Here is a 130,870-nt window from a genome sequence, read left to right on the forward strand (position 1 = left end):
CGTGACCATACCTAAGTCTTACTGTGTACTTGGTGGGGGGGGCACAGGAAAGGGGAGCATTAAAAATAACTCTGCAAACAGCACTGAATTGAATGTATGCTACTGTCTGTGGCTCTAACCGGTTGTCACCTTCCCTCAGTGGGATTCTGATGCCAACTATGAAGAATGTCGGTGTCTTTGCCCCATCAGTGAACAGAATCATCCCCATCTTCAAACTGAAGAAACGCCTTGCCCGTGAGGCTGCTGGTGTCCACCGCCCTAGGTGAGGCCAAGAGCTTTGCCGTCCGTGGTCAGGCCCGGTTTGAGGGACAGATTTCTGCTGTCCGCTGCGTCTAGGAGTTCTCAGTTTGGGTCGTCTTTGTCAGGTCAGAGTTAACATCCTGAGACTAAATGGGGCTATGTGTTGCGCCCCTTTCCACCCAAGAGAGGAAGTCAGATTCTCCAGTCTCAGCTTCATGCTGTCCCAGGACCGCATGAGGCCGAATGACCCAGAACTGAGCCTTTCCGAGCCGTGGCGCTGCCCTCACATCCAAGTCTCGGAAGAAAGACGAGTCATGTGGCTCTGTGCCCTGGTCAGCCATGTCCACAGGCTGTGGGCGGCACTCGGGAGAGGGCAGGAAGTGACCCCAAGTTGCCCACCACCATTCGCTAGTGGGGAGGAGAGCAGCGGTGTCTCCAGGGCATCGGAGGGGACAATCTTATTAAGCCTCTTAATAAGCACGGCTTCCTTATTTGTCAGGGTAATGTATTCTGGGCTTGGAGAGAGAAAGTAGCTTTCATTTTTCGGGACTATTTTTATAACCTATGTTTTTCCATCTGGCCTCACAGCTGCGGACCTAGGATTAGCCACCTTGCTGTCACAGGCCTGACCTTCACTGTGTGGCAATACGTTCATTGCCAGGTGTTCATTTGACCCGGTCCTTGGTTTTTAAAGTTGTTTCTGAATGATGGCTAAGGAAATTGCAGTTGGAAATAGCAAACTCCCTTCCCAAATACTGCCAAGGTAATTTGGAGAAGACAAATTCCAACCTTATTTTCCTTTTGAGCATCTCTCCTTGGGTTTTATAGATGAGCTGTTAATTGAGGTCAACAAAATTTTTATTTTATTTTTTTTTTCGAGAATGAACTTTATCCCTTCAGGTAGAAAAACTTGCAGGATTTACACCTTCTCTAAGAATCCCTTGGTATTCCTTGCCCTGGCCTGTTGGGGGCTGGTGTAGTTCAGAGAGAAACTCTCTGCCACAGGTGCCAGGCCTCCCCAGCAGTGTGCACCAGGGAAGCTGAAGTCACCGCTGAGTACACAGGGAAGAGGTCAGAGGTCACACATCATCACTTAGTTTCCAGTTCGGCATTTGCACCTGGGGGAGAGAAAGCAGAGTGACAGAGCAGAAGAGTTAAACAGAGTGGACTCAAGCCCTCTGGGCTGCAGGACAGAACTCTGGATTCGGGTGTGAGGCCGACACCGTGCTGGTGTCTTGTTAGAGAAAGCTGGTGCCCGGCACTCATCTGTGCCAAGCAGTTGGGTGGTGAAACATCCGAGACTGGACTGAGCTTTCCTTTTAGCTAAGCTGGCTGAGGAGGTGTATTTTCAAGTCTTACTATTATATGGAAATGGTTTAAGAATCAGTGGTCTGTGGACAATGAACAGGGCCAGCGGAGTGGAAGATCTCCTTTGCACTCAGGTTCCTGTGTGGACTTCTCAGGACTGCAGCCGTGGATCATCTCTCAGGCATCTGGGAGCCTCTGTGAGCTTGCAGAGACCAGCTGCACAGTTCACTGGGGAGCTGTATCCTCACTACTTGAGGAACCCCCCAATAAGGAAGCACACAATATCAAGTAATCAAGATGTTTGCTAAGCAGTAAGCTGGGTGCTAAAAGTTTGTAAAATAATACTTCCCATGTGTTAAGCATTCAGAAAGACTCAAGGGACCATTGCTATTCCCAGTGTCCTGTGCAGAGAAATAGGCAGCGTGAGTGAGGTGAGGCAACCTCCCAGAACATGAAGCCTGGGAGCAGAGAGCTGGCTACAGATGCTGGGCCCAGCAGGAGGAAGGTGTGGGGGGTCCTTCACTCACCCCTCTAGAGTTTCTTCTAAGATCCTGAATCTTGTGGCAGATTGGGGACTTGCCTTTCATAAATTAGAAGGGAAAGTGTGGATTAATAGAATCCATGTCCTGTTTGGTTCAGAATTCAGATATTTAGGTTTGGTTTTGTAACAATGCCACTATTATGACTATAAGGTATTTTTGAAGGCATTTACTTGTCGCTGTTCCTAGTGCACTCAAAATGTCCTTTTATTTACTTCATTATCTGTTTGTTCATCTAGCACCTGTTATGTTATCTGGATCAGGTTTATCTGAGAACTCCAGAGTGCTTTTTTTCCACCCCTACATGTTCCAAATCCCTGACGCCAGGAGTTTGACATTTCTGTCACCTGGTCCTTGTCTCAGTTTCTCAGAACTTGGTTTCTTACTGTGAGAGTGACTCATGCCATGCTTAGTCAGCAAGCCACCTGGGGAGAGAGGGATGCAGTCAAGCCTGGAGCTGACCCTGTAAGGGAAGCTGGCTCTGAAGGGAGCGGAACCAGACACACAGTGTGTTGGTGAGTACCATTTAAGAGCAAGAGGGGTCAGGCAGTAGAGTATAGAGTGAAGAGAGTTGTCGCAGAGGTAGGTGTACATCATTCTCTGTGATGCTCTTTGTCCTTCCTCTCATGCTTATTGCAATGTGTCAGAATCGCCAAATATCCACATTTCCATCATGCATGGGTGATGTAGGCTCATCCCAATTGACTCCATGAGTCCAGGAAGACAGAGCCTGGTCTTCTTCACTCACTGCTGCATCTCCACAGGCACAGTACTGTGTCTCACACAGGGAAGTACGTAGTAAGTGTTAATTGAATAAGTGAACAAATGGCGGCCATTTCTTCCTGTAAGGAACCAAGGTTTGCATCTCACAAGCAATGCAGATCCTGATGTGGGATGGATAGGGATATGGAGGGGAGAGAGACTCAGTAATGAGTTACAGGCAAAGCACCCATGGGTGCCTTCTGAATTTGGTGTAGTGCATTCCTATTTTTTTTAAAGAAAGCCTTTCCAATAACATACCGAAATAAAGTATCTTGGTTACTTTTCTATTCCAGTCATAAGATACAATGACCAAAGCAACTTAGACGACTTTGTTTACTTGGGCTTACAATTTCAGAGGGTTAGAGTCAATGACCATCATGGAGGGGAGCATGGTGGCAGGCCAGTAGGCATGGCACTGGAGCAGTGGCTGAGAGTCCACATCCTGAGACACAACCATGCGGCAGAGAGAGAGAAAGAGAGAGAAAGAGAGAGAGAGAGAGAGAGAGAGAGAGAGAGAGAGAGAGAGAGAGCATCATGAGTCTTTGATATCTCAAAACCCACACTCAGTGACACACCTCCTCCTATAAGACCATGCCTCTCAATCCTTCTGTAGTGGTTTGAAAGAAAATGGCCCCCAAAAGGAGTGGCACTGTTAGGAGGTGTGGCCTCGTTGGAGGAAGTGTATCACTGTGGGATTGGGCTTCGAGGTCTCCTATGCTCAAGCTACTCCCAGTGAGACAGAGCATTTCCTGTTGCCTGCAAGATGTAGGACTCTCAGCTCCTTCTCCAGCACCACGTCTGCCTGCACATCCCCATGTCACATGATGTTGATAACAGACTAAACCTCCGAAACCGTAAGGGAGCCACCCCAGTTAAATGATTTCTTTTATATGAGCTGCCGTGGTCATGGTATTGTTTTACAACAAAAGAAACCCTCACTGAGACACCTTCCCAAAGAATTCTACTAACTGGGGACCAAGATTTCAAACAAACGAGCCTATGGGAGGCGTTCTCACTCAAACCCCCACACTAAGTAAGAGAAACATTAATAAATTTGACAACACTGAAAATAATTAAAACCCGAGAATGTTATACAGTGCCATAAACAGAGCTAAAAGGCAACAATGTGAAAGAAAGCAATTACAGCACATATAACAGGCAAATGATTTCGGGCATATATAAGTAAGAGTAATTCTTACAGGTTAGTGAGTAAAAGAAAGTTAACTAGGGAAAAAACGGGAGGTGGAAGTAATATCAGAGTTCCCTGACATGAAAATGGCGCTGGAATTCACTGGCCATCAGAGAAATGCACGTTCAAGCAACATCCTTTTCTATTCTGTGCATTGCAAAATGATTGTTAGTGTCTAGATGCTGGGGGCCCGAGAAAAGAGCTGGTGTCATGTGATACTTAGAAAAGTGTAAGTTGGATGAGCTTATGTAGGGGAGCTGGAACTTTAAGAGGCGGGGCTTTGTTGGAGATTTGTGATCACTGGGGGGATGTTCTCCAATCAGGTAGCAGGACTCCATCCCCTCTTCTGACTCTCTTCTTTAATTCCTGGCCATGAGTTGAGCAGCTTGGCTTCACATTTTCTTATTATGCTCTTCTGCCACACCACAGGCCCAAGGCCACAGGGACAAGCAGCCATAGACTGGATCTCTGAGAACATGGTCTGAAATAAACCTTTCTTCTCCTTAAGTTGATTATTTCAGGCGTTTTGTTAGAGTAGTAGAAAGCTGATTAACACAGAAGGCAATTTGGCAATATCCATTAAAAAAACCCATTAAGTCTTATCTAGTAATTCTCCTGGTCAATACTGTAGAGAAAAACTTGCTTGCGTGGCAAGAAGGCACACTCAAGGACAGCCATTAACAGTGTTTTCAACACGTTTCAATATTGACTTCAAGTCTTTGTGTATTTTTTAAATGGACACATGAAGTAAATAAAACCAAATTTATTCCATCACTTGGACCATAAGCTAGAAAATAGGCATGCTGCTGTGGACAAAAGAACAATGTTAATGCCAATGGCATGGTCTGGGACTCTGTGGAAGTAGCTCATATTCAACAGGTGTGTTTCTGCTCCTGAAAAACAAACTTTAAAAAGAAAAAGAGCCAATTACTGGAGAAGACAGATGGTGTGGGGAGGATTGAGGTGACTTCTAAAAACATATGGGCACGTCTAACCCCCATATGTGTGTGGACTCAGTCCCATCTGGGAAATGTTTGTAAGCACACTGGAGAGGTGCAATCCTCTGGAGAAGAGATAGTTCTGCATTTTTGTGGGAGGCACAGGTCCAAGGACAAGAGTCTCAGCAAGTGATAGAAGGCAAGAAGTCAGACACAGCAGACTGGAGATGTCGAGTGATGGAGCCGCAAGCTGAGGATCACCTGGAGCCACCAGAAGCTGGAAGGAACATGGAGGGATTGGCTCTTAGAGCCTTTACCAGGAGCACGGCCCTGCTGCCAAGTTGTCCTCCGATTCCACATACGTGCCATGGCACATGTGGACACACACACACACACACACACACACACACACACACACACACACACACACACCAAATAAATCTTTTAAAAAAAATTAAAAGGACTTCTGCCCTCCAGAAATGACAGAGAATAAATTTCTGCTGTATTAAGCCACCAATTTTGTGAAAATTAATATAATAGTTAATACAAAAAAATGTGGCATTTGTATTTAGTAAAGGGTAAACTTGCTTTCATTTTTAAATAAAGGCATTGCCCTCCTAGAGACTGATTCATCTTTTCCTCAGGAGTCCTGAACAGACTTTCCTTGTATGTGTAAAAAGTGAATTAAGACTTTCAGGACCCAGAGACTGCACTGAGTTCTACATTACTAGATGCTAAGCGCTCTGTTGATGTCCCAGAGACATTGTCTGTTGAGTGACAGATAAGCTGGGGATGAGAACACATGGTTACTTTCTCAGTTTACTCAGATTTGAACAGAAAGTCAGACAATAACACAGGGGAAATGTGCAGGTGAAACTTTGAGTATTATCTCCTTGGGGACGAGGAGAACCAGAGACGACCCAGCTCCAGCAGGCTGACACAGCCGGAGCGCCTACCCCTTGGTTCAGCCGTAAACCTCTACCCATGACCTTGGCTTCCTGTAGTGTGGGTGAGAATCCTCTCCATTCCAGAAGAAGGCATTTTCATTCTACTCTATAAGTATTTCTATAGAATCAGGAACGATGGGCCAACAAACAAAGACAGCCATGTGCAAAGAGGAAGTGAGATTCACGGACATATTTAGCAGAATTTGGGATACCTTGTCACTATAAAGCAACCATGTGTGAACACACATTGATTTTTGTGCCACTCCCTTTTATAGGCTGATAATCTCTAGAACAGTAATTTTTAAGGGGGACTTTGGAAGGTGACTGTGCCGTGAAAGGTACTGTACCAATTACAGCATCCCATCACAGCTCACTGCTGGTAAACATCTTAGAGACCCACTACCCTGGTGTCATAGTCTGTCACTGTTGTTACAACATAAAACACCTTAGAAGGAGTAACTTGTAAATGACAGCAATCCATTGCTAACTGTTCAAGAGACTGGCACATTGCAGGTCTGGTGAAAGCTTGCTCTGTTTCCTGGCACAGAGCTTTCTTGTTATGTCCCCGCGTGGGAGAAGGCAGAAAGATAAAGGAACTATGGCCTTCCCTTCAACCTCCTTTATAGAGGCCTAACCCTGTTCCCCAGGGCAGAGCCCCCATGCATTGATCATGTCCCCCAGATCCCCACCTCTAACAGAGTTACTGTGGATGGCAGGTTTCAGCATTTGTGTTTGGGAGGATACATGCATTCAAAGCAAGGCACATGACATCCAGGTCATATCAACACCCAGTTGTTCTGGTCTGCCATCTAGCTCAAAAGCCAATGACCAAATCTCACCCTTAGCGTTTCTTTTGTAGGATGCCAGCAGACATCAGCTTTCTTAGGTCAATCTCTCCTAGATGCAGAGCTTCAGGTGATGTTATCCATGTGATGTCTGTGGAGTTAGCTAAGGAGAGGGGAATAAGGGAGCCATAATGCAGGGATAAAGTCATTAAGAATGTGATCCCAGCTGGAGACCAGCATTAGAGCCTGATTGTGTGTGTGTGTGTGTGTGTGTGTGTGTGTGTTGGATCTATAGCACAGCAATTCTACCAGAGTCAGCCCTACCTTGAGGCAAAAACGGTGACCTTTTGTACCTCTACATTAGTTAATCATTGGCTAAATTGTGCTCTTCAAGGTGTGATGGAAGCCTGGAGCACAGCTCCTTACCCAGGTCCAGGCCTGGAGGAGGAGAACAGGATAACATTTGAGTGAGTTCCCCACACCCCAGTAATCAAGATGATGTTATTTTAATGTAATATTTTGAATAAATCAAATCAATCCAAAAAAGTCATCATGAACAAAATTGAATTTTAAAGCCAGACTAAAGTCCTAAGGGAGAAGCTTCCTGTTTGACCAAGGCCAGTTCTCAGAGGGGAGGGAGCTGTGGGTTATCTGTGAACATTCAGCTTCTGGGGCACCACTGCCCTAGCAAGTGAAGTGACCGTGGGTGAGAACCAGAGGCCATTTTTGTACTTTTCCCCAATTCCATCTGTCTAAGTTTGGCTTGAACCCATTCCCCCAGGATTCTTTGGAGATAGCCAGGGAGAACAACACCCCAGCCCATGTAATCATGCTAAAAATCTCTGGCTCTGGAGACTGCCTCCAGAACTCATGATTCAAGCAAGCTCAAACAGTTCTCTCTTAAGGAGAGCTGCATTGGAGCAAACACAAAAAATGCTCAGGGAAACAGAAGCAGGGCTTTGGGGTCATCTTCCCCAGCTGGGTGACAAATACTAGTTTCCTAAAATCCTCTCCCCCTTGACAACAGTTTCTGATTCCTAAGTCAAACTCCTATACACAACAATCCCTTCCTTCCTTTAGGGCAATTCTTTCCCAGCCCCTAACCATTCAACATTCATCTGACATCACCTCTGTACAGGCAACTTTTATGCCAACTTGACATGGTTAGAGGCTTTTGAAAGAAGGGAACCTCAATTGAGAAAAATGCCTCCATAAGATCCAGCTGAAGGGCATTTTCTTAATTAGTGATTGAGAGGGGAGGGCCCAGCCAACTCCACATCCAATAGAGGACTGATTTGCAATATATATATATTATATAATATATGTTATATATATTATATATTATATAATATATGTTATATATATTATATATATATATTATATATATTAAGAACTCAAGAAAATAGACACCAACAAACCAAATAATCCAATTAAAAATGGGGTACAGATCTAAACAGAGAATTCTCAACAGGGGGATTGTTAATGGCCAAGAAACATTTAAAGAAATGTTCAACATCCTTAGCCATCAGAAATGCAAATCAAAATGACTCTGAGATTCCATCTTACACCTGTCAGAATAGTTAAACTTAAAAACCACAAGTGACAGCTCATGCTGGAGAGGATGTGGAGCAAGAGGAACCCTCTGCCATTGCTGGTGGCAGTGCAAACATGTACAGCTGAAAGGACCATGCAGACGCCACAACAGGCTGCTCAGTCTTTTCTCAGAGATCAGGCCTCAATTTCAGTTTCCTGAGACTGAGCAAGCAGTCTCAGTGAGGGCTGTGAACAAAAGACATAGTCCTTGCAGTAGCTCCCTTTCTGCATGTACTCTGACTGCTCAAAGTTCAGCCAGGTGTTTACTGTCTGGGACCCCTCACCAACTTAGAGTTATGTGCATGAATCAAGGACACAGCCTGGACCACTGAGCCAGCCCCCACAGTCAGTATGTGCTAGGCCAGCCAGCCCCCATGGCAGCTCAAGGACAAAGCCTGGGACTTGTGCCAGATTGCCCCCAGAATGATAATTGTAAACCCCAATCAGTAAATTCAAAGGTTACATACCCTCACCCAATTAAAAGAGAGCAGAGACCTTCAAAAATAAAAATAAACCAATCTGAGTTGCACCCATGCCAAAAAGGGCTTGTGGTTTTTCCCTTTAAATAGCTAGCCTCACAAAGAAAGAGCAACTCCTCCCTGCCTCACTGTATTGGGTGTAGGAACGAGTTCCCTGTCTAGACTTGTATCTATAGAATAAACCTTGCTGTTGCATTCTGGACATCCACGGTCTTCAGTGGTCTCTTTGGGGTCGTGATCTGGGCATAACACAGCCACTTTGGAAGTCAGTGTGGTGGTTTCTCAGAAAACTGGAAATCAATCTTCTACAAGACCCCAGTTATACTACTCCTGTGCACGTACCCAAAGAATGTTCAATTCTACCTCAAAGATACTTGCTCAACTATGTTCACAGCAGCTTTATTTGTAATAGCCAGAACCTGGAAACAACCTAGATGTCCCTCAACCAAGGAATGAATAAAGAAAATGTGGTACATTTACATAATGGAGTATTATTCAGCTGTTAAAAACAATGACATCATGACATTTGAAGACAAATGGATGGAACTAGAAAAAAATCATCCTGAGTGAGGTAACCCAGACCCAGAAAGAGAAACATGGTATGTACTCACTCATAAGTAGAAATTAGCTGTAAAATAAAGTCTAACTATGCTACAATCCACAGGCTCTGAGAGACTAGGTAACAAGGAGAGTTCATGGAGCGGGGGATGCCTGGATCTCCCCGGGAAGGGGAAATAGAAGAGATTTCTTGTGTGTACTGAGGGCTGGTGGAGATGGGAACGTGAGCAACCAGGTTTTGGGGTTGGGGCAGCAGGGGTATGGGGGAGAGTACTAAAAGAGACTACTTGAAGGGGGGCAAAATCTGATGCAAGGGAATTTCCCAGGAATCTACAAGGATGACCCCAGCTAAGACTCCTAGCAATAGCAGATATGTAGCCTGAACTGGCCCTCTCCTGTGACCAGGCAAGACTTCAAGTGAAGGGAGTGGGAAACCAACCCTCAACCTACAGTCTGTCCTGCCTGTGGGATGTGCTGGGATAAGACTTGCCTAGGGATTGAGGGAGTGGCCAACCAACAATTGGTCTAGCCTAAAACCCATGCCAGGAGAGTTAGCCCACCCCTGAGACTGTCTGGAGCACCAGGATCCACAGGCTGGATGACCCAGAGACCTAGGATAGCACCAAATAGGACTGGAGGGGGAAAACGTCAATGTAATGATGTCTGATGATACTCTGCTGTACTCATAGATTGATGCCTAGCCCAATTGTGGTCAGAGAGGCTTCATTCAGCAGCTGATGGAAACAGATGCAGACCCACAGTCAAACATTTGGTGAAGCTCCGAGAATCCTGCAGAAAAGGTGGAGGAAGAATTGTAGGAGCCAGAGGGTCAAGAACAGCACAAGAAAACCCACAGACTCAACTAACCTGGACTCATTGGTGTTCACAGAGATTGGACGACAGCCAGGGAACCTGCAATGGACTGACCTCGGCACTCTGCATATATGTTACAGTTTTGTAGCTTGATCCTCTTGGCAGACTCCTAACAGTGGGAGCAGGCACTGTCTCTGGCTCTTTTACTGGCTTTGGAACCCTATTCCTCATACTGAGTCGAGTTACCCAGACCTAATACATGGGGAGGTGCTTAGTCTTACTGCAACTTGATAGGCCATGTTTTGTTGATATCCATGGGAGACCTTCCCTTTCCTGAATAGGAATGGAGGAGGAGTGGATTGGGAGGGAACAGAGGAAGGGTGGTGGGGAGGGATTGGGAGGAGAAAAGTGAGGGGAAACTGGCCTGGGATTGAAAAAAAAAAGATCTGGCTGTAGGGCATTTTCTTCATTAGTGATTGAAGGGGGAGGGCCTAACCTGTTGTAGGTAGGACCACCCCTGGGTTGATGGTCCTAGGTTCTATAAGCAGGTTGAGCAAGCCATCGAGAACAAGCCAGTAAGCAGCATCCCTCCACGACTTCTGTTCCTGTCTCCAGGTTCCTGCCCTGCTTGTGTTCCTGCCCTCACTGCTTTTGATGATGAACTGTTATATGGACCCGTGAGCTAAATCAACCCTTTCTTCCCCAAGTTGCTTGTGGTCACCGTGTTTTATTACGGCAATAGTAACCTTAACTAAGACATCCCCTCGCCTCATAATCACTTACAACTCTCTTATTGTAGAACGAACTGGTACCTCCTCACCCAGGCCCCAGACAACTAACAATAAACACTGCCCCCATGTTCTGCTGCACCCCTAAGTTTCCTTCTGTTCAGAGTTAAACAAACAAACAAACAAACAACAACCTTTCTGTGTAGTGTTAGATTTAGGACTGAATACAAGCCAGGCAAATGTGCTATCATTGAGCCACACCACCGTCTTCCTTATGTCTTTCTACTAGCTGATGTCTATTACTTCTTTTGGCTTCCCTTGCTTGTGCTGGCTCGCTTTATGCCAACTTGAAACAAGCTTGAGTCATTTGGGGAGAGGAAATCTCATTTTTGAAAATGTCCCCACCAAATTAGCCTGCAGGCAAGTCTGGGGTAGACTTTCTTGACTGATGACTGAAGGTTCAGCTCACTGGGGGTGGTGCCACCCTGGGGCTGGTGGTCCTGAATGCTAGAAGAAGGCAGGCTGAGCAAGCCATGAGGAGCAAGTTCGTGTCCTGAGTTCCCTCAGGTGTGGAACATGACCTGAAAGTTGTAAAGTGAAATACACCCTTTCCTCCCCAGTGCTTTTGGTCACAGCAGCAGGAGAACCCTCGCTGAGACCCCTATTCTTCTTAAATGACTTTGGAAGATTCTGAAGGTCACTTCAAGCTTTCTTTCTTTTTTCTCACCAAGACAATGTCTATAGAGCTAAGATTTATGTAATTTTATTTATATGTATTTGTAAGAGTATATGAGCACCCCATGCATGCAGGAGCCCATGGAGGCCAGAAGAGGACATTGGACCCCCAGGAACTGGAGTTACAGGTGGGTTGTGAGCTGCTATGTGGGTGCTGGGAACAAATCCAGGTCCACTGCAAGAGCTGTAGGTGTGGTTAGTGGCTAGGAAACTGTCTTTTCTCAAGTTTCCTGTGAAGCTGATTCCACACACAGGGCCCAGCTCTGCGCTCCGTCCTGCTGCTGATGGCAATGATGGTGGCGGACAGTGCCAATGATACTGCCATTACTTGACTCAGATTTGGAAAGAGGTGACTACTGTTTCCAAGGCTTCACCCCAAAGAGCAAGATTTTCCTTACATCTTACAAATATTTCCTGCTGCAAAGAAACCATTTTAGTACCCAGGGAGAATGCAAATTCTCAAGACTCACTGATCTGCCCTCTGTTTAATAATTCTTACACCGCTCTTTCCCCCTTTTCTTCCCAACCAGAACACTTTAAGCCCCGAGGACATTCATGCATGTTAATATGCATGGCTGGTTTGGACAGGGATTATTTTTAACATTAAAGGTGGCATTCCTCCCCCACCCTTCTTTGTAATTTGCTAGCGAGAGTCTTAAATATAACCCTTAGACTTAAGAGTCTCGGAGTCCAACAGCTACATTGAAGACTGGAGAAAAGAAGGAGTGAATCAGTACAAAGAGAAAGTGTGAAAGAACTCATTTGTTGGGGTTACTCCTCCCTTTCTTTCGGTAGGATAGACCTGATGTTTTCCCGTCAAATGGACACAGCTTGACTATTGATGAGGTTGGAAGGTCTGAAGCCTGGAGGCAAATATTTGAAGTGTGTGGTTAAAAAGTGGCAGGTAGACTGGTAGAAACAGCATGGAACTAGTTTGTATTGCAGTCAGCACAGGACCCATACCCTGACACGTCCAATAATAAGTTTCAGGTGTACGGCGGGTTGGCAGTGATCTGAAGCATCAGGGCCTGATGGCCTGCTCTGTGCTGTGTGTCTGATGGTTCATGATTGATACTAAACCCCTGCCCTAGTTCTGGGCTGCCTCTGTGACAGACAAAACATCTTTTTCATCTTGGTGACTAAACCCAAGAGTATGGTTTCTTACTCTTTGTCCAGTTTGCCGACTCCACCTGGATTACCCAGTTTTCACTGCTTTCTGTTCACGTCTTTGGTCATGGAGTCCATCTGGCCCCTTCCCTGGTTGGACAAGCTTAGGTATACGGATCCATGTGGAAGTGTCATGGTGCTTTTCCTAGTTCATTAACAGGAATTCTGTTCTTGTTAGGCTAATTGAGCCAGTTTCCTAACTGGCTTCCCTGCCCCCAAACATGGCTTCCCTCTAGATAATGGTCTTTTAAAATCATCCCCAAGAGCTTCTGCCCTTGGGACCGGACACTTCTCCTTTTCCCTCAGCCACTTAGTTACTAAATTTAAATTAATGTTACATTTAGTAAAGACAGCCTCCTGTCACTTTAACAGAAAGTAGATACTCTTAGAGGTCAGTGTGTGTGTGTGTGGGGGGGGGAATAGACAAATGGAAACTAAAGAGATCCTGGGAAGGTGGCCTCCGTCAGCGGGGGCGGGAAAGTCTGGAGTATGTGGTAAGTTTGTGAGTCATCTCTGGTGGAGGAGCTGAGAGACAGACTTCACGTGAGACTGATGTGAGAGAGATTATGGGAGTCTGGCTTTCAGAAGGGAGACCAGGAGCTTCAGGGCTTTGGGTAACGTGAATGAATCCACACTATGTATGGGCATCTTCTCATTTTCCATATGCTGGTGCGCACCCACCAGCCCCAACCCCACCCTCTGGAAACAATGATCTAACTGCTCTTGGATGAGACCCTTTCCCTTTCTGTACCCTCCTCTCCCCTTCCTTTCTTTTCTTCCTGTTTAAACTATAGTCCTCATTTATTGTTGCTGCTCCCTAGCAGCCCTGGGGATCGAACCCAGGGTTCTTGCACATGCGAGGAAAGCACTCTATCACTTAGCTACTTGATTACCACATCTTCAGGATCACCCCTGATTTCATGAGGTAAGCAGGCATTATTACCTACAATACAAGCAAGGAAACATGAGTCAGAGAGACGCAGTTCACAGCCAGGTCACATGGCACTGTCATGTCTGACTGACTTCTTGATGCTCATTCTCCAGCTCTTCTAGCTAATAGGAAGAATAGAGGGACAGACATCATGGGGGTGATAAGGACCAAGTCCTGACATGTCTTTCTTTGCTATCTGGTGACCACATTTCTAGTCTTACCTGTTTCGGATAATAGGAGGGCTATTTGGACACTCTGCACATTGCTTCCCTTTCTGATAGACTGTAGGGAGAACTTCATATTTTTCCCCTCTATTCCGGCCATCTAAGGACTTCATAAATTCACAGTGTATGGTTGTGGAATCAGTGGCACACACACAATCCAATCATAAAGAGAAATCACAGCCACACGCAATGAGTTGAGCCAAGCTGACTGCATAGCCAGCGTGGAGGACCATTTTCTAAACCAAGATCATGTCTGTTTTTCAAAGGAGTGTTTCCATATTCATAACGTAATACTTTTATCATGTCACACTTGTTTACAAAACAATCCATTGTGTTTGTGTGTATATAAATAGGGGAGACAGGGGTTCTAGAATAAGGAACATTTTGTTTGTCCTGGAAACATTATTAGTAGTCAGTATCTATGGTTGCCTCAACCTTACCCTTCTGAAGTTGGTACTTCATATATTCTTAAAAAATTCTTAAAAATACTAAAAGGTGTGTCAGGTGTGACTCTTCACAGGCCCTGGTAAGAATTCATTAGTTACTGTAATTTAAATTATAGATGAATAGGAAAGAGTTTGAAAAGTGGGAACTCTGAAGGGCTGATTGATAACATGCAAAAGCTCCTGACTTGGGTCTCTTCACTGTCTCCTTCATCATCCACACCTTTTACCTTTAATCTTATAAGAAAATGTCTTCTTAAAGAATATGTAGCGAACATTCAGAAGTGACTGTGTCCACAGGACTGTGAACTCGTGCAGTCAGGTTCAGAAATCTTGCCGCAAATGGGTCTTTTTCCTTTCTGTTTCATCCTGCCAGACCTCACACATCCTGGCACATGCCTGTCTACGAATATTTGTTCTTCATTTCTTTCCTCTTCAAACCCTGCTTCCCAGTCCCTGTGGTACCTAGCCTTCATCTCCTGGAAGGACAAAGGACTGTCAGGACCCTTCTTTGACTTCTAAAAGTACATGACACCGTGAACGGAAGCTTTTTTTTTTCTTTAATTAAGGATTTTATTAAAACGGAGCAGTAGATACACGATACAGTTTCCCCCTCTGAGTAGAGGGCTATCTAATCTATTATCCTCCTGCTGCTGGCTGGGAAGAAAAGATCTGGTGGGAAACCAAATGACCATCCTGTTTGTTCAGAGCAGTTTTCCTGGGTGAGTAAATCCAGGTCATATTTAGAAAGACGGCTGGATGTGAGCAGCATTCCTCCGTGGTCCACTTCAGTTCCTGCCTCCAGATTCCTGTGTTGAGTTTGTAGCTGCTCTTCCCTTGATGGTGAACTGTAACCTGTAAGCCAAGTACACCATTTCCTTCCCCAAGTGCTTTGGTCAGCATGTAATTATACTGTAGAGATGTTCTATACTCCAAGGGCATGGGGGCAACTATATGTTGATCAGTTTTTCCAGTAGAGTGGTCTGTGGTCCTGATAGGATTTGTTGTGTTTTACTCGGTCAGTAAAGTGCTTGCCATGTAAGCTGAGGACCTGAGTTTGGATCCCCTGAACCTACATATAAAAATGCTTATAATCTAAGGACTGATAAGGTGGAGACAGGAAGTTCCCCGGGGCCCTCTGGATCGACAGCTCAGCCAAATGAGTGAACCCCAAGTCCTAGTGAGAGAGGCCTCGTCTACACACACACACACACACACACACACACACACACACACACACACACACCATAAATGAACAAGACTGCGGTAAACAGCGACAAATGGCGAGAAGTATTTCAGATCTAAGGATTAACACAAGTGGTTGGCAACTCAGATAACAGAAGCCAATTAAACTAGTGGTAGCATGGTTTCCTAATAGAATGAGAGGGGAAAATAAGCTTGGTAAAACATTCGATGTAAAGTCATATTGTTGGTGACACTGGGTATAAACCTGAAGGCTTGGAAGTGTGTCTAGGGACAGCATGGGACTCTGTATTTGTATCTCCTGGAGTGAATACATGGACACTGAGGAAACTCACTGTTCTACTCTGACACAAGGAAAATTAGAGGAGGAGGGGGTTACTTCCGCTTACAATGCTAGGCTACAGTTCATCATTGTAGGGCAGTTAAGGCAGAAGCTTCAAACACTCATATCCCATTCCCCACCAAGAGCAGAGAGAAGTGAACGCATGCACACTTACTCACTTGTTTGTGCTCGCTAGCTCAGTTTCTCCACTCACACAGTCCAGGAGCTCCTGCCTAGGGATTAGTGCTGCCCACAGTGGGCTGGATCTTCACATATCATTTAAGTTAAGACAGTCCCCCCCAGACACACCCCCAGGCCAACCCCATGAGGGCAATCTCTTATTTAGACTCTTCCCAGGTGATTCTAGGTCACATTAAGTTGATAACTGAAGCTAGCTATCACACAAACAGTATGGATAGAACTGAAAATGATGCAGTAAAAAAAGTATGGGGTTTTGCCATTATTCCATTTTAGAGATGAACAAGTTAAGTAATTTATCCAAGGTGATTTAGATTTGAACCCAGATCTGTTTGAATCAGGAAACTATATTAACATGGCCATTTCTTCTTTGTTGTCATGTGTCTTTTTGATTTCATTTGTTTCTACATTTATTTTTAATACACTGAGTCCAATTAATGCTGTCTATACACACATGGGTGTGGAATCATTCACTGGCCCTCCCCTTACGTGCTGGAATTGTGTGCAGGTAACCACACCACTGCTGCTGTGAGGTCACATTTGAGACTGGTCCTTTTCTCAGTCATCTTAGCAAGAACCTTCTGGCTTCTTTTGAGTGTAGTATATAACCAAATCTGCCTGAATAAAGGGTGCATATGTACTCGAGCACACACACACACACACACACACACACACACGAATTATAAGGTTGAGTGTGTCTATGGAAAGGTTTGTAATATCAGAGTGGCGTGGCTAAGGAGAAAGGAATGAGAGGGATAACTTTATTCCTTTGGGCATTTTGGTTGGAGTCCAGTGGGAGAGCCAGACTGATCAGTTGTGTGGCTCTTGGGATGAGTCGACAAGGGGCCCCCGCTGGGGGAGCGCTTTCCTGACCTGGTGGTGAGCAGGAGGGTAGGTTTGGAAGTGGCTTCGGAGGGAAAGGTCAGAGGGTTGGTGTCAAAGATGACTCTTGGCTTTCAAACTTGGATTAGGAAACATGAGGACAGGACGCTTGCGTGGGTGAACGCGGCTTCAGGAAGGCAGAGGAGGAGAAGGGGAGATTTCAAAAGAACACCAGCAGAAGGCAAGCTGAAGGCAGAAGTGAGGGGGCAGCAAAGACATTTCACTTTCCCTGTGACCAAATCTCCTTTTACTCATCACATCATGTGCTCCGGTCACCACAGCTTCTGACTTCTGGAGTCACCACCTCCGGGGGCTGAGGTTGCGTCGTCGCGCAGGATGTGGGCTATGCCGTCAAGCCGGGACAAGCAAAATGCTGTCCCTTCTACAGCCAGAGCAAATAGAAAGTGGGGTGTCTGTGTGGGGGGTGGGGGACTAAACAAGCAAGGGCTGACAACAGATGACTCTGACACCTCTGTGCTTAGATGTATTCATGGGCAAAATGGGCACAATATCCCGTGAGCTGCGTCTCAGAGTCCCCGCGAGGATTGGGTGGAGCATTAATTTAGAAGGTTTAGAAGAACTGAGTACATGACAAACAGGCAGTGTTAACTAGTACGTCGTTACCTGATGACCTCCTCCAACTCTTGCTTGCTTCCCCCCACTCACCCCCAGACTTGGAGCACAAGTCTAGAAAATTTAATACACAAAGGAGAGATGTTTTCACTAAAGGGTATATTAGTGTTTCATTCAGACTTCAGACAATGTGTTTTGAGGCACTGTCTTCAGCCTGGGCTCCCCTGGTGAGGGAGCCAGACACAGCCCTGCCCCCCATAGTCCAGACACTTTGCCCAGTTCTGGAATATTGTTGGCCTTTCTCACATTATTTTTGTGTGACACATATTATATTATTTTATAATCTGGGTGTTTTCAGGAAACTTTTTTACATTAAGCTTTTGCTTTACATGCACAGATGATCGTAATTTAAAAATTGCTCACTATGAAAAAGTAAGTACTGTTTCCTTATTCTGAGGTTCCCTAGTGGCAGTCAGGAAGTTGATCTTACTCAGTTTTTAAAGATGTCTCATTATGGAGAGATATATTTAGGCAAACATAACTCTCATTTCTTGTCCAATGGTTAGAGAAGAAGGAAGGAAAAGAGGGTGTGGGAGGAGTCCGGGACTTTGAACCACAGAATTATGAAGGGTGAATAGGAACATTAGCCCATAATGGTACTCCTGACATGGAAGGGGAAGAAAAGTGAACTTGGATAAATGCAAGAAAACTTTATTGGAATCTGCTCTGTACAGAACATGTTAGCAACCAGCCAAATCCTAAAAGTCTGCACAGGCAGGGGCGAGATGTATGAATGGAAACATGACAGCCCGAGCCTTACTAACAGAACGGTCTACAACCCTCCAGGGCCCTTATGTAGAATACAAAGAGCGATTTTTGCTGCTCGGTCTTCCCAAAGTCCTCCTTTGAAGGGCCAATCCATGCCCGCTGGGACATCGGCAGACTAAGGTAGCCTCGGAGTGTTGTGTTTTCTGCTTTTCCTAATTCTACTAACGCATGAGCTGAAAGAGTCTTAGACTTCCTCCCTCATGCCGTCATAGTGACTGCTCTTCTCCTGAACTCTGTGTCCAGCTGGATGAAACATGGGGATCATCAAGACACCTGTTGACCACCAAAGGCAATTGCTGTCTACATCCATTGGGACATATCATCCATCCCTGGCTTCTTGACTTGGCCAAGGATTGGGGGATCAGTCAATCCTTCTCTGAGAATTGTTGGTCGGACTCTATTGATTTCCCCTTGTTTTGAGTGTTTTACTGTCTTATCCTTGAACAGCTCTCCAGAGACCATCGCCAGCATCCCATTTTTCTCAAGCGGAGAAATGGGCCTCAAGGCCTCTAGGATGTCTTGCTTTCTTTGGTGCTGCCGGCAAAAGCTTGTCAATTGCTGGCTGGTTAGGTGGATTCTCTCAGTATCAGCAGCAGCCCAGACAGAAGTGGCTCCTGGATCCAGGGATTGTTCCATCACTGTGTTTCTCGATCTCCCGGCATTGAGAATTCAGTGCTAGCTGTTACCTGTGCATTACTTTGGTCATCGTATTCATTACTGATCCGGACAGAGGGGCAAGTGTTCCTTATAAGTGGTGGGTCTTTCTCTAGAGCATAGTAATTATGCTACTATGGTATATGCTCTTTTCTATTTTAAGATATTAACAGGACCACATCAGTCAACATTATCAAATACACCACTCCCATCCTGACTGAAGAGGTAGTTGTTCAGGCCCAAGGATACAGGATGGAGTGAACCATCACTTTAGAATTCAAGACAGATAAAAGTCGGTATTCCTACAACAAGGAGTTTCATATAAAAACACGCTATGCCAAATTAGGAGAGGGATCCGATCTAAAGTAGGAGAGGTTGATCCAAAATATTATTTCCCATCAAGGAGCCATTTCAGTGCCCTAGACCTGAGTGTGAACTGAGTTAGACAAAGCAGACTGAGAATTAGTGTCTGCTCCTGCACAGGGAGCAGAGCTGGCAAGGTAAGGAACTGTTTCACTTAGAGGGAGTCGTCGAGCACCACCTACCCTAACAATTACATTATCCTGTCTTCTAGGAAATCAGAGAGGTTGCCCAAAAGCTTGGAAAGGAAAGGGGATGAGATATGGACACCATTCAGAATTTTGTTCTTTAATCAAGTGTAGTTCTCTGGTCATCTGAGGATGTTTTTGGATTGTGAACAATGCCGGACTTCTTACTTCAGGCACAGAGATTTTTATTCTGGGAAAACAAAGCAAAACAGAAAAGAGACTGGGTGAGATTTCACAACAGGACCACTTTCTTTTGGTAGATTTCAAACATGCGACACATGCAGGCGACCATTGTAATGTCAATGGATAGAAACAAAGTATTGAAACAGAGGATGGGAAAGCAGAAGGGAGGAAAGCTAGGCTACACTTTCAGGCAAGCTTCGACCCCAACAACTACCCTTCGCTGTCCCCTGGCCCGGGTCCTTACCCTGCCATTGTGTGGACACTTGATGCCTTCCTTCTGCATGCCCTTCCAGAACATTTCTGAAGCCAGTCTTAGAGGACCAGCAGCACCTCAATGACCTTGGCTCTCTACCACAAATTGCTGGAGTGAGTCTTGTTGCTAGTGCCTGGTTAAGTTCTGAGCTCCGTGTGGCCTCTGCATTCTGGGGTTACCATAATTGTCTCTTCAACCAGGCTCTTTTTAAATTTTTTTAAATTCATTTTACATACCAACCACAGATCCCACTCTCATCCCTCCTCCTTCTCCCCGTCCCCCCCCACAATCCCCCCCCCTCCCCATCCCCATCCCCTCCTCCAAAAGGATAAGGCCTCCCATGGGGAGTCAGCAAAGCCTCAACCAGGCTCTTTTATAGGAAACTTTGATCCCATGGCCAGGCACTCAGGGCCTTGGCATCCTTGAGTTCCCAGCTCCTCAATGGGCATGGAGGAACAGGCAACCCAATTGTGTCATGTTGTCAGAGGACTGGTCACCAGAAACTTTCAGGTATGCCTGGCCTTGTGCTGGGTGCTAGGGTCGGCAACACAACAGTGCTATCAGCCGCGACGGTGTCTGCCTTCCGTAGAGTTCAAGTAATAGTGTTTTCTAAGGTCATTTCAGAATAGAAAGCAAGGAGCCACATGATGTTGTAGCAGGTGGACATGATTAAGTTTAGGGAAAGGTTTTTTTAAGAAAGTGCTGATGGAGACAAGAGCTGAAGAATGAGGGAGAAGAAATGGTAGAAGATGCTTCTAAGTGGTGGGTACAGCAGGCACAAAGGTACTGAGATACTGAGACTGAAGGGAGCGTGCTACTCTTTATTTTATTTTATTTTATTTTATTTTATTTTATTTTATTTTATTTTATTTTATTTTATTTTATTTTATTTTATTTTTGAGACAGGGTTTCTCTGTGTAGCTTTGGCACCTTTCCTGGAACTCACTCTATAGCCCAGGCTGGCCTCGAACTCACAGAGATCTACCTGCCTCTGTCTCCTGCGCGTGCTGGGATTAAAGGCGTGCACCACCACCTCCCGTGCATGCACCGGCCAGGAGCATGCTAGTTTTGCCTGCTTCTTTATTTATTCATTCTGTATAAGAGGCTCACTAGTGCAGCCATTGTTAAGTGCTGAAGTTGCCATGGTGAATGAGATGTGGGCTATGTCTGCCCCATCACACCCTGTGCTTTGCTTAGTCCTTGACCTTGACTGATGCAGCATGTCCTCAGGACACTGCATTGGATACTGCCCTCTGTTTACGGCCACTTTCCTCCATGTGCTCCCTTGTCTTGCTGTCTTTCCTCTCCCCATTCTCTTTTTTGTAAGTCCCAGCATGCTTCAGGTTAAAGCCTGTGCAAGTCACAGGCAGGCACTGGGGGGTCAAATCTCCCTCCTTCAACAGTGCTGCAGTCGGGACTCACCTTTCTCCAATCTCTCACACTCTTCACTCTCCATTTTGATTTCTGAAAGAGATCAAAAACAGATTCAGAAGCTGCATCGCTCATAAACATGGAAAAGAGAGGACGTGAAGTGGCTTCAAAATCCTGGGTCTCAGAGGAATTATGACTAGGGGCTGGGAGGACTTCTTTGCATCCCCAAGGTAAAAGCCTATTTTTTTTTTTTTATGTTGGACATAATCCCATCCCCGCATAGCGGTATCCTCACTGAAATGAAGGGGTGTGGGGGTAACACACTCAGTTTCACTAGTCTTTTAATGACCAGAGAAGAGTTTCTAAAATTTGAAATCTAAGTAGGTTTAGAAGGTGGATGAAAGGTATTCAGTCCCAACGATGCTGATGTCTAGATGGTTAGCTGGATGTGCTACCAAATAATACCACGTGTGTATTGTTGCATGGACAGGCCAAAGCAGGAAATCTCCAGTCAGCTAGGTCCCCAAAGGCCCAATTGCTTCCTGAATGGACTTATTGTTGATGCAATTTGGGGTTCAAATTCCTCCAAGTTGATGGATGGGTTAGTAATGCCCTCCCACAAAGAGACTCATGGTTTGTTCTCCTGGGCATCCATGGAAACCATAGGGACCACTCAACAATACCCTGATGGTTTTGTGACTCAGCCTGTACTAGAGTCTTCCTGAACACTTCCGGCAACTTCTTTTTAGTGTGTGTGCATATTTAAAAATGGCCATCTTCATGGAGGTATATCCATGAACAAGATTTATACTTTTTGAGTAGAAAGATTGGTAAGTTTCTTTTTTGAGATAGGGTCTTACTACATAGCCCAGGATGGTCTTGAACTCAAGCTTCCTGCTTCCACCTCCTGAGTGCTAGGAATATAGTACTTTATCATCATACCTGGCTCTACTTCTGTTCTCCATTTTCAAAATCATTCTGCCAGCTGTGGATTATTTTTATAGAGTTGGCCTTTTAATTTTTACTAATGAGTCCTCTAGCCATTCGATTGAGATTGCTTTGATCCACTGATCAATTTGGAGAAGGTAGTAACAATATTTTGTCTTCTAATCCTTGAACACAATATTTGCTTCCATTTATTTAGGTCTACTTCAATTTCTACCCATAGTAACGTCGTATAGTTTTAGGTGTTGCATTTGTTTTGTTAAATGTCTTGCCGACACCTTATTATTATGTGATGATCCCAGAAACTGTATTGAAACATTTTCTCAGTCTTTGTTTATTGTTGTCTATAGAATATAATGGACCTTGATTTTTTTTTGACCTTGCATTTCGAGACTTAGTTACTCTCGCTTATTAGTTCTAGCAGCCTTTTAATAGTTTTAAAGGCTTTCTACAAACATGATCATGTTATCTGCCTCAAAGATGGAGTTTTTTGTCCTTTTTTCCGGTCTGTAAGCCTTTCTCTTTTGAGTCTTTTAACAGGCTAGGACTTCCAGCACAATGCTGAAGAAAAGCAGTAACCATGGGCATTCTTGCCTCCTTCCCATCTTAGGGGAAGAACAATTTGCCCTTTATCACCATGATGCTATCAGAATGGTTTTGCTAGACATCCTTTGTGGGCTTGAGATATTCCCCTTGAATTCCTAGTTTGTGAATGTTTTTCTTTCTCTTTTCAAATTATGAATGGGTGGTAACTTCATTAAAAGCCTTTTCTGTATCCATTGACATGACCACACGGGGTTTCTTTCAGTCTATTTGTTAATGACTATCACTACTTGGGATATGAATGTTCAACTCTCCTACCTTCCCAGAATATGCTCTACTTTATCACGGTGTAGCATACTTGTAATATATTACTAGATTTTAATTTCTTATTTTGTTAAGATTTTTGGCATCTGTGTTCATATGGGACTCTTTTCTTGGTTTGTTTTTCTAGTTTGGGGTACCAGGAATCTCCCTCCTTCAGAGTAGCCTGACCATTGACTACAGGCAGTAGCTGTGAGCAACCACAATGCCACCTTTTCTCAGCTCTTAGTTACAGTTGCATTTTTCTGTTGCTGATGCCCAATATCTTGAAATAATAGTTTCACTTTTATTTTGTCTGGTTTCCAGTTGTCTGTGGCAGGAAGCAATTCATGAAGCAGTTGGGAGGAAGCAGAAGTCATTTTTTTCCATACAATTTCAAGAGAGCTTTAGCTTTAGACAGGCTACTCACATTTCTTCATATTTATAATCTTCCCTTGCTGAGATGCAGTTTGGACTACAATCTGGAGTCCGACCTTTGCAGTTGGAGACAGCTACTCCTTTGGATATTTGAGAGCAGGGTCTTTGTCCTCCTTAGGCCTATTCTCAGGTTAAGCGTTCTTGGTTTATTTGATGCCCTGGTTTCAATGTGGTCTAGCCCTAAGGTCCATGTGCTTGGAAGCACAATGTGGCGGCAAAGACAAATAGAGTAACCTTGTTGGAGGGAATTTGGCCATGGGAGTTACACTTGGGAGAATTAGTATGTACCCCTTGGGAGTGAGCTGGCTCTCACTGGTGACTGGTGCTGTATAAGCAGGTTGTTATATAGAAGCCCAACTCCTTCCTTTGGTCTTTCTCCTGCACACGTGTGCATCTACACACACTCCTCTTACATGTGTTCCCACCGCACCGTGCAATCTGCATGTCATGATGCAGTGTGATGTGACTGCCTGGCCTTGAGCTTTTCAGCCCCCAACCATAAACCATGACAAGAGTTTCCTTTAAGGCATCCAGCCTCTGGTATCTTGTTATAGCAACGCAAAGGGACTGAGGCATTTGAGCGCTTTCCTATTCGAGTTTCCAGATACTTTCTAAATCGGATTAGATTTTATTACTGCCCAAGTCCTCTCAAAAATCATGGTGCTTGATAGCTGGATATAGTATCCCAGACAAATAGAGAACACGAAATAATCAAATGGTCTTTTCATACCCGTGGCAAAGTCAGCACAATTACAAGAAAGCCCCTGTTTAAAAATGAAAGCCGACAATGAGGACACACCACACGTGACCCACACTTTTGGAATGGATGGTAACTTCAGTATTTCGAAGTGGAAATGGGAGGAGATCACTAACTTTCAGTTTTTAAACTCTGTGGAGGTTCCTGTTTAAATGCTGATGAAAAACGAGTCACTTTGGAAAAGACACTTGTCTTTGAAGGAATTATAACTAGCTAGGTATGGTAGCACACACCTTTAGTCTCAGCACTCAAGAGGCAGAGGTAAGCAGATCTCTGTGAGTTTAAGTCCAGCCTGATCTACATAGCAAGGCCTGTGCTAGCTAGAATTACATAATGAGAACTTGTCTCAAAAAAAAATTGTCTCTCTGAGAACCAAGACTCTTCTACCTTTGCTGTCGGGGGACTAACTCTAAAACCTGTTGGCTTTCTGAGTACTATTATATACATTTTTTTAGTCAGACAAATCCTCAAATGGACAAACTGATGGGGTTACTTCAGATTGGATGAAAACAATAATTCAGAATTATACATTCTCCTGCCTTTTCTTTCTTATTAATCTGAGGAGAGGCAGGGTAGAAATCACCTATATAGACTTGATATTTCCTTCTTATTCATTTAAATGGCCTAAAGAGGATAAATGTACATAACTGAGACACAATTAACAGACATGGGCCAGAACTTTCAATGCCAGGTTAGTTACTTAGAAGAATGTCTCCTCTGAGAAGTGGATTAATGTCATACTGGAAGAAGGCCCATTTGGGGATATACTCCTACTAGTTGTCAATGAGGATGGGTCATGACTGCTCAAGTATCTGTCTGTTGGAGAAATTCAGTTCCTTGAGGTTGTAGAACTGAACTCCTCATTTCTTAGCTGGCTGGCTGTCAAGTGAGGGCCCTTTCTAGCCTCTAGAAGTCATCCAAATTCCTTGGTTCATGGCTTTCTTTTCCCAAGTTCAAAGCCAACAGTGATGGAATGAGCTTTGCCCAAATCTCGTATACCTCCTCCATCTTCTAATGGAGCTCTCTAACCTACCTGAGTAAATTCTGTGGCTCATGTAAATTTTTTCTATATAAGATAACACATGGAGGGTCTGGAGGGGTGACTCAGTGGTTCAGAGCACTTGATGTTTTTGCATAGGACCCCGATTCACTTCCCAGCATCCACATGGCAGCTTACCTGTAACTCTAGTTCCAGGGGAGCTGGCACTCTCTTCTGGCCTCTAAGGGAATGAGGCAGGTATGCAGTACACATACACACATGTGTGTAAAATGCTCATACGTATAAAGTAAAAATAAATACATCTTTTTTCAAGATAATATAACATTTTAGGTATGGGAAGTAGAAGTTTTGAAAGGGGCAGTATTTTACTTATTGCAGCCAAGACCAGAAGAATGCACAAAGCAAGGACCCTTACTATAGAACTCAAGTTCATGAACATCGTATAACCACACTGTTTATTTTTCCATGGTATGTCTCCCTCCTGGAGACGTCAAGGATCCTTTCTTTGACCAAACTCATTGTCATGTATAACTGACCACACAACTTTTGCTATCAATACTTTCATCACATTCTTTTGGTGCTATCCTCTTCTGTCTTCCGCCTTTTGATGACATAGTTTAATGTGACCATCTTATGCATGCATTTAGCTTCTCTAAATCCCCTTCCGACTTCTTTCTTACATGTACATGTGTCATCCTTGACTTCCTTATCTAGTCTCAAACATTTCTGGTTGCCTTATGGGGAAAGAAACTTCCTTTTCTTTTCTTACTTCTTTTCTTATCCTTTGTTTCAGTTGCAAGTTGATCATTCCATTGTAAAAACAAACCCAGGAAACAGCTCGTTTCCTTCTAGAAATTGCTTCTACTTCTATGGCTAATCTCTTTCTAAGTGCTATTGGAGATTACGCCCCCAAGGAAAAGCCGCTCACTAATCTAACACCTAAATAAAGTCAGAAGTGATGCATATCCCAACAGATTTTAGTTACACCACAACATGGAAGCGCAAGAAATTTGAAAAAACAAGATAACATGACTCCTCCAAACGACTACGACTCCTTAACTTGTGAGCACAAAGATATTGAAATGGCTAGACAAATAATCGAAAAGTCTACTCGTAAAAATGATTAATGACCTCAAAGAAGGCATAAACAAATAAACAGATGATGTAAGGAAATCAACTCAGGATGTGACTGAGAAAGTCAACACAAACAGATTTTGAAAAAAAAATGAACAGAAATGCTGGAAATGAAAATCCAATACATCAAATAAGCAATCCTGTGGAAAGCCGCCATACTAGACAAGGCAGATAAGGCATAAGGAGGAACATCAGGGGCTTTGGAGATGGCTAAGTGTGTAAAAGTGTTTCCTGTGCAGGCACCAGGACCAGAGTTTGAATTCCTAGAAGCCATGTAAACCACAGATGTGCAGCAGGAGCATCTGTAGCCCCGATGCTCTGTGGGGTGATGGGAGCTGGAGACGGGAGACTCCCCAGAGGCTCATGGTCCAGCTAGCCTAGAGCACATGGTGGAAAAGCAACAAAGAGGCACTGTCTTGCCAGGCGGTGGTGGCACACACCTTTAATCCCAGCACTTGGGAGGCAGAGGCAGGCGGATCTCTGTGAGTTCGAGGCCAGCCTGGTCTGCATATTGAGTTCAATTGGCAATAGCAACAAACAAACAAAAAACAAACCAAACATCAACAAGCCTAGGAGAAAGTCTAATTCAGAGAATAAAGGACCTCTAAAATTCGAACTTTAAAGCACTGAAGAAAAAAAGAAATGAAAGGAGATATTAGGAGAAGGATTTTCCATGCTTACATGTGGGCAGAAGAAAACATGAAAAATTGATATATTGCCAAAAACACTGTGCAGATTCAATTCAGTCTTACTAAAATTCCACTGGCATTCTGCACATAAATAGAGAAAACAATCATAAAATTAATATAGAAGTAAAAAAAGACCCCAAAAGCCGGGCGGTGGTGGCTCACGCCTTTAATCCCAGCACTCGGGAGGCAGAGGCAGGCGGATCTCTGTGAGTTCGAGGCCAGCCTGGGCTACCAAGTGAGTTCCAGGAAAGGCGCAAAGCTACACAGAGAAACCCTGTCTCGAAAAACCAAAAAAAAAAAAAAAAAAAAAGACCCCAAAATAGTTGAACCATATCACAATATCTGATCTCAAGTTATACTGTCTAGCCACAGTAACAGAAACAGCATGATACAGACACAAAGCTAGACATGGAGACCATGGGATAGAACAGAGAGCTCAGAATTAGCCCTATAGATACAGCTGTAGGTGTCTATTTTTTTTTTTACAAAGATGCCAAAAATATATATTAGAGAAAAAAAGAAAACAAAACAAAACAAAACAAAACGGTGCCTCAAGAACTAGATATCCACATACAGATGACCACAACTAGATCTCTATTTCTCACCTTGTAAAGAAAAATCTATTTAAAATGGGTGAAAGCCTTAGTTAAGACAAACTGCCTTCTTTGATGCATTGGAGGAAAATATAGGGGGAAAACACGAGATAAGGCCCAGGCAAGGACTTTTTGAGAAGGACTGCTCTACCTCAGGAAATACTAATAGTTCCACTTGGCAAATGGAACTGCACAGAACTCAAAGACTTTGGAACAGCAAAGCTCACAACAGAATGAGGAGATAGCCTATGTAACAGAGAAAATCTTCGCCACTGTACGTGTAACCGAAAATGCATATCTAAAACACAAAGAATGCCTTTTTTTGTTTTTTGTTTTTGTTTTCCTTCAGGAGCACAGGCTTCACAGTCACCTGAACCAAGTAGGGAACCTTGGCATCACCTGAACATTGTAAACACCTCCATTGAAAGAGAAAGGTGGCCAGAACAAAAGGGAGAAGAGGAAGAAGGAGGAGGAGGAGGAGGAAGGAAAGGAGGAAGGAAGGAGAGAGAGAGAGAGAAAGGAAAGGAGGTGTAAACCAACAAATCACTTCAGATATGCAAGTCCCAGTGCAGAATAAAAGCAAGAAAACACACACACACACACACACACACACACACACACACACACACACACACCCCAAAAACAAAAAACAAAAACAAGACAGCATATCTTATCTACAACTTGCTAATCTCTCTATATGGTATGCCTCTAATGAAAGCAGCCCGAAAGAACTTCCAGACAAAGGATTCCAATGATCATAGCTATGTTAGACAACGCATAGCAGATGTGAATAAACTCCAGGAGAAACAAACCCCCAAAGTTGAATGAACTAAGGAAACTCATCAGAGAGGCCCAGGAGCATCCAAAACAATACAGGCTACGGCTGTGGCTCATAGTTGCTCATCAGAACTGGATGGTGAAGACTCTGTTGCTGAAGACACCACATACTTGAGTTGTAAGACACAGAGAATCCATTCTGAACTGCCCAGGAAACTTTCTCTCTGCCACATAGCTTCCACAGTGCTGGAAGGTGCTATGAAGGCAGCTGGGGCAGAAAAGTCATCAATGGTCTAATCTAGTGCTGGTCCCTGCATGCGACGACACCCACTTTCCAGACCAAATGTGCCCACTAGTGCCAACGGTGGCAAGACTCTTTATGGAGATTACCAACTGATCTCTTGATTGGATCTGAGGTCTGCTCTACAGGGGGGAATTCATGCCTAGTACTGTAAACAGGAGGAAGGAAATCACAGACCTTCGGGGAGAATCTCTTGATGCTGTCCTTTTAAATGGCTATGTTATCAAAGTACCTTCTAAATATTTATATTGATATCCACAGATTTATGTTGTTCCCAACTTTGGCCAGAGACGTTTCTTATTGCAGTGGGTAGTGGTTAATGCAGAGACACATTATTGTGCAAAGTGCTAAGAATAAGTAACTTTGAATGTTCAGCCATCAAGGAGACCTCTATGTCTAACCCCAACCCCCACGGCTCAGGGAACTTCACAGAAGATGGAGGAGAAAGAACGTAAGAGCCAGAGGATGGAGAGCAGGGCTGTGAGACGCTGTCTTCTGAACATGACCTGACTGTTGTACTCATGAACCCCCAGCAGCTGGGGTGACCTACACAAGATTTGTGCAAGATCAAGCCAGTCAAAATTTCTTTCATCGATGAGGGAGGGGCTTGTGAGGCCCCACCCCTACTTGAGAAGCTATTGGCTGTGGTGGTATTGTGTTCCCCAAAATATTGTGCACTCTAATAAACTTATCTGGGGTCAGAGAACAGAACAGCCACAATATTAAACATAGAGGTTAGGCAGTGGTAGCATACGCCTTTAATCCTATCACTTGGGAGGCAGAGATCTATCTGGATCTCTGTGAGTTCAAAGCCACACTGGAAACAGCCAGGCATGGTAACTCATGCCTTTAATCCCAGAAAGCGAGCCTTTAATCCCAGGAAGTGATGTCAGAAAGCAGAAAGGTATAGAAGGCGTGAAGACCAGGAACTAGGCTGGTTTAGCTTTTAGGCTTTCAAGAAATAGTTCAGCTGAGATTCATTCTGGATGAGGACTCAGAGGCTTCCAGTCTGAAGAAACAGGATCAGCTGAGGAATTGGCAAGGTGAGGTGGCTGTAGCTTGTTCTGTTTCTCTGATCATTCAGCGTTCACCCCAATATCTGGCTCTGGGTTTGTTTTTATTAATAAGACCATTTAAGATTCATGCTCCATCTGGTACCCAATGTTCGTGGTACGAATTCAAGAAAAAAGCTACTTGCCTGTGGCCTTACGGGCCCCAGCTCAGACCCAAGCTACACATTGCCAGTTGTGGTGGCACACACTGGTTGTATTTACTGAAGGGGGCAGAGGCAGGAGGATCCTGAGCTTAAGGTGGGCCTAGGAGGCTTGCTAAGGAGAAGCGTTGGCTGGGGACTAGCTACAAAGGGTGGCATTGAGACCATGGAGGCAGTGGCTGCTGCTCCGAGTTGCTGGCTTCTTCTCATCATGTTGGTGACTGCAGTGATGCTGCTTCCTGAGACAAAGGGTTTATTGCTGCTTGTTTAGAGAAGAATTGCCAGGACCATCGTGTTACAAGAAAGCATCAACAAAGGTCAGTTTGGAAAAGTTTGGCAAGACAAATGGTGGGGAGAAATTTCTGTGAAGATATTCTCTTCTAGGGAAGGACATTCATGGTTCCAAGAGACAGACCTTTATCAGACTGTGATTGCTCCAAACCACAGAAGAGGCACATACACACACACACACAAAATCTGCAGGGAACCATGACCACACCTAACAGCAACTTTGAAATCTTCAAAAGGATGATGGAACCCCACAAAGATGATTCCACAAGGACTATGGTAAAGCTATTAAGCTGATTAACACCACAGAAAGATCGACTTTGGACTATAAATTGCTCAGGACAATTTTGAGATGGCTAGCTGAGATGATCCAGCCTGACAGACTACTCAAGCAAGGACTTGAGACATCCTTGCACTTATTATGCAGCGACTGGACAAATGATATAGGACTTGACAATTAAACCCAAAATTTTCTTTTCAGAATCCCCTAAAGATGTCTTCACCCCTAGAAAGCAGGAAGTAATTTTAAGAAAACAACGCCCACATTCCCAAGAGGTGGGATGGGAGGTTTATGGTTGTTTAATGAGTTATAGATATTGTCATTGTTTATGATGGTTGGTTATAAGTTGTTAATTGTTAGTGGTCAGGAAAAAAGTTGAACAAGGATATTAGATTCAGAGTTTTTGTTTAAAAAAGAAAAAAGAGAATATAGATATGAGGTAGATCATTGAATCTACTCTGAGAAAAAAGATAAAGAAATAATAGGATAAATGAGTAGATCATTGAGTCTACTCTAAAAAAAAAGGGGAAGATATAAAAATGACAAAAGGTAGATTAATGAATCTATTATGAAAAGAAAAATGAGAGAACATGGATATAATAAGATAAAAAGTGAGACTATTAAATCTACTTTTAAAAAGGAACTACTTGTTTTAAATAGGATAAGTAATGAAATTTTTTGTCTGAGTTTATCAAATGTTACTGGACTGGACATTGTTAATATATATGTAATGGAGTTTTTTTGTCTGAATCTGTCAAATGTTAATGAACTAGACATTGTTAATGTAATTCTTGACTGTATATTGTATATACTTATTGGATATAGTTTTTCTTGTATTAGTTATAAGCTTTTTTAAATTTTAGATAAAAAGGGGAAATGTGGTGGTATTGTGTTCCCTAAAATATTGTGCACTTTAATAATCTTATCTGGGGTCAGAGAACAGAACAGCCACAATATTAAACATAGAGGTTAGGCAGTGGTAGCACACGCCTTTAATCCTAGCATTCCAGAGGCAGAAATCCCTCTGGATCTCTGTGAGTTCAAGGCCACACTGGAAACAGCCAGGCATGGTAACAAGAGCCTTTAATCCCAGGAAGTGATGACTGGAAGCAGAAAGGTATTTAAGGTGTGAGGATGAGGAACTAGAGCCTGGTTAAGCATTTAGGCTTTTGAGCAACAGTTCAGCTGAGATCCATTTGGATAAGGATTCAGAGGCTTCCAGTCTGAGGAAGCAGGATCAGCTGAGGAACTGGCGAGGTGAGGTGGCTGTGGCTTGTTCTGCTTCTCTGATCTTCCAGCGTTCACTCCAGTTACCTGGCTCCAGGTTTGCTTTTATTAATAAGAGCTTTTAAGATTCCCGCTACAATTGGCAGTTGATGGTTCCTTGGAGGGAAAGTCACTTGTTTTTAGGAGTATGGCAGTGGAAGGCTGTCTGTGCACCTGTGGATGACCCCATACCTACGTGTACATGGGCAGCTCTAATTGGACTCAATGGGTTAAATAGGTAAATAAATTATAAAGGGTCGGACTTCGGGGGAGCTGATAGGAGGAGTTCTAGGAAAATTGAAGTTAGGGAGTGGGGAGTGAATATGATCAGGAAACATTGGCTTTCATACATGTAGGAGATTTTCCAAAACATAAATACAAATTTAAAAATATAACACAAAAGAAACTCCCAAAGCACCCAATTAATAAATGAATTGAATAGTCACTTCTCAAAGTATTAATGGTCAGTAAACACACACACACACACACACACACACACACACACACACACACACGTAACATCCTTAGCCATTAAGGAGATACAAGTCAAAACTACAATGAAATTCTATGGCACCTCAGTCAGAGAGGCTGTCATCAGAACAAAGGACAAAACAAAGGACAGAAAGAGTGCAAGGAAAAAGGAGGTCTGCACACTGCTTGTGAAAATGCAAATTAGGGTGGCCACTACTATGGAGGTTCCTCAAAAGACTAAAAATAGAACTAACTCGTGGCACATCTACACTATTTCTGTGTATATAACCAAAGAACTCTAAGTTTGCACATCACAAAGATATTGACACATAAACCATGTTTATTATGTCACTATTCACAGTAGCCAAATACAGAACCATCAACATTTAAAAGAGTAAACATGAGTTATACACACACATATATATGTACTATAAAACACTTTTTCTTTTCAGTATCGGAGACTGAACTTGGCTTGTATATGCTATGTACTATTGCATTGTCGAGCTTCCTTCTCATCTGGTGTGCTCATTAAAAACAAACTTTAACCGGTTATCTTCAGACAGAACAAAGACAGTTGTCACCTTTCTAAGAGATGCCAGGCTGTTCCTGCTTCCTCAGGCATTTTTTTACCAGGAGCAGCAGCAGCCATCCAAGGAAGACCGCAATCAAGACAATTGCAACGGCACCTAAAATCCAGGACGAGTTTTCCTTTTGATCAGTTTGGGGCTCTGGAAGAACTAGAAATGGCAAATTTTCTGTCAGTAAGAAATTCATTTATGAAAGGCTTAAATTTGCTGCCTCCCTCCCTCCCTCCCTCCCTCCCTCCCTCCCTCCCTCCCTCCCTCCCTCCCTCCCTCCCTCTCCTCCCCTCCCTCTCTTTCTTTCCATCATCTCCTTGGGTTCTAGGGCCATAGGAAACTGAAATCAACAACAGGGGGCTTGGAAAGTCCCTGGGTAATGGTCCCTCCATCCACCATCATCTAGAAGTCAGTCTCTAGATCACCTCTCATCTGGGCAAATAGAACAACCTCCTCATGGGCAGCTACTTCAACATGTTTGGTTATTACTTCCACTGAGGTAGCCCAGGATCCCTCAGCCAGCTCTTTGGCATGCCTCCTCTGTTAGAAAACCTTTGGTATTTCCCTCCTTCTCTTGAGAATCCGATCCCCGAAGGCCAGAATTGCTTCCTAGAAGAGGAGTGCCTAACTGCAGTCTGGGAAGTTGAGTGTCTCACTTTATAGACATTTAAAGGAATAGTTCTTTTATTCAATCCTAAATTACAGGAAAATTAGGGTAAAAATCTCCCATAGTTTAGGTACAATTTGTAAGCATGTTTTCTGTCCCTAGAATAATAAGGTAAAGAATTGTTGGCATCGTGGACCATATTTAATATCTTTTGAGCGAGTCCCTGTTTGTCTCACTTGAACCTATTTGGAATTTCTAATAGAGGAGGGTTATACTTTCTATTGGAAGACTTCCACTTTTTGATACTCAAAGAGATTCAGTAGCTAACCTATGTCTGATCAAGGCATAGATTAGGGACAGAGAGATACAAGCCCTTTTGCTGAGATAGCTAGGGCTGAAGCATTTCTGAAGGTGGTACCTGGGGAAGTTCTAATCTAGTTGACAAGTAGAGGTGGTGAGTGTATGGTGTTGATCAGTCCCTGCTCATTTGTAGACAAGGGTGGCGCGGGAGTGGGGGTCATGATGTTGGTGGCTACATGAAGGTGTTGAGCTTCAGGAACTACTTGGGGTGTCTTCTGTGTGGCTAGGAGATGTTGCAATAGAAGCCACTGGGACAGCTGGGTGACTCCATCTTTCACTAAATTCTCAGTGGCTGAGACATCTGAGTAAAAGGAAATCAGTACCAGGAGAGGGAGTGTGGGTGTAGTTGTAAAACTGGCTGTGGGCACTAGCCGCAGGGATGTTTCTAAGAGTAAGTCCACAGGCCAAGTTACTGAGGGAGGCACCAGGAGCAAGGAGGAGGCAAAGCCAGGGGGATGCAGAAAGAAATGGATAGAGGGATGCCATCAGAAGGGGCAAATCATAAGGAGAGGGCTTGGAGAAGAGGCCGTAGAAACAGAAGGCAGATGGCTGGGGGATGGGATTAGGTTCAGAATAAATGGGGGTCAAGTGGGTACAGGGTGCCTTTATTCTAGGGGGAATGGTTGCCTCTCAAAAGTTGAGCACAGATGTAGATTAGCTCTCAATGGGACAGAACTAGCACTCAGTTTCAACTTTTTCTTTCATCAGCATGGAAGCCAGAAATGCATCAAGAATAATCTACAAGCACTCCTTCACTGGGTCTGCTTGACCATATTTCCTGCTTCTTACTAGGCACAGCTGATTCACTGTGGTCCTCTCATCATCAGATGAGCATACTTGCTACCTCACAGTTTTTCTGTGCAGAAAGTCACTGCAAATTTGAGGGTCTTTCATTTAGAACTCTGTCCCTTTTTTTTTTCACCATATTTACCAAGACCAGTAATCCATTTTACAGTATGATAAAACCCTAGTACCTTTAGGAAAGTTGATTTTCAAAGCTCTTACCTGCCTCTGAATGCTCACCAGCTGATCATCAGCTTGTTTTAAATTTAGGCAATTGTTTCCATGAACTATAATTTAGACTTGAATTTCATCTTAAAAAATTCAGTTTGTCATCTAAGTATGTCATAGAGTTCTTATTTTCCTGGAAGAAACTCAAGAACTAGAAGACATCTTCTACCTTTGAGTTTTCAGCCTTATAATCAACAATACCTAGAATGATTTCATATGCACAATAAGTACTGTTGGGAGGCAGGTATAAACATAATATATATATGTATATGTATGTGCTATGCATTTTATTCAAGTGACAGCTTCTTGCTAGGAGATATCTTCTATTTTCTGACCACAACACCTCATCATCCTCCATCCAAGGATAGCTCCTAAGTCTGGGTCAGTTTCGGGGCTAAGACCATGTTTCTTCAAGTGTAGCCCAGATTCATAGACTCTTAGGCCTTAGATCATGCAGATGTAGCAGGAGCCTTCTATTTGGGTCGTTCCTAGCAGCCTGCTGGAAGGTTTCCCCATAAGCAGTGAATGTTGGGCTAAAAGGTTTGCATGTAACTCCTGGTGAAGTAAATAGTCTTGGGAAGCAGGCTTACCTATATAGTAAGGTCTGGAGACAATCTTCGCAGAGGCAGTTTCCAGAACACACAAGGCGGTCACATTGAACACATCATCGGGGAATGGCATAGATAGGCTCACAGAAATGCTGAACAGCTCTGTGACATTGTCTTGCGATATCTGCATGTCCTCATCATGCTCATTAGTTGAATTAGTTATCCAAAAATACATCTTTATAGGTTTTGGATAACCTTGCTTAGACCAGCAGGTCAAATTTATGCCAGAATTTCTTGTTATATTCGGAACCGACTCTATTTCAGGTTCACTGAAGTTAGCTGGAAGCAGAGTAGAGAGGGAAATGGTCAGTCTGAATGCAGATGTATTTACAAAGGAATGGTAAGTAATGAACGGCAAATTCCCTGATTGGGGGACACCTGGCATTCTCAAGGTGTAAAAAGTGTGGGCCTCAGCCCATAGGGAGGGCTGCATGATAAGCCTACATTTATCTATTAAGAAATCCACTTAGCTCTTTATCTAAGTCAAGAGAGTGCTCGGTGACAGACAAGCTGGCTGAAATGGTCTCACCAAGGTCTGTAGTGAAGCGACTACTCCAGGAAGTGGAGTCTGGGTGGAGACCTGCTCTGACTGTTGGGCCCACATTCCCACAGGGAAGCATTTCAACGCTCCACCCAGGGGTGGAGCTAAAATTCCACCAGGAACTCACAGGGTTTACTGGCCTTATATGCTCTGGGTCTCATCTTTAAGAACCTAAGAAGAATAAGGATAAGAAATGGGAGTCTTTGTGTTTACAAACTCAGAATATTGGTTTTTGACACAATTATGGTTTCATCATCATGCATTATAACAGTGGTTCTCAACCTGTGGGTTGAGACCCCTTTGGGGATTGCATGTCAGATATCCTGCATATCAGATACTTACATTATGATTCATAACAGTAGAAAAATCACAGTTACCAAGTAGTAATGAAATAATTTTTCATTATTGAAAAATTATGTGGGGTCACCACAACATGAAGGACTGTATTAAAGGGTCACATTAGGAAGGTTGAGAACCACTGTGCTCTAAGAATTCATCCATCTGGGGGCAAATTCTCTTGCCTTTGTTTCCCACTCATGTTTTTAGGGCTGAAGTGCACTGGCCCGTAGATCTTGGACCTGACAAATGTGCCTTTAGCCAGCCAAATCCCTTGCTGTTCTTCTATAGTTGCTAGGGTGTTTGCGGATTCTATCTACTAATTGATAATTCAGTATGGGGCTGGAGAAATGGCTCAGCCATTTAAAGGCTAGACTCATAACCAAAAAGTTAATGCAACATATTGTTTCTAAAACGGAAGTCACTAACATGTTACCTTCTTTGAGTTTGGCAATATTAACATGCTCCTTGAACATCCTGCTGATGCTGGCTGAGGGCTACCAGATGCTATTTAGCTTCATCAACAATACCTTTGCAGTCGCGGGTTAAGTTGTAGCAGTAATACACATTATAACAAATAGACAACCAGTTTTCAAAGCTTGTCTGTGCCCTGCCTGAAACACACTGTTTCTCCAAAGGTGCCTGGTAGTCTTGTTTGAATCACATTGCACTCAAGGGGAGTAGCACTCCATTCTATGGCTGTTTTTGCCCGTTTGATTATGTGGTTTTAGAAAAAGTTCCTTCTAGGAGGAAAGGCTGCTTCTCCAAAGTTGTTGGTCTGCCTTTTCCAAGTTCATTAAGAACTCATCTGGATCCAGCAGTAGCATGTCTAGGTATCTACCCTGGAGAAACACAACCTAGGTCCACACAGAAGCTGACACTTGAATGTTTACAGTGGCTCCATTTGTAACAGCTTCTAACTGGCAACAACCCAGAGCCTTTCCGTGGTTGAATGGATAAAGAGTATAATGTAATTCATCAATTAAGAAAAAAAAAAACAACTTCCAAATTGTTGATACACTCAACTTAGGTGAAACACAGGAGGCATTTTGCTGAATGAAAGAAGTCAGCTTCAAAGATTAAATACACATGATTGGCTCTGTGTCTATTATATTCTAAAAAAAATTATAAAATTATAAGATCCCAAATCAAGAGTCATGGATAAAAAGAGAATGACTCCAAAAGGAACTATCCCCAAGGGAATTTTTCAGTGTGATGCAAGCGCCCTGAATCTTATCTATACAGAGTCTACAAAATTAATAAACATTTTGCACTTAAATGATAGATAGGTTTCCCTGTATGCTGGTTTCAAAAGTCTGTAGTGACATGCAGGCTTTCCTAAGCCCCGTGAAACAGAGAAGCTGGCTTATTAGTTTGTGGGTTCTGTTCAGTGGGTTGTTTCCCTTCTGTCTGCCAGGCTCATAGTTGGGGCAGCAGAAACTCAAACGATCTATGGAGAGTTGGAGGGAAAGTCTGAATCTGTTAGCTGCCACCCTTGGGAGGCGCTCTAGACCACAGTCTGTGTGTGTGCATGTGTGTGCCTTCATGTGGTGTTTGAGTGTTCGTGTGTGCATGCGTGTGTGCGTGCATGCGTGTGTGTGTGTGTGTGTGTGTGTGTGTGTGTGTGTGTGTGTTTTGTACACATGTGGAGGTAAATGTCAGATGCATTTCCTTAACCATTTTCCATCTTCTGCCTTCCTGTCCATTTCTTTCAAATTCCCAGCCTTAATGTTTCCCTGTTCATTTATAGTCTCCTGTGAGCAGGCCAACTATCTGAACACAACATTGACCACATACCGGTCACTGACAGCTCCGTATCTGTCTGCTGGAGGATAACCGAACCTTTGCTTGTTTTCTCTTGTATAAAACAATCATATGAGCCCGTGTCCTTGATCTGAACGTTGTGAAGTCGTAGAGTCCAGTTATCTCCGTCAAAGCTTGTGCGGCCCCGATACTTGTCATCCACGTTATCGAGTTTCTCTTTGCCCAGATAGTGCTCATACAGAACCAACTTTTTCTGGTCCTGCCAAAATATGACCAACTCACTCTGGCTTCTATTTTGAGCCTTTGTAAATGGGCATGGCAGGTACGCAGTCCTATTGAAATAAGCTTGTCTCTTCAGAAGAGCAGCATCTAAAATAGAAAAACGGAGAATTAGGGAAGAGGAAACAGGAAGGAAGATATTCCATTCCCCCAACACAACACCCAGCTTCCGGCTTTCCAGCGAGAGATGGTCCTGGAGAGCAGAATGTTAAGATCTAGAACTGGGCGTCCATGCTCGAGATCTGGGTCAGACCCTTGTTCTCACTCCACTGTTCCCTTGTGCAAACCGCAACCTTTGTGAGTCTCGGTTGTCTCACCTTATTAAGGAGGTGGTCTGAAATGATGTTCTAGGATTCTTTCTAGCACTACGGTTCTGCGGATTTCTAAACCAGAGTATTGGCCATCATTATGTGGTCTTCCATAACTGCTGTGCCACCACCCTAACCTCTCCCTGTCCCATGCCATCCTCTTATTCTTTGATTTGCTGTTGTAAAAAAAAAAAAAATGTAGTGACTCTTGGGAGATTGTGTGGTCAGAGTATTTAAGGAACACGAGTAGAATGTTGGGAGTGGGAAGACTGTAGATGGGAAGGTGAGGACGTGCTTTATCATATTGGAGACACTGACTTGCTACTCCCAGGCTCCATTGCCTCTGCAAACTTTTATAACACCAAAGGAGCATGCTGGCAAAGTTCGGAGATAGGGCATGCTGGCATAAGCCAACTTGTAGGGCTTTTTATTCTGGGCCACAGAGCTCCTTGAGACTCAGCAAGGAAAGTAACTAGAGGGAGCTGAGAGGTGAAAGGCGAGGTGAATGGGTTGTTAGTGGTTCACGTGAAGCTGGATGCTGCCACGGGGGAGAAGATTGGAGAAGGTTCTGCATAAAGATCCATTCATCCTTCAGGATTTCAGGAAGGGAGGAAAGGGAGGGACGAGACGGGGAGGGGGATGAGATGAGTGGCACTCAAAGTGTTGGTGGTGCAGGAAAAAATAAACTGGCCTCATCAGTTTGCCTGCCTTCAAACAGGACCCAAGTAGACAGGGAGCAAGGGTGTGTACTTGGCAGAGCTGAACTACTGCGGGCTGCCCACGAGAACCTATGGTCAAGAGGTTGCCAGTGGTCTCAGGGGGTACTCCACACACCAGTGAAGTACAGCATACATGTCTGGGCTGGAGGGAAGAGGGAAAACACTGGGTTCCCACAAACAGTGAAAATGGGATCTAAGGACAGTTGACTCCATCCGGCTTTCTGTTACACCTTTGCTAATCTCTTAAGCGAAAGGCAAGAGTGCCACCTACTGTAAATGTTCCCAGTGCTGTGACGGCTGGTATGGGCAGGACTCTGGGGAGGGCAGGACACATTCTGGTTTAGGTCTAATTCGTTGTGTGATCCTGGGCAGATGATCTACTAGAGAAGGCGAACGGGCAGCTGAAGCGTTGACCAGCTATCGATTGGCGTGACATAACTGCTCAGCTGTCAGTCACATTTTCTCGCACTGAAAGTGAATTCACCCTGAGTTTCTTACATCTTCTTGACACCCAGGTTTTCTTTTCCTCTGTGGAGACTCACAGCACCTACTTTCCTTTCTATCCACTCTCTCTACTAACAGACAAGTGCAACGTCTCCTACCCAGGCCCCTTCTCGAAAAGATAACCGAGACTTCCTCTTCACCCCAGCTCCCTCTTTACCTGCAAATACAAAGCAGACCAAAACCGTTGGCCTCATCTGGGGGCTGGTCAGAAACTTAGATTCTCTGGTTCCAACCAAGATCTCAATCAGACTCTGCATTTTTACCAAGAACCCCTATTTGGAAAACTGAGGAGATCAGAAACGACAGCCTGGACACATTCATTTCTACCTTTTCCAAACCTCTTCTCCTCTCCATGGGGGTAGAAATCACTCTGTAGCCATTCTGAGTGGAACTGAAAGTATTTCACAGTCTACATGCGTTGGCTCATCCTCAGACCCTGGTTTCCTTGATGTCACTCTGAATCAGGAAGGTACATGTTCTTAACTGTGACCATATGGGGAAGATGTGACACAAGGTCTGTTCTTTCCCCGTGGCTTCAGGCCTCCCCTGTTATGGTCCCCAGAACTTGGGGCCTCTAAGCAAGTGAATTCCCTGGGATTCCATTGGTGGAAAGCACGGAGGATCCCTCTCTCCTCTAACACTTGGGCAAGAGAAATGGTTTGATGATGTCAGGAGACAGGCACGTAGGAATTTAGCCATACATCTCCCCAACTGGGAATAGGGATCAAGAATACTAAAGGACTTCTGTAGGAAAAAAAAAAAAAAAACAAAAAACAACAAACATCTGAGTGCCACCCAGAGCCCATGGTCTGAGAACTCTGCGAGTCTACGACCCACCAGAGCATCCGTCTTCCCTGGTCATTACTCCAAACTCGGGCGATGCTTTAATCATCTCTTCCTCGTTTTACTATGCCATTATGCTCCACGTTTCTTCTTCTTTTTGTGAACTTCCTCCAGAGCTTTTCTAGGCTTGCTGGAAGTCCCGTTCCACTGTACTAGACTCCATGATAGCTGAACTTCTTCAATAAATATACATGTAAATGTTCTTTCCATGATATCTGGTTCTACTCAAAGGTCTCTGTGTGGCCCCCAGACACTGCTGGCTTCATCAGCAAGGACCTTGAGCAGCCCCTCTTCATTTAGAGGGACCTATACTAGTCTATGTAACCTGTCTCCCTGTTGTGAACCATTATTAGTCACTACCTCTTCATTCAAGGAGGATTGGCGCATTATATTCAAGGCTGTTCTTTCTAACCAACTTTCAACATAACTGCCAAGATAATCTAACAGTTTATCCACCACCGAGTCGACCAACAACCTTTTATCAAAGCTGCTTGATTTCATCAGTCACAAAGACTAGTTCAGAAGCCTTCCATCTTCCATGACATGATCCCGAGCAGAGTCACCTGAGGCTCGGGACCTCAGATCTTGGCCTCCACACACTCATCTCTACCCATAACTCGTGATTCCTCCAGGTTTCACTCTTACTTTCTCTATATCTAGTCTTCAATTTCATTGAGACCTCAATCTTGTCCCCACACTGCATTATTCCCCCCAAAGAATGCTTTGAGACAAGAGAATTCTAATCTGGTTTTGAACAATGTGGTAAACACCAGCCACTGTGGCTCTCGAATCCTTGATAAATAGTAAATGTGACTGAGAAACCAGATTATTTTTACAGTGCTGGACAGAAAAATTGAGTTTTTTCATCTCATTTAATTTCAATTCATTCAAGCTTAGTAAGTCACAGATGGCTAGTGGCGATTACACTGAACAGCACAGAAATAATACAGCTTTTTAACCATTTCTCGCCAGTAAGACCAGTAAATGTGCCTCTTTGCCTTAGTAGAAGTCATACTGAAGAAATCACTTCGGGTCTACAGATCTGATCTTATGTGCGCGGATGAGCACTCTTAGAGGAAGTGATTCCATTGAACAGACAGGTAACATTTGAAGTTTGTGATGTTCTATTTCTCAGAATGTGGCCTCCCGTCTTACCACCCTGTCTCAAACTGGTCCCTCTGCCCTTGCTTTTCATTTTAGTTAGAGTCCCTTAGTGAGCAGAAACAGCCCCCCCTCCACTGCTCACCCCCATCTCTCCTGAGACTTTCCTGATAAGAGATGCTAGCAGCTCCCACCAGTGCAGCCTGGTGCTCTTTCTGACCTCACCCCATCTGACCATAAGTCGCTCAGTTTTGACATCCTGTCTTCTTGGAATGAACTTCCTTGGTCTGACTCCCTGGTTCATGTGCTAGTCTCTCTGGAATTTATTCTGGATGCCCATTGGTTCAATCGCTAACAGAGTGATCCAATCGTTATCGATTCAATAACCTAACAGATGCTTATCTGCAGTCCACAGCCTTCACTGGAGTCCCAGATACCATACCCAATGGCCCTCTGGGTGCTTTCATGTAGACAGCGAGGGATACACTCTTCTTCCTCTTAAATCTTCCTCCCCTAACTCTAAGAGTAGTTCCCCTATTCACTGCCATCCCATCCATCACCTTTTGATTATCTGCAGGAAATGCCCAAGAAAGCACACACGGACATTGCCTAGGATACCCAGAGGTACTACAGCCAAGGGCAGTGAGTGACTATGAAGCAAAAACAAGGACTATCAAAAAAAGAATCTGGATTTGCCCGAGACTTTGGGGACATTATCTTTTATGTTCCCCATTACAAGGCAAGGGCGGTCTATACAGGGAGGGTTTATAAGTTTCATGTCCATGGCTAGAAAAATAAAAACAGGGTCACCTATGCTAGCCCTCCACACCACCAAATCCAAACCAGCTTGTTATCTGACCTTGCAAGAGATTTGGAGAACGAGACACCCAAACTTCCCAAGCTAGCTGATCAGCACAACAGCAAGACTCCTTTAATGTATGCGCCACACATCCTTACACGAAACAATAAGGTATTGCCCAGTATGTTGTTTTTCTACTGTTCTGTCTCTGTCTTACGGGAAAGTATCATTGAATGACCAACCCCTTCTTTTGGTTTCTGCTTTTTTTCAGCCTTTCTCTCTCCATGAAACCAACCTCTTCTGCTCAGCCCTTGGGGGGTACTTTTTCTATTTCACAGGATGGAGCGATGTGTAATGCTAGAATTACCAAATAAAGTCTATTAAGATCTCCAAATTAGTGTGAAGTTGGCCTTTGATGCTACAAGCATATTTGATACCAAGGGGGTCAAATCCCAGGTTATATTTTAAAAAACAAAATTAAGGTTCCCTTGCTCAGAAAGAAAAAAAAAAAACCCCAGTCTCAACGTCTTGTGTGTTCACAAAGGAGCTGATCCACCAGGGAGGCCTTGTTCTTTCTTACCAATTTCCATCTTATTCCTCAATGACTTCTCTCCTCATTTATTCTCTCTGGGATCCACTAAAAATATTTTGCCAAAAATGAGTGACTAATTGGGGTAAGACTCGCACTACTGAGAAAGATACGTGCATTTGAAAAGGCTGAGCAAAGCGACTCTTTGCGTACAATAGGTTTGAATTGTTGTTTACCCCCGGGTACTTGTTTCAGTGACCAGTCAACAGTGACAAGAAATAGGAGCCCAAGGCAAACACATAAATGCTCTTTCATCCAGCCATCCAGACCAGAACCTACAGCAATCTGGGGGCAGACAGTGGGCTTTTTCCACAGAGCACGGAATCAGTCTGAGCTGTGTTGTGCATATCTTCAGGTAAGAAAGACTCGGTCAACCACTGCAGGGTTGTTGAGTCAGATGCTGTTGGGGTGTAAAGAGAACCCCAGGACCTGGAGAACCCTCAGACAAAAGGAGAACAACAGCCAAGGGTCCAACCGGACCAGGCACGGCGCATGCACCTGCGGCCATAGCCACCTGAAGGCCTGGCTGGAGGCTCCCTAGAGGGAAGGGACAGTGAGAAGGCTCAGAAGGTGGCTGTGCATGTCTGGTAACCTGAGCTTGATGCCCAGAACCCACATAAAGGTGGAAAAAGAGAACCTATACCACAAGGTTGTCCTTTGCTGCCACACCAATTAATTAGGGGCAGCAACAAAGGTATCTAATTTCTAGGCAGAGAGAAGATGTGGAAGGTGTGGGTAGAGGACAGAATTGTTTTGCTCTGTGTCTTATCTATCTTCATAAATTACCCTACTTTGCACCCCCCCCATGGATTATTAGTGGCAATTTCATCCCCTTTCTCTCTTTGGATATCTGACCTATGATAGGTCTCTACTCCCTAGCTCAGGAAGCAGAGGTATGCCCTAAAAGGAGAGACAGGTTAATTTCAAATGGGTTTTTTTCTACATTAAAAAATGGCTGGCTTTTTAACTTAATAACACATTCTAAATCCGTTTAGTGCTGTGCATATGCACGTGTATGTGGGTCATCCATTGGGCCATAGGTATCAATGTCCCCACCCTAAGAATAGTGGCTCTCTCAGTAGCCATCGACTCTCATTAGCTCTTCAGCTAGGGGTGGGAATGAGCTCCCCCCTGCTCCTTGCTGGAACTTTTAACTTTTTTGATCTTGTGGTTGGTTGTCTTGTGCAGATGACCATGGCTTCTGTGAATTCACATGTGTAGCATGTCCAGAGACCAGCGGTTCACAACGCTCCTCCCATGCTCTGGCTCTTACATTCTTTCCACCTCTCCTCTCTGGCTGTACTCAATGAGCCTTGGGGACTAGGGTTGTAGATGCAGCTGTCCCATGTACGCATAGTCAAATTTGAGAGGGAGACGGAGGTATTTTAGGGGGGCTGAGCGAAGGAGTGGGATGGATATGACCAAGACACATTGTATACATGTTTGCAATTTTCAAAAAAAATTTAAAAAAGAAGTACACTTATAAATGATTATCACAGTGAAAAAAATGAAAGGTTGAAAAACGGATTGCAACTATCTTATCATTATTTTTAGTGATGAGTGAAATACTGGCGAGTTCATTTTCTAATGGTTGATGCTGTTTTCCAACCTTCTTTAAATCTGTTCTTCCCTAACATATATCTTCTTCGCATACATCCCCTCACTACCCCCAAACATAATCAGTTAACATTCAAGAGTTTTTTTTTCTCTTTTTTTCTTTTTTCTTGTGGTTTCAACATCATCACCTTCCTTTTCAGGAGCTAGGAGTTTCCACGGTTTCAAAGCAGGTCAAAAGCAAAGTAACACCTGCCCTTGGTTTTGGTGGGTTTCTCAACTTTACTTTCAAAGGGGAGAGCCAGGAAGTCTGGGGACAGGGAAGGCGTCTCCATTAAGCTGGTACTGAATATTTGTTTCCAGGACATTTCTCTCCCAGATCCTAAAAGCTAGGCTTGCCACCATGACAGGCAGGGCTAAGATCTAAGCCATAAGGCCATCTGAGGTGTGGTTTAAGACAAGAGGAGGATGGGAAGGAGGCGACTTGTGAGCAAGAAAGGACAAAGCTGAAGCAATATCCTCCACTAAAGCTATTTGAGTCACCAAGAAACAGAGCCAGCCGCTTGTAGTTGCCTCAGGAGCAGGAGTTGGGAGAAGCAGCCTGACATCACACATCAGTGATGTTCAACCTGCACCACTGCGTACGAATCTGGGCTCTCCCATCAGGAGCTGTGTTGCTCTTCAGTCAATTACTTAAGCGGCTCTGCACTTTAGGGACCTTGTCTTAAAATGGGGAATAATGACAAGGTCTAATAAAGCAAGTTATTGGGGTTTTTAAATGAATTGCTATTTATACAGTGCTCAGAGAAGTACCTGAACACACACACACACACACACACACACACACACACACACACACACACACACACAGAGACAGAGAGAGAGAGAGAGAGAGAGAGAGAGAGAGAGAGAGAGAGAGAGAGAGAGAGAGAGAGAGGTATACAAGCACACACTGGCACAAACGTGTATGCACACACATATATACACCACACACAGACACCACAGAGACATATGCATGCACACACAGACACACACACACACACACACACATAGATATGAGCACCTGTGTGCACACTCACACATGTATATACATGCACAGTCTATCTTTATCTTCCCCACCCCTGATATTTGTGTGTGTACATATTGCCTTTTCACCTCCCCAGGAACTGAGACTCCAGGTCATCGGCCCTGGCGGGTGAAAGCTGCTGTTCTCGCCTACACTGCTGATGATGGATAGGTGAGCACCTGTAGATTTCACCCTGGTAGGCTCAGCGAGCTTTGGTGCCAAGCAGAAACCGCAAATCACAAAAGGCCTGTCTCCACCTGCTGAGATCTGAGAGCATATCTCTCTCTCCACAGTGCCCAGCTCCTCCTTACCCAGCCAGGGCTGGGAACAGTGGCCAAGGGCCTGTTGTGTGACCATGATGGAGGAGGTGGTTTTGTGGTTGAACTGGTTAGTCAGAGGCCAGGTGGTCAGGGGTGGCCTGCAGATGCTTCTGGCACACTGCCAGCTCAGCTACCCTGCCTGCTTGTCACCAAGGCTGAGGTGGCTTCTCTGACAGCTGAGGTGGAGAAATGAGTAACAGGAAAAGGGTGGGCCAGCAGAAATAAAGCAGCGCTCAGTTGCAGGATGCACGGTGGGGTCTCCAGCCAGCTGCTTAGAGAGGCATCCCAGAGAAGAGCAATGGACTGGGAGGGGCTGAGTTCTGGGAAGCCTTACAAATCTAAACTTTGGGGCACTATTAAGAAAAAGACCACACAATTCAAATGCAAAAAATGTCACCCAGCAGGAGGAGACTGTGATGGCGGAGCATCGTTTGTTCGTGTGTGTGTGTGTGTGTGTGTGTGTGTGTGTGTGTGTGTGTGTGTGAATCTTAATTGTGGTTATCTTATCCGTATCTTACCAAGTCACAAGACATGCAATGTAGTGCTAGGGGCCTCCTGGGGTCTTTATGGGTTCAGAAAGGGGGAACCTGTGCAAGGGAAACCTGTAGCATCAGCTTCCTTAGCTTCAGGATGCATTGGTTGGCATGATTAGTTGGAGGTCCAGAGTCACAGGTCTAGAGTTTTTGAACTAGGGCACAGGCTAAGGAAGAGGGAGTGGTCAGGAATCAGTGCTACAAGAGGCTTTGGAAAGGCCACCAGCTGTTTCCCAAGGGCCTGAGAATACTGGAAATGAGGGCAGGAAAGACCAGAGCGTGTATGTGTGGATCCATATGTGTGTATGTGTGGTTTCTCTGCAGTGGCCTTCTGTAGCCCTCCAGAAGCCTTGGATGGGACACTCCACCTTGTGCTGTGTGTCTGGATGCTGGGAGTTTGATGGAAGATTAGGGAGATGCCCAGACTACACCTGGTCTTGGTCCTGACCCTTCCTTGGTCTCTAGGAAAGTTATTTGCTATGGAGTCTAAGGCAACTCGAACCAATCCTGAGCAAACCCCACCAACACTCAAGCCTGGGCTTGCAGTGGTTCAACTCCCAGAGGGACAGAAGAAGGACTCCAAGACTTTCCACAGGAAAAAGGTTCTTACCTGAGAGCACGAAGACCGTTACAAAGAGGATTCCCAACCCCATGGTGCTGGAGTGTAAAAAGACAAGATAAAACGTAGTTAGAAAGTGAAATTGAAAACATTTGTTCCCCAAAACATGACCTGGAAATGGTGTTTGGAATTCACGTGGGTCCCAGGGGTGGCAGAGTCAATGTATACATTCACTGAGGCCATTTTCCCTCCCTTAGCTCCACACACAGGCCGTATTACCCAGCCTCCTCTGCAGTGAGGCAGGTCAAGCAACTGAGCTCTGACCAGTGGAACTGTGGGCAGAAAAGATGGCTGCTACTTCCAAATATGGTAACAGAGGCCTCCTTCCTGCTCCCTCCTCCCTCCTCTTCCTTCCTAGACTCAGGAAATTCCAAGGAAAAGTCCAAGGGTAGATAAGATGGCCAAGTCTCACAAAGGCAGAGACCTGGTTTCCAGAGTGAAGCAGTAAAACAGCGTTCTCTATCCCTCCCCACCCTCCCCACAACTGATCTGGACTGTGGCATTAGCAGGAGGCATTTCATGTCAGTCGAGGAGGCGCGGGGACACTCTACAGCAGGGCACAGCGTTCCTTTTTCTCCAGCAGCGCTGGGGACGCGAGGGAACACAGACATTTGAGGAAAATCAAACTTCCTTTGATTTTTTTTTCCTGTGGTTTTCAAACTTTAGTGTGCACACAAGTCACCCGGAGAGCATGGGGAACACTTCCCTAGGCTGTGCACAGAGAATTTGACAAGAGGTTGAGATGAAGCATTGGTCTAACAATCCCCAGGGCCACACTTTGAGAATAACTGCCCGACATACCCACTTCGTCTGCAACGTGATCCAAAGAAAGCGTCACCCAGGGCTTTACCTTCTCTAGCCTTCCCTTCCTCTCTTTTCTCGGTGTTTCTCCACTCACCCACTCACCGTAGACCCCAATGACTGTGGGGCTTACGGGAAACACAGGGTAAGGACCAACATTAGAAGATGGTGGAGAAACAAACCAATTACAGCCGTTTGGAGCAGATCCCAAGACAAGGCCAATGCTAAGTACTTACCATGGAAATATGCCACCTTGCGTTGGGTGGCACACAAGTTTGGCTTGTAGCTTTTTAACGGCCCACGTGAGAAGGAAAGCCTAGCAGGTGGATTAATACCCGGCTTTGATCATAAAAGGAAACTAGTGCTTAGGGAAGACACACTATTATTTACTGCATAGCAAAAATTTCTTCCTTGGAAGGTGGATTGCCCAAGCTGTTCTCCACCCTTCAGGTGGTGTATGTGGACACCCCCTCTGCTCTTACAGTGCTTAGCACAGAGCAATGGGCTAAAGTGTGTTTGTGTGTGTGTGTTTCAATCCTTCTAGGCTGCAATGTTTTAATTAAGAATTTTTAGAGATTATACCTGCACATAACACAAAAATTTAAAAGACCGGGCGGTGGTGGCGCATGCCTTTAAGCCCAGCACTCGGGAGGCAGAGGCAGGCAGATCTCTGTGAGTTTGAGGCCAGCCTGGGCTACAGAGTGAGTTCCAGGAAAGGCGCAAAGCTACACAGAAAAACCCTGTCTCAAAAAACGAAAACAAAACAAAAACAAAAACAAACAAGAAAAAATTTAAAAGTAAAGATGAGTGGACTGGTGGCTGTGGAGCCCCCATGGGACTGGACTAGGTCCTCTGGACATGGAAGATGGTTGTTTGGCTTGAACTGTTTGGGGGGCACCCAGGCAGGGGGATCAGGATCGGTCCCTGGTCTATGGGCAGGCCTCTGAGAATCTGGTGCACAGCTTTGGTGCAGTGGGAAGGGGCTTGGACCTGCCTAGGCTCAGTGTGCTGGGTTCTGCTCACTCCCCATGGGAGACCTCGATTTGGGGGATGTGGGGATGTGGGGTGGCTTGGGAAAAAGGGCTGGGGGGGTGGGAGGAGGGAGGAGGGGGAGATCTGTGGATGCATGTGGAGTGAGTAGAAGATTTTTTAATAAAGAAAAATGAAAAAAGTGAGAAAAAAAGAAAAGAAAATTAAGGCACAGAACTTCCCAGAGTGAAGAAAAAAATGGCAAAGAAATTACTTTCTTTCTTATCAACTTAAAATTCATATGTCACATGAGCCGTCTCAAAGGCAATATGCAAAAACTGGAACTGTTATTTATGTGGAAAATGCCATGTAAAATTTATTTATAAATGACTGTTGCACAGCTAAAAAATCTTTATCTCAATAAAAAAAAGTAAAGATGATTCTTGGACACGGTAATACATGTGTTTAATCCCAGCACTTGGGAGGCAGAAGTAGAGATCCACCTATCTCAGTAAGTCCTAGGCCAGGCTGCTCTATATGGTGAGTTTTAGGCCAACAGGGGTCCATAGTGAGACTTTGTCTTTTTTTTTAAAGTAGAGGTGATATATTTAGTTACTTCTCTTATTGCAACAACAAATCTGACCAAAAGCTCACAGTTTTGGGGCACAGTCCATCACAGCAGGGAAGGTGTGGGGGTGCAAGCTTGAGGCACCTGGTCACATTGGACCCTCAGTCAGGAAGCAGAGAGAGGCTGGTATTCATGCTGCCTTGTCCTCCCCATTCAGTCCGAGACCCCAGCCCGTGGAATGGTACAGCCTACATTTAAGATGGGCTGCCCTACTTTAATTGACCTAGTCAGGAAACTCACTTACAGACATACTCAGACATGTCTCCTAGGGGACTCTAGACCTTGTCAAGTCGTCAGCCATTATTAGCTATCACGGCGACAAGCAGTAGAAAGCAAGTCTCTCTCTCTCAGCTCTGGTCCCTGGCCATCTAACTTTCTTCCAAAGATGTGCCTGGAATGACCAATATTACCTGTTACCAGTTTCTTGCTTTTGCTTAGATTTATTTTAGACACACACAAAAATAATAATAACAACACAGATCCATATGTATTCTTATTTCATTTTAAAACACCAATAATAGTACTCAGTACATAGTGTGTCACTTGCGCTACCAAATTTGGGATAATTTTATAGCTGTATTAATTAGCACCCTCATATTAATAGTTGCATATTATTCTACCGTAGTCTACTTGATACAAATAGCCATTCGACTGATATTTAAGTTGTTCCCAATCTTTTTTGGATTGAAAACTCAAACTATCTCATACCTGCAGGAGCTGGCTGTTTCCCAGAAGCAGAATTACTTGCCCAAGGGTTAAAGGGTAATGCAATTTTAGCTTTCACAGATACAGAATGATTGTCTTCCCCATTATACATTAAAACTTCCATCAACAGGTGACTGCTTATTTTCTCATACTTTTTTGTATGTTTTCTAATTTCTGATCTGTACCATTTAAAGGTTAAAATGACATATCATTATACATTTTTGACAGTGCTTGGAATTGAACCCAGGGCTTTGTGCATGCCAGGCAAGTGTTTCACTAATTGAGCCTCTCATTGTAATTTTTTTAAAAAATTACATTTAGTTATGGTAAAAAATTACACACAAAATAGACCAGACTGATCATTTCCAAATGTGCAGTGGCATGTAATAGACTCACATTGTGCAATCACCAACACCATTATCTCCTGAAGTCTTTTCATTTTGCAAGATGGAAACTCTGGAGTCAGTAAACAGTGATTGTCCCATTTGTCACCCTCTCAAAGGGCACCTTCTGCCTCCATGGATCTGACTTCTTTAGAGTGACTGGAGTCTTACACTATTTAGCCTCTGTGGAGGATTTGCTTCACTTAGCGCGGTGCCATAGGGGCCCCTCCATCAGGGCCCATCTGTACTGTAGCACCTGCCAGAGTCTCCATCTTCTAAAGATGCTCACCCCGCGTCTAGTTTATCTGCTCATCTGCAGGTGGCTGCTTGAATCACGTTCACCTTCTGAGTACCGTGAAGGACGCTGCTGTGAACGTGGCCGTACAAATTTCTCCCCCGTTTGCTGCTCTCACTTCTTCAGACACAAACCGAGAAGTGGAAGAGGAGGTCATATGGAACTTCTATTTTAAACTCCCCGAGGAACCACTGTACACCGGTAGCTCTTTACATTCCCATCAAAGGCACACAGTGGCTGACTTCCTCACATCCTGGCCAACACTTTTCTGACTTGGTTTTCAAAGCCTAAGCCATCCCTTTGGCTGTGAGGTGATTTCCACTGTCATTTCAAAACACAATTTTCTCATGAATCTGAGTATCTTGTCAAATGACTAAGACTTTTACGTTTCTTATTCCATGTACTCATCACACATTGTTATTATTATTATTATTTGCCCTGTTTTGAGTCTAGCTTTCTCTTGTTGAACTGTAGGAGCTTTTTTACACACACACACACACACACACACACACACACACACACACACACACAATTTATATATATATAAAAACTACATATATAGAAAGCTAGCAGTTTGTGATAATGTTACAAGTAAGTTCCGTTGCTAAAATATTAGATGTTCGATGTATGACCCAATGTCTGGTGTCCAGTAACTTTCTTCTCTCCTTCTCTCTCACTCCCATCCTCCCCTCCCTCATCCACTCCTCTCTGTTTCTGTTCAGAAAGGGGCAGGGCTCCCATGGGTGTCAACAAAGCGTGGCGTATTAAACTGAGGCAGGACTAAGCTCCTCCCTGTGTATCAAGGCTGGGCGGGGCAACCCAGCATGGGGAATAGGTTTAGCACTGTCTGTTGAACTCACGCTGCCATGGCAATGAGGGCGGAGCCTGGGAACCCTTGCCCATCTTTTCACTCTAAGTCACTCACAGCATCCTGCTTAGCATGGATCTGAAGGCTGGGGCCTCTTTAGGTCTGAATTCTTACCTAAATACAAGAGTCTGTTTTAGGACCTGAAAAATCGGTACATTTAACCTACTCAAAGAAGTTTTCCCCACCCGACATGTTGAACAAACAGGGACACAAAATCAAATTATGCTTTGTTATAAACGAAACAGATTAGTTTAACTCAAGTCATTGCATAAAACCATTATGGCTGCGGTTCTCAATTTGTGGGTGGCAACCCCTTTGGGGGTCAAATGACTCTTTCACGGGGTCACCTACGATCATTGGAAATATCAGGTATTTATATTACGATTCTTAACAGTAGCAAAATTACAGTTATGAAGCAGCAGCGGAAATAATTTTATGGTTGGGAGTCACCACAACATGAGGAACTGCATTAAAGCGTCACAACATTAGGAAGGCTGAGAACCACTGCATTATGGCTTTGGGAAATCTTGAACAAATAGTCCCTGTAACTCGCTGGGTGGGGTGAAGCTCTGCCCCTATCCAGGAAGTCCACTCTGATGCAAATTTCTCCATTGGAAGCCTTTTCTTTCCCTGAGAAGAGACAGCAGCCTCCTGAACTTCCTTGCATTGATAACCAGTTTTGTGAGTGGTTTTTGTTTTTGTTTGTTTGTTTTTTCCTTTTTTTTTTTTTTCCAGGGTAAGGATTTGAGACAGGGTCTTGCTCTATAGCTCAGGGTTGCTTCAAACTCAGGATCCTCCTGCCTCAGCCTCCCAAGTACTGGGATTATAGACTTGCACAACCATACCCAGCTCAGTACTGGCTTTATCCTCTGCAACTACCAATGATAAGCCCCCATGCCAGCAAAAGCCCTTTAGGGGCTCCAGGACAGCAATCTTCTCACTCCTCACACCCTGGCCTAACAGGCAGCCATGGTTCTTCAGGGATGCATCCCTAATGCTCACGTGGAGACTTCACACCAGCTTGGCAAATACTACAGACATCTCCAGTGTCCGTTTCTAAAAGACTGACACAACCTTCCTTTTAGAAAGTGTGTGAGAATGTGTGTGTGTATGTGTGTGTGTGTTTGTGTGTGTGTGTGTGTGTGTGTGTGTAGGTTAGGAAGCCAGCTCCTCCACTCTCGTTGAAATGTCACTTCCCCAGAACCGAACCCCCCCCCCCCAACTTCAAACACAGTTAAGACTTTTACCAGGTGGCGCAAGAAATGGAAAGTCTTACTTTCCGAGGGGGCACTGGGCAGTGGCAGCGGGAAAGGAAAGAACCTAAGAATTTAGGGGGGGATTCTCTGACAGATTTCTGTCTCTAGAAGCAGAATAAGGTCTGAGAGGTGGGTGAGCTGGTGATGAACCTAAAATGCAACGGTGTTCACATAAGAAGAGTGACATTCTAGAAACCAGAGCGACATTGTCGCTGGCTTTGCGTACCTGTGCCCTCACAAAACGGAAGTAACCATGGCCAGGTGAATGACTGATTACCCTGCTGTGTTTCATGGAGAGGTGACATTGTTCACCCCCATAATACAGATAGAGAACCAGTTTCAGGGCCTGAAGATACATGGTTCAAGGCCATGTACCCAGTAACAGCAGAATTGAGATTTAAACAGATCCAACTTTGCTGACTTTTCTTGAACACAGCTTGGCTCCTTTAAAAGTGCCAGTCAGATTCAGTAGTGCATGGGTAGCAAGCAAAAAAATATTCTGAATCTGGTGGGGTGAGAGGAGGCATCACACTCCCAGAACATATCCTAAAACCACAATGTGACTCTTGGGGAAACCCTGGGATGGGGTAGGATGGGGTCAAATCATCCATTTGCATCATGAGGGTTTTGTCCTTATAGACCAATCATTGCATAGATGCTACTTGAGCATCCCCTGCTGTGGGATGTTCTGTATGTCCTGTGGGAGCCCGTTCTTGGGTTCCTCATGGCTTTACCCAGCAGGTCCGCATAGAGGATGATTAGGACCACGGGCCTGAGTGCAGGTGTATGAGATAGTCTGCACTTGGCTGTGCTGGGGGATGGTCTGTATGTCAAGTTGCTCTGATTGGTCAATAAATAAAACCTGATTGGCTGTGACTAGGCATGAAGTATGGGTGGGACTAGCAGAGAGGAGAAAAAAAAAGAACAGGAAGGCAGAAGGAGTCACTGCCTGCAGCAGCTGCCAGGACAAGGAAGATGTAAAGTACTGGTAAGCCACGAGCCACGTGGCAAGGTATGCCACAGCCATACAGTGTGTAAACAAAATAAGTCTCTGTGTTTACTTGGTTGGGTCTGAGCGGCTGTGGGACTGGCGGGTGACAAAGATTTGCCCTGACTGTGGGCAAGGCAGGAAAACTCTAGCTACAATCCCCTCTGCCAGGCAGTGAGCGCTAGTGTGCTCTGTCCCTCACAGGCAATGGGCTGAGCACGGCACACCGCAGGGATTCTGGGGGAAGAGAGGAGGTGGGCAGAAAAGAGAGAGGTAAAAAAACGGACCTCCTCAGGTCTGAAGGAGTGTACGAGTCTAGTTGAGGCAGAAGAGAGGAGATGAGGTTGACACAGAGGACTCTACTCGTGGGAAAGAGGAAGCAGGAGAAGGGGTTAATAGAAGAAATGGAAAAGACGTTGTCTTGGACATGGTGGTAACTGGAGTACTAGGGAAATGCAGTTACGTGGGCTATTGACTCCGCAAGGTTGTTCATTCCCACAGTCCTTTGGGCAAATGTTTACAGAATATCTTCATCATTCGAGTGCTTGTAAAGGTTTAGGGAGATTTAAAGATGTGTAGGTCTGGGTCCCTCATATAACACTGGAAAGGAAGGCAGAGTGTCCACGACAAAAGTCAAGCTGAAAACCATTGCAGAGAGTGGCTGCATTTAGCTTCTTCAGAGTGTGCAGCGTTTGCTCCAAACAGAAGCAGATGCCGCAACCACTGGAGGAAGGGCCAGGTCTGATAATTCAAGTGCACCAGGGCCCAGCCACTGTTCTATGACCTAGGACGCTTATGGTTGGACAAGCCGACTGCTGGGCGGGTCCACCTGCTGCCTGAAGGACACAGATCCCGAGGCCGCCCATTGCTGGAGCCTCTGTCTGCCTCTAGTGGGACATCATGTCCTGAGGTGCTTGAGAGAGTCCCAAAAGCTGAAGTCACATGCTTACAGCAGCTAGCATTATCTTTGATGTGAAGTTTCTGAACTATGAAGAATGGACATTGCTGGGGGGGGGGGGTCATGTGCTTTCATTCCTAACAAGGCTCTGGCACAGTGACGTGCTTTGAGAGCAGCATGGAATCACCGCCATCAAGACTCAGGTGCTTGTTAAAGCATTCATGTGTTCCAACAAATATCCATTGAGCCACACACTGTGCTCAGTGCTGGGGGCTGAGCAGTGATCAAAGTCAGAAATGGCTCTCCTTCCTGCAGTTTGGTGAAGGAGCAAGATCATTATCAATTGAACATAAATAAATATTTACAAAATTTTTACTATGACAAGTGCTTGTTCCCGGTGCTTGAAAAACTCTCTATGAAACTCGTTTACACTGAGATGTGAAGGATGGTGTGGCGGACTCAATATGGTCGCCTGTCCTCAGATATCCTCACACAAAGATGTGGCATCTAATCAACCCTCCTGCCTCAAAGGCTGGCTCGCAATTGACTTGCTTTGACTATTAGAACTTGGTATAAAAAAAAATGTGTCGGGGATTCTGAAACTAGGTCAGGAAAAGCCTTGGAACTCCTACATGTCCTTTTAGGAATGTATTTTCTAAGGACCTGAGCCCACCATGTAAGATGCTCCCTTCTCCTGGCACCGCAGTGGCAGAGAGCCCACGTCTAAGTTTGGGTCATCTGTCCCAGCAGAGTGCAGCCTTCCAGTTGGATCTGCCAAGCTACCAGACAGATGACTAAAATGCCCCCTGTTTACTTCTGTCAAATGAGCGCACTGATGCCATGGAGAATGGGAGAACCCCCCGAGGCCTAATTCCTGACCCCCATAACCATAGGAGTAAAACAGTCACTGTTTTCAGCTGTGCCTCTGGGGAAAGTTTGGAATGTAGGTATAAAGAAAACATCCAGATTCACTTAATTAGGCGGAGAGTTGGGGGGTGGGGTGGGAAGAGAGAAAGGATTCTGAACGAAAGCAATATCATGTACGAAGGCATTGAGGCAGTGAGACCCTTGAGAAAAGAGTCTAGAATGTCCGTGTGGTTGAAGTGCAGGCAGGTGGGAGACAAGGCCAAAGAGTTCAGCATGGGCCAGAGCACACTCGCTTCACAGGCCATTTAAAGATTTTATTCTTCATCACGACAGAAATGTCCACCCCTAAAGAGATTATAGCAGAGTGACATAACCAAAATTTTATACTAAAAAAGATTTTTTTTGGTACAACAAATGGACGGCAGAGGAGCCTGAGAGAGGCAAGAAGCTTATGACGTTGGTCAATGCAATTGTTTAAGTTAAAATGGTAGCTATTTGGTGTAGCTGGAGTTATCTCCATTCCGCCCGGGCCCACAGCCACTCAGACCCAAATAAGCACACAGACACTTATATTATTTAAACTGTTTGGGCTAATGGCTCATGCTTCTTGCTATCTAGTTCTTATATCTTAAATTAGCCCATTTCTATTAATCTATAAGTTGCCACGTGGCTCGTGGCTTACTGGTATTTTACACCTTGCTTTTCATGGCTGTGGCTGGCAGTGTCTCCTCACTCAGCCTTCCACTTCCCAGAATTCTCTTCTCTGTTTATCCCGCCTATACTACTTCCTGCCTGGCTACTGGCCAATCAGTGTTTTATTTATCAATCAATGACAGCAACACATTTTCACATCATACAGAAAGACATCTACAGCAATTTGGGTCTGGGATGGTTTAAAAAAAATAGAGAAGTGTGTTGATCAAGAAATAGTTAGGACTACAATAAATTGGGTATGTTGATGGCTTGAGGTGGAGGATGAGAAAGGATTATTCATTGATGAGAATTATTCATTCATTCATTCACTCATTCAAACGCTGACTCATTCTTAACTAGCTCAGATCTCTCTGGGTGTCTTAGTGTGCTTTCTATTGCCGGGAGAAAGACCACGAGCAAAAGCAACTGGGGAGGAAAGGGTTTATTTGGCTTACATGTCACAATCACAGCCCACCACAGGGGGAAGTGAGGGCAGAAACAGGAACCCAGAGGCAAAACCTGAAGTCGAGGGCTTGGGAGGACATGGCTTCCTGGCTTGCTCCTCAAGCTCACATTTCTTACTTCTCAGCATCATCTCCCACAGTTGGCTGGGCCCTCTCACCTCAACAATTAGTCAAGAAACTTGCCTACAGGCCAATTTGATGGACCCACTTTCTCAACTGAGGGAACCTCTTCCCAGATGTCCTACTTTGCATCAAGTTGACAAAAAACTAACAGCAGTCTGGGTACTATAGGACTTTTTCTCTTTTTTGGTTTTCTTTTCATATATTTGTTAAAACTGTGAATAAAAGCAATAGAAATCATGATTCTTTTGAAATATGCAAATGACACAAAAATTAACCAAAAGTCAGTCAACTGAATATTCGTGAAACCTAAAAAGAGAGGCATGAACACAGTGAACCCTGTAAGGGTTAGCATAAAGATCTAAAATTGGGTTTTAGGTTAACAACTGTGTGAGCAGAATAGTTGGCATTAGAGAAATACCTTATGCAAACAAACTATCCAATATTAGTGTGATATAATACATACATCAACATTAAGTAGGTCCCTTTCGTGGGAGGGAGAGGGGGGTGGAGATGGCCCTGGGGCCCGAGGCATGCTAGTCAAGTGTCCCACCACTGAGCCACACCCTGAGCCGAATTAATCCTGCCTTAACTAGCATCCGATCGACGTCCTCTGTGATAATCAGACCATATCACTGCGGTATCTTGGGCAGCGAGGCCGGGGTTGCACTTGGGTGACCCTGACAGAAGTAGAGTGTATCTACTGAAAAGGCAGCACGATTCACTGGGGCTTATTGTGATGATATCAAATGAGGAACAATTAAAAGGCCCGGGTTAGTGAACCTGAAGAGGAGAAGGTTCTGCAGATCCGTGACGGCCAAGGGCAAATAGTGAAGGGCCTCTAGACACACTGAAAGACGAGCAGTGCCAGCGGCCAGGTGTCATAGTGGGGCAGGTTTCAGCTCCGGAGGTGGGGCTGGGGGAGGGGTGGGGGTGATGTGGGGGGTGGTGTGGGGGAGGGGGTGTGGGGGGGTGTGGGGGGTGGTGTGGGGGTGTGTGTGTGGGGTGGTGTGTGTGGGGGTTGTGGGGGTGGGGTGTGGGGGGTGGGGTGGAAGAACTTTTAACAGCCACAACCAAAGCCTAGACTTCCTTTTGAGGTGTGTGCACTCTATCACCAGAACAGCTCCAGCAAAAATAGGCTAATAATACAGCAGAGACTCTTCAAGGGGAGTCTTCAAACGCTATCTGCTTGAGCTCTGTGACTTTAAAACCCCACAACCAAGGTTCTCATTATATTCCCAGGAAAAAGAAAATACAAGATGCCCCTGGCATCCCATCTCCCTGTACCCCACCCGAGGCCTTTCTTTGCATTTTAACATAGTGGGCAGTACAGTGCCCTCTGAGGATGTCCCTGGCTAGAGAGAGGCCACAGCTGACTACCAGTGATTTCCCCCAGGAGACCCGGGCAAGAGCGAGCACTCCTCCTACAGCCCAGAAAAGACAGGAGAAAGGGGTGGTGTCAGAACTGGGCCTGCCGTGGTTCTGCCTCGGTCTCAGAGCCAGGCAAGTGAGTGGCTGCTGGAGCCCATTTCTGTTCCGGCAGATGAAACCCTGCCTAGCGTACGATCTGGCCACCAATGCTGACCCTTCTGCAGGCTTCAGGCTGAGCCACCGCACTGCTCAAGAGTCCTCCTCTGAGAGTAGGTCTCCTCCTGTCCCATCAACAACTGTTCATTTTCAAGAACTGGATGTCATTGCCACCTGCTTTGTCCTTGATAGGCTTTGCAAGCTTCCAGCTAACTCCAGGACATTCCGTGAAACAGTCCTCACACTAGGCATCCTACACATCTGCTTAACGCAAATTAAAGAAGCATGGTCAGCTGTCAGCAAGCTACCCTTAAATGCTGATGACTTCACCTGGCTAAACATCACATACAGTCTTGATGCGTGTGTGCGCACCCACCCACCCACCCACCCATGCACACACACACACACACACACACACACACACACACACACCATACTCACACCCCTGTGTTCAATGTATTTTTTTTTCTTGGCATAATAGTCTTTGAGAATTTTTTTCCTCAAATTGTTGTTTCCGCAGTGCTGGGCATAGCTCTCAGGCCTTGTACAGCACACTCTCATTGAGCTACATCCCCAGCCCAGTCTTACACTTTTAATGATGGTTGTACATATCTTCAGGGCACAATGTGATATTTTAAAACATTTAAACAACCAACAGCGATCAGATCAGGGTAAGTAGTGTAACTATCCCCGATAACTTTCATCATTTCTTTGTCTTGGGAACATTCATATCTGATGCTCTATTGCTTTGGTAAGGTTCTATGACACAAACAAATAGAATTGCTTGTTTTTTAAAAAATTATTATTATTATTATTTTTTGTATTTGGGGTTTTGCCTGCATGTATGTCTGTGCGGCACATGTATGCAGCACCTTCAAAGGCCAGAAGAGGTCGTCAGATTGCCTGAAATTGCAGTTACAGGCAGTTGTGAGCCACCATGTTGGTGCTGGGAATAGAATCAGGGTCCTCTAGAAGAGCAAACAGTACACTTTACCCCCAGGTCCCCCGATAAATCTTTTCAGCCCCTAGAATAACTTTTAAGGACATTTGGACATGGAAGAATGACCATATTCTTTATAGCAAGTTTGTTTGTTTTAAAGCAGACTAGACTTAGGGAGAAACTGGAAAAATAATGGGGAATTCATTTCTGTGAATAGTGCAGGAGAGCTTAACAAGGCTGGGAAGTCAGATAAGGAATTTATATCTGATTCAATAGGAAATTGGAAGTTTGGGATTAATAGCTCAGGAAGGAAGAAAAGAAGGAAGGAAGGAAAATAGGAAGGAAGGAAAAAGAATAAACAACAACAACAACAATAAAACAACGCATGAAAGCTTGTAGAAAACAGCCTATCAGCAGCCTGGGAAAAGAGGGATGCTATCAGTGTGACAGAGGCCAAGATGAAAAGGCTCACGGACTGAATGAAATGTAGCAGTGTAGGAGCTGTGAATATAATAGGGAGGGGGTGACTGTACAGGATGCTCACTGAGAACTCAAATGCTTCCTGGTGTCTTGAGGGCACCAGAGACTGGAGACAGAGACAATTGGCCATGAACATGCGTCACTCAGCCTGAGTCTCCACTTCCTCCCAGCTCCCTCCCCAGCCATGTCTCCTTCTAGCTCAGGCGGCAACATCTGTCCAGCTCGGTATCTCGTATCCCCTTGGAGCAAATCCCCTCTGGCCTCTTATTTGTAGAGAACCGCTTCACGTAGCTTTTTTCCTTTCTTTAATCGTTCTTTCCGTCACTCATTCAGGAGCAGAGCATGTCCACACATTAAGAACATTATCAGATTCACAAATAATAAAAGGATACTTTGACTCACCTCTCATAAAACTAAACTACTAAATTGTAGGTTCCTTCCTCCTCCCTTGCCCGGAAGGAGCATGGCAATATCATTTAGCGTTTCCTGTCCCCTAACAGTTAAGTTTTGGTATAAGACAGATGCCTAGTTCCCTCAGCTCTAGCCAGCCTTCTCTGAGTCAGGGATTATCCCCTTTTCAAAGCACTAATGGATTTTCAAAACCAGTTTTCCCTTTTTACCAAAAAGTACCCAAAGGTGAACTCATGACAGCTACCTCCCTAGGTCTCTGCCCAGCCAACTCAAGAGCTTCACCTGCCAGGAATCAGAGCTACAAGACTCTCCCATAGGCAATTGCCCATCCTGGTGCCCAGGGGAGCCCCTTTCTCCTTGCCTCAGAACGAAAACCACGGTCAAATAGAAAAACCAATGTTGTCAGGGCACCGTCTATGGGACAGTCCCCTCTCCCAATGCTATGCACCATGATATTATCCAGTCCTTGGGATTTCCTCTTACTCATTCCTTAGGGCAAGGCTGTTTTTGAAAGCCCCCATAAAATGCAAGTGCCATGCGGAATAGAGAAAAAAAAAAACCAATCTGCTTTTAGCTATCAGGAATTAAGTTCAAGTTAATTTCTCTAGATGGGACATGGAACTCAGACAAGGAATGAATGGGACGCTTGGCATGGTTCAGGTCTCTACACCTTGACGGGGAGATACAATGTACAGAAAGCACACTCGGTCTTCCTCTACTCGTGGTCAAAATGGCGTCTATTTCCCAGCCGGATTCTAAGAGTACCCAACACAGCATTCAGAAATAACTTCCCACAAGAGAGTGGAGAGGAGGGCAAAGGTCTAATTAAAGGTGCTGTGCCTGAGCTGTGGTCCTGCTGTTCCTCCCTCTTCCTCTGATACTCATATCTGCCTGGCTCTGAAAGGTGCAGGGCCAACCCTTGCCGCCTTCTGGAAGACTTCCCAGGAGTTTCCCCTCTCCTGTTGGCCCATGTCAAATCTGTTTCCATGGTGCTGATGTGAGTTCTCAGCTGCAATCCCCTGGCCCAGAGACTCCCCGCCCCCGACTCCCACTTCCACCTCATTTTGAAACACGGCCTCTGAACTTTTGATTTCTCTACTGGAGGCGCTGGTGTGTTTTGGTGGTTTACCTTTCAGGATTTTCCCCTCTCCCCATCCATGTCCAATTCATAAAATCAAATTCTCCTCTCCACCCAGGGATGCTAAAACAACCGAAAGCCCTAAACACAGTTTCAGTTAGCAGCCACACAGAACCATCTCCTTGTCACCTAATGGCTGTGTCCCTGTGATTAATATTGCCTTCCTGTTAGGAGCTTCAGGACTATAACTTCCCTAGATTCCTTGGATACTCCCCGGACCTAGGACATCTGGTGAAGTCAGCAGACATAGGCTAAACCATAAATGAACTGATATTCAAAAATAGATTTCTTTGAAGCTTCTATGAATCACATCCACAGTGTGCACAGCAGCAAACAGCAGACTCAACAGAGACCCACTTCCTGAGCGTGTGCAGACTTGTTTTAGTCTGGAGATGAGAGTTCGCTCTAAGAAGAATGGCCGACTCCTTAATGATTATAGCTTGAGGAGTGGGAAGTTCCCTTTAGCTAAACCTTGTTGTTTCACCTGTCTCCCCAGAAGCTCACATTGCTATTAATGGAAGCAATATTTTAAGCCTATTTGCAAATGCAAATGTGTACACAGCATGAGGGACGCATCAAACCACTGGACTCCTTTTTGACCTAGGAGTAGTCTAACCCCCCCCCCCCCAAATGAGCTAATGGCCTGCAATATTGAGATGAATCAGTTAGATAGGAAGGAAGAAGGGAAAGGATTTCTGGGCCTGTCAAATAAAAACCGAACAAGCAGAGACCACTGCAGAGAACTGTGGGAATTTCCTCCCTCCTCATTGCCCGGTCTAGGAGCTCCGGCAGTACCGTGCTCACCGAAAAAACGTTTTCTATAGCAGAGCCTCTGGGAACCCCCAGCAACTCCCAAACCAAGAGCAGCTGCCAACTATTTGGTAAGTGACCCCTTCTATTTTCTGCCTGTCCTGTCTCTTGGCTCCCTACAGCAGATATCGGGACCGAGGAGACTCATTTCAGTAACGTCCCATATCTGATGGGGACAGTCAGAAACGCACGTGCGACCGGCAAAGGGTTTAAGCATATACTCTCTCCCCTCTCTCTCTCGGCCCCTCTCCAGCTGACTGCCCACCTCTGCACATCTGCCCCAGAGGTAGCTTCTGCCTCCCCTGCTCACCAGGCTGCACATGTCTTGAGGACATGCATGTCACCAGCGCCTCTCCACCGCGGCTCTCAAGGACCACACACACAAGCACGGTAGCATTCCCGAGGACTACAGGAGCTTGAAAGAAAAAGTGGCAGCTTAAAAAACACCCAAAAAAGTAGAAGTAAAAAAAAAAAAAATTCAACTGGAGAAAAAAATAAAAGGAGCCTTCTCAGCTCGCGAGGCCTCCGGGCCTCTGTGCACGGAGAGAAATAATCCGAGGACTGAGGAAGAGCTCAGGTCCAGAAAGGGGAACTGACTAGCGAGGCTGACAGCGCCGGCAGGGCTCTGTCCGTACTTGGTTCCAGATAACTTCTGCTGGCAAGTGGGCATTTCCACTGACGAGAATGACTACGAGTGTGCCTTCGGACCGCCAGCAAGTGTAAAGCCCTGAGGAAAACCCCAAAGACAGCCCCTTTCACAAACACAACAGACACCTCCCCGATGCACCCAGAGTCCCAGGAGTAAAATCCGTGAAGTCCGTGGCTAGCAATTATGCTCTGTGCGATCTCACTCCCAACCAGAGAGCAGAGGAGTACTTCAGGAAGGACGTCTCCATAGATCCTTCTAGAAGCCAGTTTCCACACACTACCCTCATTGCTAGATTAGTCTAATCTAGTCCTGACTGTCTGACTCTAGAATGTTTCTATTAGTTTTGTCCACCATGCCTAGGCAGGGGAGGGGGCTCTTCTGAGTGTGTGTGTGTGTGTGTGTGTGTGTGTGTGTGTGTGTGTGTGTGTGTATCGCAAGCAGAAATGTAAGAGGTGTGTGAATGCCCAGTGAGCTCTCTGAATCTGGTTCTTTCACAGATTTTACACACCTGGATATATAACCAACCCCCGACACCCCAGGTACTCAGATCCTTTTTCTTATATGTACTGGCTCTCTAGTCAGTTGGGTTGGACGGGACACTTAGGTGCCTCTGAGGTGAACTCGGGACAGAGGAAGCCCTACAGAATGTGCCTCACCAGCTTTCTTAGGGGTTGGCTGTGGACCCCTGAAGGAATGCAGAAACAGTTGTTTCTTGACTACTGGTTGAGGGTCATAAATCAGGGAAGGAGTGTGGGGTTTGGGGTTGGTGGTCCCCCATCGAATCCTGGCTTGACGACTGGACTCTGGACAAGTCGTTGGATATCCTAGAGTCAGACTTCTGGCCTGTGGAATGCAGCCCATAATCGATTTCCCTGTTGCATGGGCATGAAAACCAAATGAGATTTTGGTGCTAAAACTTGCAAGTATTCGCCTGGTCCAGGGTTTACAGCAAAGTTAATGAGTCTTCATTATTTCCTTTCTTATTTCCTTCTGAGTCTTTCCAATTTTTATTTTGACCTTTCCACAGAGATCTTCCTTCTATCCATAGAGTTCATGATGGCTCTTCTCATATAGATCTGAAAACCCAGTTACCTTCAGTGCAGAACTGCTCAAACCAAGGGCTCCTTCTGGGTCCCAGGTCCTGACTCACCAGGTCCTTATTCCCCCCCCAAGTAACTCTATATACTTACCATAGAAACACTCTATTTTGGGTGGGCTCTGCTGGGATTGGGGGTGCCCTCTGGATTTTACAATAGTAATTTTCTTTGGTTTGAAAAGGTCCATGTGGTTTCTTTATTGGAGCACATAAAAATCACCCGCTTATTCCAGTTCAGGGGAATTCTTTAATATTTCACTTAATTTTCAAATGTTCTTCTTTTCCGTGAACTCACCAGTCAAAATACAAGATGGGGACTGGAGAGATGGCTCAGTGGTCAAGGGCACTTACTCCTCTGTTGGAGGACTGGATTTTGTACTCCACCGCTCATTTTAGGCAGCTCACAAATGCATACAACTCCAAGGATCTGACATTTCCTTCTGGCCTCCATGGGCAGCTATTCACACACACACACACACACACACACACACACACACACACACACACACACACACTAAATCTTTAGAGATACATATCAAAAGGCAAGGCAGGTTACATTGAATATGCTGCTATCAAAATTTATTTTTCTGGGGATCAAATCCAGGGCCTTGCCCATTCTAAGCAGGTGCGTGTCCACTGAGTTACATCACCAGCTCCATCAAAATATTTTGAATACCAGACTTCTGCCATTGTAGCTGTTCATACCACTTGCCATTATGTGTGTTTTTCTTTTAACTTATTTGAAGAACATTTATTTTGTCTTTTTGTTAAGGGTCAATTTGTTTTTTTTTTTTTAGAAAGCAATATCATTTGTTAGAAATAAAAGATGGATAAAAATAACACATCACACTGGGTTTGGGAACTCCAGAGACCCGGATTTGTATCCTGGCTCAGCTGCTAATGTGTGTTCTCACTAGAGTTTTAACCTCTCTATGCCTTGCCTTTCTCACAGAGGTAATATTGTGTTAAGTATACTTGCCTTGAGGGTTAAACTGGATGGCACACACTGGCACTCAACATAGATGCTGGCATGGAGTGGGTGCTTGTTCTCTTTTGAGAGGTTACTTCACTGTTTCCCTCTTTCCACATCTCTTCAGTTCCTGCTAGGACCAGCTTCCTCCCATGGGTATGTTGCAGGGAGTAAAGGGCATGCTTGAGGGCCACAGTGCATCACAGGATTCTCTGACTTTAAGATTTAGAGTTGCGAGCCTATGAAGGACCCTAGGGACAGCTCCAGTCTCTCAAGTTGTGATCTTTCCATGTCACCTCTATAGACATGTGTCTAGCCTTTCCTTTCTCACCAGTCATACTAGGAAAGGTAACACCTGTTAAGAGAGCTAGACGAAAATGTCATTTTGATAACGATCTCAGGTTTACCACTCCTGAGCTCTGGCTCTGTAAAATACTATTTAGATGCCTTATCCTACATCCTAGAATATATTATTGGACTCTTTTAGATGATCTGAAAACAGATGCAAAATCCCTCAGTAGTTCCTCCTCCCAGCCAATGACCAGAACTCTGGCCTAACTGCTCTCCATGGGTTATGTGGTCTTTAGGACCACAGTCAACAGCATCCTTCCTGCCAGCCCCCTCTCCCAGAGAGAGTAACATGCACTCTAGCAGAGTAAAGTCAGCAGTGTAGAACTAGCATTCCTAGTTAGAACTAGATTAGTCAAAGCTCGCTCAGCTGGACACAGTGACGGGGCTGGCTGACTATGGTTTCCTTTGAACACCCTGGGTCAAGTCTCTGCCCCCTCTTGTCTATGTGTCAGTGTTTAGGGCCAGCTCTCAGCCAATCAAAAGTCTTCCCTGACTCCCATCCCCGTCGTCAGAGGCGAGGGTGAATAGGGTGGCACAGGGGTGGTGGCTAATCAAGCAGAACACGGGCAGGGGGCTGATCTGAATGGTCGGTTCCTTGCATTTGGCGGGGAAGAAGTTACTGGAACCTTGGGAAGCTGCTTTCTGCCTGGTTACTCCACTTCCTTCCTCATTCCCAGGGATGTTCGCAGCTCAAGCCAAGGCTGCAAGGAAAAGCTGTGGAGGGAGAGGAGCCAGAGACGGCATTTGGCAGGGCCAGGGAGCATGCCTTCCACAGGTCCTCACCCAATCACTGCCCAAGAGACGGCCTCTGGGGAGTACCTACTTGAGACCTAGTCTGTGTGACAGAGCCAGAAACCTGAAAACACTTAGAACTTCCAAACAAATATTTAGGTCCGGTTTCCCATTTTAGCCCTATGTTTGCTAAATGGCCCACCATGGCCTGTGGTGGAAAATAGTCCAAAAGGATTCTTGATGGTGGTAGAAATGGTTTTGATACAGAACAAAGTCGTTCCCATAAAAATTTATAACAGCATTATTTATTGAGATGTTTATGAGTATTAGTTTTCTGAGCATCCTTGATACAGAGATGTGTGCTAGGGCAAGGGAGCATGAGTGATGGAGACCCACGGGATAGGTGATTCTTGTGGGTGGCCCTGCATCTCTTTTCCTCCTTTTAAACTGCAAGGGAAAGAGAAGACAAGGCAGAGGTGTGTGGGCCGTAGGAGCAGTGGGCAGCCAAGTACCCCTCCCTTTGTGCTCCCATGGTGATGACTTCCTGAGCAGTGGATGACTCACACCTAGAGAGGCAATATTTCCTGCTCAGGGTTGCAGTCTCAGCAAATAGTCTTTTTTTTTTTTTTTTTTTTTTTCTCCTCTGTGTAGTTTTGGTGCCTGTCCTGGATCTCGCTCTGTAGACCAGGCTGACCTCGAACTCACAGAGATCTGCCTGGCTCTGCCTCCCGAGTGCTGGGATTAAAGGTGTGCGCCGCCACTGCCTGACCCTCAGCAGGCATTCTTACCATCAGTGTGTGCGAGCTTAGGGGGCCGCCAGACTCATCAGACCACTGTGGCCTCTGCAAGTGCAGGGTCTCACATCCCCATAGCAACCAGTATAAACTAGGATGCAAGGCCCTTCATCAGACACCAAGTAAACTTCTTGGATTCTGCCTGGGCTGAAAAAAAAAGGGGGGGGGGAAGGAACCCCTGGGGTGACCAGTAGAGTGGAAGGAACTGGGCTTCTATACTTTGGAGGCAGGAAGACACTCACTCCAAGGCCTCTCTGGGCTACAGAGTGAGGTCAAGACCAGTATGAGCAACTTAGGGAGACTCTCTATCTCAAAACAAAAAGTGAAAATAAAGTTTGAGGATTTAGTGTAGTGACAAAGTGCTTGTCCAGAAAGTGAAAAACCCTGGGTTCAATCCTAGTAACACACACACACACACACACACACACACACACACACACACACACACACTGAATAAGGAAAGTGATTGCTTCACATGTACTCACTCATAATCCTGAACAGAGTTCAAACCCTGTATAAAATATCACTCATGCAAGGCCAATAAAATGTGTCTGTGGACAGAATTCCTGAACTGTTCTTTTTTTTTTTTCAAAAGTAAGAAGATTTATTCATTTTTATTTTATGTCTGTGAATATTTTGCCAGGATGTATGTCTGTGCACCATGTGTTCAGTGCTTGCAGAAGCCAGGAGACAGTGTAGAGCCAATCCCCTGGGACTGGAGTTAGAGATGTGACCACCATGTGGGTGCTGGGAATTGAACCCGGGTCTTCTGGAAGAGCGGCCAGTGCTCTTCACTGCTGAGCCGTCTCTCCAGTTCCTCCTGAACTCTTCTTAATTGAGACTCAGTGTAGCTCAGTGTGGGTTGTTCTCTAACTCTTAGCCCTGCTCTACAAGCTCTAATAAAGCAGAGCAGCTGTCACCATCCCTAGGACCTAACCGCCCTTTTAATGAAACTTAGGGGAGTTAACATGCCCCTCCTATCCTCTGGGACAACACATGAAACGTTCACAGTGAATTTTCCTTTTACTGCTACTGTAACTGTACATGCAGAAGCCTTTCTCAGTAAAGCATAAGCACGCACTATTAAGAGTGGGGATAAATACAAGCCACAGGCTGGGAGGAAAATATTAGCAAAACACCTACACGATGAAGAGGCTCTGATCCAAAATATACAAAGAGCGTTTCAAATACAATGACAAGGAAACAAACAACCCAATGTAAAAATGGGGAAAAGATCTGATAATGTACCTGGCCAAAGAAGGTATACAGGTGGTAAATAATAGGTGCAAAGAAAGCCAGCACCATGCCATTACAGAACTGCAGGTCAAAATGATGACGGCATAAAAACCAGAGACTCCTAAATGCTGGCAACTGTGTGGACAAACAGGAATGCTCACTCGTTTCCAGCAGGGACACCAGCGATAGAAATGGCTGGGAAGAGTGTTCAGCAAGTTCTTAAGAAACTGCACATGCTTTTGTTATATGGGCTAGTAACCGCACCGACAGCACCCACACAAATACCCCCACACAAAGGCCTATGCCAGCCCTGTTTATAACTGCGTCAGAACTGGAAACAAGAGGGCCCAAGTTCAGTTCCTAGCACTGGCGTCAGACAGTTCACAACTGCCCAGAACTCCAGCTCTAAGGGGCGTCTGATATTTCTGGTGGCATCTGTACTCCTATGCACATGCTCACACACACGACCACATACATGGAATTAAAAATTAAAATAAATCTTAAAATTAAAAAAAATACTTAAATAGCTTCCTTCAAAGAAGATGTTCAAGTGATCTACATGGAAAAAAATGCCCTTTCATAGGTGAGCAGATAACTTCTACATCCATGTAATTGAATGTGTTTTCATGATGAAAGTTAACAAGCTGCCAGGATATGAGATACATGATGAAAAGTTAAATGATTTCAACTTAAGTAAAGAAGCCAGTCTGAACAGGCTACGTACTGTACCATTCCAATAACATGACATCCTGAAAAAGATAACACATGGAGACTGTAAAATGAGATGGGTGGTTGCCAGAGCAACCATCAAGGTAGGGCAAAGGTAGGGCGATAAACAGATGGCATATGCTGTCGTGTGTGATAGCATAATGGTGGTCATGGGAGTACATGTTTGCCCAAACCATGTAAAACACAAAGAGAGAAACTTAGTCTTCTAAAGCGTGTGCTTGGTTACTACTAAAGTGTTAGCATCTATGTATTGGGTCCTAACAAACCTATTACCAGAAGATGGTAACAATAGGGAAAGCTGGGTGCCTGGCAGATACAGGGAGGGTGGGAATTCTCTGTACTATCTGCTCAATTAAAAAAAATTAAACTGTTCTAAAAATAAAGTCCATTCATGTAAAGATATACACACACTAACCACACACACCGATTCCTGGCAAAGCAACTAAATTAATGATGTGACATTTTCGAGGCTCCTACACTGGTGGGAAAGTCAATTAGCATTCATTTCACAGTCCCAAGGTTCACTTCCCCATGGTCCACACTGGTCACCGAAATGCCACACATGCAGCAGTGCTGAGAAAAATCTCCAATGTTGTATTTATAGCTTCTCTCTTGATAATTTATGCAGACCTCTGGTGCAGAAACAGAATTTTTTTTATGTCAATTCCTTAAGTAAGTGAAAGAAAAAAAAATCCAGTTTTCCATAGGCCAGATAAATTTAAGAAAAATAAAGGTTTCCAGTTTCTTTTTTTCTTTTTCTTTTACTTTTATGGTCTGGAGGAACATTCTTAGAAACACAGTGGGTTTCTTTTCTCTTTAAGTGGGGGATGGGATGCAGTCTTGGTCTATACCATGAGCATGTTTTATATAATTAAAAGCATTGAGGTTTCCTTTTCTTTTTCTTTTCCAATATTTCTCATCTGTGGTATTTTTGTCAAACAAGTGAGTCCTTGAAGCAGGAAGGGGTGCCCTGTCTCACAAGCTCCAACAGAGGCCACTTTCCTCCCAAGTGTCCTTTATTCACTTTCTCGTGATGCAAATTTATACCCCCCGTTCATGCATGCTAGGAAAGAGCCAAGGTCTATTATCTCTTCAGAGGTAGTCTATTAGTTTCTGAACATAAAACCTAGGACCCAGGGACGCACTTCACCTGGACGTTCTCAAGGAAGGAGTCAGAAAGAAAGAGACATGGGGTATTTACAGGGTGCTTGCAAATGAATTCAAAGACCCTATTTTCTTCTCAGCACCACTTGATAAAAAAGATGTCTAAACTTTAACAGCAACCTATATTGATGTGAGCTGAAGACATCATTCCCTTATATTAAAGGGGGATTATATGAAAACATTGTCGAGTGGATAAAAGTTGCCGTGGGGGTATCTACATGGGGTGCTGCTGAGCTATGAGTTGGCCTGTCTGCAGAGATGTAGTGATAGATAACAGAGAATATGAAGAAGCTCAGCCTGGGTGGACCCTGGGCTAGTGACAATAGCTGCCGCAGATGAGGAGCCCATGAGCCCATCACCCAGGGCTCTGATTGAGGGCTACAGTCCAGCAAAGACATGGCAGAATGGAATCAGGGGTTTCTGAGAAGTGTGTGGAAACTAGGTAGACTATAGGTCAGGGAAGCAGACTAAGGTGGAGAAGAACCATAATAGGGAGAGATGAGGGGATCGTCACTCACTCCAGGGACACTGGAGACCAGGGTGCTGGAAGAAGACATCCAGAGGATCCTTCCTATCTTGCCTGCCTACTGGGCACCTGGACACCCTGTAGAAGGAGCTGGCCAGTTATCAGGATTACGTAGGAACTGGGGTTAACTGCAGACTCTAGAGACACACAGAGATGTACACATGTATGATTTCTCTTTACTCCTTTGTATTTCAGCAATATTTTCCACTTCCCAATTATGGATGCCATTGCACCATTGGAAATTTCTGGTCTTGGGCTCAAGAGGAGCTGGAGAAGGAAGATCCCTACCCTCTTGGGGCCTCTTGAATGCAGGAGACCCGTGCCCATCCAGCAGGGTCAGGTGCTGACCACCATGAGATTGTCAACATGCTCAGTTTCAGTCAGGCATACCATCCTGGAGACTAAACACCATATTGAGAGCACAAAGTGGATTCTAACTAGGCTGTTCGGGTCACAACCCAAAGTTTCCCCTCCTTCAAGACCTGACTTCTGCAGGAGCTGCTGGCTTCCCTTCATAGCACGTCTGAAATAGCTAGGGACCATGCATAGAGAGGTCCTGTGGGGCCAAGATGGATGGAGGGATTCTTAACTTGCCCTCCGTTTTAACAATTCTACGTCCTGACCCTGCTGTACAGTATCATCCACTCTCTTTCCATCCCAGGACATCCCCAGTTAGGAGGGCCTGTCTTTGGCAAATAGCATAAAGCCTTTCTGTGACAAATGAAACACATACAGCCATTTAAAACTCAATATCAATGCACCACCAACATCTGTGAGGTCGCTTTCTAGAACTCAAACTGAGTACCTGATCCCACACTCGTGTTCCTGTCAACCTTAGCTGAGAACATTAAATGGGAACTCAGGAACTCAGGCTCTGAATGCCAAATGCTCTGTTTGTTGGCTTATACATTCTGAGAAATTGCCATTTCCCTTGGACCCTCTTTTAGAAAGCTCTGAATGAGGTAATATTCTAAATGTCAAAGTTGCTGGAAGACATCGGTCCATGTTTTTTCTGCCTTTTCAGAGGAGGGCAGAGCATACATAACAGAAGTAACACATTTTAACAAATGATCGTGTATTTCAAATTTGAGGAAGCCAAGGATTTATGAAAGTACCTTATGCAAAATGTTTGTGCAAAATAAGGTGTGCATGGCAAAGTAAAATAAAATAGACTTGGCACATAGAGCACAGTCTATATGTGTAAACTTGTTTTTTTTAAAAAAAAGTAGATTTTTTTTTAAAGCTTCCACTTCACTACAGGGCTGGGAGAAGGACCTCTGCGTGTCCAAAAGCTCACTTCACCGTGGTATCTTTGTAACCAGAAGTAATGCACAAGACATTGGTGAACCCTTGAGACATGCACTCACATACCCACACACCTGGGTTTAGTTTTCAAGTCAGTGGTGTAGGACCACTGAGGTGTTTACATTTATTTATTTGTTTGTTTGTCTGTTTATTTATTTATTGATCATAGCTCCTTTCTATTCCCTCACACCCCTTTATCTAGAATATCCTAACAGATATGATGCTACTTGGAAGAGATTTGCTCAGTAAAACCAAACGTCACCCTACCTGATACTCACTTCTGAAAAGGGGCCTCACTTGGAGCTTTCTTTAGACTGAACACAGTCTGAAATGAGCCTTGCACTGGATGGTGTGGTTGGACTGTGAAGAGCTGAGATACTGAAGGACCATTTATAAACCAACATGATCATTGTGTGTCCCGGACTGGAGACCTGGAGACAAACACAGCATCTAAGTCACACTTTCACTGTGTCTGGCCTATTTGCATACAAACAAAAGAGGTTATTTTTAAAAGAGGTGCCCTCTTGTTTTTGTTTTGGTCCCTTGGGATGGCTGTGGTCAGAAAGAAGCGTGTGGGCCATTTTCATACCTCGGCTCTCATGCATTGTGTTCCGTCGCTCTTCCCTCTCTTTCTTCCTCATCGGCTACTTCTAATTCATCAGTGGCCAGTTTTGGATTCCTCATCACTTCTTGCTGGACTGTGACATCAGTCTTCTGACTATGCAACTTCCTTGCTTAAATGACCTGTTCCTTGTTCCTCATGAGTGAGGTCATACTTCTGAGTGAGACGTTCAATGCTGCTCACTGTCTAAATCCAATTTTACTTTTCTGTTTTCATTAATCATCCTGTACAAGTTACCTGATGGTTATACTCCGCATTTACTGTTTTCTGACCTCCAGGCCCTGTGAAGACCTTTTGCCCTTGTTAATGTTGCCTAAGCTGTGCCTCATGCCTGGAATCCCTTCTGCACCTCAATGGCTAGTTTCTACTTGCCCTCATAATGAAGGATATTTTACTACTGAAGCCTTTCTGTCAACCTTATCCACTCTTTTCAGGATGCCTGTGTCTTCCCCACACTCAGACAACGCTATTTCTTCACCCGTTCCAACAGTTTCTCATTGTATTCAATTTTCTTGTTCTGGAAGCCACAGGGGTGGGGACCATATTTCTTTCCCCTTTGCATTCATGGTACTTGACACTTAGTTGGGAATGTGGCTCAATGTATCTACTTGGGGTGTGGCTCAGTGTATCTACTCAGAGTGTGGCTCAGTGTATCTACTCAGAGTGTGGCTCAGTGTATCTACTCAAGAGTATGGCTCAGTGTATCTACTCAGAGTGTGGCTCAGTGTATCTACTTGGAGTGTGGCTCAGTGTATCTACTCAGTGTGTGGCTCAGTGTATCTACTTGGAGTGTGGCTCGGTGTACCTACTGATTAAACCAGGATCTGTCAACCAGTGAGGCAGGCCTTCTGCTGTTACTCTATGCCTACAGTTCTTTATCAAATCTTCACAATGAGTGTGAAATGTTTGCCATAGGAGGAAACTGAGTTTCAAGGATGTTAGCCCCCTTGCCAGCGCGACACGGCCCGTGACTTCAAATATTCAATAGGGTATGGAATTGAATCTATTTTAACTTCTAGCAGATCATGCTATATGACGGGTGTCAGAAGGATGCCAGCACACTTTTTTTTTTTTTTTAATATAATGTGAATGCTGAATGGCTTGACACTTTGCGAGTGAGTGCCTTTACTCTGCTTCCTATTTGTGTCGCCTGAGCTGGCAGCTGAATCACGGTTTTCTTCTACTTTTCCACTGGTGGAAAAGATCTAACCCATTAGGTGGCTGCCAGGATTTGGGGGTGACAAGCATAGAAAGTTCTTGGCACGAACCCTGGGCATCACAGGAACAAGGGGCTCCATCTCACTCCCCCACACACCTGACACTCAGCATTTTGCTCACTTTCTCCTTATCCCCTGGAAGTTTGGAACCATTCAGAGTTCTGGTTTTTTTTTTTTTTTTTTTTTTTTTTTTTAGACAGTGTTTCTCTGTGTAGCTTTGCGCCTTTCCTGGGACTCACTTGGTAGCCCAGGCTGGCCTCAAACTCACAGAGATCCACCTGGCTCTGCCTCCCGAGTGCTGGGATTAAAGGCGTGCGCCACCACCGCCCGGCTCCATTCAGCGTTCTAACAAACAAAGAAACTGTAGCTCAGAGAAGTTAACCATCTGTACAAAGTTCCTTTGATCTGAGGAAATATTTTCCCTGAGGCCCCCTGTACTGAATAAGACCCTCCAAAAATACCCAAACAAACAAACAAACAAACAAACAAACAAACAAATAATGCTGGCTTTTGGGTCCCCCACTAAACTCCTCTTTTCTGACTTTTATTTTCCCTGACAGTCATGAACGTTTAAGCCAGAGAGCCCTGGAAACAGAACCAGGGATCAGCCAGGGGACGGGCATGTTCCCTTTTCTGTCCTCTGCTCTCTCAACTCTCCATTCCTCTCAAGTTCTCATCTCCTCCACTGACTTCTCAATCTAGTCCCCTTCCAACCCCAAGTCACTTCCTTCTTCCCTTCCCTCTTTCCAGGGCAGAGATCTCAGATGAGAAGAACCTGGCTGGCTTCCTGGAGGAGGTGGGCTGACAAGATCCTGATGTGTGTGCGGTGGCTGCCTCTGACAGACTTCCTGCCTGCTTTGCCCTGGTTAGTGGCTATTTCTGCTCTCTACACGAAGGCTTTTAGATGCGGGTATGGAAAGTCTGGGTCATACAGTCATGTGGGAGGAGGAGGAGAAGGAGGAGGAGTTCTGGTCTCCACCAAAAGCGGGCTGCCTCTGCTGATTGGCTGCATCCTCCGTGGGAAATGTGGCCTGAGCCTACAGGCACTCGAATTCTTCAGGAAAAAGCAGGATTCAGGCTTATGCAGACTCTCCAGATTACAAAAATATTGGCTATTAATTTTGATGAAGGCTTTTGTTTGTTTTGCTATTTGGATGATTGGGGGATCACTCTCAGGCTGTGGCCTTTACTTTCTAACGTTTTTTCTAATTTTCTTCCTGTCCAAGACTACTGGCTCTCTCTGGGCTCCTGCCTTTAACACTTGGTCATCAGAGCATGTTGCACATCACTTACTCCATAGTGTGGGTATGTGTACCTGTGTACATGAGCACTCGAGTTTGTGTGTGCATGTATGTGTGTGCATGTGGAAGGCTCTCTTACTGAAGCTGGAGGTCATTGACCCCACTAGACTGATGGCCATGGAACCTCTAGGATCCACATGCCTCTGCTTCCCGAGTACTGGGGTTACAGGTGCGCAACATGACTGGCTTTACATGGTCACTGGGAATCACATCCAGCTCCTCATTCTTGCGCAGCAGGAATTTTACCCATGAAGCCATTTCCCAAGCCCTGATTTCAAATTTCTGCATATAATCATAATCTTTTGTGCTGTTAGAAGTAACCTTCCCCAGCATACACAGACACACAGACATAGACAGACACACAGGCACACAGACATACAGACACACAGACACACAGGCACACAGACATAGATATAGACACAGAGGCATAGACACACACACACACACACACACACACACACACACACACACACACACACATACACAGGCACATATACCCAGAGAGACATACATACAGACACACACAGAGACAGACATACAGGCACATACAGACACAGAGACATAGATAGACACAGACACACAGACATAGACACACACACACACACACACACACACACACACACACACACACACACACCAATGTTCCACAACATGTGGGTAGATAGTTGTTCAGAGCCAAGGTCTGGAGTCAGACTGGCTCTGTTAGTTTTGTGATGATGAAGTCTAAATTTTTACCCGTGAAGTATTTAGGACAATACCAGCTGCAGTTATGGAGGTGAAACAAGACAGCATGATATAATATCCTGTGACATTACTCCTGCCAGAGACTAAGAGCTGTCAGCTGCAGCGATTCGCTGCCCCCCTTACCCCGAGTGGCAGTAGCTTCTCTGTCTTCTTTATTTCTTCTTCATGTCTGCAACATTCCTGAGTAAATGAATAAGCAAAGAGTCCTAGCCTCCTCCTTTCCGACTCTGGCTCACCACAGTCTTTGCTCACCTGTTGTAATATCTTTCTATTATATCTCCTGCCCCTCACACTTGCCTGGTTCTCCCTCGAATCCCTGGTGCCCCAACAGAGGTCAGGAGGTCAAAGTGAAACTGGTATCAGAGGCCAAACCAAGCCCTTCCAGACACCGAGTGAGCCATTATGTAAAAGTCAGGGCATTTCGTCAAATGTTTATGAAGTTCACCTTTCTGACTCCCGAAAAGCAAGGCCAGGCTGTCCTGCCTTGTCCTTACACGCAGGACAGTAGTGTAGAGTCTAGTTTGGGGAGGGGCGGGCTGGGCTGGCAGGTGTAAAGCAGATTCCACCCTTCACACCTCATGGGCTAGACAGACACCACAGACCCACACACTCACTTCCAGCACCTCAGGGTCCCAGACAGCCATCCTGTGTAGAAGCTCAATTTCATCATAGGATATAGATAGGATAAAAGGGTAGATTGTTGATACTACTTTTAAAGAGCAACAGCTTGTTTAAAAGTGAGATGTAAGATACTGGTAAGCCATGAGCCACGTGGCAACTCATAGGCAATAGATATGGGTTAATTTGAGATATAGGAACTAGATAACAAGAAGCCTGAGCCATTAGGCCAAACAGTTTAAATAATATAAGCGTCTGTATGTTTATCTTATAAATGGGCTGTGGGACTGCCGGGGCTTGGCAGGAGCTGGAGAGAAACTCTCCTGCTACAACTTTACATGTAAATTTTTATTTTATTTTATATGTGTGGGTGTGTTGTTTGCATGGATGTCTGTGTACCACTTGTGCCTGGTGCCTGGGGTCAGAGGGGGTGTTTGATCTGCTAGAACTGCAGTCACAGATGGCTATGAGCCACTTTGTGGGTGCTGCAAATCCAGGCCCTGTGGAAGAGCAGCGAGTGCTCTTAATTGATGAGCCAGCTCTCCTGTCTGACCACAAGGCTGCTTTAAACTCCGTTGTACTGGGTTTAGCGGGATGATGTCAGCTTACTGTGGATTTGGCAATTGCTGTCCAAGAATCCCTTTCTCATAACCGCACAGTCTAGAAGCAGATGTTGAGTTGTGACATAATTGCTGCTTCTGTATGTGCATCACAAAGTCTTGTGTCATCTCCTGTTACTACAATGTTACTTTCAGCTTCATGACTAATTTACCCATCATCAAACACTACTAGCCACTTAGGTTGATTCTTAGTTTTTATTATATTTAAGTAATGATGTGATATTCACTTCTGTGCATAAATCTGTTTCTTTGTTTCTCGTGACTTAATGAGCTCCCACGGAGGTGAAGTTATAATAAGATACATAAGCATTTCTATAGTAAATAAAATGGTCATTCATGTATCTTCTGGAATTAGAAGTAGAAATGTGAGTATAGTCAACCGTAGAAACTAATGCTCAAACCAGTCACTACAAGGTAGAAGCAGAGAGCTGAACACAGGGCACATACCTGTAAGCCTATCATCTCAGATACCTGAAGCCCTAAGGCAGAAAGGTTACAAGTTCAAGATTCGCCTGGGTTAGAGGTCAGCCTTAGCAAGACCTTGTCTTAAAATTTATAAAAGGGGTTAGAGGTGTGAGCTCAACAGCAGAGTGATTATCTAGCATGCATAGAACCTTAGGTTCAACCCTAATATAACACTCAAAGAAACCGAGAGGCGGATGTAAATATTTGAAGTCCCAAAGGCATAAAAGCAGATTTTCATAAGCAATTCTTGAAAAGATACTTACAGGGTGACCAATGATGGGGCAGGATTTTATTTCAATGTTTTGGGCATTCTACCTTACATAAAATGAAGTTTAGGGGGCTTTGTGGATTGGCTCAGCATATTCACCTGCATTTAGCCTTCCCTCATGTCTACAACTAGGAGGTCAACTGTCTGTGACTTCTAGGTTACAGGTAGAATTCCATTTCCTAGAACTCATCAGGAGAGACAAGAGCTGGGTTCTGGGGAGGTGGCTCAGTTGGTAAAAACTCTTGTTGCCCTTCTAGAGGAACAACATTTTCTGCCCTCCTCAGGGGCACACACACACAGAGACACACACACACACACAGAGACACACACACACAGACACACACACAGACACAGACACAGACACACACACACACACACACACACACACACACACACACACAAATAAACACGAAATAAAAAATAAAAGGGAGGCTAGAGACATGGCTCCATGGTTGAGAGCACTTGCTTCTCTTACTGAGGGCCTGGGTTCAATTTGTAGATGCAGCAGGGCTTTGCACAACTGTCTGTAACTCTAATATCGGGGGATCTGAGACCTTCTTCATATTTCTGCAGGTACCAGACATGCATGCACACAGACATACATGCCAGAAAAACACTCATACATGAAAAACAAAATGAAGATAGAAATAATTATTAATTAAGAAGAATAGAGCTAAAGAAAGCTTAATTTTCTTAAATTAAATTCATGGCTTAAATGTAAAATGTAGGACAAAACAGATGTTAAAGACTATGTTTCTTAAATTCTTTCTCAAAGTCATAAATTATTAACAGCCCTCATGACGCTAAGTACTATGAACCTCATTGTACAGAGGAGGACCCCAAGGGAGCTGGGTGCTTCTCCAAGGTGATGCCACTAGGATTTTAGCAGAGGACTGCCTGTGGCTGTTCTACACCAGCCCAGCAGAGTTCATGTCGGACATGATACTGCCCACAGACAAATGCAAAACAGCCACCTTCACACTCCTGTGGAAATCTGCAGGATTCACTCTTCTAAAAAGAGCTCGGGGTTTGATCTATTTGCCATCCAAGAGACTGGGGAGGAAAGAACCAGATTTGCCCATCTTTAGTGTCTTTTCAGTGTGCACCAAAGTGCCTGGACCAAGGCAAGTCTTACAAAAGAAAGCATTGAACTGGGGGCTCACTTATAGTTTCAGAGGCTTAGTTCATTATCATCATGGCAGGGAGCAGGCGGCAGGCAGGCATAGTGCTGGAAAAGTAGCTGAGAGGGACAAGAAGCTGAAGAATCGCTCAGTGGTTAAGGTGTGTACTGCTCTTGCAGGGAATCTGAGTTAGGTTCCCAGCACCCACGTCAGGAGGCTCCTAACTGCCTGTAACTCCAGCTCCAGGGGATCCAACTCTATCTTCTGGTCTCCTCGGGCACCTGCACTCATGTCCACGTACCCACACACAGACACCCACACACAGACACCCACACACAGACACCCACACACAGACACACACACACAGACACACACACACACACAGACACCCACCCCCACCCCCACCCCCCAACACACACTTAAAATAATAATAATAAAATATTTTAATAGATTCAGAATGATGCTACCCCCGTGAGTATCCCGTGTTGACCTTTGATAACTGGGTATCCCAGTAGCCCCGCACTTCAACTTTCCACATCACCATAACCATAGCAACTACCAATCTGGTCTCTGTCTCTGTTGCAATGGCAGGTAAGTGGAACAAGAAGCTTGTAACTTTTGGGGACTGGCATTTTCACTTAGGGTAATTCCTTACAGATTCATCGGAGTTTTTGTGTGTAAAAATAGTTCATCCCTTTTTATAACTTAGTGTTATTCCATGGTGTATATGTACCAAAGTTTGTTTAACTACTCACGCTGAGAGTTGTTTCTTTGCCTCGATTCCTTTCTTATTTTCTTTTCTTTTTGTATTTGACTACTATAAATAAAGCTGGTGTGAATATTTATGTACCAGTTTTTGTGGGAACACAGGTTTTCATTTCTTTGGGATAAATGGCAATTACTGCAATCACAGTTATTCGGTAGGAGTATGTTTATTTTTGTGAGAAACCACCAAAGATATTTCCAGAGGGCCTGTAGCATTTTAACACTCCCCAAAACAGAATGATCCTGTTTCTCTGCATGCTACCAGCACTGGTAGGGCCATTGGTTTTATTATTATTATTATTATTGTTTTAATTTTTGGACATACTCATAGGAATGTGGTAATAGTTGGCTGTGATTCCAACTTTCATTTCAACAACAGTTAATAATACTGATCATCCCATTATGTGGTAAATTGTCATTTATACTCTTCTTTGGAGGAATCTCCTTTTATATGTTTTGGATTGTTTGTTTTACTGTTCTGGCTGACAAATGAAAATGTGTTCATAGTGTTTGATTGCTAATTATTTAATTTTTGGTAAGATGAACTTTCTGTCTTTTTTTTTTTTTTTTTTTTTTTTAAAAAATGAGTGAGTAGAGGCAGCCATAGTAACACAGGCCTGGAATTCCAGCCCTTGAGAGGTAGAGAGAGGAGGATCTAAGCCTAGGCTCCCCTACCTAAAACACACACACACACACACACACACACACACACACACACACACACACACACAGAGAGAGAGAGAGAGAGAGAGAGAGAGAGAGAGAGAGAGACAGAGAGAGAGACAGAGAGACAGAGAGACAGAGAGAGACAGAGAGAGACAGAGAGAGACAGAGAGAGACAGAGACAGAGAGAGACAGAGACAGAGACAGAGAGACAGAGAGAGAGAGAAAGAGAGCGCTTGCCTACTGAATAATTAACTACATTGGGTTTCTTTAGCCATTTTATAATTGTTGTTTCTATTTCCAACTAGACTATAAAATAAAACACCATCCATTTAGTCTGTATTTCCTCTGGTGCTTTCAGATTCTTGATAAACATTTGTCTAGTTGGTTGAAAATCACTGTAAGATGGGGATGACAAACTAGGTTTACCTTCTGGTTAGTTGAGTGTTACAGGTTTCCCCAGTTTTACCAGTTCCAGGCTATCATTTACTAACTAGTTCAGGTAACTAAATGTTCACTCATTTTTATTTTTGTTAGATCTTTACTCTCATTAAATCTGATTACTTTGAATCTGAATTATATGGATCTATGATAATCAGGTTGCTTATACAATGGTTTCCTATTGTACAGACTCTTCCCTTTTAAAAAGTTTATTTTAGCTTACTTATGTATAAATATGTATATAGCTGCCTGTGTGTGTCAGTACTTTTAAGGAAGCCAGAAGAGGCTGTTATATTCCCTGGAACTGTAGTTACAGGGAGTTATGAGCTGCCTGATGTGGAAGCTGGGAACTGAACTCAGTTCTCTTGAAAGAGCAGCAAGTAGTCTTAACCCCAGAGCCACCTCTCCATCCTAATTTTGGACTTTCGTTGAAATGGTCTCACTCACTACATAGACCTGTTTGGCCTAGAACTCACAATGTAGAGCCGAGTGTCCAGCAACTCAGAGGTCCTCCTGCTCTGCCTCCAAGTGTTTGGGCTAAGGCATGTGCCACCACATCCGGCCATGGATTCTTTTTGATTCAAAGCTTTCCAAGCACACAATTTCATACTTGTGTCTCCAGTTCTATTGTGGTTTTTCTGTCTGCCTATTGATATAAACTATCAACGCTCCCTGAGGTTCCAATTAGACTTGAGCACCGAAATCTTTCTCCAAGAAGCCTCAGATAAGCAGGTTTCTTTAAACTCCATAATGCAAACCGAAATCTGTGTTGGTACAAAATCTACCACGTGAAACGGTAGCTGCATACATTCTTTTGTTTCTGAAATCCTTTTCAGATAAGTTTTGGGTTAAAAAAGAAGTATCAATTTCACTCTTTGTCTAGCTTGTAAATGTGGGAAGAGGGTCCTTCAGGCCTAGCTGATGACTTGATGTCATTTCAATGAAGATCTATTTTAAATCATGTTTATCTGTGTGTGGCTATGGGTACATGAGTACTCAGAGGCCAGAGGTAGATTCCCTTGGAGGTGGAGTTCCAGGTGGTTGTGAGCTGTCTGGCAAGTGTGTGCTCTGGACTGCTGGTCATCTCTCGAGCTCCCAACCATGTATCAACTCTGTGCAGAAGGCAGTTTGCTCGGGGGGGGGGGGGGGTGTCAGGCATTATTTTTGTATCAAAGTTTCTTTGGAAGGCGTCCCTCTGGGCCGCCTCCCTGTTCTAGGCTCCCTGAGGCCAGTTCCCTCTGTTCAACTGAGAGTGTTGAAAAGGCCACCGAGAGTCTCTGGATAGTCCTGGTCATCTTACTTCACCTTTCTGTGGAATGTGACACCGAGACTACCTTCTCCTTTGCGAAATGTTTTTGTGCTCCTAGATGACCTAACCCTTCTAAGTTTCTCTCCCATCTCTCCGAAGTGCGTTCTCAGGTTCTCAGGCTGCATTCTGCACTCTAACCACATGCACTCCTTTCCTAGGGTTGTGGTAACAGAGTGCTAAAGACCAAATGAAGAAACAATCTCTCTCTCTCTCTCTCTCTCTCTCTCTCTCTCTCTCTCTCTCTCTCTCTCTCGCTCTCTCTCCTCCTCCTCCTCCTCCTCCTCCTCCTCCTCCTCCTCCTCCTCCTCTCTCCTCCTCCTCCTCCTCTCTCCTCCTCCTCCTCCTCTCTCCTCCTCCTCCTTCTTCTTCTTCCTTCTTCTGGAAGCCGAATGTACCAGATGAAGGTATCAACTGTGTTGGTTCCTTCTAAGGACTGTCAGGGAGGTCTCTGATCCTGGCCTCTCTTTCTTGACTAGCTGGACTATTTTTCTTCCTCTATGTCTGTTTCTCTACCCAAATTCCCTGGCTCTATTTACAAGCTTAGATGAAGACACACTCTAATAACCCCCCCCCCCCCCCATTTTACCTTATTTCTGTAAAAAGCCCCAGCTACAAATATGGTCCCATTCTGAGATCGGGAAGGGTTAGGCTTCAGCATATGATTGAGAGATGGGAGAAGGACCCTTAACATAATCATTGGAGTCACTTTTTCCATGATAGCTCACGTGCCTATTTCTCAATGCAGGATTTTGGTCAAGATGTTTTGTCCCTCCGTGAACACACCCCCTTCTTGCATTTTGGTTTCCACAATGCCTACCACTTTTGCCCTGGTTTACTCCACCTCCCCAGCCCCTCCTCTGTGTTTATTCTGGACTGTTCTTTCTGATCCTCTTCCCTGTCAAGGTTTTCCAGGTTCCACCCTGGACTTCTAAACCCACTAGTTTTTTCCCCTGAGAACTCACCCATATGAGAATTTCAACTACCAGCTGTACTTATACTGAGGACTCTCAATGCCCACCCTGGTCCAAACCTTTCTTGGGCTGGGCACTGGCATGGGTACAATGTAGGCATCTCCGTCTAGCTGCTCAACTTCCCCATGAGCAAATGAACTGACTGTATGTCCCCTCTCTCTGTTTGCCCCAAACTCACTCCATCCCTATGTCCTCCATTAGGAAGGATGCCACCACACACTTATATCTTCTCCCTTCCGCAGCCTCAACACATGTTAAAAAAATCCAAACAAACAAACAAATAAGAAAACCCAACCAAAGCCTGGTATGTGGCACACACCTTTAATCCCAGCACTCAGGAGGCAGAGGCAGGTCAATCTCTGTGAGTTTGAGGCCAGCCTGGTCTCCATAGTCAGTCCCAGGACAGCTAGGGCTATGTAAAGAGACCCTGTCTCAAAAAAAAAAACAACAAAAAACAAAAAACAAAAAACAAAAAACAAACAAACAAACAAAAAACCACAAAAATAACAACAACAGCAAAACAAACCCCAACAAGCAAATCCTATGGATTTCAGTCCTTTCCTCCCTGATGCCGCCATGACTAGTTTCTGAGTCGTTTCCTGTCTTCCATTAATCCTTTGCTCATGCTTTTTCCCTGAGTTCGACTTAACCCTCTGCTCTCTTTCCCAGTGTTTATCTTCCTACTGGAACCAGCCACTCAACAGGGCTGCTGCTGTCTTTGGGCACAGCTTGCCTCAGCTCAGCCCTCTAGAAATTTAGCTGGGGTTGTCCTACCAAACTCCAAGGACATGGGACACTTTTGGGGAGGGAAGACAGGATTTAGAACATCAAGCTTCCTGAATTCTATTCCTAAGAATGTCATTATATGGTTACTTAATCTTTGAGAAGTAATTTCCCCCTCTGTTTCTTAACCATAACAGTAACAATAAAATGACTAATAACAGTAATTACTGAGTTCTTACGAAAGCAAATTCTAAGTACTTTATATAGACTATCACATTTAAACCTCACAACCACATGTGACTTCACTGTCAATCAGCCACATTTGACAGGCAAGCAACTGAAGAATAGAATGGTTAAGCAATGTGTCCAAGGCCCACAGCCAGAAGATGTGTCTATGTGGGGGCTGGGTATTCAAATACACAGCAACCACCAAAACCAAGAAAACATAATTCAAAACAAAAAGCTGGAGCCCTAGCAGGCACTCCCACAAATTTTGAGTGATCACAAATAGAGACACAGGAAAGTCAGTGTAGTTATTGGTTTCTTTTTTTTTTAAAATTGACTTTTCATTTTCTTCCCACAGACATGCTTCAGGGTTAAAAGTGTACAGTAAAAAGTAAAGCCATGCATGCTTCTGATGAATATTGTGCGTATGCAAGTATCATTTGCAAAAGGGTTTGACAGCACCGTGCATTCTGCTTTTCCCCATAAACTAAGCACATTAGAGATTGCTCTTTAATAGAGTTTTTTAAAAAATAAATGATTTCATGATATTCCATTATGGGGGTTTCATAAATAACCAGTCATTTCTTTTTAAACAATTGTTTCTAAGGTTTTCCTCATTATAAACAGTGGCATGAACAATATTCATGTCAACAAACCTTTACTAACATACATTGTTACATCCTAAAAGGTGGACCATCTTTTGTTAGACAGCATATAACTTAAAGGATAGCTAGTGTGTTTCATCAGATTATTACCCAGGGGTACACAACCATCAGGGGGCAATATAGGTACATATCCCTCTCTCCTTAGTAGCAGGGGGAATTCTTGATTTTGAAATGTAACATTTGCCACCTCGACAGAGGAAAACTGATAATTTACTCTTATGATTTGCATCACTTTTATTTCTGCTAAGATTCAACACTGTTTATTGCTCATAACTGGCTTGGGGTTACTGAAACAAAGAACAGCTTCAACCCGAACGTACAGACCACGGCCTGGGATCCTGTAGACATCTGCAGACAGTGCCAGCACAAGCCAGTAGGTTCACTGCTGCAGCTCCCCGAAAACTCTCACTTCTGTAAGTTTTTCACATATATATGAAACTTAAAAATTATTCTAGAGAGGAAAGTAATTTTTCCTTGGAAATTTATCTCTACTCTTCTGAAACCAAAGCAGCAAAGGCCCTTCTAAAACCAGGAAATGTTGGGTCCACGAGCGAAAATCAAAGCGCAGTAACAAATTACAAAGGCTAACAAATGATGACGCTTCCGGCTGCCCCAGCAAGAGAAGGGTAGGCATGGCTCCCTCCAGGATGTCTGTGCCCTGGGAAGCTACCACAGTAAATTAGGCAAGAAGGATTCTACTTCCATCCTCAGGACCTCTGCAGCCTTGGATGAGTTATCTACCTTCTCTCAGCTCAGCTATTCATTAATATACTGATACTGTCTGTCTGGACACCACCGTGAAGTGTAACATTAATAAAATGATACACCAGTGAAGTGCACAGCGTACCAGGCATCCCGCAGACACTGGGTAACTGAATTACTCCCATCCCTGTTTGTGTCTTAGGTTGTTTTGTTCTGTTTTTCTTTTTTTTTTTTTCTGCTATACAGTCACCCCCAATATTCTTCATAAAGACCAAAGGCTTAGATACTCAAGTCCCCAATAAAAAGAGAGACAGTAAGTAATTTGCATATTCCCACATACTTTAAATTATCCCTAGATTACATACAATGCTTATACAATGTAAATGACCGACCACAGAAGCTCTGTGCCTGTTCAGTGTAAGACAGCTGTAGGCTAGCTACATCTCTATCTTAAATGGAAAGATGCTCACAGTTGGCCCCCTGAGTCCATAGATGTGGAACCCACACATTCACAGAACTGCTTTTTTTTGGGGGGGGGGGGCGTCTCTTCTTTTGCCTGGCCTCTATTTGACCAAACTAACTCTGATGTATCGAAAAAAAAAAAAAAATCCGCCTCCTCTCATTTCTCACACTTATGTAGACATTAAAAAACCCATTCTAGACTTAAGAAAAAGAGCCATTGTAGGAAAAAGAGAAAAGGAACGCTTTCCTGATGTGGGAGCCAGTTAAGCTTTTCACATCAATAGCTCTTTCCCTTCTCGGGGCTCTCACTTTGGGCCCTTACACAGATAGATGCCTTGCTAATGAGAGCGTTCTAAGGGCAGCTGGCAGGAAGGACAGAGATGAGCGCACCCTCTGCAGACTCAGCCTCCCACTGAGGTCACAATCCAGAAGCCACAGTGCAAAGGGTAGACGCAATCGCTTACCATCTGGGATCCATCTTAGGTGCGTCTGAAAGTTCTGGAACAAGCCCACCGCGAGTCCGGTTGTCCAAGCCTGAGCGGCGCCCAAAGAGCCGCTCTTAACACGTCCTGCTCCCTCCTCTGCCTTCCTCAGCAATGACTGTGCACCCGTTGACTTTTTCTTAAGAGTTCTTCCTCTTTTCTTAGACTTGAGGAAGATCTTTTAACCCTTTCCTTGCTTTGTAGATTATTTGATTTGGGTCTAAATCTTGAGTTTTTAAAAACAACTCAGTTATCTTGAGTTCCAGACATGATGTACAAATGAAACTAAGAAGCCCAAGACACTGTGAAATCAATAGGTACACAGGAAAAAGAAAAAAGCAGAAACCACATAAGATAAAATTGCCTTCTCTGAACGAAGAGAGGCACTGTCTAGAAACTCAGAATTCAATGTGCCGAAGCAAAATTTATGAGGTGAATTCTTCTTCTCCTTCCTCTTCTTCCTCCTCCTCCCCCTCCTCCCCTTCTTCTCCCTCTCCTCCTCCTCCTTCTTTTCTTCGAACATAGAATTTAATTGGAATTATTTAAAAGAGCATGGATGAGGGTTTTTGTATAAGAACATTGGCAAGTTACAGGCAAGTGACCCCCTACCACCACAGAAGAGACCCGATGCAGCAACTATTAACCAATTATATCCCTGGGGGGAAAATAGCTTTGTGGAACTCATGAACTCATAAGACCTCCCCCATCATCTCCATGATAGAAGGCTAGTGGGCCCAGTCTTGGGAGAGTGTGGGGTGAGCTACTCTAATTAGATGACAGCAGCCACACCATGCCCACAACATTCTGGCCTTTTTCGTGGCTCTTACATTCTTTCTTTCCACTCTTCTGCAATGTTTCCTGAGACTTTGATGGGGTGATACAGATGTTTGAGTGTGTGTGTGTGTGTGTGGGGGGGTTGTTTGTTTGATTTTGAGACAGGGTTTCTCTGTGTAGCCTTGGCTATCCTGGATCTTGCTCTGTAGACCAGGCTGGCCTCAAACTCAGAGATCTGCCTGCCTCCATCTCCCAAGTGCTGGGATTAAAGGCGTGTACCACCACCGCCTGGACAGATGTTTGATATTTTACTTCCATCTAAGGCTGAGCTGTAGACTGCTTTGTTATTACAATAGTTGGGTTCTTTTTTTAATGGGTTCTAATTTTTTCTATTCTGTTTTTATTTATTCTTCTTTCATACAATACATCCTGATTGCAGCCTCTCCTCTCTCCTCCCCTCCTTTCCCTTTACAAAAGAGCAGGCCTCCCAGGGATATCAAGTGAACATGGCATAACAAAGTGACAATAAGACAAGGTACAAACCATCACATCAAGGCTGGATGAGGCAACCCAGTCAGAGGAAAAGGGTCCCAAGAGTAGGCGAAAGAGTCAGAGACCAGGAATGGTGATGCCTCTAGAGGCTGCTTTATTATACAGGATTCTTTTAGCTATCCTGGGTTTTTTGTTTTTCCATATGAAGTTGACTATTGTTCCTTCTGAAAAGACGAAGACAGCTTTCTTCTGTATCCTAGAATCTAATCAATATTTATATGTATAATTCAGCTATCACTTGGCTTAAATGGGCTTATTGGGAAATGTTATCATTTATACTATTTTCTTTCCTTCTTTTTTTTTTTTTTTTTTTTGGTTTTTCGAGACAGGGTTTCTCTGCGTAGCTTTGCACCTTTCCTGGAGCTCACTTGGTAGCCCAGCCTGGCCTCGAACTCACAGAGATCCGCCTGGCTCTGCCTCCCGAGTGCTGGGATTAAAGGCGTGCGCCACCACCGCCTGGCCTTTATACTATTTTCTACAGAGAAAATATTTTACTGTTTAAAATAACCCTGGACTTTTAAATTATAACCTGTTTTTATGTTCAGGCAAAAAAAAAAAAAAAAAAAAAGAGTCAGAGACCCCATCTCCCCCACCACTGTTAAGAATCCCACAAAACCCCCAAGCTAAACAACCACAGCATATATGCAGAGGACATGGTACAGACCCATGCAGGCTCCATAATTGTCGCTTCAGTCTCTGCAAGCTCCTATGAGCCCTGCTTATTTGATTCTGTGGACCATGTTCTCCTGGTGTCCTCAACCCCTCTCGTCCTACCATCCTTCCTCCTCTTCTTCCACAGGGTTCCCTAAGCTCCTTTGGGTGTGGGTCTCTGAATCTGCTCCCATTCAGCTACTGGAAGGATCCTCTCCCATCAGCTATCGGAGGGATCCTCTCTGATGGCAGCTGGACAAGGTACCAATCTATGAGTATAGAAGAATGTCATTAGCAATTCATTAGCAATTCTTTTTTTTTTTTTTTTTCTGTCAGTCGTGTTTGGTTCTACCCTAGGTCTCTGAGCCATTCAGCTTCTGGTTCCTGAGTATCAGTCATGGGCTCCCTCTCATGGCGAGGGCCGCAAGTTAGACCAGTCATTGGTTGGCCAGTCCCACAATCTCTGAGTCACCATTGGCTCAGCACATCTTGCCAGCAGAACAGGTGTGGGTTGAAGGTTTTGTGGCTGGGTTGGTATCCCAGCCCTACCACTGGAAGGAAGCCTTGCCTGGTTACTGAAGATAGCCTGTTCAGGTTCCGTGTCCTCCACTACTGGGAATTCTTGCTAGGGTCACCCTCATAGGTTCCAGGAAGTTTCCACTGCACTAGGTTTCCACATCACCTTTTAAGTGCATTCCAGTTGTCTCTCCCTGTACTATCCTTCTCCATCCCTCCCTCTCCAACCTGACCCCTTCTGTTCGTTCCCCTTCCCATCCCCCCCAGCCCACCATCAAAATCTCTATTTCCTCTTCCCAAGAAGATATATGTGTCCCCTCTAGAACCCTCCTTGTTACTTAGCCTTTCTGGATCTATGGATTGTAGTATGATTATCATTTACTTAACAGCTAATATCCACTTGTAAGTGAGCATATACCATGTTTGTCTTTATGGGTCTGGGTTGCCTTACTCAGGATGATTTTTTTTCTAGTTCCCTCCATTTGCCTGTAAATTTCACGATGTCATTTTTTATAACAGCTGAGTAATACTCCACTGAGTAAATGTACCACATTTTCTCTATCCATTCTTTGGTTGAGGGACAGCTAGGTTGTTTCCAGTTTCTGACTATTATAAAAAAAAATGCCACGATGAACATAGTTGAGCAAGTGTCCTTGTGGTAGGATGGAGGTCTTTTGAGTATATGTCCAAGAGTAGTATAGTTGGGTCTTGAGGTAGCTTGATCCTCAATTTTCTGAGGAAATGTCATATTGATTTCCAGGATAGTGGCTATACAAGTTTGCATTCCCCTCAGCAATGGAGGAGTGTTCCCTTTGCTCCACATCCTCACCAACATGAGCTGTCACTTGTGTTATTGATCTTAGCCGTTCTGACAGGTGTAAGATGGAATCTCAGAGTCGTTTTTGATTTGCATTTCCCTGATGGCTAAGGTTGTTTCAGTGTTTTCTCAGCCGTTTGAGATTCCTCTATTGAGAATTCTATGAAGTGGAGTCTTATCTAGACAAAGCTGGTCATTTGGCCATGTGGTCATTGTTGTGGTTCATAGGTGTTACAGCTCGGCAAGACTACAGAATGCTTTCCTACTTGGAAGCATTGTAGCACCTCTGGTACCATGACAGCTAGTCCTCCGAGAACAGGTTTTCATGATTTAGTCAGGGTCTTCTAAGTCTTGTGTACGAAGTGCATGATGTTTTCAGCATTAGGGTTGAATACCTTCAACCTCTGGGAGGCAACTAAGAGCAACAGCAATAACCTGCATTCTTTTGGGGTTTCTTGGACTGTGCCCACCAACTAGGAAGGGGTTTCTCATGCCTGACATTGGGGTTTTTGTTAGCTTTTGTTTATGGTTCTTGTAGGGTGTATTGTTAATGCAACTGGAATAACTTCATTTCAAATGTATATGTATACATGTCCACTTACATGTATACAGTTATAGGTAAATAAGTAATAATATGGTTCCTTGATCTATTTGAAATGTATTTCACAATCTTCATATTTTTAAAAATATGTTCAAATCTAGATGAAATTATCAAAGTTGAGATGATAACTTTCCCATATATTTATTTTAAGAAAATAAGATTTTGCTTCTTTGCTCCAGCTAACAGTGATATGTTGTTTGTAAACTTCATTAAAATAATATAGATAATTCACTTCTAACATTTTTTCTAGCATTCTAGATTAAATTTACAATATTCCCCTCCCCACACACTGGCTTTAAGATTTAGCACTGTTTTAGTTTTGTTCCTGTTCTACTTCAACTTCTTCATCCCAAGGCTTTCAATTTTAATTCACTTCCTATGGTTCTGGTGATGTAGAAGAGATGGGAAGTAATAAAGTTGATGTTATAAAGGAAATGAGCAGATTTGCTTAGAAGACATTAAGTCACACGAAGCAGAATTTAGCTTAAGGAGCACTGACTCCAAAATACCCCAAAAATAAGTGGTCTGCTAATCAGGCCTGTTAGAGGCAAGAAAATTTAGGATGCTGGGATGTTCACCAGCCATTAGGATCCATTCCCATAACAAAAGGAGACAGCCCTGACTTACCAACAGCCTTTATCCCCATTTCTCCATCTGAGAACAAGCGTCCAACAGGTGACTCAACTGGGTAGCACAGGGTGACAATCGTCATGGCCTGCCATAAAGCCCCAGTTCTCTTCTTGAGAAGAACATAATTCTGCCAGGTGGGTAAGATGAGCCTGGATAGCAACTATTTGAAAAAGAGGAACACTGATGTACATAAAATCATTCCGGCAATAACCAATATCTTTCCTGTGTGATCTTCCATCTGCCAGGTGGTCAGACTTGCAGTCTCTTGTCTTTGTTTAAATAGTTCAAAGTACAAACGAGGGGCAGCACCAGAAAGAGATTTATGGATGCCAGCATGTGTGGAATGCATAAGCTTCTTCCAAGATCCCTCAACAATATGGCTGCCTAAACAAGACCTGAAGAAGTGTACCAATAGACAAGCTAATGTGGAAGGAGGCAATCTCCCAGAGCTCCACTCATAGACAAAGAACTGCAGGTAGCTAAGGAATGCTGAAAGGTGGAGAAAGAGTCTTCCCCAAGCATGAGCTCCCCAACTCCGTTATCTAGTACTAAGTGGTCACTGGCCCCTTGGTGAAGGGGAGAACATATATCATAGATATATAGCAATAGCAATCATTGGCAAAAAAAAAAAAAAAGACCATGATTTCACAAGGGACAGGGGAGAAAGTATTGGAGAGAGAAGAGGTATGGGAGAGAAGAAAGGGAAGGGAGGAAATGATGTAATTATATTTTAATCTAAAAAATATCTTAAAATTTGCCTGAGTATAGTAGCACATGACTTTAATCCCAGGACCCCTTAATCCCAGGACTCTGGAGGCAGAGGCATTTGGGTCACTGTGAGTATGAGGCTAGCCTGGTCTACAGAGTGAGTTCCAGGACAGCGAGTGCCACGTAGAGAGACCCTGTCTCAGAAAAACAAATAAATAAATTTTAAAATAAATGAGAAGATAGCAAAATACATTTCAAAATGATTATATACTTTCTAAATTATTACAGAAAAATAAATGAAAATGTATATAGAACTAAATGACATTGACTATAAAATGAAATACCGTAAGAAAACAACCCCCCAAATCCATATAACTTTATTATAAATACTAAAGGGGTGGAATAGTTTCTTATTTCTTAGCATCAATCTGTAACTTTATTTAAGATCGAATGAACATCATCTCTTACTATTATGAACCTCTTGGTAATTTTGAAATAGTGTATTAATAGTTGTGGTACAACAGGAAATGTCCCCCGTAAACTCGTGTATCTGAAGATTGGGGACATTTAGGAAGAACAACCTTGACGCAGGAAACAGGTCACTGGGGACCAGCTTTGAGAGCTCACATTCTGGCCCCACTTCTAGCGCACTCTCCCTGTTTGTGGTCCAGGATATCCCAACATCCTCCTCCTTCTGCCATGTTTTCCTCTAGACCTGCGCTTGCTGCCATGATGGATTCTTACCCATCTGGAACCACAGCCAAAACAAATGTTTTTTTTTTTCCCCTGTAAGTTGCCTTGGTCATGGTGTATTATCAGAGCAATAGAAAAGTAACTAATACAATAAATAATATATCAAATAGAAATATTATAATAAATTATTCTCCATATGTCAGACAGTAAGTACATAGCTTTTAATATTTTTATAAGTTGACAATTTTGTATTAAGATATTCATATATGAACTTCCAGTATTTATTTATCATCCATTGCTACATAAGCAGTTTATCCTAAAACTTAATTACTCAAAACCAGCCATGTTTAGCGATTGATATCCAGAACAAATTCAGCTTTAAAACAGATCAAAGAAACAGAGGTTTCTCCAAGACGGTATACAAATAGCTAATAAACACGTGGAAAATATGCTTCAAAAGTACTAGCCACTGGGGGAATGTAAATCATAACCACATCGAACGTCAGCAAAATGGCAGAATAGGAAACCTCTGTCCCTCCCACCTCCCACGAAGATGTCCGTTCGAGAACAGCGCACACGGTCTGTCTGAGATGGCTCAGAAAGTAAAAGGGATTCTGTGTGGAAGGCAGAAGCAACTCAGGAAAGCTGTCTTCTCACTCCACCCAGATGCCAAGCACATTCATCATACACATACACACACACCACCACCACCACCACCACCACCACCACCACCACCACTACCACCACCACCACCACAAACCACTACTCCCACTACTAAATTAAAATGTAAATGATAAACAATGTTCACAGTTCTCTGTGAGAAATCTGGAAGCCAGTTAAGAGGCCCCTTCACACCAGGTGAGCACAAACCCAGCTACATCAAAGCCAGAGGGAACCTTTGCAGCACACTGGCTCAGGAATCTGTTCCCTTGGTCCAGCTCCACACAGGTGGAAAGAATTCCTAATACTTGGATAGTCCCTGGGGAGAGACAGAGATGGACCGTGTATGCATAGCTCTAATTCGAGAGAAAGGGTACACGAGGAAATTCTTCTGTCTTGTGAGTCTCACAGAACTGAGGGGACCTAGAGTTGTCTAAATGACTGGAAACAGCGCATGAAAGAGCAGAGCTGTGCCCCACTGCTCCAGAGTGCCCTCAGCATACCAGACACAGGCAGATATTGTCATAGACTTGCCCTTGGGGAGAAGACCGGAGCATGCATCTAATGTTCCTATTTTAGGGGGAGAGATATATATGAGGTCTTGGTGTCTTTCATGTATGCCTTAGTGCACCGACAGGACCTAGCATACTGTAGATACTTGAGGGCTTCTGAAAAGAAATAAATGGGTGAGATGCTGCTCCAGCAGACTCAGGAATACAGCAGGGGACAGGCCAGTTGGGTGACTTATCCCCACCCCCTCTTGGGGAATGAGAGAGAAGAGTGCGTTCAGTATTCTGACTTTTTAAGAGTCTGGCCAAAGCCAGGCAGTGGTGGTGCACGCCTTTAATCCTAGCACTCAGAAGGCAGAGCCAGGAGGATCTCTGTGAGTTCGAGGCCAGCCTGGTCTACAGAGCGAGATCCAGGACAGGTACCAAAAGTACACAGAGAAACCCTGTCTCGAAAAATCAAAAAGAAAAAGAAAAAAAAAAAAAAAGACTCTGGTTGAGGAACTTTAATTGTTTTAACCAAAATGCCAGAGGGAAAAACTTCAGGGAAGAACAATTTATTTTTGACTCATGCTTCAGTCTATGATTCCTTAGCCTTTCACACTTGAGTAGAAGAGTATCCAGTGGGAGAGCAAGTGGATAAATTGTTCATTTTATAAGGGATGATATAGGACAAGGCCAGAGCAAGATATATCCCTAAAACATGAGGCCAGTGGCGACTTACATTCTCCAACTAAGTCACACCTCCTACTTTACACCCCTCCCAACAACAGCATCATGTTATGAATCCATAAAAACATTAACCCATCTCTTAGGTCATGACCCTCACGAACTCATGACCCTCATGAACTAACCCTCTCTGGAAATACCCTTCCAGACATAATCTCAATCCGATCAAGTTGATGGTCAATATTAACCATCCAAAACTTGTTTGTGTAATCAAAAATCAGACACTGTCCAGGCATTACATACGCTAGATGACCAAAGCCTGCTATGGGCCAAAATTCTGCGCTCTGTGTTATTATTCTACTGGACATACAATATAGCCAATAGGCAGAGGGACTGTGTTCTTCAGACTTTTCATCACTGGGGTCAACACCTGAAAGGAATAATTTAAAGGGGAAAAGATGTATTTGGGCTCAGTCTTCCGGAGATGTCAGGACAGGATTGGCTGGATCACATTTGGGTCGTGACTTAAGGCAGGACATCGCGGCAGCGAGGAAACACAAGACAGAGGGAAGGGAGGGGTCAAGATGTCTTCTCACTAAGTAGGCCTACTTCCTTTAACTAGACTCTGCCTCTTACTTCTTACGACCCCCTGTCATTATATTGTGAATCCAGCAAGTGGTCAAAGCCCTTAGGATCCATCCAACCAGTCACTGTCCAAAACCTCCTCAGCTGGCAACAAGCACCCAGCGTGAGGATCTGCAGGTGACATTCATTTTCAAACTGTAATACTCCATCTCTGACCCCAAAGGGGTCATAATGCAAAAAACGTATGGTTTCTCCCGGCGAAGCTCCATAAACACACAGCTCCATCTTTTCTCGAAATTCCAAGTTCAAAGTCTCCTCAGGGCTTCAAAACCAACTTTCAGCTGTGATCCTCTGTTAAAAAAAGAAAAAGAAAAAGGTTACAAACGTCAACATACAGGGAAGGCACGGTCATTGTAAAGGAAGGAAGAGTAAGAAGAGAGAAGGGCTGACGGGACTCGATATCGGCAAGGAGCTGAAGCAGCCACCCTGAGGGAAAGCCCCGATGCGACACACCAACACACCGGCTGTTTCCTTACTTCTCAATTTCTTACTTTCTACCCTTCACTTTTTCTTTCAGTTCCCCCCTCCCCCAAAAGGGTTCAGCTGAAACAAAGGACAGGCTGCTTCAAAGGTGAGTTAACATTTCCCCTAAAGATGTCTGCCTCTCTTCGTAACCGACAAATGATCGCCCCCCCCCCAACATTTTATTCCTCAGCTTTGAGGGCTTCTGGGATAGAGATCCTGTTTCTGAAATTTCTTACGTCTGACTGGGGTTGCGGGTAGGTGTGCTGTATCCTCCTAACGTAGAAGAATGAAGCTGTTAGAGTCTGCAGGTGAACTTTTAGGATGGGCAAGAGCAGGCTGCTGCAGTATCATAGCCAGAGTTCCCTTGGCGATTGTTTCTGCTCTAACAACTGTTCTCTGGTAACAGTTTTCCCGTGTTAGTTACATCTCTGTATGAACTACGTGAGGAAACAATGGAAAGGTGGGGACATTTATTTAGGGTCCCGGTTTCTGGGGGCCAATCCATGTTCTCTGGTGTCGCGGAGCACTGGGGGAGTGGGACCCTGTCAGGGAGTTTCTTCAAGTTATGCCGCGGGCCAGCAAGGGAGAGGAACCTGGGAAAAGATACAGTCCCTCAGCATACGCCCCCATGAGCTGCTTCTCCAGCCAGACCCCACCTCCTAAAATTCCCAGTACTTCAAACAGTGGGCAATGTTGTAATCTATTCATCTTTATACATTGTTTTCCAAGTGTGTTGGCATTAAAATTCAGACATTTTTATCCCAATGCCTTTTAATCAGACAGGGTCGATTTCTCTGTTAGAAGTGTAACTTTGTTTTATTTCTAGTCTCTGAGATTGTTCCCATGACATTGACTTCACTAAGTTGTCTGAGATGAGAACCCTAAGAGATAACTAACTTCTCAGGAAGTCATTCGATATCCTCCGTTTACTTCTGGCTTTCTCTTCCACGGATTTAAAATACTTCCTAGTAATGGACCAGAGTCTCTCATTCAGACGGTAGCAGAGGGATTTCTGTTAATTCATACTCACATTGGAGTCTAAGATTGCTGTTGCTGTGGCTAACCCAGTGAATGATGAGCCTCAGATCTTTCTGGGAATACCTGGGTTGGGGTAAAGGTTACTTGCCCAAGCTGTTCTCTGAATGTCTGTTTGGCTTTGGGTTCCTCTGCACATTTTTTTAAAAATTGAGTCCCGCACTTTGTAGCGCTCCCTAGAAAGAATCTGAATCCCATAATTCTAGCTGCATCCCATTCTTACTTGACATATTGGGGTGTTACTATGACTCGGGTTATTTCAAAGAACTAACCTTAGGGCTCAGAACCCCTTCTGCTGGAGCGAGGCTTTGGTTGAGGTCGTCAGCTGTACTTGCCTTTTTAAATATGATCTACTGAATTCTTCAGCTCTGGGATTTCAATCTGGTTCTTTTTCTTTTTTTTAATGATCTCATCTCTGTGATTAATTTTTAATTCAGATCATGAATTGTTTTCCTGATGTTGTTGAATGGTCTATTTCTTTGAATCCTGAAATGTTTCCTTAGACATCTTATGAGGAATGATTTCCAGGCATCTTAGCAATGTCCTTTACCTTTTGTTATTTCCTAGAGTTACTGTGTTCCTTTTGAGGCACCCTGCTAATTGCTTTTTGATGGTGCTAGAGTCAATGAATTTGCATTTGGACAGCTGATCTGTTATCTACGTGGGTTTTAGAGGGTGGCCTTTATAGTAAAAGGCATTCTCCTGAAGATGCATCTTAGGGTATCATTTCTGGTGGTTAGCCTGACTTTGGCTTTAACTGGACACAGTAGTCTCATCTCTACATAGCTTCTTTACTGCAGTTGATGGCTTTGGGCACAGTGCATGTAGTAATAGGGCAAAGGAGGCCTTCAGTCTCCACAGGCCACCCTGGGAGAAGATCACTCCAACAGAGCAGTACACAGTACCAGGAACAGGACACCCATTGACCGGTCACTGCAGGGGGCCCAGACTGGTGCAATGCAACACCCATAACAGCAAGAACAAATTCTCATTGGCCATGTAGTGTTAGGGGCCACAAAGGGCGGAGCTTTTCTGTCCAAAGGCCACTTGGATGCCTTTGCAAGGCATTATGGGTGATGACTGACTAGATACAGGCTTTCCAGCTTTTTCCTTTGGCTGAGTTTGGTGAGCAGGTCAACCTAGCTGCTTCTGAGAGGCTGAGATCCTCAGGGTGAGTGGGCTTCCTGGCTGCTCCTCAGAGGTAAGGGGTTGGCAGGTTCAGGTAGGTAGTAGACAGGCTGACTAAGCCTCTGGGACAGCTTTCCCCACCGTTTCAGAGGACTTTGAGTGGGCAGGCTCTCAAAATGACACTACAGCAGGGGTCTGGGGTAGGGTGGGCACCACGTAGCTCATTCTCCATCCCTAGCAGCTCCCCATACTTGGCAAGTGGCCTATGAGGGGGTGGGCCTCTCCAAAAGCGGTTCCTTCGGGTGTCTATAAGCAAGTCCCTTCTGATTCAGACTTAGTTCCTGACTTACACAGTGGAACGGTGACTACATGCACTAAATCCCCGTCTTTGTGAGGCCATGGTGCAGCTCTGTGCTCTACAGCATCTCTGCCTCATCTTCGCCATACCCAGGTGCTCTGCTTCAGAGCCTGCAGCAGGATGGGTCTTCTTTGTTTTGGTCCTTCCTCATAGAGACTATAATGCTTAATCTTGATTGCCAACTTGATTGGATCTAGACTCACCTAGCAGGCATGTCCCCAGATACACGGGTGAGGGGTTATTTAGATTAGGTTTGCTTTTGGGTTTGGCTGTAAGGGATTATCTTGATTAGTTTAATGGAGGCGGGGGAACCACCTTAACTTTGTAATAGCATGGTTCCTTGGGCGGGGGGTGGGGTGGTCCTGGACTAAGCAGCAAAGATAAAGCAAGCTGAGCACCAGCATCCATGTCCCTCTGCTTCCTGACTGCTGATTAATGCGAGCAGCTGCTCAAGCTCCTGCTGTCACGCCCTCCTCACCACGATGGACCGTATCCCTTCAAACTGTAAGCTCTAATACCTTTCCTGGAGTTGCCGTTGTGAAGGATTTTGCACCAGAAACAGAAAATGAAGCTAACGCAGAGAGGAATACACCCACCACTTCTAGTCATCCATTCTGCTGCAGCTGGACCCCCTTAGAGTAGTCATGATGGGAAGGGGAGGGAGGGTCTCTGATGTTCTAATTAGGTTTCCATTTTAATCAGACACTAATTCTTAGAAGTCTCCACTGGTGTTCCCACCCCTCCTCCACATTCACTGCTGATTCTAGATTCTGTTCTTGCCTTTCTCCCAGGGACAAACACTGTTTCCCTTTTCCTCCTCTCAGGAGCGGTGAGTGTCTAAACTGTCAAAGGATATAATGTTCCCACCTGTCTTTGCTGCATACGGGACTCTGGCCTAGAGAGATAGGCTAAGACAGGGCAGATAGGACAGATGGATTCTTGGCAGAGGATGGTGGCTTCTATTCTCCTCACCCAACCAAGGAAACTTAATGTACTTAATGAGGAAAAACTTTCTCACAATTTCCTACAATTTTCCTTGTGAGCTCCTACTAGGATTCTTAGAGCAAAACTCTGCAAGGGGTAAACACCAGTGAGTTCACTATATCACCAGCCACACTCAACCTTTAGCAGTTAATTATAAAATTATAGGTGAGGAGCTGGAGAGATGGCCCAGTGGTTAAGGGCATTCACTGGCTGCTCTTACAGGGGACCCAGGGTTCAATTTTCAGCACTCATATGGAGGCTCACAATCATCTGTAACTCCAGTTCCAGGGGATTGGATGCCCACTTCTGGCAAAATAAGCCCCCCCCCCACAAATAAATAAGTAAATCATTAAAAATAAGTACATTTCCAGGCAATGATTGTTGCTGGTTTAGATGGGTCTGAAGGAGCCCACACTGTTTCCCAGATATGAAGCAGTGCCTTCCCAGATTTTGTTAATTATTTTTTTACTGTGACCTCAGTTCTCTTAAAAGCTCAAACAGTTTTATTAGCTTGCATTTTGTCCAACACTTTTTCTTTTTCATAAGGGTGGGAGCAACTCTTTCTAGCTCTCTACATCTTTAAGATAAAGCTAGAATTAATCTCTATACTTTTCCATATTTTTTCTCTAAAATCTAACCCAGCATGGTGTATACCCTTAAATCCCAGCAGAGGCAAGTGGATCGCTGTGAGTTCAAAGACCAATCTGGTCTACATATTGAGTCTAGCCAGCAAGACTATGCCCCTTCACAAAAAAAAAAAAAAGAAGAAGAAGAAGAAGAAGAAGAAGAAAAAGAAAAAGAAAGTATATTCTGACATGAGTTCTTTGGATATAAGGTCAACATATATAAACAAGATGTTTCCACACATACAAGAAAAAAATGTTAAATGTCATTTAAATAAATAAAAACTGTTAGCTCATCAACCAGTATTGGTTAGAGAACAAGAAGGCAAGTCACAAACCAGAAGGTCTTTTAAAAAATGGTTTATTTTTATTTTTATGTGTATGGATGTCCTACAAACCCTTATAGGAAGATAGAAAACTGAATAGAAAAGACGAGCAAATGGTATCTAAATGTTCAAAAATCTCAAAAAACGCTATCTAAAAGTTCAAAAGTCCAGTTACCACACAAAAAGCACTTAGCTTCCCTAGTCATCAGGGAAATGCAAACTAGACCACAGTGCAATCTACTCACCCACTCAGTAGAGCTAAAATTGAAAATTCTGTTGATTCTGAATGTTGCCTAAGTAGTTGGAACAAATACAAATCTCAAACACACTGGTTTGAGGGGGAAAAAAATTGGTATGTCCACTCAGGTTGAACATGTGCATAATAAGTATCTAGGTAATGGTCTATTCCACTGCTTAGTGACCGGGAACAACACACACATATGTGTTCTTGCTTTTTCTGTGTCAGGACTGTGGAAGAGACTCAGCTGTCTGATTTGGGCCTGAAGGTCTCTCGTGAGTTATTAGTAGATATCAGCTCTTCTGATATCAGCTCTCCTTGGCTTCTCCTCATATAGAGATCTCTCTATAGACCAGCTCAATGTTCTCCTGAAATGACGGCTGGTTTCTCATAGCTACAAAGCCTATTTGATTTACTCTTGGGCACAACACACCCTGACTTCTCCTATTCTGTTCATTAGACATGAGTCATTGTAGCTCACATGTGAGGGTTATGGATGTATCCTCTTTCTTCTGAAGGGAGGAGGATTGAAGAATTTATGGACTGATCTTAAAATTGCAGCATGTACCCAATAACCCATTTTTTTTAACCTTTAGCTTCAAAAGCAAAAATAGCTATATGTGTACCTAGAAAGATGTACAAAATATAATACCATCATTCACATAGCCAAATAGTAGAAACAACACTAATGTCTGTCAATAACAGTGTGGCTAAATTTTTTAGCATATTCTAATATAATGGATCACTATTCAGTAATGAAAATGAACTATATAAATACATCTTAAACATAGATGAATCTCATGAATATATAATTAAGCAAAAGAGATACACCCAGAATGTGAACTAGATTATTTTTAAATAAACATTGTATATAAACACTTATATAAAAGGAGGCAGAATTAATCTATAACGTAAGAAGATGGCATTTACCTTCAGAATAGGAAGAAGGAACTGGTTTTTACATCATGGCCGTCCATTGAGCCATACATCTCTTATTTATGTATATCACGGACTTATCATACATCCCGATTTACAAAAATCTTTAAAAGATGTCGAAGGAACAAAAAAAAAAAATAGTCATCAGGTAAAAGGAAACAGGTGCACACATGTTGATTTTGGCTTCTGAAGAATCACTTTGTAATATCTGCTTTTGACCGGGGCTCACGTCTTAGTCTGCTCACGTTATTATAAAAACCTATTGTAGGGCTGGTGATAGGGCTTGGCAGGTAAAGGCTCTTGTCATCAAGCCTGGTGGTATGAGGTCAATGCTGAGACCCACATGGTACAATAGAGCAAATTCCCTTAAGTTGTCCTCGGCATGTGACCCCTGTCAGTAAATAAATACATGTTGAAAAGATTTCTTAAATCTATTATAGAGCAGGTAGTTTATAAACACCAAAAACTTACTTCTCAAAATTTTGAGGGCTAGGAAATCCAAGGTCAAGGATCTGGCATCTGGTAAAGGCTCTAGTGTTGGTATGTGGGTTCCCATCTTTTTGATGACTTCACATGGCAGAACACAAAAAGGAGCTCTCTGTGGTGTCTCTTAAAAAGGCACTAATCTCATTTGTGAGGCTGTCATCTCATGATCTAATCAGCTCCCCCACAAACTCATCTTCAAGACCTCATCTCCAAGGACTACCACACTGGGGAGTAAGTTCTAATCTAAAAAAAAAAAATGTTGTGGAGACATAAACATCCTGTTAAGGGCAGTAAGTAAATACTCTTCAGTAGACAGAGAAACATATGGCTTACCGCAAACTCTGGTGGAATTGATCTGTCCCCCTAGAATTTAGAACTATAGTATGCTGGGTCCAGAAAAGACCATTGAATCATTTGGTCCAGTGATTTTTCAGAACAATCTGACTACAAGAATTCAGAACTGCCCGGGACATAGTGTGAAAACCACTGATGTACCTACTCACCCAATGTTACAAACGAAGGAGCCAGGGCTGGAGAGACTCTGTTAGTTGTGTTGGATTATACAAGTACTTGATGGAAAAAGCCTGAGAGTCGCTTCCGTTTGAGTATATGAGGAGTATGTCATGTTGTCCTGGTAGAGGAGCAAGAAAGGGGAGAGAATTACATATCATAAGTCTTGATCTGTGGAGTAGAAATTCTCCCATTCTGTCAGCATAGAAGTTGGCAGCATGGTTACTAGTGAGAGCTGATATGAAACGGGATGGTTGGCAAGTGTTCCATCTAGGGACTGCCCTGGGGAATGCCCTATTTGGATGCAGCTAGGTGGGGCATTCTCTCCTTCAGTTTACTCTTCACTTAGATTCTCAACTCTGACTGCACATTGGAACGCTTGCCTGGGCCTTCCCGTAGACTGAATGAATCATACATTCTCTAGCTATTCTGACTGTCCTCGCACCTTATAGAAAATATGTGTGCAGTGGCTGCTTCTTATCAAAATGGCCCTGCCAGAGAAGCAAGAAGCATGGGGTGGGGTAGGGTGGGATGATAGGGTGGTGATGGTGATGATGGTGATGGTAGGCATCAATCTATGAGTACAGCAGAGTATCATCAGACTTCATTACATTGACGTTTTCCCCCTCCAGTCCTATTTGGTGCTATCCTAGGTCTCTGGGTCATCCAGCCTGTGGATCCTAGTGCTCCAGACAGTGTCAGGGGTGGGCTAACTCTCCTGGCATGGGTTTTAGGCTAGACCAATTATTGGTTGGCCACTCCCTCAACCCTTAGGCAAACCTTATCCCAGCACATCCCACAGGCAGGACAGACTGTAGGTTGAGGGTTGGTTTCCCACTCCCTCCACTTGGAGTCTTGCCTGGTCACAGGAGAGGGCCAGTTCAGGCTACATATCCGCTATTGCTCAGAGTCTTAGCTGGGGTTATCCTTGTAGATTCCTGGGAAATTCCCTTGTGCCAGATTTTACTTGACCCTGAAATGCCCCCTTCCAGTAGTCTCTTTTAGTACTACCCGCCCCCCATCCCCAAACCTGGTTGCTCATGTTCCCATCTCCACCTGCCCTCAGTACACACAAGAAATCTCTTCTATTTCCCCTTCCTGGGGAGATCCAGGCATCCCCGCTCCATGAACCCTCCTTGTTACCTAGTCTCTCAGGGCCTGTGGATTGTAGCATAGTTAGACTTTATTTTACAGCTCATATCTATTTATGAGTGAGTACATATCATGTTTCTCTTTCTGGGTCTGGGTTACCTCACTCAGGATGATTTTTTTCTAGTTCCATCCATTTGTCTTCAAATGTCATGATGTCATTGTTTTTAACAGCTGAATAATACTCCATTGTGTAAATGTACCACATTTTCTTTAATATATATATATATATATATATATATATATATATATATTCAATATATATATTGCAGATCAGTCCTCTATTGGATGTGGAGTTGGCTGGGCCCTCCCCCCTCAATCACTAATTAAGAAAATGCCCTTCAGCTGGATCTCATGGAGGTATTTTTCTCAATTGAGGTTCCCTTCTTTCAAATGTCTCTAACCATATCAAGTTGGCATAAAAGTTGCCTGCACAGAGGTGATGTCAGATGAATGTTGAGTGGTTAGGGGCGTGAAAAGAATTGCCCTAAAGGAAGGGATTGTTGTGTATAGGAGTTTGACTTAGGAATCGGAAACTGTTGTCAAGGGGGAGTGGATTTTTAGGAAACTAGTATCTGTCACCCAGCTGGGGAAGACGACCCCAAAGCCCTGCTTCTGTTTCCCTGAACATTGTTTTGTATTTGCTCCAATGCAGCTCACCTTAAGAGAGAGCTGTTTGAGCTTGCTCGGATTACGAGTTCTGGAAGCAGTCTCCAGAGCCAGAGATTTTTAGCATTATTACATGGGCAGGGGTGTTGTTCTCCCTGGCTATCTCCAAAGAATCCTGGGGGAATGGGTTCAAGCCACACTTAGTTAAATGGAATTGGGGGAAAGTACAAAAATGGATGCCGCTGGTTCTCACCCAGGCTCACTTTACTTGGCCTAGGCAGCAGAGGCTGAATGTTCACAGATAACCCATAGCTCCCTCCCCTCTGAGAACTGGCCTTGGTCACACAGGAAGCGTCTCCCTTAGGCCTTTAGTCCAGCTTTAAAATTTGATTTTGTTCATGATGACTTTTTTGGATTGATTTGATTTATTCAAAATATTACACTAAAATAACATCATCTTGATTACGGGGGTGTGGGGAACTCACTCAAATGTTATCCTGTTCTCCTCCTCCAGGCCTGGACCTGGGTAAGGAGCTGTGCTCCAGGCTTCCATCACACCTTGAAGAGCAGACTTCAGCCAATGATTAACTAATGTAGGGGTACAAAAGGTCGCCCCTTCTGCTTCAAGGTAGGGCTGACTCTGGTAGAATTGCTGTGCTGTAGCTACACACACACACACACACACACACACACACACACACACACACACGATCAGGCTCTAATTAGTCTCCAGCTGGGATAACATTCTTGATGGCTTTATCCCTGCATGATGGCTGCCTCCCTTATTCCCCTTTCCTTAGCTAACTCCACAGACATCACACGGATAACATCACCTGAAGCTGTGCGTCTAGGAGAGATTGACCTAAGAAAGCCGATGCCCGAAGGCATCCTAACTCCACAGACATCACACGGATAACATCCCCTGAAGCTCTGCATCTAGGAGAGATTGACCTAAGAAAGCCGATGCCTGCTGGCATCCTACAAAAGAAACGCTAAGGGTGGGATTTGGTCATTGGCTTTTGAGCTAGATGGCAGACCAGAACAACTGGGTGTTGATACGACCTGGATGCCTGGATGCCGAGTGCCTTGCTTTGAATGCATGTGTCCTCCCAAACACATATGCTGAAACCTGCCATCAACAGTAACTCTGTTAGAGGTGGGGATCTGGGGGACATGATCAATGCATAGGGGCTCTGCCCTGGGGAACAGGGTTAGGCCTCTATAAAGGAGGTTGAAGGTAGGGCCATAGTTCCTTTATCTTTCTGCCTTCTCCCATGTGGGGACATAACAAGAAAGCTCTGTGCCAGGAAACAGAGCAAGCTTTCACCAGACCTGCAATGTGCCAGTCTCTTGAACAGTTAGCAATGGATCGCTGTCATTTACAAGTTACTCATTCTAAGGTGTTTTTTGTTGTAGCAACAGTGACAGACTATGACACCAGGGTGTGGGTCTCTGAGACGTTTACCAGCAGTGAGCTGTGATGGGATGCTGTAATTGGTGTGGTACCCTTTAAGGAGAGTCATCTGGACCACTGACCCAGGGTACTGCCTAAGCCCAACCACACCTGAGGCTCATTATGTCACCTTTGGTGGAGAGGACTTGGGTATCAGCACTGGGGGAGCTCCTAGGGAGTTGTTCTGCATTGACAGATTTAGGAGCTAGGATCTAGTCAAGGCATATGTGAGGATCTGGAGGGGAAAGTGACTGGAAAGAAGGACCACAGAACTGGATAGCTGTCAGTAATTACCACTGACTCTGTGTAGAGAGGAAAAAAATCACAGAAGAGTAATGGGAGAGTCTGAATGCTTTCACGCATTATAGGGACACTGGTTCCCTGCGGTGGGAGAGCAGGCACCCTGGAAGACAGAGCTGAGAAACTGATGGGAATCTGTAATTCTCTGGGTCTGTAGATGGGGCAAGCTTCTTGTTGGAAACAGGACCTGTCCTTTGCTGGAGGGCTCTAAGGAGGAGTCAGTGAGCCAGTGCTCTGCAAATACTCTTGCCTTATATGATGCAGAACACCCTGTTAAATTTTAATTCTAAATTAACAGTGAATAAAGTTTAGTGTCCTAGTCTATTATATACTGTATTTTTTAATTATTTATTTATTTTTCTTTTATGTGCTTTGGTGTTTTGCCTGCATGTCCATCTGTGTGAGGGTATCAGATCCCCTGGAACTGGAGTTACAGACAGTTGTGAGCTGTCATGTGGGTGCTGGAGATTGAACCTGGGTCCTCTGGAAGAACAGCCAGTGCTCTTAACCACTGAGCCATCTCTCCAGCCCCATATACTGAATTTTCATTTGTGGATCTGGCAACTTCATCGGCTCACCCTCTTCAGGGGCTCCCCCCAACTCCTATCTGGCTACTAGGTGCTTTTCGGGGTTAATGTCAGAAGAATCTGACTGGGAAAGTATGAGGCTTGCTCAGGAAAGAGGAGATATGCAAGCCCTGGTTCACATCCCTGGAAGGAAATCCTGGGACTGCTGGATCAAAACAGGAACAGTGAATGTTTGAATGAGGGATGTACCCCAGCAAGGGCCCTAAATGACAATTCCAGGACACTGTTGCCATAACTCTTGGAGGCCTAGAATAGAGGAATAGCCCATAGTAAGTGAATTAGAGGGCCCATCATGGTACTGTGAACTCAGCAAAGAAGGATTAGAGGGACTGGAATGCTCCGATGACCCACCATTCTCTAGAGGGAAGATGTGTCACTAACCAAGCTGATGAGAAATAAGCTGGTGAGGGGGAAATAAGCATTGTTGAAAGTTCAGGAATTTCTGATCTTTACGCATGATTGACAGATGGCTCTTTCAATGTCAAGGGAATAACAAGATCCTGGGATACCAGGGGCGGAGGTAACACCTGAGCACCAGAAATGGCCTAATCGATGAGATGGGCAGCAGCTTTGAACAATCTCACAGAACATGGTGTTTCTATGGGCAAGGAAATGGGCAGCTATTAGAATCCTGCTTAAAATATACTCATGGGGGAGGGGCAAGAATAGGAGCAAAGAGAATTAGGTGACGTGTAAGAAGCCCGCCTAGTTACCTTCATCTTGTTTTTATGATACTCCTTGTTTGTTTGTTTGTTTTGGTTTTTCAAGACAGGGCTTCTCTGTGTAGTTTTGGTGTCTGTCCTGGATCTCACTCTGTAGACCAGGCTGGCCTGGAACTCACTGAGATCTGCCTGGCTCTGCCTCCCGAGTGCTGGGATTAAAGGTGTGCACCACTGCCACCTGGCTTGTTTAATTTTTTTTACAGCTTGTGCACCTACCCTAAACAGTAGTTTAATGTGCCCAGTTTCCAGTCCTATATAAACCGAGGCAAATCATACATTTTCCCACGTCCTCATAGACTAAAGATGATGGCATGAGATACGTCGCGTAGTTTCTTCAGACTGTATGCATCTACATCTTACCCTTGTAAAACTATCTGACACAGTTGCCAATGGTCCCTACACTAAGAGAGTTCTGCTCTTGGTTTAATGATTGTTGTATTGAATTTGTGTTTTATTGTATTTTATTTACGTGTGTGTGTGTGTGTGTGTGTGTGTGTCTGTGTCTGTGCATATGTGCACATGTCATAGAAGACAGTGACAGCTTTCTTTCTTCTTTTCTAATCCTTCCTTACTTCATTTCCTAGAATTTCCACTACAGTGCTGACTAGAAAAGACAGGGCATTGGCTTCTCTTTGCTTTCAAAAGAAATGCTTCTCATGTTCAAATGCCATCATGCATGGGGTAGGGGTCCTTACAGATGGTGTTTATCATATTTAGTTTATTCTATTCCTAGTTCAAGAGTTTTATGTCATTATTATGAATTCATATTAAATGTGAACATGTTTTCTGTATTTTTAAATATGACTTTTATGTTATTCTGAAAATGTGATCAATCATACTGCGTTCCTGAAGTTCTTCAACTTTGTGAAAGTAAACTTGGTATTTACCCTTTTTCTATGTTTTTGGACTTGGTTTCAGGTTTTTGCATCCATTTCAAGAGAGATTATTTCCTCTGTTCTGTATTGGTCCAGGTTTGATATCAACAATGCATTTGCTTCTTGTAGTGAGTTGTGGACATTGACAAGTCTTTGCACTTTCAGGAAGACTTGGAGTCATTCTGGATTCTGCACCAACTAGTTGTTAGACTTCTGATGAAGCTGCCTCCACATAGGGTTTTCTTGTTAGGAGAGTTTTTGAATGTTGATTAAATTTCTTTAGTAGCATAAGACTATTCAAGTTTTTTTTTTTTCGTTTTGAATAATTTTAGTTGTGTTTTTCTAGGAATGTTTCTATTTTATCTGAATTTTCAAGTATATTGACATAAAATTGTTCACACAATTCTCTTATTTTAATTCAGGCAAGATCTGTAGTAATAGCTCCCTTTTCATGCACGGTCTTAGTTATTTTTACTTTTCTTTCCTCTCTCCTTAATCTCTCTGTCATGCATGCCCTTAATCGCAGCAAAACCTTCTCAATTTATTGGTCTCTTCAAATTATGATCCTTTGGTTTTGTTGCTCTCTCTCCACTTTGTATCTGTTTCCCACTTCATTAATTTCTGCCTGTGTATTTATTATTTCTCTCTGTATTGGTTACTTTCTCATCACTGGGACAAAATACCTCACAAAGGTAACAGAAGGAGGGAGGGGGAGGGAGGGAAGAAGGGAAGGAGGAGGAGAAGGCTCACAGTTTGAGGGTACAGCCTATCATTACAGGTAGATGTGGCAGTAGGAACCCCAGGCAGCTGGTTGTTTTGCATCTGTAATCAGGAAGCAGAGAATGATGGATCCTTGTGATCCACACGCTTTCTCTGCTTTATTCATTTCGAATCTCTTACAAATGGGGTGGTGCCACCCATTTAGGATGGATCAATTGATCTGATTTAGAAACTCCCTCATGGACATCCATAGAATTTTGTCACCTGGGTGATGCTAGATCTGATCACGTTGAGAATCAACTTTAACCATCACAAATCTATCTCTTACCAACTGGATGCTCAAATACAACACTTTTAAACCATGACCATCCATCCCTTGTCTCCACAGGCTAATGGTTGTCTCACAATGCAAAAATGTATTCAGCCCAACTTCAAAAGTTCCCACAGTCTTTAACAGTTCCAGCAATGTTTAACAGTCCAAAGTCCAATTCTCATCTGAGACTCAAGGCAAACTCTTAATTGCAATCTCCTATGAAATAAAAAAGAAGCCACACACACATGCAATGTCCCCCTGGCATGTCATGGAATAAAATCCCAATTCCAAAATGGAAAATGGGGACACAGCAAGATACAGTAAGCCAGAACTCCAGCAGGACAAACACAAAATCCTGCAGGTCCATGTTTGTGGTCTGGGACTTGTGATGAGATCATCTGGAATCCAAAGCATCTGGGGAGCCCTGCCCCACAAACCCTGTCTCGTGCAGCACATATAACCCCTGTCTTGGGATGGCTCTGCTGCATGCCTACAACTTTCTGCAGCAGATGTCCGGTGTCCCTGGCATCTGTGACACCCTGGGCTCTCTATTTAATCTTAAACCTCATCTTCACAACTCTGCAAAACATCCCCTCAGAGACTCTGAACCTGACACACATTACTTGGCCCAGTGGCCCTTCAGGAACCTTGGCACGAACTGCCATGAGACCCTCATCCTTAAATCTTTAATGCCTATGAAATCATGTGTACAATGCTTCCAAGTTCTGCTGCCAGGAGATGTAGTCCAACTCCTTTGGATTATACTGTCACCATGTGCTGGTCGCAGAAAACATTTCCCAAGTTTATGTTTTGTTTCTTGCCTGGTTTTGGAGGGAGCCCCTCAGGCAGCATTGTCCCCTTAAACTCTGACCTTTGGAACACATTTGCAGCTCAACAAGACGGAAACTTTGATGGGTGGGGTCTTGCCCTCAAGGTTCCTTTTCTATGACCCCAGCACGCTTTGCGCAAACCATGCAAACCGTTCCAAGACCGTGCCAAACGCGCAAAACCGGCAAAAAGAGCAAACCGCGCAAAAAGCGCAAACTGCGGAAAGCGCCTGCAGTTTCCTTCACTGGGGCCCCATTTCTGCAGAAATTACAGCTTCTTGCTCAGTTCCTGCATTATCTGAAACTTTGAACTCACTACCGCCAACCCAAAAATTGCACATTTTTCTTCTTTCTGATCCATTCATATTACTCCTCTCACTATAAACCAAAAACAATGAGCAGAAGCCGCGACACAACCTTAGCGTCATTCTGTCTAGATAAGTCCTCTTCCACACGAACTAGCCCACTCGAGTTCCTAGGAGACGGGCAGAACGCAGCCTGAGCCCTCGGCAGAATATAGCTCGAGTTACCCCAGCCCACGGGCCTCTCTGAAACTTAAGGAGCCAGACCTCTACTTCAGGCATTTTCCTCTCTGAATTCTTGTCTTCTCAACTCCCACCAGAATGATTTATGAAGCTCTGCTTACAACATGCTAAGCCTTTTCTAGACTGAAGTTCCAAACTCTTCCACACAATCCTTCCCGAGAAAACCTTTCCAAAGGCCTAAGAACCTCATCGTCACGTTCATCACAGCAACAGCCTCACTCTTAGTACCACCTCTCTTTCCTTCCACTTCTCTTTTTTACACGATTATTCTCTAACATCTTAAAAGTGAGGAATCTATTTATTTCCAGACATTCTTTACTGTTCTACTTAAGGCTGTCGTCTGCCTCCCCCAGAATAAAACTGCCTCGGCTGTACCCAAAAGGTGTATCGTGCATCATTTTCTCTGTCACTCACTTCAAACTAGTTTCTAATTCCCTTGTGAGTTCCTGAATTACCCATGGATACTTTAGAACTGTATTTTGTGTATGTAAACATTTAGAGATTTCAGACGTGTTGTCTCTAGTTTTCCAAGGCCCAGCTTAACTTCACTGTGGTCAGAAGACACGGTTTGCATGAATTCCAGTCTTTGGTTCTGTTCTGACTTCTTTGCAGTTCAATAGATGATGAAAAGTTTTAGTATATTTCTTGGGGTCTTGAAAAGAAGTGAGCACTACAGTCATTGAAAATTGTGTTTTCCAAGTGTCCACTGTGCCATACAGTAATTATATCAGTAGATGTTTGCATTATTATTGGGTTTTGGTATTGTTATTCTATCCATTACAAGGAAAAGTTTCTTTATTAAGCAGTATTTTTAATTAAAATATAATTACATCATTTCTTCCTTCCTTTTTCATCCTGCAGCCTTCGCCTATACCCTACCCCTTTGTTCTTTGTCATACTCAGGGCCTCTGTTTCTTTAATTGTTGTTACACACACACACACACACACACACACACACACACACACACACATTCATTCCTAAAGATATAAATATAACCTGCTCAGTTCATATGTTACACACACACACACACACACACACACACACACACACATATGATTTCAGGGCTGGCCATTTGATAGTGGATGCACAAATTTAAGAGCTCTTGCCTGGGGAAGACTGTTTCTCCCACCCTCAATATTCCTTAGTTTCATGCAGTTCTTTTCCTAGGGTGGGGCCCCATGAGATTTCCTCTTTCCATGTTTGCATGTCTATTGGTGTTGTACTTACTCAGGTCTTATTTCGGCAGCCATATTGTTGGGGTATCATGGGGAAACGTTCCTTATCATTTCTAGGAAATACAGTCTCATAGCAGGCTTCCTGCTCCTCTGGTTGTTACAGTTTTTCCATCCCCTCTTCCACTATGACCCCTGAGCCTTAGCTACAAGAATTGTGTCACAGATGAATCAATTGGAGCTAGGTACCACAAGCTCACTTATTTCCTTCCTTTGGATCAGTTGTGGTTTTCTCTTAATGCTCTCTGTCTGTGGCAGCGAGACATTTCTTTGATGAGGGGTGAGACAGATTCTTATCTGTGGGTGTAAGAATACATATTTGGAATGTAAAGAGAAATTAGGCTGTTTTAGTAAAAAGGTGGTTGTATGTTCTTGTCTAACATCCATGATTTCACTAGCCCCAAGTGGTTGGCTAGGTTTTCTGGTACCAGATATGATTTCCCTCTTGTTAAGCAAGTCTTAAGTCCAATTAGAGAGCTGTTGGGTACAACCAAGATGTGTGTGCCACTATGACAACCTTAGGGATGCTGTGCTGGGCTGGTTCCTTCAGTTCATAGATGTCATAACTAAGTATAAGTATTGGTTGCTTCTCTCCCTTGGAAATTTGCATGGCACTCCATGGTGCCATGAAAGCTAGTCCTCAGGGTAGAGATATTTGTCTTTCTGCAGCTGGATTGCCTCACATGATATGATATTTTCTAGTTCCATCGATTTACCTGCAAATCCCATGATTTCATTTTTCCTGACAACTAAAGAGTGTTCCATAGGGCACACAGACCACATTTTTATTATCCACTTGTCAGTTAATGGACCTTAGGTGGTGGCTATGGTGAATACAGTGGGAATGAATGTGACTGGGCAACTATCTGTGGAGTAGGATGTTGAGTCCCTTGGACATATGACCAGGAATGGTCTAGCTAGATGGTATGATAAATTTATTTTTAGCTTTTTAAAGTTGGGGGCTACAGAGGTGGAAAGGATCTGAAAGGAGTTGGGGGAGGAGAATACTGTTTGAAAATTTTTAATTAAAAAGCATTTGGATGCTATGTCTTTCTTATTTTCTTTTAGACTTTTACTTTTAACTTACCAGTATCTTTATGTTTTAGATGTGTCAAACAACTTATTATTAGTTTTTATAACTCTGATGATCAATTTACTATATCATTATAATTACTAGGATATTTCTGTTTAAAGCTATCATTTTATTTATTGTTCATTGATCCCACATGTTGTATATGAATTTTTTGCTTCCTTCTTGCCTTCTTCAGGAATGTTTTTAAGCATTCCAGATTTGTCCTCAATTATAGGTAAAGTAAAATATGCTGTCTCTGTTAAAGGCTGCTGTACACATTAGCATATGCAAAGTTAAACTTTATTACTGTGTCTTTTTATAAAACACCCAGCCCAAAGACTCTCATACTCTTTTACCATATGTTTCAGTTTGAACACATCCAAGCCTTTGGACTTGGCCACATATTAGCAGTTTCCACCTCCCTGTTTCTTTCTGCACTGTAGACTCCTCTCTGACATCACTTCTATCTGGAGCATATGCAGAGTAATTTTGTCTGATGAAATATGCAGAGTAATTTTGTCAGATGAAATATGCAGAGTAATTTTGTCTGATGAAGGTCAGGTATGATGAAGATCAGGAAAACTCCCTCTATTTTATTGTAGATAAGAAAATTTCATGTTTGCAAATATTTCCCCCATATTCCAAATATTCCACTGTCCTTTAGATTCCCATGATACCTGGAATCAACTGACATATTATTGCTTTTTTTAAAAACAAACTTACTTTTTCTCTCTGGCTTCTTTTCAAATCTTTTCTTTGTCTTTGGAGTGCTAACCTTTTCACTATTCTGTATCTCTGTGTAGATTTCTCTTTGTTTATGATGCACACAGTACACTGACCTTCTTGAGTTAATATATGGTGTCTCTTTTCCATTCTCAGAAAGCAATTTCCGGCGTCTCTTAGATATTACTTCTCTTTCTACTAAAACAGTTTAAATACTTATCTTCCCATGTTAACCATCTTTATAATTTTTAAATATTTATCTGGTGGTGGTGGTGGTGGTGGTGGTGGTGGTGGTGGTGGTGTGTGTGTGTGTGTGTGTGTCCCTGTGTCCCCACATGGAAAAGTGTGGAGATCAGAGGACAACTTGTGGAAGTTGGCTCTCTCTTTCCATCATGTGGGTTCTGGTGATCGTACTCAAATCATCAGGCTTGGCTGCATGTGTCTCTACCATTGAGCCCTCTGGCTGACCCTCTTAATTTTCTTTTAAATTTCATGTATATTTCCCAGGTTTTTCTTTAGACTTTTTTCTGTTCTTTTAATTCACGCCCTACTGTTGCCTGTGTCCACCTACTACTAAAAACTATAAGCTTTGCATTTTATAAGCTCTACAGGTTCCTTTCTCATACTTGGAACTCCCTGTTCCCTGTTGACGTTTCATAGTCCATTTGAAATACTGTTTGCCGGGCGGTGGTGGTGCACATCTTTAATCCCAGCACTTGGGAGGCAGAGCCAGGCGGATCTCTGTGAATTCGAGGCCAGCCTGGACTACCAAGTGAGTTCCAGGAGAGGTGCAAAGCTACACAGAGAAGCCCTGTCTTGAAAAACCAAAGAAGAAAAAAAAAGAAATACCGTAACAAAATATCATAAACAAGATGGCTTGCAAACAACAGAAGTGTATCCTTCACCCTTCCGGAGCCTAGGACTCCCAAGAGCAAGGTTCCAGCAAACTGATGGAGCCTAGGACTCCCAAGAGCAAGGTTCCAGCAAACTGATGGAGCCTAGGACTCCCAAGAGCAAGGTTCCAGCAATCTGATGACAGCCTGCTTCCTGCTTCCTAGTTCATAGATGACCAGCTTCTCACTCTGTCTTCACAGTGGGAGGAGTAAGGGGTTTCTCTATGCTCACCTTTGTGAGGACACAGGATCTTCTTCATGAGGGCTTTTTCTTCATGGCACAGTCATCTTCCAAAGTCCCCCTTAAATATTACTGCTCTAGAGATTATCAGCCTATAAAAGGAAGTGGCACAAAAATCAATATGTGTTCAAACATGGTTGCTTTATAGTGACAAGGTATCCCAAATCCTGGTAAATATGTCGGTCAATCTCACTTCCTCTTTGCACATGGCTGTCTTTGTTTGTTGGCTCATCGTTCCTGATTCTATAGAAATACTTATAGAGTAGAATGAAAATGCCTTCTTCTGGAATGGAGAGGGTTCTCACCCACACTACAGGAAGCCAAGGTCATGGGTAGAGGTTCACGGCTGACCCAAGGGGTGAGCGCTCCGGCTGCGTCAGCCTGCTGGAGCTGGGTCGTCTCTGGTTCTCCTCGTCCCCAAGGAGATAACACTCAAAGTTTAACACTCACATGCACATTTCCCCTGTGTTATTGTTTGACTCTCTGTTCAAATCTGAGTAAACTGAGGAAGTAACCATGTGTTCTCATCCCCAGCTTATCTGTCACTCAACAGACAACGTCTCTGGGACATCAACAGAGCGTAGCGTCTAGTAATGTAGAACTCAGTGCTGTCTCTGGGTCCTGAAAGTCTTAATTCAATTCTTACACATACAACGAAAGTCTGTTCAGGACTCCTGAGGAAAAGATGAATCAGCCTCTAGAAGGGCAATGCCTTTATTTAAAAAGGAAAGCAAGTTTACCCTTTACTAAATACAAATGCCACATTTTTGTGTTAATTATTATATTAATTTTCACAAAATTGGTGGCTTAATACAGTGGAAATTTATTCTCTGACATTTCTGGAGGGCAGAAGTCCTTTTAATTTTTTTTAAAGATTTATTTGGTGTGTGTGTGTGTGTGTGTGTGTGTGTGTGTGTGTGTGTGTGTCCACATGTGCCATGGCACGTATGTGGAATCGGAGGACAACTTGGCAGCAGGGCCGTGCTCCTGGTAAAGGCTCTAAGAGCCAATCCCTCCATGTTCCTTCCAGCTTCTGGTGGCTCCAGGTGCTCCTCAGCTTGCGGCTCCATCACTCAACATCTCCAGTCTGCTGTGTCTGACTTCTTGCCTTCTATCACTTGCTGAGACTCTTGTCCTTGGACCTGTGCCTCCCACCATAATGCAGAACTATGTCTTCTCCAGAGGATTGCACCTCTCCAGTGTGCTTACAAACATTTCCCAGATGGGGCCGAGTCCACACACATATGGGGATTAGACGTGCCCATATGTTTTTAGAAGTCACCTCAACCCTCCCCACACCATCTGTCTTCTCCAGTAATTGGCTCCTTTTTCATTTTAAAGTTTGTTTTTCAGGAGCAGAAACACACCTGTTGAATATGAGCTACTTCCACAGAGTCCCAGACCATGCCATTGGCATTAACATTGTTCTTTTGTCCACAGCAGCATGCCTATTTTCTAGCTTATGGTCCAAGTGATTGAATAAATTTGGTTTTATTTACTTCATGTTTCCATTTAAAAAATACACAAAGACTTGAAGTCAATATTGAAATGTGTTGAAAACCCTGTTAATGGCTGTCCTTGAGTGTGCCTCCTTGCCATGCAAGCAAGTTTTTCTTTACAGTATTGACAGGGAGAAAGACTCGATAAGATTTAATGGTTTTTTTTTGTTGTTGTTGTTGTTTTTTGTTGTTGTTGTTGTTTTTTTTTTTTTTTTTGTTTTTTCGAGACAGGGTTTCTCTGTGTAGCTTTGCGCCTTTCCTGGAACTCACTTGGTAGCCCAGGCTGGCCTTGAACTCACAGAGATCTGCCTGGCTCTGCCTCCCGAGTGCTGGGATTAAAGGCATTTGCCACCACCGCCTGGCCTAATGTTTTTTTTTTTTTTTTTTTTTTTTTTAAATGAGTATTACCAGATTGCCTTCTGTATTAATCAGCTTTCCATTACTCTAACAAAATGCCTGAAATGATCAACTTACGGAGGCGGGGCTTAGTTGGAGATTTGTGATCATTAGGGGGATGTTCTTGAAGGGGGTAGCAGGACCCCATCCCACAGTGACACACTTCTTCCAACAAGGCCACACCTCCTAATAGTGCCACTTCTTTTGGGGGCCATTTTCTTTCAAAACACTACAGAAGGATTAAGAGCTATGATCTCATGGGAGGAGGTGTGTCACTGAGTGTGGGTTTTGAGATATCAAAGACTCATGATGGTCTCAGTCTCTCTCTCTCTCTCTCTCTCTCTCTCTCTCTCTCTCTCTCTCTCTTTCTCTCTCATGGTTGTGTCTCAGGATGTGAACTCTCAGCCACAGCTCCCGTGCCATGCCTGCTGGCCTGCCACCATGCTCCCCTCCATGATGGTCATTGACTCTAACCCTCTGAAATTGTAAGCACCAAGTAAACGCTGACTTCCAAGTTGTCTTGGTCATTGTATCTTAGGATGAGAATAGAGAAGTAACTAGGATACCTTATTTCAGTATGTTATTGGAAAGGCTTTCTTTTAAAAAATAGGAATGCACTACACCAAATTCAGAAGGCACCCATGGGTGCTTTGCCTGTAACTCACTACTGAGTCTCTCTCCCCTCCATATCCCAATCCACCCCACATCAGGCTCTGCACAGCTTGTGAGATGCAAACCTTGGTTCCTTACAGGAAGAAATGGCCGCCATTTGTTCACTTATTCAATTAACACTACGTACTTCCCTGTGTGAGACACAGTACTGTGTCTGTGGAGATGCAGCCGTGAGTGAAGAAGACCAGATTCTGTCTTCCTGGACTCATGGAGACAACTGGGATGAGCCTACATCACCCATGTATGATGGAAATGTGGATATTTGGTGATTCCTGACACATTGTAATAAGCATGAGAGGAAGGACAGAGAGCGTCACAGAGAATGATGTACACCTACCTCTGCGACAACTCTCTTCACTCTATACTCTACTGCCTGACCTCTCTTGCTCTTAAATGGTGCTCACCAACACACTGTGTCTGGCTCCTCTCTCTTCAGAGCCAGCTTCCCTTACAGGGTCAGCTCCAGGCTTGACTGCATCCCTCTCTCCCCAGGTGGCTTGCTGACTAAGCATGGCATGAGTCACTCTCACAGTAAGAAACAAAGTTCTGAGAAACTGAGACAAGGACCAGGTGACAGAAAAGTCAAACTCCTGGCATCAGGGATTTGGAGCATGTAGGGGTGGAAAAAAAGCACTCTGGAGTTCTCAGATAAACCTGATCCAGATAACATAACAGGTGCTAGATGAACAAACAGATAATGAAGTAAATAAAAGAACATTTTGAGTGCACTAGGAACAGCAACGTGTAAATGCCTTCAAAAACTCCTTATAGTCATAAGAGCAGCATTGTTACAAAACCAAACCTAAATGTCTGAATTCTGAACCAAACAGGACATGGATTCTATTAATCCACACTTTCCCTTCTAATTTATGAAAGCCAAGTCCCCATCTGCCACAAGATTCAGGATCTTAGAAGAAACTCTAGAGGGGTGAGTGAAGGACCCCCCCCACCTTCCTCCTGCTGGGCCCAGCATCTGTAGCCAGCTCTCTGTTCCCAGGCTTCATGTTCTGGGAGGTTGCTTCACCTCACTCACGCTGCCTATTTCTCTGCACAGGACACTGGCAATAGAAATGGTCCCTCGAGTCTTTCTGAATGCGTAACACATGATAAGTATTATTTTACAAACTTTTAGCACCCAGCTTACTGCTGAGCACACATCTTGATTGCTTGCTTACCTGTGCTTTCCTTATTGGGGGGTTCCTCAAGTAGTGAGGATACATCTCCCCAGTGAACTGTGCAGCTGGTCTCTGCAAGCTCACAGAGGCTCCCAGATGCCTGAGAGATGTTCCGCGGTCTGCAGTCCTGAGAAGTCCACACACAGGAACCTGAGTGCAAAGGAGATCTTCCACTCCGCTGGCCCTGTTCATTGTCCACAGACCCCTGATTCTTAAACCATTTCCATATAATAGTAAGACTTGAAAATACACCTCCTCAGCCAAGCTTAGCTAAAAGGAAAGCTCAGTCCAGTCTCGGATGTTTCTCCACCCAACTGCTTGGCACAGAAGAGCGCCGGGCACCAGCTTTCCCTAACAAGACATCAACACGGTGTCGGCCTCACACCCGAATCCAGAGTTCTGTCCTGCAGCCCAGAGGGCTTGAGTCCACTCTGTTTAACTCTTCTCCTCTGTCACTCTGCTTTCTCTCCCCCAGGTGCAAATGCCAAACTGGAAACTAAGTGATGATGTGTGACCTCTGACCTCTTCCCTGTGTACTCAGCAGTGACTTTGGCTTCCCTGATGCGCACTTCTGTGGGGGCCTGGCACCTGTGGCAGAGAGATTCTCTCTGAACTACACCCAGCCCCCAACAGGCCAGGGCAAGGAATACCAAGGGGTTCTTAGAGAAGGTGTAAATCCTGCAAGTTTTTCTACCTGAAGGGATAAAGTTCATTCTAGAAAAAAAAAAAAAAAAATCGGTGACCTCAATTAACAGCTCATCTATAAAACCCAAGGAGAGATGCTCAAAAGGAAAATAAGGTTGGAATTTGTCTTCTCCAAATTACCTTGGCAGTATTTGGGAAGGGAGTTTGCTATTTCCAACTGCAATTTCCTTAGCCATCATTCAGAAACAACTTTAAAAACCAAGGACCAGGTCAAATGAACACCTGGCAATGAACGTATTGCCACACAGTGAAGGTCAGGCCTGTGACAGCAAGGTGGTTAATCCTAGGTCCGCAGCTGTGAGGCCAGATGGAAAAACATAGGTTATAAAAATAGTCCCGAAAAATGAAAGCTACTTTCTCTCTCCAAGCCCAGAATACATTACCCTGACAAATAAGGAAGCCGTGCTTATTAAGAGACTTAATAAGATTGTCCCCTCCGATGCCCCGGAGACACCGCTGCTCTCCTCCCCACTAGCGAATGGTGGTGGGCAACTTGGGGTCACTTCCTGCCCTCTCCCGAGTGCTGCCCACAGCCTGTGGACATGGCTGACCAGGGCACAGAGCCACATGACTGGTCTTTCTTCCGGCACTTGGGTGTGAGGGCAGAGCCACGGCTCGGAAAGGCTCAGTTCTGGGTCATTCGGCCTCATGTGGCCCTGGGACAGCATGAAGCTGAGACTGGAGAATCTGACTACCTCTCTTGGATGGAAAGGGGCGCAACACATAGCCCCAGTTAGTCTCAGGATGTTAACTCTGACATGACAAAGACGGCCCAAACTGAGAACTCCTAGATGCAGCAGACAGCAGAAATCTGTCCCTCAAACCGGGCCTGACCACAGACGGCAAAGCTCTTGGCCGCACCTAGGGCAGTGGACACCAGCAGCCTCACGGGCAAGGCGTTTCTTCAGTTTGAAGATGGGGATGATTCTGTTCACTGACGGGGCAAAGACACCGACATTCTTCATAGTTGGCACCAGAATCCCACTGAGGGAAGGCGACAACCGGTTAGAGCCACAGACAGTAGCATACATTCATTGCAGTGCTGTTTGCAGAGTTATTTTTAATGCTCCCCTTTCCTGTGGCCCCCCATCAAGTACTCAGTAAGACTTATGTATGGTCACGTGATTAGTGATGGTCTGTGGTCTGAGAAATATGTGGAAAGATGATTTCGTCAATGTATAAATATATCAATTATGTCATGCTTCCACAAACCTAGACGGTGTAGCCTGCTGCACCCCTAGGCTGTATGGCAAAGTCTGTTGCTCCCAAGCCGCAAACAAACCTGTGTAGATGCTACTGTACTGGGCACAGGCAATTGTAATGCAATAATAACTATTTATGCATCTAAACATAGGAAAGGCACAGTGAAAACAGTGAGCAACAGGAATTTGTCAGCTCTGTTATAATCTTAGGGGTTCCCAGGCACATATGTGGTATGCTCTTGTGTAAAATGTTGCTATGCCGCAAATCACTTGGGCATAGCCACCTTGTGTTCCTGAAGTCTTGGGCAGCAAAGGAAGAGGGTGGTTCCTGTAAAGAGAGGGAGAGAAGAAGGCAGAGGCAGCTATAGATGCTGGGAGAAATAGCAGAAGCCAGGGATGGGCAGGGAAGGAGTCAGCAGTCCAGGCAGACGGAGAGGAGCTGACCAGTGGGCAGGGCGGCCCCCAACCCCACTTACCAGGAGACAGAGAATGAGGAAGTAAGCACGTGGGTCGGCAGCCTTGGTGCCTTTTTATGATGGGGCTTTCCAAGTGGTGGCCATTTGAGTTCGAGTGTTTTCTCACTGCATCTGTGACAATAAATTGTGGATCATCTATCCAGTGACTTTTCTTTTCAAAATATTATCTTCCTAAGAATGGCATTCCTCAGTGGTATGGTAGCAGTCTATTGGATAGATTTTCTGTGGTTTGGTGGACATTTACATTCTCTTTGAGAAATATATGAGTTTTTCTAATATAGATAATGACCTGAGAACATTTCTAGGTAGGAAACTTTTCACCATTATTAGTGTAATTTTATTTCAGTAATTTGGCAGGACAATATACGATATCAAAAGGAATGGAAGTTTTGAATATTTGATAAATATTGATAAAGGAGTTTCCTCTTCTATTGTCAGGAAAGTTCTCTATGAAATACCGTTTATCCTCTGCAAAAGAGGTTCTCACGGTTTAAATATTTTAGACATTACTTCTTAGAGGTGACATTACTCAGTCAAAAAATATGCAAATTTGGACTTTGGGAAGGTAGTGTCAGATTTCCTTCTGTGGTGATTGATCTCCACTGTCAACCTGATGAGATCAAGAATCAACTGGGAATGAGCCTCAGGGCATGCTTGTGGGGTAAAGATCTCAGCAAAGGGCCAAGAGAATCCAAGACATGCCAAGCAAGAAGACAATTAGATAATGTAGCTCACTTGATTTCAAGAGTCATTATAAGGCCACAAAAAATAAGTGTGCTATTTTTGTTTAAAAAAAAAAAAACCCAGACAATAGATCAATGAAAAACAATAGAAAACAGCCCCCTGTGGATATGGGTGTCTCATAACAGAAGTGACACAAAACAGTAAGGAAAACAGCATTTTCAGTGACTGATACTGAGCCCCCTGGAGAGTCACTTGAGAGAAAAATGAAAGTTGCCCCTAAAAAAATCATTTCCAGGCATATCACAGACCTTAAAGGCAAAACAACAGGTTCCTAGGAGATGATAGAAGAGAAAATATTCCTGACTTAGGTAGGCAGAGATCTCTTAATCAGAACCAAAACGGAGTGAGAATCAGGGATAGATGGATAAATTGAGCCACATTAAAAATAGTAGATGCCCGTGAGAGGGCATCAGAGAGTGCTCAGGCCTGAGAGAGGTGGGACCTAGCACTTGGGGACCAAGGCATGAAGATTGCCTCTGAGTCCAAAGCTAACCTACTGAGTGGGGACCTTGTGATCTAAGAGAGTTAGTGGTAACATTGCCTCTCAGGGAAGATGAGTCCCCTGGCAAAGTTTTTAGTGGAAAATTTTAGCATCTGATGATACCTAATTCCTAAAGATTTAGCTACAGACTGAGTGATCTGGGAAATAAACAAAGAGCCATTATCACTTTAAAGAGGTCTTGGGAGGTCAAATTGGGGGATAATTTTAATGGCTAAAATTGGGGTGTTGCAAGGTTAACAGTCGGGAAATTAAAAAGCCCATTACAGAGAAATTTACTGATTAAGGACTGAGTGCTCTCTGAGGCCTCCCTCAGGGTGGAAAAAAATATTGACCATAGTTAGGGAAAGTCCTTTAACCTGATTGTAGCCAGAGCAGCTGTGACTGTCCTACCTGTCAAGTCAGTTAATGGATACATATGAGGACTGAATCACTTTCGTCCTTTTTAAAAACACAGTCTAGCCATTTCGCTTGTTTTCTGGTATTCCCAATTGCTTTACTCTTGGCTGTACTTTCCTGCTGGGTGTTGGTGACCATGTAGGTGGCCAAAATCTAACCTTTATTTTTACCGTTAAGGTCACGTGAGACACCTTGGGGTAACTTAGGAGGTTTAAGCCTCATGCAGTGCCTTTGGATTTTCCTTTATCAAGTGTACCATCTGTGGGGATGGGTCAGGACTTGCTGGAGTGTGGCTTCCTTAGGAAGAGCTGGGGACATTTTCCTCTGGGAGGAGCCTCCTCTCTGCTGAATGCACATGGGCTAGAGGGCGGCTTCTTGGGTTGCCATGACCTCTCTACTCAAGAGAACTGGTGATGACCTGGAGCTTAGGAGTCTTTTAAAAGTGTCTCATCATCCCCTGGGACCTGGCAAGGCTGAGATAAAGGTTAAAATATTGGCTGTCTCTTAGTTCCTTAGACCAGTGGTTCTCAGCCTTCCTAATGCCGTGATCCTTTAATATGGTTCCTCGTGTTGTGGTGATCTCAGCCATAAAATTATTTTTGTTGCTACTTTATAACTGTAACTTTGCTACTGTTGTTGTAATGTAAATATCTGATATGTGACCCCTGTGAAAGGGTCGTCTGACCCCAGATTGAGAACCGCTGCCTTACACTCCCTGACATTAGCCTCCAAGTGGCTACAGAACACTCAGGCCAATTATACCAGTCTTAAGGAAGGAATAGTAATTCAAAATTTACCTCTTGTATAATGCTTAGATAAAGCCAGACAAAAACAGACTTTTAAACAAATCTTGATTCTGTTAAAACTCAATTTCTCAAGTAGTTAAGAGCTTGACAAACTCCATAGAAAATATAAATTATTCTCTTGATCAACTATGAAATCCTGTTCTCTTGGCCAGCTTTCTGTAAATGTGATTAAAATGAGATCAATGTTTTAAGAAAACCTTATTGGCCGGGCGTTGGTGGCGCACGCCTTTAATCCCAGCACTCGGGAGGCAGAGCCAGGCGGATCTCTGTGAGTTCGAGGCCAGCCTGGGCTACCAAGTGAGCTCCAGGAAAGGCGCAAAGCTACACAGAGAAACCCTGTCTCGAAAAACCAAAAAAAAAAAAAAAAAAGAAAACCTTATTGTTTTACATAGAAAATCAGGCTCCAATTCTACATCAGTGTCTTACATTTGGTCTCAGGGATGTTTTAATCATCAACTTAGTCATATCCATGCCATCTTTCTTTTTAACTTTTGCAAACCCTCTTAAGATGGATTTACTAACATGGTTTCACTCTTATTTCTCTCTATTTCCATCTGAAACAGCCTTTTATGTTTAGAACAAAACTACCATGTAAAATCCTTTCTCATCCAAAAGTGTTTCCTTTGTTCCTGAAACATGTTTTCATGTCTATAACTGTCTATATGTCTTCACTCACTTTTGTTTAAATTAATGTGGTGGTGATGATGGTGTTGGTGGTGATGGTGGTGGAGGTGGTAATGATGGTGGTGATAGTAGTGATGTGATGGTGGTGGTGGTGATGGTGATAGTAGTGATGGTAATGGTGGTGGAGGTGGTGGTGGATGAGGAGGAGGTGATGGTGGTGGTGGTGGTGGTGGTGGTGGTGGTGGTGGTGGTAATGGTGGTGATGGTGGTGGTAGAGATGGTGGTGGTTGTGGTGGTGATGGTGTTGGTGGTGGAGGTAGTGATGGTGGTGGTGGTGGTGGTGGTGGAGGTGTTGGAGGAGGTGGTGGTGGAGGTGGTGATGGTGGTGGTGGTGGTGGTGGTGGTGGAGGTGGTGATGGTGATGATGGTGGTGGTGGTCATTCCCCTCATCCCCTTTGATCCCTTGTTTCAGGGCTGAGCTCACAGACATGGAAAGGCAACCATTAGAGTACTCATAGTTGGCTGCAGTGAGTGGTGGCAATATTGAATAGGAGAAATTCATCTTCCATTTTGGTCCAGAAGAGGATAGAGAGACACAGGCAGGGGATCAGAGAAACCCTTGAGTGGCACATTTGCTTCTCCACTATCTCTATTCCCTCTCCTGTCTCTATTGCCATCACTGAGAACTCCACGCTCTGTAACAGCTTCAGTGTTGTACAGGTTTCCATTTGTGTAATCGAGGTAAGTCAACCATTTAAAAAGGAAATGTTTATTTTTCTCAGGGTTTTGTAGATTTCAGTCCATGGCTGATTGCTCCTTTATTTTGGGCTTCTGGTGGCTCAGCACATCATGGAAAGAGCACATGGTGGCACAAATAGCTGAACCAGTGGCAGAAAAGTGAAAGTAAAATCATAGCCAGGGGTCTTCCTCACTTAGGATGCCGTTATCTGCTTCCTGTACCTTTCTTTGGCAGACATTCCATGTTCCTGGCATTTCCGACTTCCTCGGGTCTCCATGGCAGCAAGACTTCGCTCTCACAGCTTCGTCCACTACCCTTTCAAGGGCTTCTGGCAGGGTCACTGACCTTACTACACGGTGCTTGGTTTCCCACACTTCCCTTTGAAATCTAGGTGAAAGCCGTGGGGTCCCCACAACTCTTGCTTTGTGCATTGACATAAAACCATCATCGCATGAATGACTCCAACTCAAGCAATAGCCAGGTCTTCTTGGATCATGGTTGTAGTGGCCTGTGAGTATCTTAGTGGCTGGATGAGAGAAAAGGATCATGGGATGATAACCTCCTAGGCATTCCTGGGCCAACAGAGTGCCTGAGAGTGCTGGCTTCTAAAGGAAGCTTATACTTGTACCCTTGACCCTGGGATAGATAGATGGGGTTTCACTGATCTCTCAAGGCTTACTGTCCCAGTACAAAGCACTTGGCTTTTTTTGTAATGAATTGTGTTAATCTCTTTAACACCCATGCCCTCTTTGGCCTCAACTTTAACCACACTTCTTTTCTAGAACAACAACAACAACAACAACAAAAACACTCAGCTTTTCAAAATTTTCTGCTCTGATTTTTTGCTTCTGATTCTCACTGCAAATTTGCTAAAAGTAGCCAGTAAAACCCATGCAACAGCCTATATTCTTCACTGCCTTGAAATGTCCTCTACCAGATTAATTAGTACATCACCTTTTGCAAGTCGAAGGCCATGGACAAGATGGATACAGGTTCTTTTCTAGAATGTAGTACCCATGGCCTCTGCTCCAGTTCTCAGTAGAGTCCTTTATTCTGTCAGAAACCTCACGGCAGCCGTTATTGTCTACATTCCTGTCAGCAATTTGCTCTTCAGTGCTCACACCAGAATCACCCTGTAAGCTCTGCCAATAGGATTCTAAGCTTTCTCTTTTCTTTTTTTAATTAGTAGTAGTAATTTTTATTATTTTATTTGTCATTTCCCTGGCATTCAGTTTTAATCCTATTTTTTCATAGTGTAAACTAGTTAATTCTCTATTAGGATGCTATGGGACATCTTTCTGTACACTGTGAATATGTGTTGCTATGATTGGTTAATGAAGAAGCTGCTCTGGCCTATGGTGAATCAGCTTCTAGCCAGGCAAAAAATCCAGGAGAGAAACAGGAAGAGGAACGGCAGAGTCAGGGACTGCCAGCCAGACACAGAGGAAGCAAGATGACAAGGCAGAACTGAGAAAAGGTCTGACGCCACATGGCTAAACATAGATAAGAATTATGGGTTAATTTAAGTGTAAGAGCTAATCAGTAATAAGCCTGAGCTAATGGCTGAGCAGTTATAATTAATATAAGCTTCTGAGTGGTGATTATTTTATAAGCAGCTATAGACCGCAGAGCCAGGCAGGGCCAGAGAAAACTTATGATTACATTGGGACAATACATAGAAGATTAGATGAACGCAGTTTATACAAAGCACAATTTATGCTTTATATATATATATGTATGTATGTATGTATGTATACACACAAATGTATAGTATTTCCAACTTTGTGTGCCTACTTTATCTTCATTCCCCACTTCATTCATCTCATTACTTCTAAATCTATTCACTCCTGTCAAAAACAATTTGATGAAAGAAATATTTGATTTCTCTGCACAGCTTTTTTCCCCATCTGTGGTGATATATGGTGTACCCAAATAAAGCTTGCCTGGGGATCAGAGGACAGAGCCAGCCACTATATTAAACATAGAGGTCAGGCAGTGGTAGCACATGCCTTTAATCCTAGCATTCAGGAGGCAGAGATCCATCCAGATCTCTGTGAGTTCAAGGCCACACTGGGAACAGAGCCAGACAGTGGTGGCACACACCTTTAATCCCAGCACTAGGAAGGAAGGAAGGTGGCAGGGCACAGAAAGGTATATAAGGCATGAGTAAACAGGAAGTCTCTCTCTTAAGGCTGAGGATTTTGTAGAGGTAAGAACATGGCTGGCCTGTTCTGTTTCACCCCAATATCTGGCTTTCACCCCAATATCTGGCTCTGAGTTTTCTATTAATAAGACTCTTTAGCAATTTGTGCTACATCCATATTTATGGTGATATTTTATTTGTACTGAAATGTGATTTTATTTGTATGTTAATAAATAAAGTTGCCTGGGGATCAGAGCTAATAGCAAGCCATAGCAGAAGCTAGGTGGTGGTGGCGCACACCCTTAATCCCGATCACATGACAGGCAGATCTCTGTGTGTTCAAGGATACAGCCAGCATGGAGACACACGCCTTTAATCTCAATACCAACCATAGAAGACCTGGAGGTCTGTACAGACGGGCAGTGATGAGGAGGTCATGTGGTTGGGTTTATAACCAATGAGAAGGCAGAACAGAAAGTCAATGAAAAGACAGATACACAGGAAGTAGGTCTCTTGCTGAGGGGAAGGACAGCAGCGGCAGTGAAGGGTAAGAAAGGGTTTTAGTCTCAGCTCTTAGCTACTGCTCTGACCTCTTGGGCTTTTAACTCTGCATTTGGCTCTGTGTTTCTTATTTAATAACACCGTTACATCTACACATCTTCTTTTTCTTTATTAAGAAAATTTTTATTCTTTTTACATACTAATCACAGATCCCCCTCTCTTCCCTCCTTCTGCCCCCCAGGCCCCCCCCCCCCCCGCAACCCACCCTCCATTCCCTCCTCTGAAAAGGTAAGGCCTCGTCAGCAGAGCCTGGTACATTCAGTTTTTCTTGCCTATTTCTCTAGACTTTTCTAGTATGTCCTGGAAACCAGTTCCAAAGGCTTCTGGTGGTCAGGAATGTGCATAGCAGCAGCCCAGTTCCCAGCACTGGTTTCTGTTAGTCAGATCCTTCCTTCATTTCTTCCTTCCATCCATCTTCTAATAAGCTATTGAACCCATCAGTGGATTTGTGCATTGATGAAGTTAGCCCCATCATAATCCATTTGTATCCCACTACCACCAGAAGCTGGGTACTAAGTTGGTACACTTGGCACTCTTACCATAATGCTACTCCTTGGGGTCCCATATATATGTATGTGTGCGTGTTACTTTTCTGTTGCAGAGATAAAAACAGCATGACTGAGGCAGCTTATGGAAGGAAGGAAAGGCTATAATGGGCTTATGGCTCTGGAAAAATAAGAGTCCGTCATGGTGGGACTCTTGGCATGGCAGCAGGCAGGCAGGCACAGCAAGAGCTCCAGGAAGGCCGAACCTCCCTATACTCTCTCCAAACAGTGCCACCAACTAGGACCAACCGTTCAAAACCAAGTTGAGATAGGACCCAACTTGAGCACCTATCTCAAGTCTGTAGTTGCACATTTCTAGAATCTTCTATGTCCCCCTTGTCTGTTTATCCAACATCACACTGTTTTCATTGGTCAGATTTTCTAGCTTTGATGTCTGGAAGAGAAAAATTCCCCTAGTTCCTCCTTCTTAAAATTAGAGGTGTTAGCTAATTAACCACCTCTAATTTCTATTCAGTTTTAGGAACAATTTGTAAAATTCTTAGAATTGTTTTCAGATTTTTACTAGAAAGGTATAGAATTTACTAACTCGGTGAGAATAATCCTTGGTCATATTGAGTTTTCTTCTTTAAGAACAAGACACATTTTTGAAATTTTTTCTCTTTAAAAAATTATTTTACTAACTGCTTAAGATTTTAATTAAAATATTTCTACACATTGGTTGTCTTTTGTCTAGTTACCTCTAGGTTGTCTTCTTTGGTAAATGTATATTTTTAAATAGTGTCTTCCAAATATATTGTGTTGACATATATAAACTTCAGTCACATTACTATATTGACCTTGTTTTAGCAATCTCTCTATAAAGTTTAGTCACATTACTATATTGACCTTGTTCTAGCAATCTCTCTTGTCAGGATTATATCAAACATACAGATTCATTTTGTTCTTCTATATGGTTAATCATGAAACTGTAAGTAACACTTCCATTCTTCATTTTCAGTGTTCTTCCTATTTCTCATTGGGCTGCGATCCAGTATGGTGCTAACAGGAGTGAAAACAGTACACACACTTGTTCTAAAATGTCCTTCACTGGATTACACCACCTTTTGACTTTATTACATCCAGTAATTAGGTTCCCAAACCTCTACTGACTCAGATCTTCCCGGTCACGTACAAAATTCATACCAACCTCATTCAGACAATTCCAGTTAATGACTGTGTCCAGCCCATAGGACTTTTATTTTGATGATCCACTGTTCTGTCTAGGGCAGTGTATCTGAGTAATTCACACCTTGTTATGCTTTCTGTGTGTCTGTGGTCTGTAAATATGCTGCTACCTACTATCAATAGGCATACACCTATACTCCTTTCTTGGTATCCATACTGATGGATCTTATCAGTTCTACCTTCTATTATCTGTTGAAGTATTCTCTCAACCTTTGTTTAAAGAGCACTGACTGGTTTGGAACCTTGGTGTTTCCACCAGTATCTCCTATCTTAACTACAGCAACAGTTTCCTGATTGGTCTCCTTATTTTAGGTGGCATCTCTTGCCTGCCTACCTGCCATTCCTCTTATTGCTGCCAAGTTTCTCTTCCTAAAATACGTGCCTGACCATGCCTTGCCCAACTTAAAACACTGTGCTCATTGTCTGTGATATAAAGACCTGGTTCTTCAGCTGCCCAAACAAGGCCCTTTATGCAATGTGATTGGTTTTCTGACACAGTAGCCTAGCAAAACTGAAATGCTCACAGTTCAGCTCTGCTGTTTCCTCATGCCATGAATTCTGTACATTCTGGTGTCTCTGGTTGTATGACTCTGGCAATGTTTTCTTCATTTAATCCCAGCTCAGATGTCACTTCCTCCAGGACCTACAGCTAGAACTAAGCAAATATTTGTTAAGTACTATCTTTTTGATAGGTACTATGTTATATAAAACTATGCTCTATAAAACTGCAGAAGGCGAAGACCTTTTCCCGTTCTATAGGCTGTCGCTTTGCCTTGTTGACCATATCCTTTGCTCTACAAAACTTCTCAGTTTCAAGAGGTCCCACATCTGACAGAGGACTGATATCCAGAGTATATAAGGAACTCAAGAAATTAGACATCAAAATGCCCAATAGTCCAATTAAGAAATGAGCTATAGAACTAAACAGAGAATTCTCAACAGAGGAAACAAATGGCTGAAAGACAGTTAAGGAATTGCTCAACATTCCTAGTTATCAGGGAAATGCAAATCAAAACAACTCTGAGATACCACCTTATGCCTGTCAGAATGGCTAAGAAAAACACTGCAGTCACCTTATGCTGGAGAGGATGTGGAGCTAGAGGAACTCTCCTCCACTGCTAGTGGGAATACAAGCTTGTACAACCACTTTGGAAATCAATATGGTGCTTTCTTAGAAAATTGGGAATCAATCTCCCCCAAGATCCAGCTATACCACTCTTGGGCATATACCCAAGGAATGCTCAATCATATCACAAGGGCACTTGCTCAGCTATGTTCATATCAGCATTGTTTGCAATAGCCAGAACCTGGAAACAACCTAGATGCCCTTCAACTGAAGAATGGATAAATAAAATGTGGTACATATACACAATAGAATACTACTCAGCAGAGAAAAACAATGACATCATGAGGTTTGCAGGCAAATGGATGGATCTAGAAAAAATCATCCTGAGTGAGGTAACCCAGACTCAGAAAGAAAAACATGGTATATACTCACTCATAGGAGGATACTAGATGTGGAACAAGGATGACTGGACTGCTACTCACATCACCAGGGAGGCTACCTGGAAAACAGGACCCCAAGAAAGACACAGGGATCGCCCAATGACAGAGAAATGGATGAGATCTACATGAACAGCCTGGATGTGAGTGGGGGTAATGAAGGGTGAGGGTCGAGGGAAAGAGAGCTTGGGGGAGCGGGAGATCCTAGCTGGATCAAGAACAGAGAGGGAGAACAAGGAATAGGAGACCATGGTAAATGAAGACCACATGAGAATAGGAAGAAGCAAAGTGCTAGAGAAGCCCACAGAAATCCACAAAGATGCCCCCACAATAGACCACTGGCAATGGTCAAGAGACAGCCCGAACTGACCTACTCTGGTGATAGGATGGCCAAACACCCTAATTGTTGTCCTAGAAACCCCATCCAATGACTGAGGGAACTGGATGCAGAGATCCACAGCCAGGCCCTGGGTGGAGCTCCGGGAGTCCAATTGGAGAGAAAGAGGAGGGTTTATATGAGTGAGAATTGTTGAGACCAAGGTTGGATAAAGCACAGGGACAAATAGCCAAACGAATGGAAACACATGAACTATGAACCAAAGGCTGAGGGGCCCCCAAC

At 44.1% G+C, this 130,870-nt stretch overlaps 1 protein-coding gene across 3 annotated transcripts; it reads right to left on the reverse strand.

Annotated features, from left to right (window-relative positions):
* Positions 1 to 18,252: 18,252 nt before the first annotated feature.
* Cd86 (CD86 molecule) lies at positions 18,253 to 86,727 on the reverse strand. 3 transcript variants are annotated; one of them, XM_006975709.4, is made up of 7 exons: positions 62,980 to 63,232; positions 47,420 to 47,466; positions 38,228 to 38,563; positions 35,536 to 35,832; positions 32,971 to 33,126; positions 21,446 to 21,487; positions 18,253 to 19,777 (listed from the first exon to the last, which is right to left on the reverse strand). In XM_006975709.4, the coding sequence occupies exons 1-5, from the start codon at positions 63,006 to 63,008 to the stop codon at positions 32,975 to 32,977; spliced, it is 861 nt and encodes a 286-aa protein (XP_006975771.2). In that variant the 5' UTR covers positions 63,009 to 63,232; the 3' UTR covers positions 18,253 to 19,777; positions 21,446 to 21,487; positions 32,971 to 32,974. The 3 variants fall into 3 exon arrangements, with proteins under 3 accessions (XP_006975771.2, XP_076404932.1, XP_015850065.1); XM_076548817.1 differs by lacking the exon at positions 18,253 to 19,777 and adding an exon at positions 86,588 to 86,706 and having other exon boundaries at positions 62,980 to 63,084; XM_015994579.2 differs by lacking the exons at positions 18,253 to 19,777; positions 62,980 to 63,232 and adding an exon at positions 86,588 to 86,727.
* Positions 86,728 to 130,870: the final 44,143 nt, after the last annotated feature.

This window comes from Peromyscus maniculatus, chromosome 12 (assembly GCF_049852395.1).
Source record: "Peromyscus maniculatus bairdii isolate BWxNUB_F1_BW_parent chromosome 12, HU_Pman_BW_mat_3.1, whole genome shotgun sequence".
NCBI classification, from domain to species: domain Eukaryota; kingdom Metazoa; phylum Chordata; class Mammalia; order Rodentia; family Cricetidae; genus Peromyscus; species Peromyscus maniculatus.

Bases quoted from the DNA above. Each gene is read 5' to 3' on its own strand.
- Cd86 (XM_006975709.4), bottom strand. From the start codon at position 63,008: ATGCATGTCCTCAAGACATGTGCAGCCTG. The intron at 47,467-62,979 runs GTGAGCAGGGGA...TTTACACTCCAG, and splicing joins CTCAAGACATGTGCAGCCTG to CACCATGGGGTTGGGAATCC. The intron at 33,127-35,535 runs GTAAGCCTGCTT...TGCCATTTCTAG, and splicing joins CTCCAGACCTTACTATATAG to TTCTTCCAGAGCCCCAAACT.